This window comes from Pelecanus crispus, chromosome 1, assembly GCF_030463565.1.
Source record: "Pelecanus crispus isolate bPelCri1 chromosome 1, bPelCri1.pri, whole genome shotgun sequence".
NCBI classification, from domain to species: Eukaryota; Metazoa; Chordata; class Aves; order Pelecaniformes; family Pelecanidae; genus Pelecanus; species Pelecanus crispus.
In genome coordinates this window covers 57,417,884-57,536,087 of record NC_134643.1, presented here as the reverse complement: position 1 = coordinate 57,536,087, position 118,204 = coordinate 57,417,884, and the positions used below count along the sequence as shown (strand labels likewise).

Sequence of the window (118,204 nt, the reverse complement as noted above, 5' to 3'; positions counted from 1 at the left end):
TCATCTGCTCTCGGAGGGACTGCTGTTGACCTGCTCTAAAGGAGAGCAGAAAACAAGAAGCCATATGTTGAATGCCAGGGCAGCAGACTGGGATGGTTTAGATCTGTGGTCTCCATTGGCAATCATGGCAAGCTTTCCTCTTACTTCCCCCCACCCAAGCAAAGCCCAGTTTTACTTTCAGCCTTGGGCCTTCTCAGGCTCGAGTATAGATACATTTTTTTCTGACCATATACTGGCTAGTGAAGTGTAAAGTGTACCCAGCTTTCTGACTTGCATGCTTTTTGTGCATCCCAGCCTAGAAGTGTGAATGAAAGCTGTTTGCTATGTTAGCACAAAAAAATCTGTTTTGAATTTGTCCCAGCCTGCATGGGAGCATCTGGTCCATGCTGAAGTGGGGAAGCCTTGTGACCTTGCAGAGCAGCTTTGATTCAAAGAGCTACAGATCTTGCAACTTTGAATGCCAACATCGCGACTTGCTTAAAAGAAAAAAAATGCCATGAGGCATTTTACGTGACAGCACAGCTGCAGCGTCCTTCTTTGTAGATGCCATCTCTGAGCCAAGTTGAAATGTTTTATTGAAGTGGTGTGGATGATCAAGGGTCTTGAATTTGCAGGGGTTTTCTTTCCCTTACATTCCTCTGCCTCTGCTTTCCCTGATTCTACTGGAGAACCAGAACCCACCAGTTGGGCAAATACTGTGGCTGACTGAGGAAGTGGTAGGACTTCAGGATGGCAACAAAATTAGGATGTCATCTGTATCGCTGCAGTGTGCTCTTGCCAGTGGGTTGCATCCAAGTTAGAATAGGTTGTTTCACTTCTTGGACCAGTAAAAAGAACTCACACCCATACAATCAAAGATTTATTGTCCAGTTACAATGATGTTAATGCTTATAGTCAAATATTATGCAGTTCAGTGATGTAAACTTTCCAATGTCTACCCCCTCCAATGCCCCTTTGAGTCCTGGGGTCATTGACTGAAGTTGCAGGTGGGGATGTCTTAGAGTCACATGGAGGAGTATAATCACAGTTTCTCCCTCGGTCTTGGGGTTACCTGGTTGTAAAAAGTGCACCTTGCTTTTCCCTGAACAATGGTTCCACATTATGTACAAATGGACTGTTTATGGAGTGTTTTGCATATGTTGCATGCTTGTTCTTTCTTACCCCTAAAACTGATTTTACCCAGCTGCCACTTACTCTGATGACTTGGCCACCAGTGAGTTGCTTATAGCCCTGGGCCTGCAGTATTGTCCTGTCACTGTATGTGTCTGCACTGCTTTTTTTTCTAGCATCATAGATACCCTGTTCTACACAGAGCCACTTGTTATTGCAGAATCACAGGATGGCTGAGCTGGGCAGGCACCTCTGGAGATCATCTAGTCCACCTTCCTGCTCAAAGCAGGGTCACCTAAAGCAGGTTACACACAGCTGCATGCAGATGAGTATCTCCAGGATGGAGGTGCCACAGCCTCTCTGTGTACTCCCCCCACCAGGTGGTATCTATACATGTGGACAAGATCCCCCCTGAGCCTTCTCTTCTCCAAGGCTGAACGGTCCCGGCTCTCTCGGCCTCTCCTCGTATGACAGGTGCTCCACTCCCCTCATCATCTTCCTAGCCCTTTGCTAGACTCACTCCACTATGTCCATGTCTGTCTTGTACTGGGGAGCCCAGACCTGGACACAGCACTCCAGGTGTGTCTCACCAGTGCTGAGGGGATCACCTTCCTCCACCTGCTGGCAATGCTCTTCCTAATGCAGCTGAGGAGTCTGTTGGCTGCCTTTGCCACAGGGGCATGTTGTTGGCATATTCAACTTGCCACCAGGACCTCCAGGCCCTTTTCTGCCAAGCTACCTTCCAGCGTGTGCTAGTGCATGGGGTTGTTCTTACCAGGTGCATGACTTTATGTTTCCCTTTGTTGAACTTCATGAAGTTCCTGTCAGCCCATTCCTTCAGCCTGTTGAGGTCCCTCTGGATGGCAGCACAACCCTTTGGTGTATCTGCCACTCCTCCCAGTTCTGTACCATCTGTGAACATCCTGAGGATGTACTCTGCCCCATCGTTCAGGTTACTAACAAAGAGAATGTTAAACATCTTGGCACTAGTACCAACCCTTGGGGTACAACACTAGTGACTTGCCTCTGCTGGACTTTGTGCCACTGATCCCAGCCCTTCAGTCCACCTTGCTATCTATTTATCTAGCCCATGCTTCCTCAGTTTGCAAGGAAGTTGTCAGAGATGGTGTCAAAAGCCTTAAGTAAATTCAAGATAAACAATGTTTGCTGCTCTCATTCACCAAGACAGTCATAGAATCATAGAAGGCTGTAAGATTGCTTAAACATGATTTCCCCTTCATAAATCCATGGTGACTACTCCCGTTTACCTTCTTGTCCTTAGTGTGTTTGGAAATGATTTCTGGGAAGATCTGCTGTCACCTTCCCAGGGATTGACTGGCCTATAGTTCCCAAAATTCTCCTCCTTTGAGACAGGAGTCTCGTTCTTCCACTCCTCAGGAGCTTTCCCCAGTCACCATGACCTTTCAAAGATAATAGAGAGTGGCCTTGCAATGACATCAGGCAGCTTCCTCAGCACTTGAATGTGCAACTGTCAAGTCCCATGGACTTGAGCATGTTGTTTGTTTAAATGTTCTCTAACCTGATTCTACTTCACTGAGAGTGTCTCCCTTGCTCCAGACGTTCCCACTGGTCTCAGGGAGCTGGGATTGCTGAAAGCAGGGAACTTCAGAGAGGCACCCAGATGTGCTGATTTCCCAGAAAAGTTATGAGAGCTTTCCCCAGGAAGCTGTTCTCCCAGCACATCCTTGTTTTCATGCATACACATGGGCTGGGCCCCCATCTGCCATGTATCAAGATCTCTCCTGTCCACATCACACTGCAACCTTTGCTTGCCAAGCTAGTCCATCACTTCCTCACTTGATTGTCAGTTCTCCTGTCCCTAACCTGTTGTGTAAAGCTCTTCTCCTCAGGTAGGGCAGCCTTCATCTGCTTAGCAAAGATGCTTTTGCCCCCTTGGTCAGGTGGATCCCATGTCTTCATAGCAGTCCTTGATCCTTGAAGAGGGTCCCATGGTTATGAAAGCTGAATCCCTATTGACACCAGCTGCACAAACAGTTGTTGACCTGCAGGCTGCATCTGTTCCCCCTCAAGTACTTTCCCCTCACCAGCAGAAGACCACTCAGCCCCCATACTTATGCCCATTGCATCCAGAGCCATGAAGTCACATTTGATATGCTCCAGGTTTCCCCTGGCAGTATCATCGATGCCCACATGGAAGAGCAGCAGGCAGAGTAACAGTGTGAGGGCTGCAGAAGCCTTGGCAGCCTCTCCCTAACATCCCAGATCTGAGACCCCAGCAAGCAGCACATCTCCGTAAGCAGGTTGGTAGATGGGGATCTCTGTCCCCTGCAGCAGGGAGTCTCTCACTACAAGCACCCACCACTTCTGCGTGGTGCTGCTGCATGGCTCAGGCCCAGGCTCAGGCAGTTCAGATAGAATCATAGAATCGTTTAGGTTGGACAAGACCTTTTAAGATCATCTGATGTTTCACTGGACACAGCTCCCAACCTCACATCTGCTGCGAGGGCACTGAACCAATTCAGTTGTCCCATACACATGCAGGTGGAGCAGGAGATGTCCTCCTGGTGCCAGAAGTCACAAGCTTCCAGCCTTCATCAGCACGGGAGTCACTGATTCCCAACCCAATGAGCACAGACTCTGCCTTCAGTATCAGCAAAGCTGTATCCTCCCCGAGGAGAGCTCAGCCTGGGTGGAGGCTCTGACATTAAAGGGAGAGCTGTTCCAGTGGCTGCAGGAGACCATGCCATGTGGCACATCACCACCATTGCTGAGCATGGGGACCCTGACCCCCTCTGTGCACCTCACTGTGCAAACCCCTGCATCTGTTAGCTGCTCTCCAGGAGCTGCACTCTAGGCCCAGCAGTTACTTCTCCCTAGTACCTGCTATCTATTAGTTACAATATATGCAGTAAGTGTCACACTAGATAATTATACAGAAACTAAAACAATGTTGGTAACAGTCACCTGGTCGTTAGACAATTGTAACAGCAAAATGAGCTACAACACAGCTCCTGGCAGGCCAAGACAAGTCCAGGCAGAGCCTGACAGGGCTGGAGTTACGCAGCGCAGAGCTTGTGGCCTCTTACAAGCGGTGGCAGCACCACAACAAGGCTGAGGTACACAATGTGACAGTGGCAGCCATTCCAGCTTCTGCTTCCTTTTCCCATGCTTCTTCCAGTGTTTGATACACTCTTAGTTCCTCTGCAAGAAACACCACCTCCTGTTTCCAAGATGGTCTTTTTACACACACCATGTCCTTGATTGTGTTGCTCCCAGTTCCAACCAAACTCAAGGGCTCTGGCCCAGCCTCTGTGGAGAGTCTGGAGCGGGTCCTGTACTGAAAGACAGCGGTGGTCAGAAGCATCTGCTCCTAATGACTGGTTCTGCCTAAGTGTGTGAAGAGGCCTCCTACCCTTAAAACGAGCTTTTCTTTGAAGAACAGCCATATGTTGCCCTGGCTGGAGAATGTTTGTTTTTACAAATCCTCTTAGCAGCTGCCTTCGTACAACACAACCCTTGGGTAACTGTCAGTTTGCACAAGGAGCCATTTCCTCCCTCGACTTGTCAAAACAGATCACGTGCTATATAGTTCCCGGCCTGAGACAGAGCCTAGCCCAGCCCCTGAAAGTGTGAGAGCACAATGGGCTCCATCTGCAGTGGTTTCAGCAGCATCTATGCCTGCATCGCAGTTGAAAAGCCACTGAGCTTCTTCTCCATCAGCCTTGACAGGCATGTTGTGTGCATTGGCATCTGCCTGCCTGACTTCCATCTGGCACTTCCTTTAGAAAAATGGGGCTTTGATGATTTGCTTGAGTTGCCTTAGCTGCACTCCCTTAGAACAGGGTCTTGGTTGTAACTCCCCAGCAGGGATCCTGTGCACGGTGGATGTTTGAAAGGGAAACCTGTTCTGAAACTGGTGCTGTGGGTAGCTGATGGATAATCAGCCATGACTCCAGACTACGCTTCCTGTTGTAGGGAGTGTGGTGGATTTAGGGAGGGTGGAGGAATTACTATTGGCACCATCTCCCATAGCCATCTTTGAAGCCCTTCTTAGCTCCTGGTGAAGTTGGCATGGCTCATGCTGTCGTTTTCCCCAGGTGTGGTGGGTGGTGACAGGCTCTGGCGTATATTGGGAGCACAAAGCTATGTGTGATGCAACCATGAGCTCTGTCAGTGGGTGTTTTGCTTCTCCCTGTGCCCCTGCAGTCCCCAGGGCAATAGCAGGAATGGGAACGCAGTAGCAGTGGCATTACAAGAACATGCTTTGCCAACCCTGCTCCTCTGGCTGACAGGGCATAGCTTCTGCTGCCCAGAAAAGCAGGGAGTCCTTCACTTAGGTTTGTTTCCTTCTTCACTTTTGCTTTTTGTTGTCTTTGTTGCCCCACACCGTTGCTGTAGCCTTTCTAAAATGGGCAGCTGTGTACCCTGTGGAGGGAGAGTTGCAGCAGCATGGGACTCCAGGGCTGGTGAAGCAGGGGCTCAGATGTCGGGGTATTCCAGGGCTGATGTAGAAAGGATCTCCAAGGGCTGGAAGGCAGGACTTGGGTGTTAAATTTTGGCTGGGAAATGAGGCCTGGTAAGCTGGGGCCCAGCCCTCCACACTACTGCTGGGGTAGTGGCCTCAGGAGCAGGGGCTGTGGGGCAGGAGTGGGGACTGCAACACAGCACTGGAAGCCTGGGCCCCATTTTCTGCTCGTAGCGACCCCAACTCCCTAAGCTGAAGGTCCTGCAGGCATTTGCTTTTCCTGTGCTTTCTTGTGATGGCAACGAGAGTAACAGTAGCGGTCAAGGAATCACGTGTTCTTCCTGTGCAAATGTGGTCTGCTGTTCTGGCAGCAGGTCAGTGACTTCAAGTTTCTGTAAAGAAAACCCTTGGAGCTGGTATCTTGGACATCTTCTTTTTTCAGCCCACCTACTGTAACCCATGTCCTTCCTTCCCTGGATTGTTGACCATGTGCTGTGTCTTGCCTGAAAAGGTATTACAGGGTATTATAGGGGCACATGGGAGGAAGTGGGGGAGGAGAAGGATGCCCATCCCAACACAACTCATGCAGCCTGCTTGGTTCATGGAGCAGCACATTTTCTTTTCTGTTGTAAGATCTGAAAGGCTCCCCTGGGGGAAGGAGAGCTGACAACAGGTCATAGGAGAGGCACTAGCTACCCGCTATGGTGCTAGATCAGTACTGTGCTGAAGCGAAGAATTTCATTCACTTTGATCACAGCTCCAGTGGAGATTACATCTCTGTCCAGCCAAAGATCGGGACTTGCTTTTTAAGTTGGTATCCCAAACAGTTTCCAGTCTGTGGTCTACACTGAGTCATACAAACCCACGGGCAAGACAAGTCTCTGTCCTTGCTTAGCATTGCCACTGAAACCCGCAGCACGCACTGCCCAGCCCAGCTGGCGTTCTGCAGCCTGCGAGACGAGATGAGCTAACTCACTTGTGCTCATCTGGAGTCACCCTGCAACTTCAGCTGCCCCATACAAGGTGGAAGACAGCGATTAAAGCAGCAGCAGAGACTGGTATGAATGTCCTGCAGGATTGTGCTCAGGCAGCAGGACTTCATCACTGCCTTCCTGGCAATGGTCTGCAGATGGTGATGTTGGCGTAGGAGACAGGGACCCCAAAGCAGCTGGATGCCACTTCTCAAAATGACCAGGGGGGGAGAAGTGAAGCTGAATGTAAATGCCTGCCCCCCCCCTCCCCCCCCCTCCACCTGCTGCTGGGTGACTTAAAGCAGGTACCTATGGCACTCTTGTTCTCTTGTGTCTGTTTTGCAGGGGAATTCAGGAATCTGGTCTCTACATCCACCCTGTGATGATCAGCTGTGCAATAAAACAAGTGCCTTGTTTTAAAGCCAGATTCTTTCTTGGATCATGCATTGCTGTGCCATGACGGAGGCTTCTAGGCCGCTCTCTGGTACTTGTGATATTTCTTGTCTACTTTATGAAAGCGGTGGCTTCTCTCACCCTTTTATCTCCATCCTCATCTGGGATTATCTGTGCATGTCCTGGGTCAATGGAAATTCACGGCTTCCTTTAAAAAGAGCCACATTTTTCAGCAAGACCCAACTTCTTACAAAGGTCTTGTTTATCTTGCCTTGCAACATTTCGTTTTCTCATAATGTGGCTTTGTGCTGCACGTTGCCCTAAGTTGCAGCTCAGTGTTCCCAAGCACATGTAAATATCTGAAATAAATTTAAAAGATCAGGTACATGCTGGGAGGACTCTAATTCTCTTGCTGCAATGACCATGCTGAGGAGTGTGAGATGTGTGTGAGCCACCTGAGAAAATTGCTCCCTCCTTCTCATGCCATGGCCTCTACTTGGCTTCAGCAGATGCGGCTTCCCCTTGCCTTCATTTCCGACTGCACCAGGGTACATCAGGCCCTCTGCAGTTGTACATAGGCAGGCAGGCACCTATATAGCCTTATGGAGGCTTTTAATGTGTTTGTACTGCTGGAGCATGGGCAGGTGGGGCTGGCAAGGGATTGAGACTAATGCATTTCCCTTCCCTGTTAGACTCAGCCAGTTTCTTATTACAGAAGCTCATAGCTGTTTCTCCTGCAATTCACTTGGCTCCAAGGAATCAAGGGGAGAACAAGACTCATTATTCCAAAGCAAATCTTTGTCCACCACTGGGATAGGGTGGGGAGCCACAATCAGAAGCCTTATTTCCAGGATGATTTTGTGGGGTTTTCCCTCCTCCTTTTTCCATCAAAAAGGTGTGAAGATTGGAGCTGGGCACTGAAACAAGCTCCCAATACAATGTCTCCCTGGTGAGCAGAGGTTTTAGGTTTCTCACCAGGTCTGTCGATTGAAAGCTAGGACAGCCTGAGGTGTGACCTGGGTCTAACAGCACCCGTGCTGCCATGGCTTGGAACCGCATTCGCTGGATGGGTTAGAGCTGCCAGAAGTTAGAACCCCAAAATTATGAGTTTAAAAATAAAGACCTCAGATGCTTTTCCATTTGCTCCCTCTTTTCTCAGTCTGAGCTTGTACTGAAGGATTTTAAGCCTTTTTTCTGTCACCTGGGCCCAATTCCCCGGTATCTCCATGAAAAGTGAGAGAAGGCCCTTAACTGTGATGTGGGAAAGCGTATGTTAAGGGGTTTCCACCTTGGTAAACTGCATATAAAGTGCCAGGCCATATGGGTGTTGTAACGTCTCATCTTCTGCTATTAGCTGGACTTACTGGTCCTTCTGGCTGCCCCTTCTGCTGGGGAAGGTGGCCTGGCAGGGCATGGCGGTGCCCCACATCTTCCCAGGCTTGCAGAGGAATCAATCAGGCAGCACAGCTCAGCACCCAAAAGCCAGATTTCTTGGGGGACTGGGATGGGGTAAGTACAAAACTGAGAGGTTTATCTCCCAGACAGTTAACTCTTCTATACCCTTTTCAGGGCAGCCTTGGATCTGGATATATTTTTTTTAACCTCTGAACACATTTTTTTTTTTAAATTCTTTGTATATTGAGCTGTGTTGACATATACTGGTCAAGCTAGCATGGTAGTAAAATAGCAGGAAAGGACATGCTAACTTAGCACCTGTGCCCTTAACTGGGACGCTTGCTGTGTCTGGGCTTGGATTATTTGTTCCCCACACAAACCGTTTAATCGCCATGTCTGTTGCACAGTGTGATTTAATGACAAGTTGCTCGGAAATACATAAGAACGTCAATGTAACATTAAGGATGATCTGACAAGGGTTTTCTGTAAGTTCTGCAGCAAAAACCAGCAATGGCTTCTATCCCCTACCTCCCAGCAGGCTGTTACCCGCTCTTACACGGTGCGGGACGCACCTTCGCTTGAGGAAACACAACCAGCGGGCTGGCTGCGTTGCACTTGCGACGTTAAGATTCTGCCTGAGGAGCCCGCATCAGTACAGGGGGTATTTAAAAACAAAAAATACCCCCAAAACCCAAAAAAAAAAAACCCCAAAAACAGCTGTGTACGTTGAGGGACCTTCCCCGCCTCAGGGCGGTGTTGGCCGTTGGGCGGCGCCGCGCGCTCGCCTCAGCCGTTAGTGCGTGAGGGAGCGGCGCCCCCTCCCGCCCCTCCCCGCCCCGCCCCGCCCCGCGGCGGGAAACCCCCCCCGCCCTGAAGTTTTTTGTGGACTTTTTTCCCGTGGGGACTGTGGAGTGGGTGCTTGCTTCGGTGAACTGCAGCAGCGTAGGTCGCCATGACCCCCGAGATACTCGGCCTGGGATCAGGAGGCTCGGTCTTGTTAGGGGGCAGCCAGAAGCAGTGGCATGAAGACATTACTCAGGATCTCCGAAACCACCTTGTTCATAAACTGTGAGTAGCTAATACCAAAACAATCTCCTGTGGGGTGAGTTGCTGCCTCTGAAGTATGTGTGTGGGGCAGGAGGAAGCCCGGCTTCCAAAACCAGGGGACCAGGGAGTGACTTTTGTCAGGGTCCATGAGAAGAGAAAGCAAAAGCATGAAAGGTGCATTGTTGCTTTCCTGGTTGTTAATGGAGCTGCACCTGCTGTCTTGGGGCTGTTGTATCAGAAGTGTTCCGCTCCATACTCAAGCCATCTACGTGGGGGCCGTGTCCGCTGGGAGCAGTGGCAGTGCCACAGTCTGTCGGAAGATTTGCTTGCTGCTTTGTGTTTGGATCACTGGGGTTAGTGCTGATGTCCTGGTCTGGGGACATCCTAATCACTTGCATGTGGGTTTTTTTTTCTTCCCCCCTCCCAGAGTCCAAGCCATATTTCCTACTCCTGACCCTGCAGCACTGAAGGACCGGCGTATGGAGAATCTGGTGGCATATGCTCGGAAAGTGGAAGGGGATATGTATGAATCGGCCAACAGCAGGGTGAGATGCCATGCTCTGTCGTCCAGTCGAGTGTGCGTCTGCCTTGATCCCATAGTGATAGGGGAGGAAGAGGAGTGAAAGCACAGCTGAGAGTCCCAGGCTGAGGAAGCGTGTGTTCAGGGGCTGCTGGATGGGGTCTAGGAGCCAGCCAGCTGCAGGCTTGTGCCTGGCTGTGCGGGGAGTCAGGGTGGTGTCTGTCAGGGTGTGCTGCGCCTGAGACTTGTCAGGGTTCCCTGAGGGCAGCGTAAAGCTCTTCACTGTGGTTCTCCCAAAGAAGCGTTGGGCACGAGGAGAAGTGTCCGGCGTTGTCCTAATGGTTGCCAGCAATGCGCTGAGCAGTGCCCCTTTTTGCCCTCCTGTCTGCCCGGCAGCCCCTGCAAAGGGAGAGCCACCCCCACGCAAGCAGAAATGTGTGTGTGGAAGGCTGTTTTCCAAGCTTGCATTGGTGGGACCTGTTGGCTTTACTTAATGTGTGTGTCATCTCCTTTCCGGACTTGTATTCCTCCCCAACAGGCAGAGTACTATCACTTGCTAGCGGAGAAGATCTACAAGATTCAGAAGGAGCTGGAGGAGAAACGAAGAACCAGGCTGCAGAAGCAAAACATGATCCCAAATGCTCCGGGCATGCCGCAGGCTCCCATGAACCAAGGGCCCAACATGGGACAGCCCCAGCCAGGGATGTCTGCAAGTAAGGACAGTTGGGTTACTGACTACCTGGTGCGGGGGAGTCATGTACTGTCAGGGTCATCATGGTGGTAACCGTTTCCCTCTTTTCATTTCACAGTAACCTTTGAAAAATTAGTCTGCCAAAAGTTAAGCAGCACACGTGTTTTTTTTTTTTTAATTTCTTATGTTCGCTTGTTGGTTTGATGAGCAGTTCCATCTTACTTTCATTTTTCAAAGGACACCGTCATGACTGTATGACCAAGTGTTACAAGTCTATAAACATTTTTTCTTCAAAACGGCTGCCTTTCCCAGTGCTGATGACAGAAATTAAACCCTTGCAGTGTTTTTTGTTTTCTTATGGTGTCAACATAGGAAGTGAGAGGAAATGCATTACTAAAGCCATGTGCCACTTCCCACTGCACTCAAGAATTTGGAAGCTGGCCCTGTAACCAGAATGGCTGCCACTTGGTGCTGGAAGTGAAACAAGGCCCACAGACTGCCAGGATTCTCATGAGCTCTTTGAAATGACAGAGAGTAGAGAACTAAAAAAGGAGGCTCTGGAGGGGCAGTGGATGAATTTATGAAGCCTGGGGACCTGGGGCATGAGCTCCCCACCCCAGAGCGTGGGTGAGGGGACAGTGCCAGTAGACAAGCACGAAGAGCCAGTGTGCCAGTGCTCCTAAAGGAAGTGCGGTGATGAGGGACAGAGCTGGTACTGAAGTGCAAAAAGCTGCTCCAGCTGCACAACTTTGAGCTGAGCGCCTGTGTCCAGCTCTGAGAAAGGAGCCTGGCCTCTGCCCTGCAGTAATAATCCCTCCCATTGCATCCCAGACTCCTTCTGTGCTTTCACCTGACAGCAGCCTTTTTATAATGATCTTTTTAAAGTTTTTATTTTGGATGGCATCAAAACAGAGACCTGGCCCAGAGCAGCAGTAGGGAAGGAGATGGGAAAGGTGAAGTCTGATCTAAGTTTTGGGGTTTGGTTTTCTTGAGATTGTCAGTGCTATTATATCACTAAAGAAAGGAGCTGGCTTTATGAAGATACTACGATTAATGTTACATAACAAAGTTTTTATTATTAAAGAGACTATAAGTATTCCTTAATCAATTTGAATTTGATTCAAATTAAAATGAAATTATTTAAATGCTATTATTCATTGAAAAGGTTTATTTAGAACAACAATGACAAGTGAACTGCCATGGGATGGGGACCTCCTGTAAGCCTGTTCTGTGTCAAGACAGAACTCATTTTTGCTTAAGCTTTCAAGAAGCCTTGAGCCAGCCCGTCTGTGACCTAAGGGAGCAGTGCTGCTTGTTCAGCTCTGGGAAGGAAGCAGGGGATGCACACCAGCAATAGCTCATAATATGTTACGTGAAGAAAGATTATTGCGGTAGAAAGACTTAAGGAACCTTTGATTTTGTATCAGTGTCTTTTCTGGAAACAGCTTCATTCTCTGTCATGCAGCGCACTGTCTAGCAGTATTTGCAAGGGAATAACAGTCTTTATAAATTATTTCATTATCAGCTACATTATTTAAATACTTTAAAAGCAATTTTCTGTTTCTTAACAGCACTGGAGGATTATTTGGAAAACCTGAACCTGGAGGACCCCTGATGCTAAGGAAATCTGCTGATGAAGTTGCACGCAGTAGGCTTTCCGAGCTCCCCACCACTGTCCCTCTGCAATTAGGCTGTGACCCCAGTCGCTGCTCAGGATTCTCAGCCTGGTTCATGCTGATAGTGACACTCCTTTGCGTTTAGAGTGACAGGCTGCAGCCCCATGTTGGAGCCTTTGGATTGCCTGGAAGAGCGATCCACATGTCTCTCTAACATAGGTAAGCCTTTGGAATGAACCTCTTCCATGCTGCCTTACTCTCGCCTGCAGTTAAGGCCATCCTGTGTCCACAAGAGAGGAACTGTGTGTGTGCTTCACACGTTATTTATTTAGCTACTCACTACAAAGTCTGTAAAGAGTAGGAACGTTCAGTACAGGCTTTTTGTAATTATTATTTTTACAATGTCAACACAATGAAGGTGATAACAGAATAAAAGGAGTAGAATGGGAAATCATTCACTAACTCTGGGGGACTTACCTTTTGCGTAAAAGAGAATTGATGCCAGAGACATGGGGAGACACTTGCTTCTTGGCTGTTCTTGACAGCGAGCTGGGGTGATGTTGCTACCAGTACGACTAAGACCACACTGCTTCTCCATGGGGAAAAAAAAAAAGCCAAAAGCAAGAGAGGGATCTGTACTGAAAGGGCTAAACCTCTGATAATACCTGACTCAGATAGTTTTAGTTATTTGCTGAAGCAGAGTAGATAAATAGGACAGATATTTCAAAGAATGTGACTCCTTCTCTGACACAATTAAAACAGATCTTAAGCTCGTTAGGCTTACTAAAGCACTGATAACATAGACTCAGGACACCTAAGCCAAGATGAGCACTCAAGGAACTGGTTTCGTAACATTCCAAGACCAAAGGACTGATGAGCTAATTCAATGACCATATATGGACAAAGGAGGCCCAAAGTTCAACCAGTGGACAAGTGAGGAGGACTATCGACTATCGGAGACCACCGGAGGACCCCCGAAGACCACCAAAGAGGACGACCATGCCTGCGGATTGGACATTTGCGATTGTTAATGAGTTCCAGGAAATCTCATGTTTATGTATATGAATGCTTGGAAATCCTGTGAATATGTACGACGTTATAGTATATAATCTTTGGAAGTTTACCAAATCATTGGAGCACTCGTGGTGGAACAATCCCCAGTGCTGCCCAGCGCTGCAATAAAGGATGCCTGCTTAATAGTAACTTTGTTGCTATTGAGTTTTATTTTGGGAACTTTCTGAATACTCCGTTTCCTCCGGCGGAGAGGTTCGGACTTTGAAGAATAGTATCCGCGAATTTTTGTATCAGTACTATGAAGCAGCTGTGCTATAAACGCATAAAAACTTTAAGACCAATTGCATAGCACAGTAAGCACTTCAAGGCCTCTTTTGCTGCATTGGGGGTTTGTTGGGTTTTTTTTCATTTCTTTTGTTGTTTACACAAGCCTCTGGGACTCAGAGACCTAATCCAGAACTACGAGAAGGGATGCGGTGGGCCCGCCAGCACTCCCCGGGGCCCTGCCCGGGGAGCCGGGAGCGGGGCCCGGCCTCTCCTCCGCCCCTGGGTGGGAGCGCCGTGAAGCGCCATGGCCGCGCCTCGCCGCCGCCGTGGCGGGAAAAGAACTACAGCTCCCGTCGAGCCCCGCGGGGAGCGCGGCGAGAACAAGCTCTTCGCTGATTGGCTTTCTTTTCCCGGCTCCCGCCAATCAGATGCGCCGCTGAGGGGGGATGTGCTCCCCACGCGTGAGGCGGGCTAGCGGCGTCCTGGGAGCAATGGAGCAGGATCGGGGGGAGGTGAGCGGCGACGGGCCGGGGGCTCCTCCGGGGCCGGAACCGGGCCGGGGGGAGGCCGCCCGCTCGCTCCTACAGCCGTGGAGCTGCCCGCAGGGTGCTGGGCGAGCCTCAGGGCACGGGGCTGGGCCGCCTGGTGCCCTGCGGGAGGGCGCCAGGCCCGGGCTGTGTTAGCGGGGTAACGGCTGCGGTGTGGTAGTGGGGTAATGGCTGCCCGCGGCCCGGAGCGGGCGAGGAGCGCCGGGCCGCCTCCTCTTGGCCGGCGTGGTGTTGTGGCTGCCGGCGTGGCCGTCTGCCCCCGCCTCCGCGCTGCCGGGGGCCGGGCTGGTGCTGGAGGGGATGATGGGTCTGACCCGGGCGGGATGGGCCTGTGTGCTCCCCTCGCCTCGCTGAGGAGGTTGCGGGTGGTGCTGTTCCCGCTTGTCAGCCTTGGGAACTCGTAATATGTCCGCAAGTTTCATTCGTGTTTGGTGGAAGAGTAACGATCCAAAGATGCTCTCTTCCTGAGTAGCTGAAGGAAGGTGCACCCCCAGATAGGGGCGAGAAAGAGATTGATCTGGGTTTGTTTTTTTTTTTTTGAGGAGTTCAGGCCTTTCAGACATCAGGAATGCTATCTGAGGATGTGGATCTGCAGGAGAGCAACTCTCTTCAGGGAACAATCTGGGTACCTTGGGTCTGTTTTGTGTGAAAGCCAGGGAGAATGTGGGGAGACAGCAGTGAGTGAAGTCTGATCTTCCTGTTCATAATACCCAGGAGCTAGGGAATGGAGGGAATTTAGCACTGGAAGGTGATGGACTTGCTGCTGATCTTCTGTTGTTTCCTGCTTGGATGAACAATTGTATCCTGGTGCCTCACGCAGCTGTTCTAATCTGCCTTTCTGTTCCATCACTCCCTGTGCTGATGCTGACTTCTTGCTGCTGTTTCACAAGTTGCTAACACCTTTTCCCAGCTTCTTTTGTGCTTATTTGGAGCCCCATTCAAGATTCTTCTAGTCTGAGAAACAGTCACTGGATTTCTGTGCTCTTTCTTCAATCGCTGCCTCTCTGCTCTCTTGCTGTAACAGCAAGTACGAAGAGCTAGTGAAGATGTTTAGTTGTGGAGACATCTGGTTGTAGGGAAAAACTCTTAACAAACGTTGTTCTGTCATCCTGCTGATGCAGCTTCTGAACTGAGGACAGCTGTGGACTGTGCAGTTTCCAAACAACATGAACCTTCTCCAGGGTCGAGTTTGTCCTTCTGACATCCAGGCTGTACTGGTCTTGTGAGCTATGGTGGCCAGAGCGTGCAGCTTTGTGCTCTGCGCTCAAGTTTGCGGTGACTTTAATGTTGATGGTGTCTGCGCTACTGTGCAGTTGTTGGGAGAGACAGTGCCTGGAAGGATGCAGTCTCCTCTGTCTTCACCAGCATGGCAGTGTAGTTCTCTGGATTCTCTGTGTTCCTCAAACTTTTTTTCTATGTAGCTGCAGCTCTGTGACTGTTTTTTTGCTCTTGGGAAGCAGAACGCAACCTGTGAAATACCTGTAAAGTGACCTGTTGTGGGGGTAATAGCTTCCCTGATAGGGATTCAGACTCATTGCTCACCCCGAGGTCTCTCCCCAGTCTGGGAGGCCCCCCCCCCCCCCCCGGCAATGAAGGCAGGTTTATTGTGGGGTGTGGTGTAAAATGTCTATTTTAAAGCAGACTGACTCTCTTTTCAGTTGGTGTCTACTTTCTGCCACAAGACTTCATCTTTGGAGCGGACAGAGGAGGAAGGTGATGATGATGAGGAAGATGATGAATTAGACATCTTTGGGGGTTATGACAGCTTCCGGGGCTACAACAGCAGCATGGGCAGCGACAGCAGCTCCTGTCTAGATGAGTCTAGCGATGATGAGGTGGCAGACCGGGAAGCTGGAGAGCTTCCAACCTCTCCTGTGCACCAGCCATCCACAGGCCGGCTCACAGAGGACAGCGGCTCCGAGCCAGGTACTGCCCTGCCTGCCTGTTCTACCTAAAGCACGTGCATGATGGAAAGAGCGAGGGCTGGGGAAAGCCAAAAGGCACATGACTGCATCTTGAGTATGCTTTGGAGCAGCGCTGGATTGAGATTGCGTTTTCTGGGCTGTGTGGGGGAGCTGCTATGTATAATGAGGGTTACCTGGGCTCAGCTCTGTCCTTGTAGTGTATCGACCCTGCCAACTGCTCACGTTCTTGTGCCTTCCTTCTCTCAGCTGTGTGTGAGATGTGTGGGATTGTGGGCACCAGGGAGGCTTTCTTCTCCAAGACCAAACGTTTCTGCAGTGTCTCCTGCTCCAGAAGCTACTCCTCAAACTCCAAGAAGGCCAGCATCCTGGCCAGACTGCAGGTGAGTCAAACGCCTTCCTTCTTCCTTTCCTGTGCCACTAGTGTTCCTAATGTTTCTTCTTTTGTAGGGGAAGCCACCAACGAAGAAAGCTAAAGTCCTGCATAAGGCAGCCTGGTCAGCCAAGATTGGGGCCTTCCTTCATTCGCAGGGCACGGGGCAGCTGGCAGATGGGACACTGACAGGCCAGGATGGTGAGTGTAGGAGGTGTCAGGAGATGCAGCTACTGGAGCCACAGAAATGGGGGCACCTGGAGGGCTGTAAGCTCTACAGTCTACTCTCCCTGCCAATGCTAATGGAGCCCTGGTGGGTTCCTGCCCATCCACTGTTGCAGCCTCATCCTCGCTCCTGGTGCAGCTTGCCCCAGAGCGTAAGCTCTGTAGTCATAGTCCCACAAGGTGCTGACTTCTGCTGGCAAAGTTGACTTAAAGGTGTCCTGCTGCTCTCAGCTGTTTGCTGCCCAGTTGCCTGTGGAGTTATATTTAACCTGAGTCCCTCACTGATCAACTTGAGGAACAACCAGTCACTGCAGCTGCAGGAGCAGCAAGCTGCTATGTCAGGGCAAAAGTGAGCCCCAGGGGTTGGCAGCAGGAATTGATCTCTGAGCAGACTGCTGCTGGAGCAGAGCTGTAGCCTTGGATCAGGAGTGACTGTGGGATTAATATCCCAGTGCTTCACTCTGATTTTCCTAGCACCCTCTGGGGAAGCAAGCACTGCTGATATGACCCTGCAGTGTTGCTGCTGAGAGGCAAAGCTGCTAAGCAGTTTAGCACTGACAGGATGCAGTCTCCACTCTCCCCAGGGTGCTTGAGCCCTGGGCTGGATTTGACACCTTTTTTTGCCCCTCCTGCCCCCTCTTCCCCAAAAGCAAATGACAGCGAGGATTGATTAATAATATATTGTGCCTCTTGCAGGGGCTGGTCCCCGTGCACTCTTAGGATCTAGTTCCCCACCAGGGAAAATGCCCTGGAACACAGAGTCCCTGTGTGCTGGGGCAGAGGGCTCTGTCCCAGAGCAAGACACAATGTGGCTGCAACCTGTAGTCCAGAGGTAACTGAGTAGTCTGTGCCTTTTCTATAATCTCACTTGTTTTACTTCTCTCATGTCGTCTTATAGCACTCGTCCTAGGCTTTGACTGGGGAAAGTACCTGCAGGAGCACGGCTTCAAGGCAGCTCCTGTCAGCTGCTTCAAACACGTGAGTTGTTCTTTGCTGTGCCTCCCGGTGTGCATGGGACATGTCATATGCATGGGGCTCTCCTGTGCTCCTGTGACAAGTGGTGGGGAGAGACCTGGGGAGCTGGTTATTAAGCCCCAGCTGATGCAAGGAAAGAAGTTGAGGCTTCTCACAGCTAAGAATGGGAGTCCCACAGAGGGACTAGGAGTTTTGGGGGAGGAAGTAGAGGGGAAGTTGGTAGCAGCACTGCCAGTGGTGATGGCCCGGTGATGGCCCAGTGCTGGCTGGGGACGGAATTAGTTCTGACTAAGGGGGATAGTGGAAAACTCCTGGTTGCCTTTGCAGTTTGTGTGGGTGAGCACAGCCCAGGGTGATGTGCAGGGAGGAACTCAGCTTATGTGGGCATGGCAGTAGCTGCCCCTCCAGCGTGTCTGGTCCCTGTCATACTGCTTTGTAGTCCTTGTGGGCCAACTAGCCAAGGCAGATACATGAAGAATGGCAGTTCTTAGGTACTCTAGCAGCCCCAGCCTCTCTGTGTATTAAGACTCACTTATTATATTCCTTTTGAGTTGTGATCTGTGGTAATACTAACAAAATTTTATTCTTCTTGAGGGTAGGTCAGGAAGACACAGCAATTTGATGGTTGGGGATTTTGATACTATGGTATCAAAATGAGGAATGGCAGCAGCTACTTTGGGATAATAGGGCAACTGGCAGTGAAATAGTTAAGTGTTGCTATACAATGTTCTGCCTTTTGGGATCCTCTGTGAACACCCAAGTGAGATGTTGGGACAGTTCGGTTGCATTTCAAGCTGTTGGCACATATAGGAAGGGTAAGGCATGCAAACCTGGGCCGCAGGTGAAAGTGTAGCTGCCTAAAACATATCTCTGAAAGCTAGAACGAGGGCCTGAGCCCTGCTCTAACTGTCAGTGTCCCTTTCCCAACATGGCTGCCTCATTCCTTCAGGTGCCACTCTTTGATCAGTGGGATGATGTGGTGAAAGGTATGAAGGTGGAAGTGCTGAACAGTGATGCCGTGCTCCCCAGCCGCGTGTACTGGATTGCATCTGTCATCCAGACTGTAGGTATGTCTCCAGTGTAATTCCCAACAGCTGGGGATGGTTAACCTCTGAGGGAAGCTTTAGAGAGCCAAGTGTAGCTGGTCAAGCAAAACATCAGCTCTTTGGAGCTCTGCAACTGCTGAGAGATTTTTGGAACAGGAAATACCATGATGTGGGGGTGGGAGGAAACCAGCATCTGGTTCCTCTTCTGGTTGTTGGGCTCTTTGCAAGGACGGTTCTGCCTCCAGAGTGGCTGGAGAAGCTCTGATAACCTATGCAGAGCTCTAAAGGCCATGCTGTAGGACTAAGCCTGTGGTGCCCAACAGGGAGAGGAGAAATTCTTGGCCTCTAATGCCTTTCTCTGGTTGTCTGCTCTGTCTTGGCAGGGTACAGGGCCCTTCTGCGATATGAGGGCTTTGAGAATGATGCTGGCCATGACTTCTGGTGCAATTTGGGAACAGTGGATATCCACCCCATTGGCTGGTGTGCCATCAACAGCAAAATCCTGGTACCACCACAAAGTGAGTGTGGGGCGAGAGGGGTCAGCACGTGCTGGGCATGGAGGAGCCTTGCTTTATGCCTAGCACAGTGGGACAGGTGCTCCTGCTGTATGTGGGACCACAGCTCCATTTGTGCTCTGAGTTACAAGGAACAGTTAGTTCTTTGGGAAGCTGGAGACTGCTTGGACTGCTCCTTCTGCATCTCCCTGTGGTTGACCCTGGGGGTGCTGGGTGCAGAGCTGGTGTCAGACGTATGGACAGAGACTAATGCAGGTGGCTGTTCCTCCTTCTGATCCACGCAGTGGCTAGGCTTAACCTTTGGGGGAACTTTTTGGTCCTACATCCTGGACAGTATCTCTGGGGAGCGCACTGGATCCAGTCACTGCTCAGCTAGCAGTTAGGAGAGGGATGCCAGTTTAGCAGAATCAGTGGAGTTGGGTGTCTGCTTGGCCCAGTCCGTTCTGTAATGGTGATCTCTTGCAGCCAGTTATGGGGGCGAGCTTGCAGAACAGGGTCTACCTGAGAGCAGGTACAGGATCTGAATGTGAAGAAGGCCTTTTAATGGAGATGGACTCTCGGAGAGGAAGAAAGGTGTAGTGTGGTGCTGTAATTTCTTCAGTCATAAAGATGTGCTTTTTCCCTGTGCCGATGTAGCTATCCATGCCAAGTACACTGACTGGAGAAGTTACCTCATGAAAAAACTGGTGGGAGCCAGGACCATCCCAGTGGATTTCCACATCAAGGTAAATGTGGGAGGCTGTCATTTTATGTGTGGAGATGAAGCCAAAGCCAAGAGGTGTGTGTGCAACACATCTCTTCTGGTTCTGATCTGTGCGATGCCTCTGTGTGTCCCCTCGAAACCTGGGCAGGACAGAGGCAGTGAGACACCTGTCAAGATGCTGTAGGTAATGGCACAGCCCCTATGCCCTTTCAGCACAACCATTTCTCCTTTGGGTCATAGATGGGCTTTAAAAGCTGTTGTCATGTCAACCTCTGCTGGAAAATACCGAGGATGAGTTTGCTTTTTTGCTGAAGGGAGAGGCCAGTGCAGCTCCAGCCTGGCCTTTACCTGTGCTGTTTCAATGCTGGGGAATGGCTCTGAGAGTCAAAAACCTTTGCCTTCAGTGTTGGTAGCACAGCAGCCTGTGGCGAGTGAGAGGGGCACAGGCTCCCTTGAAGTGCATGGAAGCAGCTGTGCTGCGGCCTTGCCAGCTTTATAGCTCTTGTGGTTGTTTTGTGTAGCCTGCACTGAGGTTAGACCTTGTCGGGGAGAAGAGACTGTTTTGTTGCTGGCAACTTTTTAAATCACAGATAAGGAAGACGGTCCCAGATACAGCAGGCAGGGAGGCCGGTGGTGGATTTTCCTGTGTGTGAGATATTTGGTGACACACAGCTGGAGACCTTGATGTAGTTGATCTTTCTTAGAAAGTTGAGAGGATGTTCATAGCTTCTTGTTCCTGGGCCACAGCTTGTAGCTGAGATCTCATGCCATGGAAGAGAAGTGGTAGAGGGAGACAGATATTGTCAGTATCTTTCTCCCCCCAGCATCTCCACTCCCACCTAATGAACAGGAGGTCAAAGGGCAAGATCATCCCTTAGAAGTTCTTCTGGATTCAGGTGCAGGCTAGTTTGTATGTCTGAGTCTGTTTTGAGCTGTGGCTCTTAGTTGCTGCACAGCATTCTGGGATCTCCAGTGCCAAAATGTCAGGTGTTCTATAAATACCATTGGGTATTTGTAGATGAGTAGGGCTAGGGTGTATCAGCAAACTGAAGGTCTCAAAAAAAAAAAAAAAACCAACCCAAACCAAAAAAATCAGAAGGCAGCCAGTGGCTCTTTTCATGTGCCTGCGCCTTTGGGTCAGTCTGCAGAGTAACTCTGGCACTGGAGGTGGAGCTGCAGGTAGATCATCATGTTGCTTAACCTCTGATCAGAGTAAAAAGTGCCTGACCTCTTTTAAAGTCAACTGAAAATCATGTTGCCCTTTGGGAAGCTACACCTGTAACTGCTTCCAGCCTTGAAACCCTTATGGTCTCTTTCATGACTGAAAAAGGCACGCAATTCCTCACTCCTGCTGAACAGAAGTGACATCTGTTTCTCATGCTCAGAACATTCACACAAGGTGTTGGCTGAGCACGGCTGATGGGCAAGGGTGGGGGTAGTTGTTACGGGGCCACAGGACAGGGGGGACTTAAGGTACATGTGCCCAACCATGCTGTCATGTGTGGGGCTGGCAGCTCCCTGTCCTCCTGATGAACCCACTCCCACGCATACCTTCCCAGAGGTGTCTCCCAGTCAGCTTTGGGCAGCGTAGGGGGTTGGCCAGCATGTCTGTGGGGAAAGCTGTTCTCTGGAAGTGTTTGGATAAGGAAAACACCCAGCGCGATTGATCTCACCTCCTCTGTTGGTTGTTGCCAGATGGCAGAGAGCATGAAGTACCCGTTCCGGCAGGGCATGCGGGTGGAGGTGGTGGATAAGAGCCATGTGTCCCGGACGCGCATGGCAGTGGTGGACACAGTGATCGGGGGCAGACTGAGACTCCTCTATGAGGATGGCGACAGCGATGATGACTTCTGGTGCCACATGTGGAGTCCCCTCATCCATCCTGTGGGCTGGTCACGGAGAGTGGGCCACAGCATGAAGAAGACAGGTAGGGATCAGGCCACCACAAGCATCTTCTGATTTGCTCTGAGATGCCTGGGCCCTGCTGTTGACACCAGTCTTGACATGCTGGGAGCCAGGCAGCTGCCTCAGGACCTGACAGATAAGGTCTACACGGTTGTGTGTCTGCTGCTTTTCCCCCTGCATAGGAAAAAGCTGCCAAAGGTCAGGACAGGGGGACTGTGGGGTTTCTTACCTGAAGCAGGTGGTCTATCCCTACAGTGTGAGAATGCAGAGTCTGCAACATCACAGATGTTTCTAGTCTTTTGGAGGAAATTTGTGCTGGCTTCAACCCCATGCAACGCTACAGGCTTGGGGTAGAGTCGCTGGAAAGCTGCCTGGCGGAAAAGGACCTGGGGGTGAACATGAGTCAGCAGTGTGCCCAGGTGGCCAAGAAGGCCAACAGCATCCTGGCTTGTATCAGGAATAGTGTGGCCAGCAGGAGCAGGGAAGTGATTGTCCCCCTGTACTCGGCACTGGTGAGGCCTCAAATACCGTGTCCAGTTTTGGGCCCCTCAGTACAAGACGGACATTGAGGTGCTGGAGCATGTCCAGAGAAGGGCAATGAAGCTGGTGAAGGGTCTGGAGCACAGGTCTTATGAGGAGCAGCTGAGGGAACTGGGATCATTTCATCTGGAGAAGAGGAGGCTGAGGGGAGACCTTATTGCTCTCTACAACCACCTGAAAGGAGGTTGTAGTGAGGTGGGTGTTGGTCTCTTCTCCCAAGTAGTTAGTGATAGGACGAGAAGAAATGGCCTCAAGCTGTGTCAGGGGAGGTTTTTATTGGATATTAGGAAAAATTTCTTCACAGAAAGAGTGGTCAGGCATTAGAACAGGCTGCCAAGAGAGGTGGTAGAGTCACCATCCCTGGAAGTGTTCAAAAAACGGGTAGATGGGGCACTTTGAGACATGGTTTAGTGGGCATGGTGGTGTTGGGTTGATGGTTGGACTGATGATCTTAGAGGTCCTTCCAACCTTAATGATTCCTAGTTTTTACTTTCATTAAAAAATAATTCAGCCACGAAGCCAGGAAACATGAAATTATTAGAGACGAATTCTTGATCAGCTTAGACTGGCAAAAAAAAACAAGACTTGAGCCCTGCTGATCCTTTTGATTGTGTCTCCCTTCCTTGCTGCCTCTCCCTGGTGATTACAGCTGCATGTATAGGTGTTATCACTAGCACTCAGAAAGATCATCCATCTGCTTTTGAGCAAGCCCTGCATCACAGCCCATGTTACGGGAAGGTATAGAGGGACTGACCTGTTTTTTTATTACTTTTCTCATGGTCTCTGATCTAGCTCTTTTATAGCTGCTGAGCTCTCACCAGATAATTAATAGCCAGTGTGCGTTTTTTACTGCAGTTCCTGCAGGTTTCTTACCTCTCTTTGTTTCTTCCATTCCTCACAGAAGAAAAACGCAGTGACATGGCAAACCATCCCACCTTCCGGAAGATTTACTGTGATGCTGTCCCCTATCTGTTTAAGAAGGTAGGACAAGTCTGCCTTTCTGTGTTCGCCGCAGCAAAGGAAGGAATGATACCGCTTTCCTTCCAGTATATATGCTGCTGTGTGGGTTGTTGAGGGTGGCTCGTTTGTCTCTCTTACACCTATAGGGCAGTAACATGTTTGGGGTGTCAAGGCTGTGGTTGGGCAGAGGTAGGTCAAAATAGAAAGAAGGAAGAACTAAAAGACAATGACAGATTGAGGTACTCAACTGAAGGGCAAGCAGTTGCTTGGAACTTTGAGGTGGAGAGGGAAGACAATTGCATGGGAGAGACCAGTTCAGACAAGGGGCTGGATCATACTGGTAAGGACTGAGATGAGAAGGAGGCTTGCTTTGCTGTGGAGCAATGGCTGAGTGCTGGGCCTGGCTGTCTGATTGACCAGAGCCTTGGCAGGAGATCCCTGACACAAACACAGCCTTGGTTTGGCTGCCTCCTTGTATTTCTTGTAGTTTTTCTTCTTTCCCCTCCCAACTTGGGTTGAGCCAAGTAAAGAAGCTCTAGTCCTGTTTGCACTTGGCACGGTTGGTGTCGGGATGGCATATGGTATACCAGAGTCTCCCTTAGGTACGAGCTGTCTATGCTGAAGGTGGATGGTTTGAGGAAGGCATGAAACTGGAGGCCATTGACCCCCTGAATCTGGGCAACATTTGTGTGGCCACTGTTTGCAAGGTAAGTTCAGTGGGCAGAATGGGGTCTACTGTGTTTACCTGAGATAACCCAGACTCTCCTTGGGTCTTTGCAAATGAATAAGACAGGGTAGGATTTTGCATGAGAGAGAGGGCTGTCAAGAGAGGTAGGCAGCTGGTGTGTAGAAAGAACTGGGGCATTACCTCAGAGGTCTGAGAAGCTGATGAGACCAGCAGTTGTCCACGTGTACCTAAGTGGACAGCATGAAGATGAGCCGTGCTTGGCCTGCAAGCTAACTGTCTGGTGTGCGTGACTGGCAGCCACCCTTCCTTCACCCTTGGGTATACAGTAGTGCAGATTTGTTCTCCAGTTCTTGGAGCACATAAAGAGAGACCTCTTTGTGGTGCCCTTCCCTTCTGCCCAGTAACAAATTCATGACCTGGCTGGTGTAGAGGGTCTCTGGGCTGCCAATAAAGTCTGTTTCTGAGGGAGAACAGAGCTCCTGACCATTTATGGCTGAGTCCTTTTCACAACTGTTGGTCCCAGTCTGGCAGAAATTGCTGCTTTGGGGATTAGCTTGTGTTGGCTAACATATAAGGAGAAGCTACTGCATGCCTTGGAGCATCTAACATCGCATTTTACTATCTCGTGGCAATTGTGATCCATCTGTGGGGACACTTGGGAGGATCCTTTGAGAGGAGAGGCTTTAGAGCAAGCAAAGCTCTACACTCATGTCCTTCATTCCCATCTCAGGTCCTCTTGGATGGGTATCTCATGATCAGCATTGATGGAGCCACATCTGCTGATGGCTCTGACTGGTTCTGCTATCATGCCTCCTCACACGCCATCTTCCCTGTCAACTTCTGTCAGAAGAACAACATTGATCTGACCCCTCCAAAAGGTAAGATTTGGACTCTGCCCTGTGGTACAAACCTGCGTGCAGAATCTGCTGGGCTGGGCTTTTCTGAGAAGTGTCAGGCTCAGATGAATCAAACCCACAAGGTCCCAATCTGCCTGCTTTTCAGGGAGATAGGGCTCATTCAGAGAGCCAGTCCATTTGAGCTCTGCCCATATACCAAGTTGTGGTACTTTATGGAAGGAAGTAACATCTCCAGGGGGCATTAATGGTATGGTGGTTAGTTCCTGGTGGATCAGTGGGAGAGGTATACAATCCCCAAACTGAACAGAATCAAAGGACAAGGAGGGTGGGAAGGGATAAGTAGAGCCATTGATGCATGAGTCGGTACTTAAAAGTGGCAGGAGTCACCTCTGTTCTTCTGTAAGACCAATATTTCCACAAAATCCCGAGAGGCAATCACCCTAGGAATGTTTTTACTGCCTCATCTGGCCATACCCAAAAAGGCCTGCTCTGAATTTCTGTGTTGCAGCACTTTTGCGCAGTGCTGTTCTCTCTTCCTTTGATGTTCCTGCTGGTGGGAGAAAGATTGGTCTTAGTGGTGTGTTTTGAACATACTTCTTCCGCCTGCTGCTTCTCCTCACCTTTCTCTGTGGTCTGGATATGAGACTGGCACAGGTGTTCAGAGTTGCAGCTTGGACTTTTCCATATTTGTCCGCTGGAGGGGGGTGCTGGACTGCCATGGAATCCGTGCACTAGATTTATGTCCAAGCTCAGGCTGTGTGTGCTGGTTAATGAAACTGCCTTGCAACCAGTTGCTATGCCTCCTTCCTGCCTATTCTGCCTTTTCTCCCAGCTGGTCTGCTCAGTGACTGCCTTTTTCCTGCTAACCATTTCTTCCTGCTGCAGGGCAAGATGCGCAGACCTTCAGCTGGGAAAGTTACCTGGAAAAGACTAAATCAAGACCTGTTCCAGCACGGCTCTTCAACACAGTGAGTCCTGCCAGGAAGAAGAGATGTGTAGGGATGTTTGCAGTCAGCAAGGAGGAGCACAAGAGCTCTGGCTGTCACAGAATGGTTAGGTGGAAGGGGCCTCTGGAGGTCATCTTGTCCAACACCCCTGCTCAAGCAGAGTCACCTAGAGCCGGTTGCCCAGGACCGTGTCCAGATGGCTTTTGAATATCTCCATGGATGGAGACTCTGCAATCTCTCTGGGCAGCCTGTGCCGGTGGTCAGTCACCCTCACAGTAAAAAAATGTTTCCCGATGTTCAAAGGGAACCTCCTGTGTTTCAGTTTGTGCCCATTGCCTCTGGTACTGTCCCTGGGCACCACTGAGAAGAGCCTGGCTCCATCTTTGTACTCTCCCTTCAGATATTCACTGATATTGATAAGATCCCCCTGAGCCTTCTCTTCTCCAGGCTGAATGGATCCAGCTCTCTCAGCCTCTTCTCGTATGACAGATGCTCCAGTCCCCTCATCATCTTCCTGGCCCTTTGCTAGACTCACTCCACTATGTCCATGTCTCTCTTGTACTGGGGAGCCCAGACCTGGACATGGCACTCCAGGTGTGGCCTCACCAGTGCTGAGTAGAGGGGAAGGATCACCTTCCCTGATCTGCTGGGAACTTTCCTCCTAATGCAGCTGAGGGTACCATTAGTGTTCTTTGTCCCAAGGGCACGTTGCTGGCTCATGTTCAACTTGGTGTCCACCAGGACCTCCGGGTCCTTTTCTGCCAAGCTGCTTTCCAGCCACTCGGTCCCCAGCATGTGCTGGTGCCTGTGGTTGTTCCTGGGTGCAGGACTTTACAATTGCTTTTGTTGAACTGCATGAGGTTCCTGTCAGACCGTTTCTTCAGCTTGTCAAGGTCCCTCTGGATGGCAGCCCAACCCTCTAGTATATCAGTCTGTCCTCCCAGTTTTGTATCCAGCAAACTTGCTGAGTTTGACATGACACTCTGTCATGTCATCCAGATAATTAATGAAGGCGTTGAACAGAATTGGACCCAGTACTGATACCTGGGGTACACCACTAATTACTGGCCTCCAACTAGACTTCATGCCACTAATTGCCACCCTCTGGCCCAGCCACTCAGCCAGCTTTCAGTCCACCTCACTGTTTCCTCACCCAGCCCATACTTCCATCAGCTTCTCTACGAGGATCTTATGGGAGACAGTGTCAAAAGCCTTCCTGAAGTCAGGGTAGACAATATCCAGTGTCTCTACTGGGCTGCTCTTTGCTGCCAGTCAGCCGTTCTAAGGGGAGCTCAAGGCACAGAAGCTCTCCAAGTGAAGCCCCTGTTTGGCTGGTTGGGACCAGCAGTGTCATGCCTTTGTGGATGTAATGGTATCTTGGTCCCTCTGAGTGTGACCTGTGATTCTCTAGTGTTTCCAGGAGCTCCAGGCTCCTGGTGGGTTCTGCACTGCTTATTGCCTGTGGGCATGTGGCTGGCACTTGGGTGGAAGGGGTCTGCTTTGCATCCACAAAACTGCTACAGCACTTGGGCCTGTGCTGATCTTTCTGACTTCCCAGGGCTATCTCAGGTTAATGGGTTTGATGGAGTGTCCCTTAACTGCTGCCTGCTGCTCCCTCTGGGTCAGGATCTTGTTTTTAAAGGCTGGGCTGAGATTCACTATGGACACAGCTGGCCTTGGATCTATTCATGTGTGCTCCCTTCTGTTACGTGACTGGTTTCGTTGTGTAACTGTGGGCTTGCTCGCTCTCTGCTTGCTTTAAGCTGGAGGCAAGCCTGTAGCTGTTCTAGGCTGCCGGTGGCCGGGTGTGGGTTTGGACTGGGTGCAATGGCCTTGGGTTTGGTTTTTTTTTTTTCCATTTTTTCTGCACCCAGGACTGCCCAAACCACGGCTTCAAGGCAGGCATGAAGGTGGAAGCAGTGGACCTGATGGAGCCCCGGCTCATCTGCGTGGCCACGGTGAAGCGTGTAGTCCACCGTCTCCTTAGCATCCATTTTGATGGCTGGGACAACGAGTATGACCAGTGGGTGGACTGCGAGTCTCCAGACATTTATCCTGTGGGGTGGTGCGAGCTGACAGGCTACCAGCTTCAACCACCTGTTGTTCCAGGTGAGTGAAGATTTGACTGTGGTTTCTAATGCTAGAGGCAAAGGTTTCCTTCCTCCTGCTCTGTGATTGGCTCCTCCTTTTTGGGCCTTGTAGGGAGGAGAAAGTTGACTCCTTGATTTGCTCTGGCTACCATAAGTCTTCCTCTACTGCCACACATTCTAGCAGCTGGCAGAGGGAGGAGTCTGTGGTGGGGAGAAAATAGCCTGAGATTTGAGGTTGGCTCTGTTTGCCCTCTGTTCCCCCACCTGCGTACCAACAGAGAATTGCTCCTGATGAAGTCGGGTAGAGTTCCAGGTGGTCCTATCCCTGCACAATTCCCTTTTACTAAGCGTACCTACAACCTCAGCCAGGTAGCAGGGGGAGCTTGACCCCTGCTCCCTTTTCTCATCAATTCTCTGACTCTGTCTGTAAAAGGTAAGAGCATCCCTCTCAAGAGTTTATTCCTTCCCTTGTCACAGGGAGGCCACTGCCTCACCTTTGCAGATGTTTTCCTTCTTGTCCCAAGCTACGAATCTTGTTTCTTTACTTGCCCCGCCAAATCTCTACTGGGCCTCTCTCCCCTATGCTGCCCCAGCCTGCCACCCTGGGCCCTCGCCTGGAAGCACAGACAGCAACTGCGCTAGAGCCTTGCTTTCCCCTCAGCTGGTTGTCTCGGGAAGAGGGCGTTGGCTCGGGGGGACGGGTATATCTTGTTTCTCGCTTATGTCACTTCATCCCAGTTACCTACTGGTTATGGGACTTGGCTTTCGTTTCCCTCTCGTCTCCATGACAGAGCCCACAACTCCAGTGAAGGCCAAGGAGGTGCCCAAGAAGAAGAAGAAACCCTATGGAAAGAAGAGTGAGTGATGTTTGATTAGTGCCCTCCCGCTCGCTCGCTGGCTGGGCCCAGTTAGAGGAACCCTGTCCATGTCCCGTCAGAGCAGGAGAGAGAGGCCTTGTCTTGCTGTGGATGCCCTCAGTCATCTGTGGGTTTGACAACACAGCTTCATCCTTCTTAACTGCCCCCATTGCTTAAGAGAGCAGAGAGCTCTGCGTGTGGGAAGGATCTGTTTTGCAGTCTGTTTTCTGTTGGCCGAGGTACAGATGGCGCTTGCTTCCAGGCGTGAGGTTGTGCTGCTTTCCCCACTGTGTCCGTGGTCGGAGGGAGATTGTTCGCTGCAGCTGGAGGGTAGCTGGAGAGCAACCCTGCCTGCTTTGTGCTGAGGGAAAGAAGGCCTTAAGATGGCTGAAAGAGGCCAGTAGTGGGGCTGGACCATGTTATTGTTTCATCTTGTCGCTGTTGTCATTGTTGCAGTAGCTGTGGCAAATCATGTGTAGAAAGGCAGGAAATTCCTTCCTGGGGGGTGGAGAGGAAAGGACATCTAAAGAATATAAAGACATTCAACCTGAATAAAAATGTCAGCTAAAAATGAAAACATTAATGCTACAGTGTCCATGCCTTGGAGCCACCATCCCCATTGCCTAGGACTAGACCCAGACAGGTAAGCAAAGCTGACTCTAGACTGATTCCAACAGGACCTGCTCCTTGGAAGTTAAGCACACGCTGAAGTGCCTTGCCTTTAATGAAGGAGAACACGGAGGAGCATATTTTGAGACAATGACTATAGAGTTTTTCTCCTGTAGGCCATTTCTGTCGAGTAACCAGTTGGCAGCTAATGACCATGTAGCTTGCTGGTCAGTTGTGCTGGTCCCTGGCCTGTGGTTTCTCAGTGGAGCAGGGTTGTTGGTTTTCCGGGGGAAAAGAAACACGCTTTTCCATGCTCTGTTATCTCTTTGTTAAGGAAAAAAGTTACCTGCCAAAACCCGCAACATCAAGCAGACTGTCAAGAAGTCTTCCACCCCGAAGACGAAACGAGAAGCAAAATCTGCCAGCAAGGCTTTGCCAGAGCCAGCACCTGATGAGAGTAAGGGAGCGAATTACTCTACCCAGCAGCCACATGCAACTCTCTCGCGTATGCCCTGCATGCCACCAGCCCTCACGAGGCCTGTGCTGCCTCTTGGCCATTAAGTCATGCGTGCCCCCAGGCAGGGAAAGGCAGTACATGACAAATGTCCTTCCCCACTCCTCCAGAGAGAGAGAGAGTGGGAGAAAGCCTTTGCCAGCTTTCCCTGGGAAGTTTTGCCTCCTGAGGAGGTTTGCTGACACCAGTATAGCTGGATATGTTGATACTGTTGATGCGTGCTGAGGGCCTGGCTGCCCTACTGAGCAGTCTGGTTGTGTGAGGTCAGTTAGGGAGGAGTGTCAAGACAGACACATGAAAAGTGTGCTGTGACAGGGTGGACTGTTACATGCTGTGACATGTGGACTTGGTAATGTTAGGCTAATGGTTGGACTGGATGATCTTAAAGGTCTTTTCCAACCTCAACGATTCTATGATTCTATTCTACATCCCAGTCCCCATAAGGGCTGTCGCAGCATGCGAACACAGCACATCGTGCTGAGCGCCAAGAGATGTGGTGACCAGAAGAGCATCTGGCAGCTGAGTCACCTGCCAACCCTAGTGGGTGTTGGGGAAGAGGGTGAGTGAGGTGCTTTGTGCACATGGGGTTGGAGCCTCGTGAAGGTCCCCATTGCTCACAAAGGTTTAATTTCCCCTGTGTGGACCCAGGCAGGTAGAGAATGGACCACACTGGCTTTTCCTCCCTCAGCCCTAAGAGAAGCTGTTCTTGGGAGGAGGCAGCTGAATGCTGCCAGAGTTTAGTCCTGTCCTGATTGCTGCTGTGACCATGGATAGATTTGTGCCAGCAAGACAGGGCTGCCTGTGGTAAGGGACCCTCAAGAAGTCGGCTGGAAACCTGGGGTATTTTTAGTATCTGCGTGAACAGAACTGGTTCTGTGGTGCTGCAGGTAGAGCAAGGCAGCATGGGTTGATTTCATTTATTTATTTTTCCCCTCTCTCTTTCTGTCTCTTGCTAGTCATTGCCGTGCAGGTAAAGGAAGAAACCATTGACCCCTCGGTAGTAGAGTTTGGAGCCACAGAGCTTCCCATTCCTGTCAGCAGCATAAAGCAGGAGGTCATGGACTGATCCTGGAGTATCCCCCAGCTGCCTGCAGCAGCCTGCGCTTCACCTTGCGGCTCTTTGGGCAAGGTCCTGGCAAAAGGAAGCAGAAGACTAAAAGAGCCTTCCCTCTTTGCGGCAGACCACCCTGCAACATCACAACTCTGTTTTCCTGGGGTGCAAGAAAATTTCCCCCTGGGAAATGGCTGCTGGGGTTGTGTGTGCCTGGCTTTGAAGGTACCTTTCCGAGCAAGAGCTCCCGACAGGGAAAGAGACTGCCAGAGCACAGAGGGGCAGTTTGGGTTCTCAGCCATGGCTGCAGGTGGTGAGCTGCACTCTGAGACGATGTGTGCAGGTCACATGCATCAGGAAATCAGCTGCCCTCGTAAGACATCGGTGCTGTGCTCCCTGGTCTAGGCCCTGCAAACCCCAAGAAAGTCAGGACAGGAAGAGTGGAAAGAGGTGAAAAAAAACCCAAAAGGAATGATGATGCCTCTTCAGGGGGCAGGACCTTTGAGTGTCGTCATTTCTTACTTTTGAACCCAGAACTGCAGAGGACATGGTGCACAGTTTGAATTTTTAATTTTTTAGCAGTCCTACTGTAAATTTGATCTATGATCTGTACCCTAAAGCCCTGTGAATTAAACTTGAGGAAGAGGCCAAAGGCTTGTTTATTGTTTTCCAGGTCACCAAAACACCAGGGTTAGCCAAGATGGGGAGGAGAAAAGGGCTGTAAGTGGGTGGGTATAAGTAAAACAGTATTTTGTGCTGTTTGTGGGGTTTTTTTTTATTTTTGAGGTGTGCAACAGGCTTTTTCTGTGCACTTGCCCCTGTCTATTTGCCAGTTCTGCTAAGTATCAGAAAAATGCAATAGATAACTTAAGGTGGGGAATGCCATTTCCCCTGTTAGAGCAAAACTGTAACATTCTTCTCTTTCCCCAGACTGGCCATCAAAATTCAGAACAGAAATCAGAAAGGTCAGTGTGGCAACAGTGATGAAAAACGGTTTTAAATCTCCAGTAGCAAGTTCCGGTGAACTTTCTGCAGGTGAGGCAGCGCCTTGCCTCTTGGTGGCACTGCGGGGCCCGGCCAGCTGCAGGGCAGGTGCCTTGCCAAACCCTACAGGGAAATGGTGGCTGCCCAGGACATCGCCTTGGCCACGAAATGGCTGCCTTGGCCATGCTCCCCTCAAGTTTTCAGGCAAGAGCTTGTGATGCCAAAATAGTTCCTGTTTTGCACAATGGTTCATGACCAAAAAAAAAAAAAAAAGTTGGCAAGCTAACTGTCTAGAAAAACCTGGGTAGAGACTGGGAGTAATTAAGACAGTCTTCCTCTTTTCCCTCCTGAAGAGGCAAATGGAGCCTTTAACTGGAGAGGGAAGAAAAGGCCGCAGGGGAGCAATGAAACACAAGTGGCAAAAGTGCGGAGGGTTTGTGTCAAACCGGGCACGAGAGCCATGCCATCTCGGCCATCCCTAACTGACCCCCTGGGAGGGCCCTGGCCTCCTGGGGAAACCACGATGGGGTGAGCATGGTGGGGGGTGCGATTTTTATTGAAGGCATGTAATGGGGCTTCCCTGCCCACCTGCCCCTGCCTGCTTGTCCTGCCCTGCTGCTGCCTATCACCAGCTTGCAATAGGTGTCTTAATGTGGGAGGATCCCGTTTTGGGGCAAAGCCATTGCGTCTTCCCCTCCCTCTTGGGCTGCTGCCTTTCCCCAGCTTTGTCAAACAGCCGGGCTTGTAGGGCCGCCCATCTTTATCGGGATGGTAATACCCAGATGCCTTTGGCTTTCTTCCTCCTGTTTTTTGCTGGAACAGTTCTGTGCCCTGCATGGTCATTTCACAGCTAGAAGTGTTTACCTTTTAAAGCCTTCCCAATTTGAACAAACTTCTGACTATAAAAAGAAGAATAGCCTTGTGTTTCCCTTGGGGTTGGGGGGGGGTCCCAACCTGGGTTGCCATGGGGAACAGCTTGGGTACATCACTTATGAATGGGATGTGGGAACCACTGACCAAATTTTGCAGGGAACAGAAAGCTTTCAATCTGCTTATGTTTTAATTCTGAGGAGCTGCTGGGAATTCAGGCAATGTTTTCACTGATGATAATTTTTAAGTTTTCTGCTCAAAGATTTGAGACAGTGCAGGGTCTTGCATTGGTGCTGTCTGCAGTCCTGCTCAGGGCTCTTTAATTGTTTCTGAAGCTGTGAAAGCACAGCGCTCTTAGAAACAAATTTGTGGATTCCAGCTTTTCTGCATGGCTGAAGGGAACTTTGGGAAGAAACAGCAATTTTTTCGCTTTGTTGTTCGAGTCATCAAAGCACGCTGCAAACACTACGGAAGCTTTTTGTACCAGTTCTTTCCAGGGTAGCATGCCTCTGTGTCCTGCAAAAACAAACCCCGCATCTTTGGCAAATTGGCATCACTCCGGTGGCATGAGGCTCTCTCCTTTGCACCATGTGCAATATCCATGTTGCTGTGGTGGGGACAAATCCAGCAAAGCTGTGTTAAAGGAGGAGCCGCTGCCCGAGCATTCGCACACCATTCAGGGAGCAGCACACACACCACCGGAGGCTTTAACTGCTCGGACCGGAGTCCCTTCGCAGAGGGCAGCTCCACTGAGCTGACAGGTGCCCCTTTCCACTCCCTGCACACTCACTTTCTCTTGGGTGCATTCTCTCCCCTCAGGCTTGACCCTAGGTTTCCCTGAAGCAGTGCCTTCAACACGACATACGCCAGGCAGATTTATTGAGTGGTACAGCGGTAAATGACAGCTCGAGCTGGGTGCCTCCGGAGAGGGACCCTGAACAAAGAAATCCCTGGGCAATTATACCCTTACAGTTTAAGTTCTCCTCCCCTCATGCGTTGGTTTGCGTTGGTCCGATATCAATATTTAGGTCTGGGGTCTTCTTATTCTTTATTGGATCCTTTGCCTCCAGGTGAGACATTCCGTCTCTTATCTTAACGGATACAGCTTCTGCTAACAGTTGTGGCTACCTTATCTTTCTGGTTTGCACTGGTTTCAGGGCCTTCTTTCACATAGCAAAGCAGCAGTTTAGCGTACAGTCAGCGTGTCTAGGTGAAAGTTCATTGCAGCCCAAGGCTTTAACAGGCCTTGCTACTGACGCTTTGTATTAGACTCTGCTCCAGCTGGGCTGTGCCTTCTGCAACAACTGCTCTCACCAGACTATAGATACGGCCCTGTTGCATCCTGCACGTTTCCTAAGCTGTCCTCTTCTTGAAGCCCCTGGCTGGTGATTTTCCTGATTTCTTTTTCTCGCTGGGCTTGCTTGCAGCCTTGGTCTTGTCAGGACTGGCTCTCCCAGCCTTGCCTCGACCCCAGCCAGGGCAGGTTTGGAAAGTGGTGGAAAGCTTCACCTTCAGCCCCCGGGCTTCTGCAGGGGACCCACAGGTGGCCTCTACGCGGAGGTTGAGTTTGTCAATCCACCTGGAAACATGGCAGGAGATCAGGGAAAGGAATGGCACGGGGTGGCCGAAGGGAGAAGTGAAACTCCGTGCCTGTGAGTGGGCGCCAGTCACTTCAAAGCCTGGCCAGGTTTCTCAGGACCTCGCCCTGGGCAGCTGTGAATATTTGAGTGTCTGCCCACCCCAGCTTGTGGCTGCTTTCCCTACACCAGGAAAGCCCAGGCTACTCCATCCTTGTACACACGCACATACTCCATCTCGCCACCCTGGGAGAAGACATAAAATGGCTAGCGTACTGTGGGAGAAGACCCAAAATGGCCAGTGTGGCCATGGGCTTGTGCCTCCAGCATGGCAGGGTCCAGCTGTTCCCTGTTGTCCCCCGGGGCTGTGCCCCCCTCGTGACACTCACCTGCGCAGGGGAAGGAGCTGGCAGTCGCAGTGGAAAGGCACGTCCCTCAGGTTGAGGATCTCCAGCCCCGTGAAGTTGCTCATGTCAGGGATGTTGCTCATTTTGTTGCTCTCCAGGTAGAGGCTTCTGATCTTGGGACCAAGGCCAGCGAAGGCACCGGGGGAAATCTGCAAGGATGATGCAAAGAAGGTGAGTTGGGGGGGTCCCGATGGAGGCAGGGGAGCAAATCTCTGCCCCTGCACTGCTAATCAGCCTGAGGGGCTGAGCGAGCCTGTCCTGAACCTGGCAGCCCTGTGCAAGAGCTGTTTTAAACAGCAGCGCATGTGCTTGGGGACCATTAATTAACTCGACCAGTTTCGGTCACGCTTTGGGACTCACTAGACCCTGCTCAGTCTTCCTGGAAAGAAGGTGATGGGCAGGAGGTCTTAGAGTGATCCCTGGGTTCTGTTAAAGGTGGATGTGCCTTACGAGAGTGGTGTTAATGCTGCGTTCTTTAGAGGATGGAGGAATTCAGGGTAATAGTGGCGAAAAGTCCCACAGGACAGCTTGTAGCAAGAGCAGGAGAAATACATTCAGGGCTGGGGGAAGGGGATGATTTGGGGGAATGGTCTGGACCCTACTGAAATTGGGTGTCTTTAAGGACCAGGGGGAGCGAGCCTGTCCTGGGGAAGCTGGGGGATAGGTTGGAGCGAGACAACACTCCAGCCAAGCCCAAGGAAGCCTCTCCTCCTGGCCAGGCTACGGAGCATCTCCTGAAGCCTCGGGACTTCAGGGACATTCATTCAGACGCCCCCGTGGGGGCCACCAGCCCTGAGCGCTGGAACAAGAGGGGACCCACGGCTGTGCCCTGCGGTGCTCCTGCCCCTCGGGGGTCCCCAGCCGCGTGCACCTGCTCCAGGCCCATGTTGTCCAGGTAGAGGTGCTGCAGGCTGGAGGCCACCGGCAGGAAGGCGCCGTCCCCCACGCGCTTGATGGGGTTTCGGGACAGCTTCAGCTCGCTCAGGGCGGGCAGGCCCCGCAGGGCTGCCGTGGGCACCTCTGCCAGGCTGTTTCCCTCCAGGTGCAGCTTCTCCAGCATCTTAGCAGGAGCCAGGGCGGTGGAGGCGATGCGCCCGATGGCGTTCCCGGCAAGGTAGAGCCAGCGCAGCCCCCCGGCCCTGGCCAGGTCGCCCTCCGCCAGCTCCCCGATGGCGTTGTGCTGCAGGTGGAGGGAGATGAGGTCGGGCAGGAGCTGGAAGGCACCTGCGGGCAGGCGGGCGAAGGCGTTGCGGTCCAGGTCAAGGTATGCCAGCCGTGGGGCCCCCTCGAAGGCGGTGGCCGCCAAGGTGGAGAGGCGGTTGTCGGTGAGGTAGAGGTACACCAGGCTCTCCAGCCCCCGCAGCGCCCCAGGGCGCAGCACCCCAATGCCGCAGCTCTGCAGGTGGAGGGACACCAGCTCCTTCAGGCCGGGGAAGGCGCCTGGCGGCACTGTCCCAAAGCTGTTTCGGCGCAGGTCGAGGAGGCGGGTGTCCCCGGGGAAGCCCCGGGGGATCTCCCGCAGGCCCCTGTTCTCGCAGGACCCATGCCGGAAATCTGGGGAGCAGGCACACCCCTGGGGGCACTGCCCGCTGCCAGCCACCCTCGGCTGCTCCCATGGTGTGGGGAGGCTGGGGGGCAGCTGGGGGCGGCCACATCTCATCTCAGGGGGCCTCAGGGAGTCAAGGGAACGCCCGCGGAGGGCGGGGGGTGCGGCGCAGGACCCCTCTGCCTGCACCCTTGCCCTCACCAGCCAGTCATGGAAGGGGCGCAGGAGGCAGGAGCAGAGCAGGGGGTTCCCGGCCAGGCTGACCCTCACCAGCCCCCCGGCCCTGGCCAGGGGCGGCAGCCCCCGCAGCTGGTTTTCGCGGAGGTCCAGCGTGCGCAGCTGGGGGCTGCGGGCAAAGGCGTCGGGTGCCACGTCCTGGAGGGTGGCGTGGTCCAGGAAGAGGTGCTTCAGGGAGGCCATGGCCAGGGCCTCCTCGGCCACGTAGGTGATGGGGTTGTGGCCCAGGTCCAGCTGGGTGACCCCATCCAGCCTGGCCAGGGCCTCTCCGGGCAGCGCCTGCAGCTCATTGTGGTCCAGGCTCAGCCTGCGCAGCGCGGGCAGGGCGGCGAAGGCCTCGCTGCCCAGCACGTGGAGGGCGTTGTGGGACAGCCGGAGCCACCTGAGGACCTGCAGACCCTGGAAGACCATGTCTGGGAGGTAGACCAAGGCATTTTCCCTCAGGTCAAGGACAGTGAGGGATCCCAGATGGCCAAAAGCACCTGGCTGGATCTCCTCGATGCGGTTCCCCTCTAGGATGAGCTGCTGGAGGGAGGAGAGCCCGTCCAGGGACTCCTGGTAGAGGAGGGCTATGCCGTTGGAAGCCAGGTTGAGATAGAGCAGCCTCCCCAGCCCCCGGAAAGCCCCTTCCTCCAGCCTCTCCACCTTGCAGCGCTGCAGGTCCAAGTGCGTGAGGTACGGGGTGGCGAGGAAGGCTCCCACTGGGATGACTGTGAAGCTGTTGCCCCGAAGGTCCAGTTTTTTGGTGAGCTGTCGGTCACACAAAAAAACGCCGAGTTACCCCAGGGCTGCCATCCCCACCTCCTCTCCCCACCCCGTCCCCTGCCCATCCCTTCGCCCACCTGCGGGATGGTGCTGGGGATGGCTGTCAGGTTCCCGTTGAGGCAAAGGACGTGGGCACGGAGGTTGTCGCAGACGCAGGGCGCCGGGCAGCGGGCGGCAGCCGTTCCCCCCAGCGCCAGGGCTGCCACGAGCAGGAGGAGCCCCCAGGACAGCCTCATGGCAGAGAGCACCTGTGCCCGGGGCGAGACGGCAGTGAGGCCAGGAGAGGGGCCAGGCTTCCGTGCATCCCCAAACAGCATTGCCTACGGGCACCGGGTGCCATAGGGGCCATTGCTGGGACCTAGTGGGGCAGGTCTCACTGTCTCTTGCTCTCACACCGTGATTTTACAGATTATAAATGAGGGAGCAAGCAGAAGACAGAGAGAAGAAATATTTAGAATGAAAAGGGAAGGTCACAGATAGCAGGTCTCCATTTAGAAGCTTTTACCCTGGTTATTTAAACTCTCTGTGGACATTTGGGAAGACCTGTGAGGAGCAGGAGACATGAAGACTTGTGGAGACATCGCTTGGAGCAGACACCACCCCACTCCCTCCCGCCCCCCTTAATTCTTATATCACTAGCATAAAATTATTGTGATCTATACAGGGTATCAATATTCCTCCTACAACTGAGGCTTGGTTTTTTTGTAAAACTAGCAGGCATAGCTATCCAGGGGGTGTGATCATGCCGGCTTTCTGAGCTGCCACCTTTCTTTTAATTGCAAATGTCCCATCTCGGCCACCCTGGCCACCTCCCAGCTCTGCGCCTCCCACCCCGCACACTCCCTCCTTCCCTCCACCCCCTGCAAGCTATACATAGCCAGTTTTGGAACAGATCTCCACTGTTTAGCTGCAGGAAGGATGGGCTGGTTTTGGCTAGGCAGGAGCAAGCCCCTGGGGTGGAGGTGCTGGAGAGGGGCTAAGGCTGGGGTGAGCACAGAGGGGTGGCAGGGCTGCAGATATGGCCAGTACAACCCCCCCACCCCCCCGCTCCACCACCCCCACCCCCCCCCCCCGCCTTAAGCTCTGGGGAGCAGCAGCAGTGGAGTCTGCAAGGCTCAAACCTGTGGAGCCACTATGGTGCCCATCCCCTTGCCCATCGCAGCTCATCACACACACCACCAACACCCCCCCCCACAGTCCCATGCCCCCACTCTGCCCTCCTGCTGCCACCACAGCCAGCCCTGACTTGGCCCACACACACACACTGGGGGGGTCACACATACCCCCCTACCCACCCACCCCCACCCCCCCCCCCCCCGCCCTGCACAGCCACCATTGAGCACCACCAACACGGTGCCCACAACTCAGCCCCCCCCCCCCCCCCCCCCCCGCCCCCATCCCCCCCCACCCCAATCCTGTGCCTGGGCACTGCCACGGGCCAGGCACCATCCTGCTACCCCCCTCCCACACACCTGGGGGGAGTCACGCACCCGGGGGGCTGGGGGTACCTGGTCCTCAAGAGGTGGCAAAAAAAAACCAAAACACCGGGGGGAGCGTTCCCCCACCGCCGTCCAGCGACTGCCAAGCGCCTGTGCCGGTGTTTGCTCTCCTTGCAGAAGCAAGAGCTGAATGGGCCCCGTTGTGTCGCTTTCCCAGCAGCGCTCGCCGGACAGAGCCAGAAACCCGGCAGGAGGAGAAGGAGGAGGGGGGGGAGGAAGGGTAGAACACCCCTGGAGAAGGGGCAGTGACCCAGACATCGCCTGCCCTTCATCTCACAGGGGGTCGGGAGCGCAGGCGCTGGGGAGCCAAAGCCCGGCCAGAGCCTGTGTGGGATTTGCAGTCACTGTTTCTTGGGCTCTGCCTTTCCTTTCCTGGCTGCATAAGTCACAGGAGCTACGGAGGTGCAGGGCAGAAAGGTGACATCCAGCCAAAACTGCAACAGCGATGGTAAGCCTGAGCAGAAGGAAAGAGGCAGCTGGCAAGCGGGGCTGTGCCACATTTACCGTCCCCAGTTCTAGTTTTCCTTTTCCTTTCCTGGTTTCAGAGAGGCTGGAGCGGCAGCGCCTGTGTGAAATTTCATCTGCTTGCAGAAGGCTACAGAGGCCTTCATTTTCCTCCCCGACTCTGGCATTTCCCTTTTTCAGCTCTGCGTTTCGCTCTCCCAGGGAACACTAGCAATTCTGCAGCCCAACAAAAAAATCTGGAAGATATGCTACTAACATCTCTCTCCCCTTCAAGCCCTTCCCCTATTAAAGCAATGTCAGCTGCCAGAACCAATATGTCCCATCCCAGTGCCACCTGTGAGCAATGGAAATGCTGGCCAGGGTCTGCAAGCCTCCCCACAGCTGGATGGCCAAAGCCTCCTTGGCTGGCACCCCCTCTGTCCCCACGGGCTCCTGGGGTGCTTGGTGCTCCTGCAAGATGGGGGTGAGTGCCCAACCGCACCGATGCAGGGGGGCAGCTCAGAGGCACCAGCTCCAATTTGTGCCAAATCACCAAGACCCATTTCGGGTTCATGGCTGACACTCCACCACCACCACCCCCCCCAGCACAAAGTTTGGGGTGAGCTGAGGAGCAGCCCCAAAATGAAGCAGCTGGGAGCCAGGTGCTTGCATTCCCTCCCAATCTGGGGGTCTCCATCGCTGCCCTCCGCTTTCTCCCGGTCCCCTGCAGCCCTTCTCCCTGCACAGAGCAGGAGGAAGCCCCCGGCACAGGCTTGGCTCCCTCGTGGGCTGCGTTGCAGCTGGGAGGAGGAAAGTGCCCGCAGGTCCTCGCTGAGCTGGCCAAAGTCACTTTCAGGGATGGGTGATGATGCTCCCATTAGGATGCTTCATGCTGGGGTGGAGGGGTGTTTACATAGTGATATTGGGATGCGGGAGGGGGTCTGATGGGCATTGGGAAATGCCTGCGGCCAAGAGGGTTTTGTCCCACCCACTGGTCCTCAGCCAGGGCTTCCTGAGATTCCCTGCTCCCAGCACGGGGCCAGCAGCCCGAAGGCCGAGCCATGTTCGCTCCTCCCCACAGCCCCATCCCTTCTGCCTGAGCACTGCCATGATCCCCAAGGGGGGGGCGAGCTGATGCCAGGCTGGGGGCAGCCGACAGCAACCCTGTGGCTCTGACGGCAGCAGGAGGAAAGCGGGGCTTTGCTCAGGAACGTGAGCGGGGCCTTGGGGCCAGCCAGGTGAAGACAGGCCCTCGTGCCCCCCGAGCTGCTCGCACCCCATCTAGCAGTGCTTCGTCTGCTGCCCCAACGCCAGCCTGCCCGCTGGCATCCCCCCCGTGCCACCACGGAGCTGGCCCTGCAGCACCACCTCTTTCCTGTACTGGGGGGCCAGCTTCTTCCCAGATCTGCTGGACATCACTGCCCTCCACCTGGGGAGCAGCGGGGTGAAGGAGCTCCAGCTGGGAACTTTTGGGAGCCTGGGGGGGACCTTGACCGCCTGCACTTGAACTACAAGAAGGCCAACAGCACCCTGGCCTGTATCAGGAATAGTGTGGCCAGCAGGAGTAGGGAGGCGATTGTGCCCCTGTACTCAGCACTGGTGATGCCGCACCTGGAATACTGTGTCCAGTTTTGGGCCCCTCAATACAAGAAAGACATTGAGGTGCTGGAGCGTGTCCAGAGAAGGGCAACAAAGCTGGTGAAGGGTCTGGAGCACAGGCCTTATGAGGAGCGGCTGAGGGAACTGGGGTTGTTTAGCCTGGAGAAGAGGAGGTTGAGGGGAGCCCTTATTGCTCTCTACAACTACCTGAAAGGAGGTTGTAGTGAGGTGGGTGTTGGTCTCTTCTCCCAAGTAGTTAGCGATCGGACGAGAGGAGATGGGCTTAAGCTGTGCCAGGGGAGGTTTAGGTTGGAAATTAGGAAAAATTTCTTTACGGAAAGGGTGGTCAAGCATTGGAACAGGCTGCCCAGAGAGGTGGTGGAGTCACCATCCCTGGAAATGTTCAAAAAACAGGTAGATGTGGCACTTCAGGACATGGTTTAGTCTAGTCTACCCTTGATTGGCTTAGAGTAGACTTGGTAGTGTAGGCTAATGGTTGGACTGGATGATCTTAAAGGTCTTTTCCAACCTAAACGATTCTATGATTCTATACAACCTCCACCACCCCACTGGCCACCGTGCACCTCAGCAGCAACCCCATCCTCCAGCTGACGTGGAACCACCCGCCGCAGCCACCATCACCCCCACCACTGCCCTGGCCACTGCCCAGCCTGCCCCGCTCCCCCCCTGCCCAGGCCACCACCACCTCCCCACCCCCTGCCAGGCTGCCTGCGTGGGCAGCGACCCCTCCCTCGTGTTGGCCTGGGCTCTGACGGGGACCACAGGGAGGTTGAGGTGCTCTACCAGGTGCCTGGGCGCCAAGTAACACCTCTGCCCTCTCCCCCGCCTCCCCACAGGCTTTTAGTTTGTTCATTTATCTAGCAATGATCTCGCCATTTTTGGTATCTACCGAGGCTGCAGGGAGGCAGCCAGACTTTGCTCTCTCTGGTGGGGCATGGGACATGAGGGCAGCACACTTGAACTTTCAATTGTTGAGGTTTAACCCACCTCTGCCACACCAGATACTTCTGCTTTCCATTAAAGAAAATGTTTCACCTTTGCCTGCCAAGGAGCCCAATCCCATTACTGCCACTACAGGGATTCACTGCTCACAGATGCCCCTCAAAACTGCCCCACACGGACAAAGCTCTTCGCCCCCACTGCTTTGCTGGACTAATGAAGTTCAAATTAAAAATACTTCCAACAGCAGCAGTGCTTTGGGGGTGAGATAGTTGCACAAGACAGGCTGAAGCAGCACTGGAATGGCCCCATCTTCCTCCAGGGCACCGCTGGGAAACAGTCATCCTCTGGGAGTAACTTCTAATGGAAACCCGAGTTAGCAATTCCCATCCTCTTTCCCCCCTGCCAACCCTGAGGCATAAGCCAATTGTAAGGGACTTCTGACTCCATGAAGTCAATCTGTCTTCTGCAGAGACTCACTTCTACCCTCACACCCACCTTTTTCCTATAGACATTTAATCTTGACACTGAATACCAGGACAATCCTGTTTCTAAATAGTGTTTGCTTTCGAAAGAAACTTAGGGATCAACATCACACGCTTGTTCTGCTACTACGGCTTGGCTACTCAAAGCTTCCACACAGGTTCTCCCCCCGAGCTGGCCCATGGGCCTTTGTGCAAGCAGCAGCATCCCGCTGACCTTCGCAGGCCGTGGGACAGCCTCGCACACACGACCTGCTTCACGGACCCATTGCAGATGTTCTCCTGTAGAGGTCAACCCCTTGGCGTGGTCTCTACACCTCTGTTCTGCATCACGTTCCTTTTCTCCATGACCCTCCTCCAGGGCAGAGAGGGCTGAAGAGCAGCAAGAGGCCAGGGAGCTCCAAGGAAAGCTATGCTAGGTTCCAGCCTTACAGAAAATATTCTTTTACATCTCGATTTTGCCCTCAAGCTCATGGCAAAACTTAACAGATTTGCTTTTGCAACAGACAGCTGAAGGAATAGGATGGAATGAGGTGAAGGAGGCAGCGATTGAAGCTCCTTCTGTAGGTGCAGTTACCTTCGCTAAACTAATTTTTACCAATTTGGACACAGAGGAGTTCCAACTTCAGTCACAGAAACCGGGAGAAAATCCATTTTGCTCTTAGCCTTAGGGCAGCCTTTTTATAATGAGGGGACATTACTCTTACACAAAGGCCATCACCTCCCCTGCCAGAGCGATGAGAGACACTGCTTTCCCAAGCCTGCTGGATCATAGCCACACAAAACTTCCCACAACCACCCCAGCTTCACCAGTGGTTGCCTTGAACAGGCCCACAACCTGGAGGAATTTAAGCAGAGATTGCATGCAGGTAGGTCTTGCACATGCCACGCACTTTATTTCAACCCAGTGCCCCAAGGCCTTTTTCCTGTCCGTGCTGCCTGCACACCCTGCAAGTTAACACCGGCTTTCCCTGCATTTAGGCCAAGCACATGCACCCTGCCAGCTGTGGTACACGTTGCCTCTCACAGCGAAGGGACAGCTAACTCCATTTCCTTGACTTCTTCCTGGCACTGTGACCCCATTTATACTGCAAGTCAATTGTAAGGTCAGGTAAGGGAGGATGAATAGTCTCCTCCAACTGAAAACAGAGAGGGAAGGAACAACTTTTTGCTACCTAAAGAGATGTGTTGATTCTCAGAGGCTTGAAAGAAGTGGGAGCAGGACCAGGCTGTGAGCTTGTGCGCTCAGAAGTCATACAGGTAGGTGCCACAAACATGTGTAGGCACGTAGACAATCCTCCATACAGAAATTTAGGTGCATCTGCTGCTACTCCTTCAGCGCAGGAAAAAAACCACACAGCCCTACCCGAGAACAATCAGCACAGCCCTAATTCTTCATACTCTTACATGTGCTCAGCTTTCCAACACGTGAATAGCGCACACGGTCCCAGTGTTTTGTCAAAGGGAGGAGAAAGGGAACACATGTTCCACAGGGATTTCATGGATTGTATTCATTTCCAAACCAAGCCTATTTAATTAGGAAGAGAAGGGAAAGGGACAGGGAAAGGGCAGGAAGAGGGAACAACACAGGCAATGCCAAAAAAATTTACAATAAAAATATGCTTGCTCCCTTAAGCAATGGCCACCAGGGTCAGCCACATTACATGAATATTCCAAGCCACAGCAGCAGGGGAGTAGTATATTAAAATACAAATCAGCCACACACTGCCTGCGACAAAAGGACTTGAACGAGGAAACAAAAGGGGCACACACCTTGCCCCTCTGACCCGGCAACAGCAGAAGGGGGTCAAGCACTCCCCTGGCCCGGAGAAGCAGGGGCAGCAGCAGCAGCGTAGCCTCCCTCCTGCACAGTGCTGAATGCTATCAGGCAGGAGTCACAGTCCAATAAAATAAAATAAAATGCACAACTGGGTTGATCCTGATGAGAGCACTTCCGGGCCCTGTGTTAGTCTTGGCATACCCTTGCCAATGCAACCAAAGTAGAGGACTCTTCTTTTTAATTCATGCAGAGCTCAGAGCAGCACTGACTTATTCTAGCATAAGCACCTGCCCTGCAGACCAGGGAGTCACTTCATGAGGAGTAGAAAAAAAATTCAGCAGGATTTGTCCAAGTTGATGAAAGCAGAAGGAAGGACAGACGTCCTACAGAGGAAAAAAAGAAAAAAGAAAAAAAGAAAAAAGGACAGCATGTCTGTATGGGCTCTGGGATCCTCTCCCACCATGCAGCTCTGAATTCTCTGCTGATGACAGTCCTATGAGGAGGGAAGGGCACAGCAGCACATCTCTTGTCTCTTACAGCTGGTGGAGGGTTTGTAAGAGCATGTGGCGAGCAAATGAACAGGAGTCAAGAGCACGGTTTGGTCTGTGAAAAGAAGAGAGAGAGATTTAAAATACTAAATTTGAGAACTGCTTTGTATCTGACGTCGAATGAGCAAATAAACACCATTTCAAATGCACTGGGCTTGCATGCCCAGAAGTCTACATCTTTTCTCCTTGGCCACCTCTTCCGAAACCATTCCCTGACCTCTGCACAGATCACTGCTTGCCATCCAGAGCTTGCTGTTGAAAATTCTCTTTCCACTGCTGAGTCTGAGTCAGGAAGACCACAGCCAAGAATCAGGACATTTATTTCCACAGGTGCAAAAATCAGTAGCAGACTGTTGATCTCTGGAGCCCGGTGTCTCAGTTTGGGTAGCAGAAAGTGGGTGGGGATGGAAGCCCCTTTCCCTCCCAGCAATGGAATTTTCCATACAGATTCACCATTTAGGGTCCCAAAACACAGAAGACAAGCCTGCTTGTACTCAAACCTTTTCTCACCCAGTCATTTGCTATCTTTGACCCGATGGTGACTTTGGTCTCAGGGCTTAAGAGGCCCTCCCCATGCCTGAAGTTAAGTTACACCTGACTAGCTTTGCTGGGCCACCTTTTGAGGGTGGAGGGGTGGGGAGGAAGCTTACAAATAGCCTACAGAACCCACAGACCATCAGCTGAAAGCACCTGGCACAAAGATTGCAATAGCAAGGTCTACCTCATGCAGAATAACAGGCTCCTTGAAACTAGATGATGGAACTATAGTTTCATCAGGGTTAACATGGGCTACCTTCCCATCACCTCCCAGTAATGTGTATTTCTGTTTCCACAGGCTAGCTGTTCCCTAAGCATCACTGAAACTTCTAACAGTCTGTATCCATCCATTGGGGAACTTCCTCCAAAGAATCTTCCAGCATTTTCCACTGTTCTGAGAATGGAAATCATTAATTTTACTTTTCTCCTACTCCACACAGCAAAATACCCTAAACAGCAGTGAGGTCTACTCAATTTGGGAAAGAAGGGGGAGCTGAAATAAAGATAGGAATCTAGGCAGAAGCAAAAAATTAGTCTCTGGATTTATACTACACAGGTAATAGCTACAGATGTTGTTTGCTATAGGGCTCCATGTATGCTACAGTTTAACAGAACCACATCCTAGAGAAGAGCTAACCCCTTTTATCCCCACAACAGCCATTCAAGGCCCCACACTGAACAGACAGGACACAATTACAGCTTCCAGTTTATGTTCAAAGTGGCTGGGTGGGTATTTCAGTCGTCATCTTCAGAAGACCCAGAGCCCTGTTTGCAATGAGCAGGCTGATTTTGTCTAGGCAGCTCCCCATTTTTTGAAACAGAGAACCTGAACTGCTGATGTTGATCACAGCCAACCTCCCTCACAGCCTCCACTCCTAACACCAAGCCTCCTCTAACACTAAGAGCCTCCTTACTTGGCTGTGGAGTTCAACTGCCTGCCACTCCATGCTACAGACGGTTGCAAGAGGCCACTTATGTGATCCAATCCTGCAAAGAGCAGCAAAACCCCCCCAAACTCCAAAAAAAACCCCAAACAAACAAAAAAAAAAACCCCAAGCCTTACAAAAGAAAGCCACTACCACCTCCAAGAAGTCATAAGTGGGCAGGCAGACCTCCACGTACTTCAGTGTTTCCACCGAAAGACCTATGGAAAAGCGCATGTGGATTCACAGCACCCTCTTGCGTCCAAAAAAAGAAAACAAGGACTGACAGCAGCAGAGTAAGATGGATGCTGCTTACAGTCCATATCCATCATTTTACTATTATTTTTGAATGAAGAACACTACCTACAGTATCACAAATTGTCACTAAGAAAGGAGGAGAATGACTACTCCAGAAGGAAACCCCTTGTCGCAAAAGGCAGCAGAGCTCTAGCCTAGGCAGCTACAAGAACTTTAGCTCCTTTGGGCTTCTAGAGCTGTAACTGCAATGCTAAAGGAAAAACCTGGAAAATATCATAAAAACACATAAAAACAGTTTGCTGCAAATGAAGGACTCATGGGTTTGACAGAGTGGAAGTAGATTTGTTGCAGAAACAGAGCCCAAAGGAGCTCTGCAGATTACTAGGTTAACCAGTTAGAGGTTTGATTTAAGGTTAGGATGTGATTTTGTTCTGACTAAATTCCAAGGAAAGACAAGGGGTGTAGGTTAGTCGAGAAGCTGTTTTAACTGGACTTTGTGGTTCTTGAACTGCTCTTGTTCTCTCCAGGCAACTGTAAGGGATTTAATAGCTGTTCTCCTTGTTCCCTTAGGGAATGCATTTTAAGAAATGTATTTATAAAACACAAAGGTATATTGCTTGTATATAGTGTTGACTTCATTCTGCTGCACAGGACATAAGTTTCCCTATAATATCACACCTTGCAACAGAGGGGTTTGCAAATCAGAGAAAGCTTTAGCTCCAAGAATTTCACACCACCAGGGACACTCTGCAGGCTTGGCATTAGCAACTTTACATACCAAAGGCAGGCAGGCAGATCTGTCTTCTACTGTGAGAGGCCCTTGGCTCTCACACAACTTATACAGGACCTCTGAACAACCTCACACTTTCAGAAAGAGAGTTTCCCCTCTTTTAGTGAAATGCTGGCTATGCATTCAATGGAATTTTTGTTGATAGATTCATTAAGACCAGAATTTTACTCTTATTTTGTCACATACAGCAACATCTACAGATGAAAAACGTTTATTGGTATTTTGCAGGCCTGGAGCCTGGGAGAGGCCTACATACACACATACAGGGAGAGGGGGACAAGTGTCTTTTGTGAGTGAATTTGTTTAGAAGGACACGCCAAGTTGAGTTACAAGGCTACTCTAGGCACTGGAACCTGACATAAGGAATTAGAAGGGTCAAGTGCACTGAACCAAAATCCCCTTTTCTATTCCCAGCTTCAAGGGACTTAAATCAGGGCTGGGGCTGATAGACTCCAAGTGGTACTTGCTTTGATCAAGCTGGGTCTCTGCATAACTAGTGCCTGATGAAGAAAGCCATCATTTTCTTCACCCTTTTATTTTAGGGCTGGTATTGGATCCTTACACTGTACATACCTACTTGATCAACAAGCAAGATCACAAGGCACAGGCAGCAGTGTAGGAAACAGCAGAAATCCAGTGATGTGTCTAGACAACTTCACATGGCAAGTCCTGATACTTCTTGTTTAAACCTATAATGACTTAGTTGAAGGTATATTTGCTCAGTTGGTAAAGCATTCATTGGCTTGTAACTGCCTAATTCTTAGCCTGATCAAGCCAAAGAGAGGAGACAGCAGACAAACTTCCACCAGAGGGGCCTCCAGGTTAGTATTTGCACATGTGCAAACAAGCTAGTTAGTTTTATTTTCCAAAACTGACCTTAGCATGGCTGGTTGCTGGATGCATACCACTGCTACATATCAGCTTTGACAGCTTCATCCACACCAATGCCTAGAAGAGTTCTTCTCTCCTATCACAACTGGCCTGCTTCCAATCCCAGTAGAACTAAGAAAAGACTGACTACCAATATTTGACTGCATCCCTATCACCCGTGTTTCGTACTGACCCCAAGTATTTGATGCCTCTGCCTTTCATCAGCAAGAGATCCTAAGCGTCTGCATATTACCCATACCATGAAAATCAGGAAGGCTTAAGCCTCATTCTGGAACCTGTTGAAAAGCTGCTCTGACCCTAGATGGCACATGGTCCATGCTGAGCCAAACAGCCACAGAGCTCCAAATGGATTTCAGACCTCTGCTGGTTTTGCCTAAAGTGACAATTTTGGACTGTTGCTCCTCTTGATTGCTGAAGAGTAGTATGTAATCCTTCCTCTCTTGAGGGAAGGTCTATTTGGTGTGTTTTTTCTAAGTCTCATCAACACTGAAGTTAACACTGATTTAATCCAGAAGAGATATGGCTTCCACAGCTATTGCATGTACTGTGCTTGAAGACATTAAAAAAACTAAAGCTGGTGGCGGCAGGGGTTGATTCTATACCTGTACTAGAAGTAACAGTATTAAATAGAGGCAGGCAGTAGAAGCAGCTTCTTCAACACTTATGCTCCCAATTTAGTTCTCAGAAAAATTACTAACCTTGCCGCTGTCATTGTAGGAAGTTTCATTTAGGAACAAATTCAGTCTTTGTGTTTTGCAGTGTTTTGATCTGCTGGTGTTCAGTGTTACACAGCATGACAATTCAGGTAGAGCTCTGCTGACCGTCATACTCGGAAAGATGTTTGGAGGGCACAGTTCAATCCAGTGTACTCATAGTTCACTGAAGCAGTGGCTAGAAACCCAGCAGGTTTCCTTAAGCTCAAAATACCTCTTCTGTGACTGGCATTAGCAGTCTCTGCTTCAGAGCCAGTTAGTTGCAAAGCCAGCTTTCCACTTTCTTCTTTAGGACAAAGATTTTTTTTTTATTCTAAACCTCACCTACTGGAGTAATCAAGATAAAGCAGAGGCCCATTAAACTATTAATCCTTAATTTCAGAACAGATATTTAGTGGGCTTTAACAGAATAGCTTGCATGTAGCTATTAACCCTCAAACAGTTTCACTAGCTCCCATGGAGAAGACTGCATGGCAAGTACAATACTCACTTTGTGACAAAAGCTGAGAGAACTGGGGCCAGGGATTTAGGGAAGTAATCCTGCTGGACCATATAGTTCAAGGTCATAAGAATACCATAGAGACTTGGGACAGCTTTGATCTTTTCTTCACTCTGAGAAAAGAACAAGAAGATGAAATCAGACATCAGACAATCACTATTTTATCTAATCCAGTGTAGTTCACAGAGGCAATTAATTCCATGTTGAATGACGTGCTCCCATACACTGTAGGAGAGAAAGTTGGTCATTAGATTAAGTGCAGTGTTCCTCAAGATACAGGTAGCCAATTCCATAGCCTCCCAGCACCAGGATCTGAAATAAAGCAGCATCAAGAACATTCTAGTACTTATCAATTGACAGCAGTAGTAATGCAAAAGGTAAGTAATGAACTTGCAAGCGAAACATCCAAATCTTCTCAGAGGCCCTGTGTCAGTGTTCTTCTAAGGAATTCCACCAGACTTCAATTCATAAAGAATCAGTTGCCTTAATTACATAATTTTTTTCTTGTATTATGCTGTAGCTCATTTTTATACCATCTCCAGTTCTTTGGCAGGCTTTCTCCAGAACTTGATGCAGTATTCCCAGAACTGGTCTCACAATTATGTACAACATAAAGCTATAGTCATCCCCCTGCTTACATGATGCATAAGTTATTCTTGCTCCTAACGTGATGCTAACCTACGTGTCCCAACTCTTACATTGTTTTAATTTATTTCTCTGCTGCCATTTCAACTAAAGCCCTTCATTCTGTAGACAGGATCTAGACCTGTGTTCCTAGGTGTACGACCTTGGAGTTCATGGTGCTAAGAGTATCTGTTGCTCATGTGCTTCCAGCTATGTGGGACAGAAAATCATGGAAGCTGCGCCCTCTCCACACATGCCTAATTAATCAACAGTCCTCTATATCACAGATGACCATCAGCTGGCTGATCCTCAAGGGCTTTATTCCACTTCCTGGCCTGAAAGAGTTGTTCTGGAGCACAAGTCTGTGCTTTGCGCCTCATGCATATTTGCTATTTTCTGTATGGGTAAGAGGTAGGTGGTAGTCCCTGAAACAAGCACTCTGCAGAACAAAAAGTCATCTCGGGTTCCATTGACCTGTCTGAGAATTGGGAAGCTCAGCATTGGTCCCATGTCCAATGAACAGAGGGAACGGCTAAATGGATTTTTAGGAAATTACGATGTATCCAAGCATGTCAACAGCTGTCTGTATCCCAAGCTGGATATTACCAGAAGAAAACCCGTAAGCCTAATTAAGAGACAGATGCTATAACATAGATTATGGCTATTCTGTGGTTTAGAATTGTCTTGGTCCAAGTTTCCATTCTCAGCTTCTAGGTCTTGAGGCAGTGAGAAAGTTTATTCCCTGTAACTACACATTTAACACTAGTATTTGGCAGAGATACTCCAAAGCATGGAGTTGAATGCTACTGACCTGGCACAAGTAGTTGGATATACACGTTTTTGAGCCATGCTACTAAGAGATGCCCTAAAGGACCACATTAACTAATAATATTGTAGATTAGACTCCTGGACACGGCTTTTTATAGACACCATAGTCCAGCAGCAGCGCTATTTCCTTACCTGACCCTCCCTACCTTCAGGGGATGACTGAGAATGCAGAGCATGTTAAGCAGAAGAGGCAGAAAGAGCTGACACCTCCTTCATCCTAATACAACCCTGCAATTTGCAATTTCTGCTGGACCTGCAGACTTCCATTGTCCCTGGGCATCAGGCATGCACAGGCACCCAGCTGCTTCCATGGCAACATAATTACCCAAAACCCAGCCAGTCTGGTCTTCAACAGCCTAAACAGACCATAACTTAACTCTTTCCTCTTTCCTCACCTTAAGTAGCCCCATATGGATCAAGAGGCTTGTGATGAATGCATCCGAATTAAATGTGGCAGAAGTGAAGGCTTTTCTCATCAAGGCATCTAAAAAGAAATAAATGCATCATATTAAACAATACACAAAGGGATGCTGTTACAGACTTTAAGATCAAGATTGAGCATACAGGACCTCAGGGAATATCAGCTGTTAAAGGAGTTTTGGGAGGTAATATCTGCTAAGATTCCACTTGTCTCTGCAGGGACTAGGTATAACCTCTAAAACACCGAGACAGATAAAACCCAGTCCTTAGGTATAAGGCCTGAAACAAAGGAAAAGGAAAAAAAACCCCAACCAACAACAAATAATGCAAAACCACCCCCAAAATTCGTACACTGCCAAGCTTTAGATGTAATTTGACCTTAGTCCTATGCATCACAAAATGCTCTACTCAATATAAATATGATCAGATGAAGTAGAGCAGCAGGAGTTAGAGCCTTAAAATTTTGAAGGCCAGCAAGAATTCACCTTTCATTTGGTGATGAAATGGAATGAGAACAGAATGAGAAAACTGGTTCAACTGTTTTCTGGGCTCCCTCAGGACCAATATTCTGGAAGCACAAGATATGCTAAGTTCAGAACGAATCTCTACTTTCACTTCACACAACATCATGGCACAGCTTGGTACTTTGTTATCTGGGGTTTCCTGCTGCCAGGAACAACACAGTCCAATAGCCTGTCCCACAGGGGCCTTCCTCTGCATCACACTGGTGTCCTTGACACTGAAGGAGGTCACACCATGAAGTGAAGAAAGGCCCAGTCACCTGTTGTTTCATGCACTGCTGTTTTTACTGGGGCTTCATCTTTGAAGACTGAGGATATCCTTAGGAGAGTTGTAACTACTTTCTCTACATCAGATGTATCTGTCTGAAAGACAAGGGCAGGGGGGGGGAAGAAAAAATAAATCAGGGGCCATTCAGTTCACTGCTCACTGGCTACAGAAGATGGGTCTCTGCTAGGGCTGTGACAAGAATTACAGCCTTCAGCCAACTGACATCAGCTTTGCCTTGGCCATATCACAAGGCATAAGCAACCCTGTGAAACAAAGTTACTCTATGTAGAAGCTCTGGCAATATAAGCGTTAATTGCATCATCTGCTTCCTTAAGGTTCCTCGGGATCACTGGGGAGAAGATGCAAATCTAGGTCTCAAGAGACAAAGTTATCACCTCTAGGGTTTAAACGATTCTGAGACAGAATCAAGCACAAAAGACCACCGGCTCACCTACCTGCTGAGCTATCAGCACAGAGCACTTTGGTCCTAGTCGCAGCAGCTTCTCTGGTGATGGGAAAGCAAGGAATGTGGCAACGTCCACAGGAGGAGATGGCACTGGAGTTGAATCCTGAAACAGGCAGAATCCATCTCAAGTTTACTCTTGGAAGTAAGTAAAATTGGTTCAGCAGCAAAGGCACATAGACCAGGTCAGGACACAAGTACATCAGGTCAGGATTTGTTCTATTTGAAAACTATTTGAGGCTGGAACAGCCCAGGGTTGGAATAGCCGGAATATGCTAGCACGACTGCATGACATTGCATGTACAAGGTTCCCACCATTTTCTGGACATGGGAAGACTTTTTCCATCTGTGTTTGTTATAGCTGCTACTCAGCCTTTCCCTCTGTGCATGTGTGCACACGCACACTTTAACAAAACATGTTTTCAAGTCATCCTTTTTCTTTATTTCCTGCATGTTATCTCCCTGACTGTTACTACAGTGCCAGCCTGTGCAGGAATGTGAACACCTGCCAGCACTCCAAGTTCAGACTCACTCCAGATCTCATTTCCTCCCTTGTTCTCCTCCAGCTGAGGAAACAGGAATGCATCTGGAAGTAAGCTTACCTGTGAATCAATTATCTTCTTAGGAGTCAGTGACTCCTGTTCTCCCTGTCCTCTCTCCTTCAGCTGTTGCTGTTCTTCCTCCTCCTCTTCCTCCTCCTCTTCATCTTCATCCTCCTCCTCCTCTTCATCATCCTCCTCCTCCCCTTCATCATCACTAAGGTTTGAGAGTTATATGTATAGAATGTATATATATATGTATATATATATGTATATGTGTGTATATATATGTATATATAGAACAAAAAAGCAGCCTCCCCTCAAGTCTTACTGCAAGAAGTACATCTCCATCCAACAGAATAAGAGGACACTCAGGCTTCAGTCACCCAGTTAACAATGGCAACCAAAGAGCGAGGAATGCAATCAATAACTAAGACAAGTCCATCGATGAAAATGAGACACAACACTTATCCTGCTTATGGAATCCCCTAACGGGGCTCCACACTGCACACTGAAACCAACATCCATCTGCAATGTTACAGTTCTTATTTGAAAACAGATAGGTGAATGAAAGCGTTGATGAAAATTGTCAGAAAATTTCTGATTTAAACGCTAGTACCCTGCCTACCTCAAAGATCCCAGCACAGCTGCCATATTGAAGCCTTCAAGGATCTCCTGGAGTTGCTCACATCCCTCTTCTCCCAGGCAGTTACCTACGTTGATAGGGGAAAGGGAGTAGACTTAACAGATGCACACGAGTTTGTTCTTGAGGATTTTGCTATAGATTCTTGCCTATCTCTTATTTCACAAACTGAACAGTTATCAGTCATTTCTACGCAACACCTTAGAGGCAGCAATGCAGCCTTCAGTTATCAGAACCAAACAGTTGTTAAACAAATTTCAGCAGCATTACACAACAGTTGGAGACTAACCAACCCCTTAATTTTTCAGAGTGTCTTTGAAAGACTTCCTGCTACTTCTCTAAACAGCTCCTGTTCTCAGTGATTCTCAAACAAGGACATACAGCACAGTACCACTGAAATGCAGTGACCCAAGGTATGAACAGCAAAAGCCAACACCGGTCAAAGTTCTCCCACTCTTCTGCAGAGATGTGCACAGGGGTTTTTGCTTGCAAGTATGAAATATCTCAGATCAGAATGAACAATTAATAAAAGTTTACAAGTATAGGTTATCAGTTTAATATTTCCACCTTAAAAAAATGTACCAAAACTGCTTAACTTTAACAATTTAACTGAGTTCATGGCTTAAGAAAACTTTCAGGATATAACTGCTTCCTGTCCCAAGGTCATCCAAGTTCAGCTGCTCTGAGAGTACCATTTTTTAAATGCTGACAATTACAAGACTAGAATATGTGATACTGTCAACATTCTTCCTAGTGGTTTCTAGTTGGGATCAGACTAGACATACTTTGATCTAGCAAACTTACATACCATTGAGATCCAGCTTCTCCAACTCTGCCTTATCTTCAATAGCTTCAGCAACAGTCAGAGCAGCATCCCGTTTGATCTCACAGAAGGACAAATTCAGTTCCTAAGAAGCAGAAGAACATTTGTTTGCAGAATTCCTATTAACTCCTATCATCTCCATAAGCTTCATGTGCTCAGAAGTGTTCTGGAAATAATCTCATTTGAAGAGGCTCTTAGCGGGAAAAAAAGAAAAAGTGTTTTTAATTGGAAATAAAACCTGACACATACTCCTAACTTCATATACCTAAAAGGGGCATTTTGAAACATACTGTTGTTAAGAGCAGCACTACTAAAGGTAACCGCTTTCCTAGAATAGCCACAGAAACCAGACCTAAAAGATAGCAGACATTCTAAGTCCTTAGCAATCAGCTGACTGGAGATCTTATTCAAGGGTCGCAAGAGCATTCCAGAATTCACACACAAGTAAGTCTTACTGAAGAAGGGTAGCTACTCTACTAAATGGACAGCACATTTGCTTTTGAACACTTACGTTGCAAGTTAAGGCCTTCAAAAGACAAACTATGTACTACTACTGATAAACACAGCCAGCAGAGAAACAGTGTGGACAGAGCAGTAAGAGTAAAGTTACTCAACAGCCAGGCACCATCCCCCACCATTCCACATTGTACTCAATCAATCCTTTCCTGAGAAGAGATTTAATATTAACAGCAAAAGGGAAGCAGTCCTTGAACACAATGAATCAGCTACAATTGCTTCATGCTACACTCCCGTAACCACTTCTGCTCTAGAAAAGAAGCATTTAACTTCTGGCTGTTCATCTCAATACCCCCATTAGAATCCTTACTTAAGTCTTCCCAGGAGATTCAGACATGTGTTCCAGTAGAACTAGCAGAAGCTTGAGCAAGGGATTTCGCACCACAAAGCACCTACATCTTTCTGTACCAGGTTCATATACGTAAATAAGTATTAGCACTCAGCTGAATTTTTGCCTTTGACCGTAAGCTTGCAAGATTAGGAATTTGTGTTCAGCATCTGTCCCAGTGCAGTTGTGACCCATGGCAGGTGTTTCTAGAGATTCTAGTCTACTTACATTACTGACTGGACTTAGGCCTGTCTAAAATGTTGTCAAACACAAGTCCTGTGCAAATACTGATGTAGGAGGCTGTGATATTACCAAAAAACTAAAAATATTTGGATCTCTGATACATGCCGTAACAAAGAAAAAGCACTAACTGTATGAACTCTGAAATGCTGAAGAGATTACAAGCTGTTCATGAAGAGGAATGTCTCAGTGCCCGCTCATGACCCTCTGAGAGGTTCTAAAAGCAGATACTTCCATCATCAGATTTCTTGAATAACACTTGCTGAGTTGAACTAACAGCTTCAAGAACATAAGCGGTGTCTAAACAGATCACTGGTATACCTCCATGTAGCTGGATGTGGCGATGCCACTGATCTACAATATAGCTTAGTGCTTTCAAGTTGTGAGCACAGAGCCTGCACTGAAGTCATTCCCACTTTAAAATAATCAGTAGTGGTAGGAGAATGGACAGAAAAAGAGGAAATGGGAAACTAGGATTTTCAAAAGAGGTTCAAAGCTGAACAGCAAGAAGACAATACCTTTAATTTATGAAGCCCTTCTTTAACAGCATCAGCAATAGCAACAGCGCCCTTCGAACGCACCAGGCAGTCTCCAAAGTTGATCACTTCAATCTGCCGAAGCGCCTTCAGAGTCTGCAAGACAGCACAAATTTGAAAGTACAGACATGCAAGTAAATGAATGTCCTATCGCACCTGGAAGGTCATCTTTCCCACTGCAGCATGGCACGTGGCTCCACCAAGCCAGAGATGCTAATGCTAACTATATTTGAGGAGACTGGGAGGCAGAAGACAAACGCAAAGCAACAGCTTAGAACAACTCACCTCTGCCATGGCCACAGCTCCTTTCTCTGTGAAGGTGTTGTCATTCAAGTTTATAACCTTAAGCAGCGGGTTGATAGCAAAGGCCTGGGCCAGTGCCGTGATGCCAGGATGGTTGATTCCATTCTGTGGCATATGGACCTCTTCCAGAGTCCCAATGATCTGGGAAAGGATGCAGATGAAAAAAAGCTGTTAGGAGACATACTCAAGAGTATAGTGCTCCACTCTTTAGGATTTGCTTAAAATTGTTTTCCTCCAACTCAAAACTCCATTAGTTCTTCTACCCAGAATTATTTACCAGCAATTATGTCACAAACCTAAGTAACATTGCAGGCTCATGGCAAGTCTCAGATTAACACAAAGCCCTGATTCTAAGAGTCACAAGTAGCACCCTTCTAGTGTGCCTGCTCTAGATACCTTAAAACAAGAGTTCTTCACCTGTGGTTCAACAACACTGAAACAGACCAAGCAACATCACCGGACACGGTATTTTTCTAATTAAGATCTACATTTTGCTTTGACCACACAGAAGCAAACCTGTAAGAAAAGTAGTATGAATACTGTTTATGGACTAAACAGCATGTGACAAAACACAGTAATGAATCCCATTTTGGTAGTGCCATTCAGTCTGAATTGCTCATGAATCACTTCGTTATGTGCTTCTCAAGTATTTAAGAAGTCTTATTTTTGCCATGATTACTGATTAGTCAAAATCACATCCAGACAGCTCTTTACAAAAAGAACAACCTATAACCTGCAATATCATTGTTAATATACCTGACAATATGCATTGTAATTCAGAAGTCACTTCTAGTAGCAATGGAGGAAAGAAAAGGGAATTAGGTGGCCGCCAACCACAATGAATTCTCTTCCTCCAAAAAAAGTGCAAGTTGGCCAGTGACAGCTAGAGAAAGCTAGGCAGCATTTAGAACCCTCACAGGATGATCCTAGCAAAAACACTAGGTTGCTTTTGCCAGATGATTGAACAACTAGGCAAAGAAGCACTCAAGAGGTCAGCTGGTACGGCTACTCCAGTGCCAGATAACCTCCATTAGCAGAGAGGGAGGAGAAGGAATAGGACTACTATTAAATTACTCAGGAGATGCCTATTTCTCCCTCAAGTAACTACTTTACACAACCACTAGTTGTGTGTTTGGAAACTTAGGTCACAGAAACATTCAGTCATCAATTCTAATTGCACTTGTTGAAGACTCCAGTTTCAGCAGCAAACAACATCGCGGTTTTAGTGAACCAACAACCAGCCACTGCCTCCAAGCTGAGGCAAGCTCTGTGTGCATTATCTTTAACATTAGCACTTAAGCACACCTTGCTCCAGTTTGCTCTCAAGAAGCTCTGGTTTGGTACTTACCCCAAAGGCTTCAGCCAGGGCAGTGGCACCATCATTCTCCAGACGATTTCTGCCAGCCACAAATATTTTCAAAGCAAGAGGCTTGCCCTGGGCGCTTGATTTCCTGTGACATTCTTTCAGCGCGGTTGCCAATATCTAAAGATAAAACACAAGCAGTTTATACTACTTCAGCATCTCATTCTGAAGGAATCCAAGTGTGTTTTGTATATCCAGCTCTAGCTCTCAAGAAATACTTCAGTCACCACTGAAATGTACCTGCTTCTACAGTAGGGTATACAATAAAACTGCCTGTAACTACAACACTTGCACACTACAGTCTTAGGCAAGAAGTGATAGTTTTGCAACACTAGAACACATTGACGCCATTCAGGACACTTGATTCTTAAACAGGCAAACATGTAGGGTCTTAGTGATAATGACAGTTAGTCCTGGTTTTCTCCTTCATCCAACAGGCATCCCTTCACTGCTAGCCTTGGTAATACTGTTCTCTCAAATCCAAGGCTACTAGCTCTCTTGACATGGAATCTAATGTTTAGGATAGAACTGTTTTCCTATCCTGGAAAAACAGATGAGCTTTTCATACTTCAGAAATTTATCCATGAAAACATGTAGAGGGAAGGGATCTTGAAACTGGAGAAATGGGCCAACAAGAATCTCATTAAGTTTAAAGGGAAATGCAAAGTCCTGCAAATGAGGAGGAACAACTCCATGTACCAGCATAAGCTGGGGGTCAGCTGGGGGTAAAATAGCTTGGCAGAAAAGAACCTGGGTGTCCTAGTGGGTGAGAAGTTGACTATGAGCTAGCAATATGCGCTTGCAGCAAAGAAAGTCTACCGGGCTGCCTTCGAAAAAGCACTGTCAGCAGGTCAAGGGAAGTGATCCTTCTCCTCTACTCAGCCCTGTGAAATGCATCCGAGTACTGTGTCCAGTTTCAGACTCTTACATGGACATACTGGGGTGAGTCCAGCAAAGGGTCCCAAGGATGATTAAAGAATTGGAGAATTTTACATACTGGGAGAGTGCTGAGAGCTGGGGTTATTAAGGCTGGAGAAGAGAAGGCTCTGGGGGAGATCTTATCCATGTGTAAGAACAGCAGAATAACAGGACAGGGGGAGAAGGTGGTGTAAAGAACGCAGAGCCAGAAACAAAAGCACACAAACTGATGCAGAGAAAATTCCATTTAAACACAAAACCCCCTTTTTTATGGTGAGGGTTGTTAAACAGTGGGATAGACTATCCCGAGACGCTGTGAAGTCTCCATCCTTTGAGATATTAAAAATCTGACTAGACATAGCCCTGAGCAACCTGGTCTAGTTGCCCTGAGCAGAGGAGTTGAACTAGATAGGCACCAAAGATCCCTTCCAACATCAACCATTCTGTGCAGGGCAGTCTGAAGGCAAGTCCTGCCTCTGACCTCATTCCCAAAGAGGAGACAACCCTTACCTTGCCACCACCAATGCCCATGCCACAGTTATTGAGCTTGAGTTCCTGTAGGGTGTAGCATGCGGGGCTCTTCAGCAGTGCCTCAAAGCCACGCACACCATCTGGCCCAAAGGCATTGTCACTCAGGTCCAGCTCCACCAGCTGGGCTCCAGCAGTGATGAGTGCATCCCCCAAAGAGATCTGTAAGGAAACAGACGGTAGTGGGTGGGAGGGAGGGAGTGGATTGACTTTTAGTGACAGCGTCACTGCAGTGGCTAGGTATGACAGTGATGCTGCAAAAAATTTCCGCTTTGAAGATGTTCAGCAAAGCTGCATGGGGAAATAAAATTTTACAGCTAAAGCCAGAGAAAAATTTGTGCAGATTAAGCTAAAGACAACCACAAGGCAGTTACCAAGAAGTTATCCCATCTCTTTAGGTCAAATATACATTTTTCAAAGTGAGCTTCCCTCTCTCTACTGCTAGAAGAAATATTGTTTTCATTCTGTTGAGTTATCATGTTCTTGCTTCAGAGGACTCAAGGAGGCAGGGAGCTCTGTAATGCTCTTGGAAGACATGGCCATATGCTTTTATTTAGAAAGCTTAGTTCCCATTCTATCTATCTGATCATGAGGATGTTTTCCCCAGTGACAAGCTTCTTCACTAGCATGGACTTGTGTTTGACCTTTTATCAACCCTTCTCCATTTCATACAAAAGGAGCAAAAAAGAATCACCTATTCTGAGACTCTTAGTGTTCACAGCATAGAGAAAGATCAGCTCTGTGCTAAAACACATACTCCCACAGAAAGCATGACAGGTGAGAAAAGTTACATTAGTCAGAAATCTCAGATCCAGTTTTTACTTACCAAAGCAGGAGGGATCTCAGACCTTAGCCTCCCTGTGAACATGTCACTCCAGTGACACCTCTAAAATAAGAAACATACAGATAGAAACCATTAAAAATATTTAGGACAATACAGTTGTACAGAGGTTTACACATACAAGCTGCATTACATCACTGGGGACAGCTTAATACTGTCTGCCTTCCCTTCAGCTTGTCATTTGATTGTACTACAGAGCTACGAGAACTAACATTACAGTTACTTCACTTGCAAGGACATAAAGCCACTGAAATGCACATTGTAAATAACACTATACAAGAGTTCTTGCTTGCATTCAAGCTGGAATTCTTTTCTGCTGAGAAAATTACCACAGGAAAAAGCAGCAGGAAACTGAAGGATATATTAGGAATGCAGATTTTACTAAGGTATGGAGCTTAACAATCTGAACTTGCTTGAAAAGCCATACTTGGGTGATTAACATGAATCAATGTTTCATACTCCTCTCCTACAAAGGACAGTGCCTCTAGAAGCACAGCATCCTCCTAACATTAGGCTAGAATAGTAGGAGGGAAACATAGCTTGGACCCAGAAAAACCTCCTGGTGCATTTCTTCCATTATTTCTTCCCTATTCAGGCATTCTCTGAAGACTCATTTTTCAGAAGATCTGATCATTCTCCAGAAGATATGACCCAGCTTTTCCTTTAGAACTTAAGTTTTGTTGCCACAGTTTTTTGTTTGCAGATGCTGCATCTGCAGAGAAGCTCTTCCTTGCACAGTTTCCCAGCTTTAAGATTGGAAGCCTTCTGAACAGGAACAGTTAGGAATGCAGAAAGTATTCCCATTATCCCAAAGTCCCCAGGTTCTGCCATAGTTTCATATGGCTGTTCTTCCTACTGGAAGAACCACCAAGCAAGCTTTGGGCTTAACTCAAGGCAAGCTACTGCAGGAAGAGCACAGATAGGCCTTCAGTATTTCTGCATTACTTCTTCCCCTTCACCACCACCCACTTGATCTCACCTTGAGCTCTGATTTCTTCTCCAAGGCTTTGGCGATGACCTTTGCTGCCGCCACACCCACTGTGTTGCCTTCCAGGCGCAATGCTTCCAGGCCATCAAATTCCTCAATTTGCTTGATCACTTCTTCAGCTGCAAAAAGCAGATAATCTAGTTGGCCTTTTAACTATCACTTTAGGTACCACAGTAACACTCTGATGCAGCAATACTTCCTCAACTCTACCCTTAGCGAAAACAACTGAACAACATTATCTGAAAGAATCCTGAAACAGCGAATGGAACAAAGCTAAAGTATCAGGTCACTAGAGTGAACGTTCTCCGTTCCCCACCCTGCCTTTTCACAATTTATTTCTAGTTCTATTCTCTGATAGCCATTCTCCTATTTGCAAAATTAAGTTTCCTTACTTCCCAAGTAAGATTCCTCTGCCATTCAGCACGTAGTTTAGGAGCTAGAGTGCATGTGCCTACAAAGATGCAAGGACTAAGCTGAAAGTTGATGGGAATTGATGCCATGTCAACAGGAAGAAGTTCCCACTGACTGGGAAAAGTAGATGCCTGTTTAGCAAACAGCTCAGGGTAGAACAATAACTCCAGAGTAATCCTATGCAAGACACAGAAGCAGGCTGCAGACTCTCTCCTGTCAATGGGCACTTGTTATCATTCCCAAGTTCCAAAGCCTTTCCCCATAGTTTAGTGGCTTTGCACTACTAAAACGGCATATAAAAAAAGCATGATCTTTGGAATCAGTAAAAAAAGGTACGCACAATAGCAAATAATCTCTCTGAAGAAGATGCTGTTTCTTGGTGCGGCAGAAATGTTGATGTAAGAATATATACATATTCTCCAGATACTTACTACATTAGCAGCCACTGCAAGACATTTTTAATTGGGAAACGCACATACATCAGCAAGAGAGATATTGCAGAAAAAAACCAAGAACAGTCTAATGAATTGGTCAGAATTTGGGAAGAAACTGGACTATTGCAGCGGACTAACATATTAGCCCGTTCTGTCTTTGAAGCATCTACTTGTTCCAAGAGCTGTCATCCACTTGCTTATTGTTTTTAAAAGGAACACTGACTTCTAATGCACAGTGACTGTCAAAAGCACTTGGAGACAACACCAAGAAAACAAGAATTACACACCAGGGAGCCAAACCCCAGTTCCGCCAGCCTGACACTGCCAGGGCACCACGTCAAAGCAGGGTACAAAGGAAGGAAACGTCTCTATCAGAAGCAGCTGTAGCTGAACGACCCTTGCATCACAGCTAATATTACGACAGCTTGTTCGTGCAGGATTAGCAGGAGGTTTCCCATAAGACTTTAGAATTCCAGGAAGAACACTTCCCAAACACAAGGGTATTTTCTCTTACCATCTTCAGCTGTATTGAGTTTAAGGCTCTGGCCTTTGAAGCTCAACTGTCCGCCGCCCACTTTGGTTTTGGCAAGTGACTCCGCAAGCTTAGTGATGTCTTCTGATGCCATTTTTCTGCTTTTCCTAATGTTAAGAGCTGTCATTTAAAATAAATTGTCAACATAAAAAAAAAAAGCAAACTACAATACATAATCTGCATGCATAATTAGATTTATTTGAATACTGATGTGGTTTTTTTGTTCCTGAGGTATCTAATTGAGTTTTCAGTGTCATTAGTGTTTTCCCCATAGCTCACTTATGACAGCTAGACTAGATTAATATTCCAAAGCCAAGCAGTCAGGATGGCGTTGATTCTTCCAATACTGAGGAGACTTGGGTTTTGATGGAGTTGTTACACTTCATAAATAACCAGTAGCTAAAACTATGGGCTAAGGCCACGTTAAGACTCTTTGCGCAACATTTTACAGTTAAAACATAACATTCCTCTCTCCCCAAGCCCCATCCTTTAATTACATGCTGCACATTTCCCCTGTTCTCCAAAGCAAGCTAGGATGAACACAACTGTTTTTCCTTTTCAGCGATATCCCCAGTAGTGCCCTTGTCAGCACAGTTCTAGAACCACCGAGTTGCTGAAAACATCATGTGTGTTGCATACAAAACTCTCTCTCACGTTTGTTGGTTCTCTTTCCTTTTGGATGTCCCACACACATTAAACAGGATGATCTTGCACTGATGAGGGATTAGGGAACATTTTGCCCTGAGGCACAAGTTTGAAGCTAGCCATGCCTAGTAGCATCTGCATACCATTATTTAATGAGTATCAATCACTGCGTGAGGTAACTGGCTTCCATTCATTCAGCAGGATAAAGAGAGCGTGTTCCTTATCCCAGCACCTCCACTGGGATAAAAGACTACACACAACTAAGTGCTTAGAAGCAACATACTTATAAAATAGACTTCTGGTGTCAGAAGGGATGAAGATTCATTCCTACATCAGAAAGCTGTTTCCTTTCCATTCCTGTCTGACTTAGAAGTGGCCTCACACTCTTGCAGCTCTTTGAGCTCAACGGTACTGGTTTGAAAACACCCCCTAAACGAAAGTTGTATGTACAGCCTTTCCTCCTGACACCTAGCTGTGAAGAAGTATTTGCCTTCAGCTTCCCCAGAGGATGGCTTCTCTTCAGCTTTCATTAACTTCAGTATTGCTTTTGGACACAGGGGTAAAAAAACATCCCTAAGGTTGATCAACATCACTTTCCTAGGATGACTGTCCTCTCAAGTAGGTGCTCCCAGTAGAAAGATGCTCAGATAACTTACTCCACCCCTGCCAGGCCACACAGACACCAGACTGATGGACATTCCCAACCTCTGCCAATCCAGCACCGAGAAGGAAGATAAGACATCCTCCAACCCATGAAGGCTTTACTAGACAGGAACAAAAGTTAGGATGCAAATAAGTTGGTCTGTTCACCTAGCTAAATTATTAACTTTACTTTTAAATACCTCATCACCCTACTGTTTAAAAAAAAAAAAAAAAAAGAGTTCTGTTCCATTGTGATGCTCTTCTACACTCTACAGGTGTACTCACTCCCTTTGCTTCTCTTTCCCTTAAATCCCTTTTTACTTTCTTCACCTTACACACAGGCTACTTCCCAATTTCAACATACAACTTCCCCCTCACATCCTGAAGCATGTTCTATTGCAAACAGGTCAGCCACACGCAATTGTCAACCTACCAGGGGTCTCTTCACTGCTAGGTCTTCTGCAGGGAAAGCTTTAAAAAAATAAAATTGAAGAGTTAGTACGTTTGGCAAATAAAACCAAGATCTGGAAATGCCTGAAGAGAGGCTTCCTCTTCACTTAAAGACTGCGTCAATCTGTACGCTTCCCCATGGCCAAAAGAAGTTAGCTCAGCCGAACGCTTTGATTATAACACTTTGTCCACACCAACAGGCAGCACACCGGCTGCCTGCTGTGCTGTCCCAAGGGGGAGGCTGCTCCGCTCTCCCGGCAACGGGGGGCCCGGCTCCCGGGAGCGCTGGGTGACCGCCCAAGGTTACCCCCCCGCCAGCCCCGCAGCCTCCCAGCGCGGCTCTCCCCCGCCCTGGGCCGAGGGCTCCTCTCCTCCCCCGAGGAAGCTGCCGAGCGCCGGCCGCGCCGCCACCCCTGACCCCCGCCCCCGAACCGGCACCGACGCCCCCCTCTTCCCGCCCCACGCGCGGGCGGCCCCCGCCGTGCCGCGTGGCGCCTGGCGCGCGGGCGCGGAGGGGGCTCCCGTGGCCAGGCACGCGTGACCTGCATCCACGGGGGGGGGGGGGGGGGGGGAAGAAGGGGGTACCCTCGCCTCCGCGTGGGAGGGGGGCGCGTGGGAGCGCCGCGGGGCGTTCCCTTCCCGCTCCCCCCGCCCGAGGAGCCGGGGCGGGCAGGCGGGGGGGGGGGGGGGGTTGTTAGCGTGCGGGATCGCCTCACCTCACGCACGCCCCCGCTCCCCCGGCCACCACCGCTGGCGGCAGCCGCCCCTCCTCACCTCCGCGCCGCGAGTGGTCCGGCGCCGCCGCCCGCCGCTGGCTGCCGGGGGAGGCGCGATCGAGTGGCGCCGGCCCAAGCACCTCACGCCGCCGCCGCCGCCGCCGGGGACGATGGGGGAGGGGCGGGCGGGGGAGGCGGAGGATTTGAAAGCCGGCAGTTTTGCTCTCCCCTGCGGGATTGGCTGCGCGGCGTGACGTCACAGGGGCGGGCGGCCGCCCTCCGCCCCGCGGCGGGTGCTGACGGCCGGCGTGCCGCAGCCGGCCTGCCTCGCCGCGGGTGGGCGGGGCTACGGGGCCCGCGCGGCGGCGCCGGCCGCGGGGCACGCCGGGACGTGTAGTCCTGCGCGGGGGGGGGACCCGGCATGCCTTGCGCGGGGCCACCCCGTGGGGAGGCGGCCGCGGCCTGGGCCTGGGCCGGGCCCCGTCCCGTCCCAGCCGCGTCCCGCGGCGCGAGTGGGGCCGTATGCCGGCTGGCCTTGTCCCTGCCCTCGCCCACCTCCGCTCCTGCCTCTCCAGAGCGGCGTGCCACCGGCCTCGGAGGGCTGAGTGGATCTGCGGTGCGCGCCCGAGCCCCTTCCGCAGCAGGCCTTTCAGGGAAGATGTCGCCGCAGGAGCTCTGAGTTGCTCTGCAGGCCCCCCCAGACACCCACAGATGAGACACGAGTGCCTTTTTCTGTGAACCCGCATTTAGATAACGTCTCCGCAGATCTTGTCTTTGTACTTCTGTGGTGGTGTCAAACGTTTCTGCTAAGGAAAGCGTTTCATCCAGGGGCACGCAGTTATTCCAGCTTAAGGATGCAGGAAGATGCAGATGCATAACTGATGCAGAAAGAACCAGTTTGTTTGACGGCTTCGTGTGTACATTGTGTGTGATGTTTTCCCCCTGAGTATAGGAGTAAAAGTACATCTGATGGGACAAGGAGAGTTGTGCATAAACCCCCTTGCTACTGCAGTGTGTTTGCCCAGGTCCTCTTAACCCGATCCCTTCTTTCCAAGTTGCAATCTACAGGCACTGCTGTAGGTACTGTTTCAGGTGGCAGCTGCAGGTACCTGGTGAGCTCAGCATTGAGGTGGGTAATTAAGAAGCTGAGGCAGTGACTAGATTACGGTTGTATGTGAGAAGCATAAAGCTGCCAGAAAATGTAGAGCAAATGAGGGAATAAATTGGTGTGATGTAGAGAAGGAGCTTAAACTTGGAAAATGTAAGCAAGGAATTTGGCATTTGTAATTAGTTCCTCACGATCTTTAGCAATAAACAGGATCATATAAACCACATCTGAGTCCCTTCTCTGTTGTTCTCCCAAATATTGGCTAATCACCTGGGCCAGAGGGGTGAGAACAGAGTCTAACTGTAGATGCAGCTATATTGGAATGAATGTGTACTGTGCCATTGTAGCATAAATCCATAGATTCATTCTCCCTAAAAGAGTAGCTTTAGAAATCAAAGTAATTTTTATGACACTGTAGCTAGTTTGTAGCAGTGATTGGTGGCATTTTGACTCTGCTGACTACCTGCACAGGAGACCTCGATAACCATGCTTGCAAATTGTGAAAATCTTCCTGTTAACCACTAAGGAAAGATGTTATTTCATGAGAGGAGTGGTACATGCTGGATCAGGACACTTGCAGGACACCTCTTGGTCTTCTAGGCAAAGGAAATTGGGCTGGAGGGAAGTATAACATGGCATTCAATGGGGAAATGCAGTCTTGAAAATGAATGTTCTTGAATTAAAAAATTGTGATTATTCCAGTATAACTCTTGATTGCGTGTGGATTTTGGTTTTGTTCCTCTTTCTCCTCAGCTCCTCCTAAGCCCTCTTCTTCTCATCCAGCTGTGGTGTCTTGCCTTTCAAGAGGTGCTGCAGGGTTGGAGGCGTCCTGGGCTCAGTGACTCATTTGGTGCTTAATGGCTCTGTGATGCTGCCCTCCCGATGTAATTTGGCATGTCAGGTCTCCCCCTGTTTACTTTCCCCCACCAGGCCTGCCCCACCTCCTTTCTTCTGCCCAAAGCCACCCCTCGATGGATTGTAATTTAATGTACATTTTGCCCAGCAGCTTGTACAGCAGAGGCCCAGCTTGGTTAGACTCCGCTCATTGTCACGGTGTAACTGCCTAAAAATAAGAGGTAACAAATCTGTTGAAGAGATAATAAAAATAAACATTGTCTTATCCATGAATAACAGCAGTCTTTGGATCATAATATCTAAAAAAAAGTGCATTGTGATTAAATATTGTGAAGAGCGTAAGACAGTGTTCTCCAGTGTCATATGGTACGTTATACAATTCACAGCCTATATTTCATAAATTATCAGTTTATTGTGTTGACAGAGCTGCCAGAAGCCAATCCTGCTCAATATAATAAAGTCTTTCCTCTTCTGATCAACATGTTTTAAATATTAAACAAGTTTAGTACACTTCAGATGATACCTTCTACCTGCCTCTGAGGCTTGTCGGAGCTGCTTAGCTGCAAAAGCACAAAGTGACACTCTTTTGGGTCACTGTAAATAGAGAAGCGAGACGCTGAGGAGTAAACACATCACTGATTACATTGGAGAAGAGGTGATAATTTAAACCAGTGTCAGGCTGGAAATGATGGTCTGACGGTAGACAGAATCCTTTAGGGAGAGGAAAACCTCTCCTACTAGGGAGGCTGGACTGGGAGCTGAGCATAAAACTAATTTCAGAGGGTTATTTGAAGTTAATGGTAGTGCAGCTGGGCAGGGATGGATGAACCCCTGTCTAAGGCAGGCTGCGTATCTCTGTCTTTGCAACCATTTCCTGCGATAGAATAACGTGTGCCGCTGGGCCCCCGCTTCCCACCGGCAACTCCATTCCTGGGCCTCTGCCGGCATGGGCTGCTGTGGCGATTCAGTCCACTTTCTGGAAATATTGAGGGATTTGGGATGAAAACAAGCCAAAAATCTGGTTCCAAAAAAGTGCCTGAACTCGTATGTGTATACATAAATAGAAGAAAATATATACATGTACATATATGTCATAGGTGTATATTGTATAATGCACAATAGTATATAATATACTAATAATATGTTATATATACACGGACACACTGCATATTCCTTTCTGCCCAAAGATTTATGTTTTCAGAAAATCTTATTTACAGGGAACCCCCTCAGCAGTGCGGGGTGGAGTAAATTAAGGTCTGTCTGGATTAGATGATTGCTCTGTCATAAGCAGTGGCTCTGGCCCCCTTCCAGCAAGCATATATGGGTGGGCAAAAGGGTCACTGCTTCACGGATGTGATAATCCCGGGGTGGGGGGCGCCTCATAATTCAGTTCATTGCTGCGCTTCACATGCATGCAATCACTCTGCAGAGGCAGCCTTCCTTTCTTTTGGGGTGTATTTTATGTATCGGCAAAGACAACCAGGAAGAAGAAAAAATGTTGCATTAAAATAAGAACGGAGCCCTCGACTGCTTTCATTTTTTATTTTTTATTTTTTTTCCCCCAGCCTAATTCACCTTAAAGAATCTCAAAACCAACCACAAGGGAAAGATCTGTGAATTTTTGTAATGGAAAGCGGTAGCCTCTAGGGCCCAGAGGATATGCAGGGAGGCATTTTCTCTTGCTGGTGCAGCTGAGAGCGAGCGAGCGAGACCTGGAAATGAAAGTAAAGAGATCAGGAGGCACATGGAGGGAGCTGCAGGGGCAGCCGATCCAGAAGCAGAATGCTGCCTTCTATAATTAAATAGCACTTACTATTATTATTACTTCTAGTAATAATACATTAATAATATCTCTAGTAATACAATACCATTTATCAAGGAAAGTTTATACATAGTGTGGGGGGGAAAACCCAAGGAGAGGTGAGTCCTTTATTCTTATTTTGGGGGGATTATTTTTGTCTTAAACCAATTCTGTATGGGTGTGTGTTTGTGTATGTAGAAAGGGGTGGACTTGAGAAACAAGAAAATCTGGATGTTGCTTCATTAGAAAGTAAAGGTTTCAGATAGTAACTGCATGGATGAAACGTTGTGTAATTGCAAATTAAAGAAAGTGGTGAAAAATAATACGGGCGAGATTTTGAAGCTAACCCCCTCTTCCGCCAAAAATGTGGGGTTTGCAAAAAAATAATTGTCAGCGATCCTAATCCCACCCCCTGGAAAAAATGTGGTAGTAGTCTGAAAGTGGATAGCTAGGGGAAAAGCCCCTGGGCTTATGCGAAAAACTTAGTATTAATTGCTTTTGTGCCTGTTTGTGGTTTGTAGGTTTGAGAGCCGTGTTCAGATCCGTATTTAGGCTGCAGTTTCCCCCTCTTGTTTGGTATAAACCCCATGAAGCAGCAGAGAAGCCCTTGTGGAATAGCTTTTCAGATGCACCTTCTGTAGGGGCTTGTAAAGTTTATCAAATAAGAAGGTTGTGGGGGTTTTTATTCCTTCTCCCCTCCCCCCCCCCCCCCCCCCAAATTCTTTAATGCTTTAGACAGTTTCCGGGTGGCAGGGGACGGGAGGTTATCTTTTTTCTTTTTTTAAAGTCGCCTTCCAGACTCCTGGAGATGTGTGATTTTTATTTAAGCGGATGGGGGGGGTGGGGAAGGAGGAAGAGTATGTTTTGGTTTGTTTTCCTTTTCCCGGGGAAGCCTGGATATCTCCTGCCGCTGGAACCCCCTCCCAGCAGGACCGGGGTCGGGGGGATGCCGGGGTGCCGGCGCCCGGCCGAGCGGCGGGGGGTGCGGGAGGTGCCGCCGGCCCCTCTCCGCCCTGGCCGGCCGAGGTGGCGCTTCCGGCCGCGGTGGCCGCTAGGCAAGGCCGGGGATCGGCGGCCTAGTGCTGGGGGTGGGGGGAGGAGGCGGGCGGGAGCTCCCGCCCCACCCGTGCGCGAACCGGCCCCGGGATTTAATTTTTTTAAAGCGAGGCAGGGGAGGACGAGCTGGCTGGGCACGAAACCAAGAGCAAGTGGCCGATGGACGGGCGGCGGCACCCCACCGCCCCCTCCTCACACCCCGGGCCGCACTGCAGTGCCCCTCGGGCAGGGCCTGGAGGGCTGGGGCAGGAGGAAGGGCGGCCTACACGGGGGTGGTCTGCAGTAAACAGAGTGTTACGCGTGGGGTGCGAGGCTGGAGGGAGCACAAAATGGGGTGATGGGGGCCAGGGTGGTCTCTTGAGGCTTTGGCCACTGTCTCCGTCCCCTTCCTGGGGGAACATCTGGTTGATGCTTTTATTTTCAGCTTGGGGGCGAGGGAGTCATTGCTGCCTCACCCTGCATTTGCTGGAGGTATGGCTGGGTAAAGCTGGTCGCACCCCGATGACAGCCGCCCCAACGCTGCTGCGGGGCAGGAGCCAGACTAGTGGGGTGCCGGTGTGTGGGAGAGCGGCCACGGAGGTACCTTGGGGTGGCTGGTGCATGGAGGAACACAGTCGTCAGACCTGGTGGGCACAGCATGGTGGTGGGGACCCCGAGAGCTGTCGGCTGTGAGAAGCGTTCAAACCCAGGGAGTGGGACATGGCAGAGAGCAGCCAGAGGAGCAAGTGGGAGCCTGTGTTTGTAGTGGGCTGTGCAGCTTGTCCTCTGCTTGACGTGAGTCCAGTTACCCGTTCCGCTGCACCACTGAGGTGGCCAAACTGCAGCCAGTGAAAGACTCCTTGTTGCAGACTAGCACATCCTGGAGCCTTTTGCCTGGAGAAGAGTGCACAGCCTGGGGCTGAGCTCCTGTCTCAGCTCTACAACCTGCCACTTGCATCTCGGTGCACTTATTTCTGGCTGAAATGTTACAGTCAAAGCCTGGAAGTTGGTCAAGTGTGAACTCATTGCCATCCTGGAGATATAGTATGAAAAGCTTTGCCCAAATTCAGCTCTGGCAGGGTTGGGAATAACACCTAGTCCTTGATAAGGTAAATTCAAGTCTTTCTGTTCATCTCGTAGGGTCTCGAAGAATGAATCTACCGAGTTTCTGACTGAGTCACCCTGTTTATTGGTTCTTGCTTTCTTCTGAAGGCAAGAAAACCATTGTGCCTTTCTGCAGTATTTTATTTCTGTCTGGCAGATAGTTTGTAACTCATTGACAAACTATGAATAAAGTCCTCTCTAGATGCTGGACCACAGAGGATAAACATCTCTGGACTGAAAGGATAAGAGCTCTGTAGTGGGGATACAAATACTCTGGATTCGAATTCTTCTGGTGATTTGAGCAGACAAGTCTGGACAGACAGATTTGGTGGGGGAAAAAAAAAGGATGCTTAGGCACACTGCTTCATGAATGTCTTCTGCTGTGTTTCTAAAAATATTTAAAAGACTGAGAAAACAAAAGCGAAACAGGCTCTGTGCTTGAAATTAATTGTGCATCAGCCGTGGTATGGTGTGCAGGAGAACTGAAGTATTGCACGTATCAGTGGCTCACTGTGTCTTGGGTTTGCTGGCATAACAGGTGTGCATCTTGGTCCAGGGGTTGAATGAGACATGGTGGAGAGGCTGGGATGACAAGGGGAGACAGAATTGATGTGAGTTTGCTGGGGAGGTGGCAGGGGAGGAGTCGTGAGGAGCAAAAGGAGGAGTCCAAATGGTAGCCTCCATCAGCGATGGGGCAGGCAGGACAGGGGAGAGGTCTGCCCTGTGTGGAGGAGGGTGCTGGTGTGGAGTCAGAGCGAAAGGGAAAAGTGGTTGTTCCTGAGAGATGTGACGGAATTTGTTAGGGCAGAGCATGTGGTGTGCATTTTGAGGGTGTTGCTGTGAGGGGATGAGTCTTATGTGCAAAGCCATGACATAAGTGTGAAGGCGTGATGGAGCTTTAGCAGAGGAAGCTGGTCACCCACTTGCAAGGAGAGGGGAATGTGGGGCAGTATCAGGAAGCACCAGTCTGGAGGGGAGATCAGGCCTGCGGTTTATGTCTAAAGAAGGCAACGGAGGGTCTTGGGTTGGAGAAAGTTCACTGTGGAAGGTGAGGGTAGTACTGCAGAGATTAAACAGCATGCAGGGCACAGAAGGTTTTTTTAATGAGGGTTTTGTAGCGAGGATCAAAACTGTAGCTGAGTATTGTGGGACTTACAGAGATGCGGTAGGATGGTCAGCCATCCACATGAAGCAAGGATAGAGATATGAATGATGGATGTGTGGCAATGGTAGTGAGGAGAGAAGAAACAGAAGGGGAGCTCCAGGATGCAAGAGAAGTTCGAAAACTCTAGGAGGGAGACATTGTGGAGCCTTTCCCTGTAGTCCTTTGGCTCCACTCCAGCTTTTGGTCAGTAATGTTTGAATGCCCTTCTCTGTGGGCAAGCAACAGTAACCGGTTCTTCTTGTAACACATGCCCACATCCTGCTGTGTAGGATGTTTTAGTAGTGGGGTCAGGGTAGGCATGAGAACAGGTACTGATCTCTTCTTTGTTCCTTGCAGTAGTGTTTTAAGAGCTGAGCTCAGAAGCAGAGGTTGAAGTAGGCTATGCATATCAGAAGCTTTTCAAGGTGATGATCTGTTTTGTGGATATACACAATTGTGAAGGTGTGCCACAGCATTTTTGGAGTGCAGCCATTGACTTTGTGATGACCAACCATTGACAATGATGACCAGCCAGTGTTCAACTGCTCTCCCCACAGTCGCCAACAATCTCCCTTTTCATCGGATCCGTGTGCTACTACCACTTCACTTGCCTGACTTTTGTCCTCTCCAGCATGGCTCATGTCAGGGAGCAGCAAGAGCAGGGCTGCTCCCCCAGGGTGGACAAGCTAGGAGCCAAAGGTGATGGCAGCCACCAGCAGCGCCCTCATTAACTAGGGTACAGTCCCACCATATCTGAACAGGGCAGGCAGAACAAGATGCTGACAGCAGGGGTCCATCAACAGTCCCAGAGAAGATGAGGTGGTTAACTGGGTCCAGGGTCTACCCAGCAAGTCCAGCAGTAGGAGATGGTGCCAGAGACAGGACTGGAGACAAGCTGCCTACAGTGTAGGTCCAAGGTTTGTCTGGGAGATATGATGGAGGACAAGTGTACCTACAGTATGGCTCAGATGAGGCAGTATGCCTGGACCTGAGCTTAAATGGAGCTCCTGGACTGTGGGCAGAGGGTGGATGGGTGGGAGTCTGAGGTGAGGTTCTTTGGGGCATTTAAAGCCTGTTAGTGCACTCAGGGCCCAGACAGCTAGAAATTCTTCCTTCCTCACTGTCCTTTCCCCCATCAGCCTTTGTGAGGGTCCACTTGATCTTTTAACTCCTCTTCTCCCCCCGCCCCAGTTTATCTCTTGTCATTTCCCGTGGTGGCTCTTTCCCCACCCTTGTCTCTGATGGCCCTCACAGTTCTCCCCTACAGTGCTCTGGGGTTGCTCTGTCCTCTTTCGTGGCTTTCACTGCTGTCTGTATGGAAGTGTTTCCTACTGCTCTTCTTCACCTTGACTGTTCTCTCTTACTTCTTCTGTCTTTGCAGAATTTTTCTACCCCTCAAGCTTGTCTGCCTGTAGCGTTAGTGATCATATTAACCTCACAGTCTCCTTGTTAAATTTCCTTCTTTCTTCTTGATTGCTCATTATCCAGGTTATTTATAAGTCATTCCAGACCTTCTGTTGGTGTTGTACTGAAGTCTACCTGCTCTTCTCCATTGCTTCTGTTAAAAGCCTTTGTAGAGATGCTGATCATCACTCACCTTGTCTGTTGGCTTTCCCTTTCTTGCTGCACTGCCCATCCCGTTCCAAATGCAGCTGCTTAAAATCTACCTGCTGCTTGGACCAGATTGCTCTCAAATTTAATGTCTGATGACTTACAAACTGCACAGTGTCACTTTTAAGCTCTTGCTTCCTTCTGCTACCACTTCTTTCTGGTCTTTCTCTCGCTCCTGCCTTTCCCCCTTCCCCCAACTCTCCTTGGTGAAGGGCAGGTACTAATTATTCTACATTTTGCATGGCACAGAGCACAATCAATAAGGGCTTGCTGAGTTGTCAGGATTGATTTTCACGTACCTTAAAGGTCCCTTCACCCTGTGCCAGGCTGAACATGCCATAGATACCATAAGATACCTTAGGATGGTAGGGATGGTCTTAATGTAAAACGGAGCTGGGTTGTAATATTTTCCAAGCTGTTGTAGTGTAGAGTTAGAGAAATTACTTGTTTTTCTCGTAATCTCTTCAGAGATGATCCCAGGCTGGGAAGGCACAGTGCCTTCAGCTCCATCTCATCTCAGCATTTCTGTCCTTGCTGCCTTTGTCCCCAGGTTACCATTCCTTAAATGCTGAGCATTGCTTGTGTTCACAGCTGGTTGATGGCAAGGCTGGGAAATTTGCTGCTGCCAGCAACTCTATTTTGCCACAAAGTGTCATCCCTTGTCCCCTTCTTTATTCTTTTCTTGCGTGGCAGACCTCTGTACCTTGGGGAGAGGTCAGGGAGGAGCCATTCCAAGATTTGCTCTGAAAACACAGGGGGTGAAGCTCATGTATCTAATGGTGTGATTCAAGTCCATTTTAGTTGAGAAAAGGGACATTACTCCAAAATATCTCCATTGTACTCCTTACTTGTCTGCACTCGCAGAGACCCAGACGGGATTTGGTCAAACCTAGCAAGTTACTGTGCCCATTTGTGTCCCTGACTAGGTGGGGATAACTCTCTCTTGAGTCTTCCTCAGGTGCTGCCCACCCCAATTTAAAACACTGCAGGACGGGGCCCTGTCCCCTCTCTGGAGGAGCATTCCCAAGTCTCCGCTGCTCTTGCCTGCTGATTTTCAGCACGGAATTCCCATTGCTTAGATTCATCCCTGCTCTTTTATATGGACCATGGCAAGCAATTCCATCTCCTTCCTTTGCATCTCTCTCTGTAATATGCCTCCAGACACCTTACATAGATTACTTGTTTTGTCTGCTGTGCAGTAAACCAGTTTAAATCGGTCCCAGATAAACAGCGGTCAGAATTGCTTATCATGGGAAGGTCCCAGCACAAATTCCTGGAATGACTGCCAGTGAAGGGGAAATGTTGATTTTATTTTCCCCTTTCTTAGAAGGCAGTCATGATTACAGTTGGTTCCTATTGCTTTATTTACTGGCAGTCTAACTAGGGAGCTCAAACTGAAGTAATTTTTCTTTGCCCATGTATCCTGGCGGTGGCATGTGAGAAAAAGCAGATAGCTGGTAGTGAGCTGCTTGCCATCCTGTGTCTGCTGTGTGGATAAATCATGGACTTCGGTTTTCAGGGCATCTGGTCTGGAACATTTTGTTAGTAGTAAATTCAGGCACACTCAAAATACTGTGCTTCTTAATTGCCAGCAAGACCTATAATGACTCATTTTGTGGTTTTTTTTTTTCCTTCTTCCTCTGCAGCAGCTATAATGGAGAGACAGAAGAGAAAACAAGAAATAGAGAAAGGACTTCAGTTCATTCAGTAAGTGGACAACCTCATTGTTTCCTGTAGCTTTGGAGGTGGTTGTCTTCGTTCTTCCTATTCACCGCTTTGGGGCTCCTGCGTGGGAAAGAGATATCAGTCCTGAGGATTTTCGCTGTGGTTCTTCAGGGTGCTTCTTGTCCTGCCATCTCTCTAGACTTGAAATTGTATAATTTTAATTTCCTTGGGTTTGGCCCTCCACTGCAGTTCCAGGATGATCTTTACAGTCAGCCTAATGCACATAGTACTTGGACCTTCTACTTCTACCTTCTCTTCAGTGTGAAGATCTCAAAGTGCTCTCTCAACAAGGTTATCCCACCTTTCTTAGGAAAGGAGATAGTGTTTCTATTTTGTAGGTGGGGAAAGCATGGTAAATGACTTGCCAGGTGCCCCATATAGTGCCTATAGCAGAAATACATGACCTGGGCTCTTTCACAGTTGCCAACCTGGTAGGCGCCTCAGGTCACGCTTTTCTGAATATCATGTGGCATTCTAGAGCTTGAGGTGGTTGCTCATGTGGTAGCTACAAGTCCAAGTGCTTCCTTATAAAGTACAGTAGTGTTTTTTCCCCTCCGGTTGTTTGAGTTAGCAAAGGCCTCAGACTCAGGTCCAGGTTCCATGGTGAGTAAGGAAGCAGCAAGACTGTAATCAGATTGTTTTGGGGTTTTTTTAACATCTGCTTTGAGTCCTGCAGTTGTTATGGCTGAAATCTGTGCGTCTACAATAGGAAAAAAAGCCAAATCTTCCATGTTAAATATTTATATCCTGTAGCATGGCAATGATATTTTCACCCCAGACTGAGATGAAATGGGGCTGATAACCCAGTTTCAGAGAGGCAGTTGTGAGGTTTATTTATTAGAAAGAAAATAATTTAGAAATACAGGGTGGTGTTCATGCTTCTGGAGTGTATCTTAAACTCCAAACCAGGGGCAGTGTCATTTGTTGGCTTGTTTTGATGTGAAAGAGGGGTAGTCCAATTTTATAAGCAACATGAATGTTTCTTACAAAGCCAAGGCATTTCCTGTAGTTAATTTTAAGGAGCAGATGATGATTAGATTAGATGAAATTTAAAAAAAATTTATTCTCTGACCAATAAGATCATGTATATGATGTTGTATTTCAAAGATGCAGAGGGCCATTAAAGGTGCTAAGGATTTCTCTAGAGCCTATTGTTTTCTCCTTGAAGAGAAAAAATCAATACATCAGGACCAAACCTGGATGACCTGGGTGGTGTGATTTGTATAATGGAACCTTTCATCTAAGTCTCAGGGCTGTTGTGGGGTAGATTATCCACACAAGCACTGCCAGTTTTGTGGCACAGCCTGGAAGTTTTGGCCAAGACAGCTGGAGCTAAATGGCTTCCCAAACCTGCATTTTCTCCTTTTCTTCTGTGGTGTAGGCCTAAAGGCACGTGGCTAAGTTAATGCAGAGGAAAGTGATTGCATTTATCACTGTATGTCTTTGGTCACACAGAGGATTTGAGGAGGTCTTGGGAGTGCCAGTCTGGTGCCTCTCATCAGAGCCAGATGCACTTAAAATATACTTGTATTCTCCATCACAATCTCTCATGGGACTTTCTCAAAGATGTATTTTTTTTTTGGTGGCTGGCTGAAGGTACATTACAGAGGATTGTGTATGCACAGAAAATAGCTGAGAATAAGATTCCTCTAGTCTCAAACCCCTTTGGGACTTGACCATCTCTTGACACCACTGTGGCCACCACTGAGCACAGTGCTCCCTAATTGTGTTCTCTTTGCCCCAGCTGCCTTTAAAGTGATGAATTGTTCAGGAACTCACTGAGATCATTAACACAGGACCAGAAAGATGGTTTCTTCATCAGACAATAGCCTGTGTTTGTATGGATACCTATTTCATGAGAATTTTCTCTTTTTTTCAGGTCCACATTACCCCTAAGCCAAGAAGATTATGAGGTAATGAACAGTTTGTTTTCTGAAGTTGGGAACTCTTTGGTTAGCAAGAATTTGTTCTGTTGCACAGCCATTAGTTTACATACCAAAAGTGGAGAGTGTGGGATGGTCTGTCACAATTTGTCTGTAACTTAAAGCTTTAAGGTTCTGACAGTGACAACTTTCAGGAAAAGGAGAGGACGCTTGAGTGTTCAAGAAGGAAGAAGATTTGACTGGATTATTCTCCTCTACCAAAAGTCTGATGTTTTACAGGAGGGTGGGGAGGCAGGAGAATCTTAGTGGGCAGGAAGCTTGCTAAAACATATGGAAAAGAATGGGAAATTGGGAAACCTCTCCTGTCTCTGAATATCCACTTCAGTCTATTTGCTCTCTCCTTGCTGCCCAGGCCTTTTTGCAGAAGCTGGTGAGAAACCTGTTTGCAGAGGGCAATGATTTGTTTCGAGAGAAGGATTTTAAGCTTTCACTGGTACAGTATGTAGAAGGGCTGAACGTGGCAGATTATGCAGCCTCCGATGAGGTGACCATCCCAAAGGAACTCCTGTGCAAGCTGCATGTGAACCGAGCTGCCTGCTACTTTGCCATGGTGAGCACCTTCCAAAGTCATCCCCAGGGGCCAGGGAGGACATCACAGTTGCAGTGGCGTGTAATTGGAAAAGATGTCAAGAGGGGTTTCAGTTGATTTTGTCCGCTCCCTTCTCCAACAGTGGAGGAGACGATGACACACAGAAAACTCTGATATCTCCCCACTATCGCACTGTGTCTTGTAAGACCAGAGGAAGGATGTGAAGGAGAGGGGGCCAGGCCCAAGGTACTGAGAATGCAGTTCTGGTCCACATTGGTGAGGAGTTAGTACAGTCTGGAGATTGGAAATGGCCAGTGCCTTCCAGTACTGACGTGAGTAGTTCTCTGGAATACTGCTTGAGTATTACTCTGCAGGCTCCTGCCTCCTCAAGTGAGGCACTGGAAGACAGTGAGAAGGCTTTGGGTCTTGATGGAACTTTCAGCACACACACACACGGAAGAGGATTCTGCAGTACTCAGGGTCTAAAAGGCTGTGTGCTTCCATTTTCCTAAGGAATCTCCCAGCTTTCCTTTATGGCACAACACCGGAGCAGGTCCATCCTGTTCGTAATGAGGTTGAGTGCCATGAAAAAAATTAGCAAGCAGTCACATAATTAAAGACTGTCAAATGTCACATGCCCAAGGTAGAGGGGGAGACAAGATAAGGCTGCTCGAGCAGCCTTAATTCTGGCATTCACTGACTTTGAAGTGTTTTGCGTTTTGCAAGACTTAACAAAATGTTCTGTTACCGTAGGTTTTGTGTGTTTGTACGCTGGTCTGTGTATGAGGTAATATATGTATTTCCAACTGCCTTTTATATTCCTGTTTTATACTGGGAAAGAAGACTTTTGCATTTACACAGAAAGAGGGGTTAGTCTGCTGTGCCTCAGCTGACTTGAGGTGGTCTCTTTGATGCAGGGTTTGTATGAGAAGGCACTGGAAGACAGCGAGAAGGCTTTAAGTCTTGACAAGGAGAACATCCGAGCGCTCTTCCGGAAAGCCCGCTCCTTAAATGAACTTGGAAGACACAAAGAAGCATATGAGTGTAATAGCCGATGCTTGCTGTCCCTCCCACATGTAAGTTTTTGACCTACAACTCATGCTGATTTCTGTGGCTCACCACCTTTCTCCTCCGTAACATGCTTAGCGTTAGGCCAGAGGATAGTGGAAGAGGAAGCTTGGCTGTTCCTGGGAACATGCTTATGCCCAGAAGTTCTGTCTCTCTGACTTGAAGAAGATGTTTGACCTCACATGTCTCTTGAGTCCAAGTCACCCTCTACAGACAGTGCCAGCCAGAGGCACCGGTTTGGTGGCCTATTTGTGAAGAGCAAAACCCTACCCTAACAAAATGTGAACTGATGCCATGATTGTTTCAATTAGCTGGTTTTATATGTCTAATGGGAGTAACTAGGAGTATGGAACAAACGGGAATTGGAGCACTGGAAGGAAAACATGTATGCTTTTCCTGTTTTAGATAAAAATGTCTTATGTTTTACTTACTGGTTGCTAAGGCAAGCTGATAAAGCTTTTTATTTCTTGTCGGACATGTGAAGGTGTTCCTGACATCACATCATAGTTATTTTTATGTTCACAGGTGTGTAAATTTTTGCATTCAGAGGGACTATCTGCATATACTAGGCCCTAGATACTTTCCTGACAATGCTTTTGCTGAGTGTGCTTTTACGCCAAATATTGAACAGGAAACCAGACTGTGATTAGATAGATTCTAGTGAGCACTGGTTGTCTGCTAAATTTGGTTCTGATCCATCACAGTAATGCTATTAGAAAACAAATGCATCTACTTCAGCAGGAGAAGTTAACTTTCCTTTATTGTTAGTGTTACAGAAGCAGTCTTTGAAAGCCTTGTTAGTAGTTAGTTATTCCTTTTGTGTAGCTTGTAAATTCTAGTTTCTTTGACTTGGCAGAACAGGGTAACCAAAACACATTAAATGTATCATGTTAGGGGAGTTTCAAAGAACTGTTTTTTAAACAAACCCTTTTATAAACAAAACCATCTAATGTATGTGTTCATGTAAAGCCATATCTGGCTATATTTCACATTGCAGTTGAGCCTCTTAATTGAATTTATTTTTTAACCGTGTACTTATGTTTACATATCTCCCGTTATTATCATTACAATCATCATGGTTTACACACACTTTATCAAACTTCTCTGTGGCAGGGAAGTTCAGCCTGACAAACTCCGTATCGAGTCATCTGCATTCCTGGTTCTAAACAATTCAGTCTTGTAAATTAACATACCCCATTGCCTCATTACCTGATTAACAGAAATCATAAGCCTTCTCTGCATCAAATGTAAGTCATGCTATCCATCATCTCACTCTCATTTCCATTACACCAGCTGCTAAGCCTCTGGAGCTCACAGGTACTTCCAGCTTGCATTGCTGTAGCAGCTGAGAATTTTGTTGTGGTCAAAGCAGAGCATGTATTAAAGCTTCTGGTGATGAAGGATCTCCCACTCAGTTGACTCACTGTCTAGCAGAGTTAACTTGTTTCTGGGGGCAGATACTCAGTGCTGATAGTTTGCCAAGGTTCCCAGCATGGTGAGGTTGATACTTCTCTGTGGTATGCTTTTTTTGGTATGGCATGGGGTTTTTTTAGGGTGTTGGAGGAGAGCGTATTGCATGCCCTTGTTGAGCATCTTCTCATTTAGGTGGGAGGTAGTAAGCACCTGAGGGTGGCATTTGGCTGAGGGAAGGGAAAGCTAAACGAAGATCTTGGGGGTGACAAAGAGCAAATAAGCCCCCACCCCCAAATCTCAGGCCTGCTGACAAAAAGGACAATAATGAACTATGTGTTTTTGGGAAGGGATGTTGAGGCAGTCTAGAGAGAAGTACATTCTTGATCTTGTCCAGGAATCTGAGGAGACATCTCGGAGTTACGTTGGCACGTGGAGTTGGGTGGGGTAAACCTGGTGGGTATGAGTATGAGATCAATGAAAAGAAGTTATGTCAGAAGTGTTTCTGGTGAGTTTTCCACAGGGAGCAAGAAAATGGTAGGCTTCAGAAGACACCTGAGAGAGTGTTTAGAAAGGCAGAATCACCAGAGGCAAACAGAGCAATGAAAAAAGGTGATTGGTGTTACAAAGATCTCAGAGGTGGAAGACAGTGAGGAAGGAGCAGTGACCATGAGATTTGACCAAAAAGAGGTCTCTGGAGGGTGCGGGGACAGTTTCAGGAGAAGGTACATCCTGAAGGGGCATAAGATGGAGAGAGAAGAGGAAATGGACAAGATAGTTTTCATCTTCACTAAGTTCAGAGAAGATGGTGACAAGACCAGTGTTGAGGGTGTGGGGGAGCAAGTACAGTCAAAAAGTGGCACTCCAAATTGAAAGGAAAAGTTACCAATACTCTGGGCAGGAAGAACCAGAGGCTAGTGAGGGGTTGAAAGGGAAAGGGTGAACCTGCAGGGAGAAGGCATTTGGAAAGACCAGCATGGCAAGTAGGGAGAAGAGAGCAAGCTTCAAGGTTGGAGATGAGGGAGGAGATGTTGGGACATTAAGGAGGGATGTCACAATAGGTTGGGCAGATATTTTTTTCCTCTTTGAAGAAACTGTTAAAGTACTCCAAATTTTTGCAAAAAGGGGGAGAGAGGAAAGCAGAAGGAAAGAGTTGCTGGTGATAAATAAGTGAAGAAGGATGTTGCAGGTTCTTAGTCCAGGCAACAGAGAGGATGGAGCAGGGGAATGGAGTGTGGCCCAGAACTTTGTCTAAAGCCCACGATGGTGTGTGAGTGGGCCTGGGCAGTGAGCAGGGAGGATGGTTAATGGCATGCAGCAGGGAAAGCAGAAGGATCTGCTTGACTAAGCTGAGGCTGTTTAACCAGAGCTGGGGACGGTGAAAATGCCTTGTAGCTAGTAAGTAACTGAGACTTGGTTTCAGCTTTAAAAACAAACAAACTAGCAAAACAGGCTAGTGAATACTGTCTGCTTTTCAAAACTGATTATTAGCTCTGTGGCTGGTGGAGAGGGAAAGTATACAGGCTGTGCATGCAGGAAGGCATGCAGGCTCCTTCTTCCCAGACATGGGGACCTTGTGGAAGCTCTATGAGCCCCCAGCACAGGGGCTGCTAGGAGCCAGCCTGGGCAGCTCCTTCAGCCGTCTTGCCAGTGGGACTTGTGAACCCTGCTTTCTGAGAGCCGGTGTTTTCTTGGAAGCAGACAGTTGATTCTGATTTTCTGCAGCATCGAAAGACTGGGGGGGGAGGTCCTGGTGCAACCTCAGTATCTCAGCAGGACCGAATGACAAGAGCACTGAGGTCGGCACGGACTCTTCTAGGGCTGCTCTAGCAATTGTCCCCCTGCTGCTGTCTACAAGTGAGGCTTCTTGGCACAGCCCAGCGTGGATAACTGTATTCCTGTTTATTTCATTGTGTGTGCTGCAAAGGCAAAACTGAAAGTGTCCTGCCAATGGTTTTTGTCCCCAGGATGAAAGCGTCACGCAGCTGGGACAGGAGCTTGCCCAGAAGCTGGGACTGAGGGTTCGAAAAGCATACAAAAGACCTCAGGTATGACTTTTTTTTTCTTAGAGCCTATTCTTTGTCTCTTTCAGGTTTACTTTTGCAGAAGTCGTAGGTGCTGCCCTGCAGCTATAGACACACATACACTACCCTGTGATCCCTCTAGCAGGCCACTGGCTACCGTCCTTGTCCTGACCCTTGCCTTGATCCATTTCTAACCCCATTGCTGCTCTGTGTCTACTGCCAGGATGTTTCCTGTGTCCCCAGCTAAGCCGGGCAGAGCTGGGCTGGTGCTGCAGGAGAGGCTTCCAATGCACTGGGAGCCTGTGTTTTTGGGAGTAGAGGGACACGTGGCCTGATCCCAAAGGAGGTTTTGCATCACAGTCCTTTTTCTGTTATGGGAAGAGAAGGGTGGGATCTTCTGCTGCATCAGAGGCGTGTCTGGTTTTGTAGTGCAGTGGGTCATGAGGGGTTCTTGTCCCATATCTAGGCATAAACCTTCTTCATGGTGAGGGAAAGGCTTGTGCTTTGGGAAAGTGACAAGTACACGTCTGGTCAGATGCTAGGAAAGAAGGCAGCAAAAAGCAAGTCGTGGGTCCAATAAGTTGACCCCAGTGTCTGAATCTGTAACTCGCTCTACAAGAAAGTGCTGCTGTAACTGGAGTACTGTTAGTACTTAAATATATATACCCTGGGATGGAGCTAGAGGGCGTTAGGCCACTGCTAGCACTCTTCGATAAAGCTGCCTTGGTCACGTAAAATCCAAGGATGCATTTTCAGGAGTAGGGAACATTAACTAGTAGTTGAGGCTTACGTTTGCATCCTCAGCCCTGTACACAGTGGTGTGTTAAACAGCCAGTATGTTCCACCTCCAGAGGGGCACCTTAGCAGTATGCAGTGAAGTGATTGGTGGGCATCCAATTTGCAGAGAGCTTTTGGAGTAAATTTGGCTGTAGCATCTTTTTCCTCTCCCTAACCAACCTCGCATGTGTGATTGGCCTACCCCCCAAAAAACCCTCAGCGTTGTAGCAGCTCTCAACCCTCTGAAATGATTCTGTCTCAGAGAAAGGGAAGTTTTATGCAGAAATATTTTTTTGTAGCTTCTCACTGTGTTGGTCTTGCCACCTTTTTGCTGCTGTCATGTTACTCAGCTGTGATGGGTTTAAACCACCTGTATGTTAGAAAAATAAAAATTAAAAACTCCAAAATGCTTTTTATTATTTGAAATTTAGTGATCAGTATTTTGATAACACCTTGCTATCTCTTGTGTTGACTTCCAGCTTTCATTCCAGTGCCTTCCCGAAGTAGTAATTTCTTAACAAAAAGCCAAAAGCTTCTGTTCCTCAGGGAAGTGTTTTGCTTCCTGATTGTGTGTTGGATATTGGGTGTTTTGCACTGAGGTGTCCAGAACAAATATATGTTCCTTTCAGTGTTCAGAAAACTGTACCCTTGTGTCACAGTGCTCTGCTTTTTGGGGTGGCTTTTATTTTACGGGCAGTGTCTGGAAGGAAACAGTATTGTAACCCAGCTGTACCTAGTTTACAAGCATTCATGGGCTGTCTCTGTTCTAAGACCTCTCTCTTCCTTGCAGCAGGAATTGGAAACATTCTCACTACTCAGTAATGGCACATCAATCAATTTGTCAAACCAGGTAGAGTTTGCATCCTGTGGTTCTTACTGTTCATGGATTATGCTACTGGAATTCTTTTCCGTTTTATTTACATGCAAATTCATAGCTGTCTTTTAGGATTTACATGTATTAATTAGTGTTTTCCACTTTTAAGGAATATTGCCAAGGAAATTAATTTCTTTGAAAATATTTCTAGTGACAACATTTTTTATGTCAATAATTAGATCACTGAAGATGGTTATTCTTCTTAGTTATTGTGAATGTTTGCTTTCTCTTACATTTTAAATAAGTTTCAGTTTTCAAGGTTTTACATAGTTAGGGCAATGCTAAGTGAAAATCAGAAGGTGCAACTGCTGAAGAAACAAACAAAATCAAATCATACGATGTACTGAACAAGGTACACACATTGTTTATGTATTCTTTGTATTGTCCTGTCACCTGGGAGATCCGGCTTGGGCAGGGTACTGTACAAATACTAAGCTAAATATAAGAAATTGCTGATTTCCTTGTTCCACCAGCAGCAAAAAAAACCCCAAACACCTGCTGTTTTTATGGGCTGTTTGGTACTTCACACTAGTCCTTAAAGCAAACAGACTGTAAAACCGTAAAAATTGACATTTTGTACAGCAAGATGGGATACTAAAGAATTAAGTTTACCTTCCACTGTTCAGTGAGTTGCCTTCACATCTTTCCAGGACAGCCAGTCAGCTTTCTTTAATAGTTGTGCCTAGTTTTTAATTGGAAAATCTTTCCTTTCACAAGAAATTAAAATAGTGCAAAAACTAGAAATTGCAAAAACTATTGCAGTAGATGCAGTATCATGGAAGTAATGGTTTATTTGTGCCTTTTTAAGTTTAAGCTGAAGGCACACATGCTTACCTCTGTTTATGTTTCTGTAAAACATTGGCTCATTTTATTCCTTGCCTGGAGCTCCAAGTCAGCAGTTGTCTTTGTGGAAACCTTCTCCTGTTTTGAGTTTGCTGTAAAAGTTTGTGGTTCTTAGACTGCAAAATATGTGAACTAAGAAAAGGAAGATTGTGTAAGGTCAGGTTAATCAGATCTCACACTAGATGGGGCTGACTGATTGATGTGTCCTGGGACTTTGGACACAGCATTCTCATCCATACATGAAAATCCTATTCTATGAACAGATTTGCTCACATGGTTGCATATTATGCAGGGCTAGTATTCCTTTGCAGCAACAGGATTTGTCCACTGCTGGAGGTAAAAATGAATAGGCTCTTTGGATTAATGGCCTCTTAAAGTTTGTTGGTTTTACTGCTCTTGCACTGATAGAGGCCATAAAGGAAAAGAAAGGGCCAGATGCATTTAGGAGTAGTAAAGGGTCTCATCTGTGAAGTGTGAATATCTTTTTAAAGATGAATTTCTGATGATATTTTTCTTTACCCTTTCCTACACTCTCTTTGCAGACCACTTCCAATGGATTGGGTACAATAGATGACATCGAAACAGGTAAAGACATTTCTCTTCTCTGATTTTTGTGGCTTTGGTAAGGTATCTGAGCAGGCTGGCAGGCCTGAGAGGTTCATCGCCTTCATTTGTGTCTCTTCTGCATGCTCCTGGCTTTGGTAACTAGGAGGAGGAAAGGTGGTGGGAAGCAGGAGTGTTTTTCCTGCAGAAAAGCTTTTTGTCCAGGCCCAGTGAGGGACACGTCTGGGAATTACAACGGCCTGCTGAGGCACACAGCTCTCTCCAGGTGTGCTTTCTTAAAGCTGGGCTTGGCAAAGCTTCTGAAACTCTGCTCCCAGCCAAAACAGTCCAGATAAAGTGAAGTTCAGGTTGTAAGTGAAGTTAAGGTTGTAGGCGGCTGTTTGTGCGCTGAGTGTGTATGGTCCTCTAAGACATTGAAGTGGACGAAATGAAAACAAAAGGAGTTGGGAGGGACCCAGGGAGAGCCATGTTCAGGGTTAGGCCTTCAGGAGGAGCAGAAGAAGAGCTACAGGGTTGCTTTTCTCATGCCGGGAAACAAGTGACCTTAACTCTGCCCCTGTAGAAAGGCTTGCTATGTGCTTTGCCCTTTGTTGTGTGCTGGAGCATTGAAGTCATGCCTCTGAGCACATCAGTCTTTGTTCCTTTGAAAAGTGGCTGTGTGTGTGAAGGTAAATGTGAAGACTTACCACTGCAAGTAGCAATTGCTCTTTTTATAGAAACTAATTTCATTATTACAGTGCTTTGGTGTCTATTTTGGAAAACATGTTAGTTCTCTGTTGAATGCCAGTTCAATAACTGAATGCTACATGCAATCATGAGACCCAGTTCTGTGAATTAAGGAGAGTTTTTCACATTATCCTGCTGTGCTAAAATCAGCTGGACTCCTACTGCAGAATGAAGAGTGACTGCATTCAGTAAGCTCTTTATCTAATCAAGGTTCAGTGTAAAAACAGCATGCCGCCTTTGCTGCAGTTCAGGCAGAGAGAACCTTTACTGCCGGGAAGTCTTTTCAAAAGCACTGAAATCACATGTTATCCTATTGCCCTGAGAGTGGTGTGCCACCAGGAGGGCTCTGGGTGCTGGGTACCTCAAGAGTGTCAGATTCAAAGCTTTTTTAGCAAGTTTTTGTTGTTGTTGTTTTGTTTTGTTTCATTTTTAAAATGCAGACTCCTGAAGCTCCTTCCCCCATGCTTTGCTTGAAGTCATCTGATTAACTCAGCCCTGCACAGATCATGGCTCAGATCTGGTTCAGCATGGCCTTTGGCCTGCTAATGCACTAGGGAACCGCTGCTGTTTTGGGAAGCTGGAAACAGGGCTTTTAAAAGCACTGTACTTGCCCCTCTGGGACAGGCAGGTTTATGGCCAGAGAAGCTACCAGATGGGGGGGCATGGTATGAGAGACTCCATTTTGGGGAGCAGATGGATGAGACCCTCATTGAGCTTATAATAATAATACGTGGGGCTTAGGGTCATGGTGGTGGCAGAAATCAGAGGGAGGCAGGTGAGGGCTTGTGATCTGCTCATCAAAGAAGGCTGTTTTATTTTTTTAAGATGGAGCAAACATTAGGTGAATGCAGGAGGTGCATGAGCTTTCTGGAAGGGAGAGTACATGAGAGGTGGGTATGAGTGAGGTTAGCAGATGGGGTGTCCTGAGGAAAGCAGGGAAAGGAGGGATATGAGAAAAGTCTGGACAGAGGGGGTTGGGAGGAAGTGACTGAAGGAATGACAGGGTTTGAGTGGTCAGGGAGAGGGGAGCAGACATCTCCCCTCTGCCCCTTGCAAGTAGTGGAACCTGTTGGTCCCTACTCTTCTCCTCACCCTTCACATGCACTGACCTGTGGAGGGTCCCATATCATTCTCTGCCTTTTGGTCATGTGTTCAGCTTTTGAGGGTTTTGGGCGTCTTAGGGTGTGTGAGGGCCTCTTTCCTCTGCTTCCCAGTCTGAGTGGAAACCAGAGGGCCTCGTTCATTCCTCAGAGAAGGTCTGAACTTCTGGATCCTTTAGGGCTCTGTCACTGTGAACCCTTTTGCTCCCCCCTGCCTGTGTCCCTGGCCCTTCCAGCATGTCCTGAACTACTTCTTGGCCCCTGGAGGGATCTTGGCCATATTCCAGGTTTAAACATCTGAAAAATGGGAAGGCACAAGTTGTCCCTTTGTACTGAAGGAAATCTGGCCAGGCTACCTGCGATGAGGCCAGCACTGAGGGAAGCTGGATGGCTGGCTTCCGAGTGCGGCTTGGGGGCCCACGCCAAAGGGAGACGAGCTGAGAGAAGTCATCGCAAAGGGGGCATGGGGTTGGAGCTGCAAAACTGAGGACATTTACAGCCTTCCTTTGAGCCACTGCCTGTGGGGAATGTGTCCAGCTGCAGCACTGAAAACCTGTGTTGGATCCCATAAGATACAACATGTGTTTTCCTTCGATCACATACATGAGGCTGTGGAGAGGGACCTGTGTCTGTCCCTTGCCGCTTCCCCCTGCTTTCCCTGCCTTTTGTCACAGCTTGGCCTCCAGGGCCTTGCACAGTGACCTTGGCTGTGGTCCATCCACATGGACCACTCGCAACAAATGCCAGAGGAAAGGTTGCAGGGGGTGGTGGTGTGCTCCTAGTGGGGTTAGAGATAAGGGGGCCTGCATGTGTGTGTCTTCTCTGCTGTTTTGTTCAGGACTTGGGGGTTTGCAGGAGTTGCTGATTTGATGAGTTGTCTAAGAAGGGCACCAGGACAGTCCTCGGTCAGTGAACGTGTGGTGTAGAGGATAGCAACATGGCTCACTCGCCCAGTCCCAGTTAGAAAGGGTGGCTGAATTCTCGTGGGGGCTGAGTGAGCAGAGCTTGTACAGACAGGATGCAGCATTTCTTGCTGGATCAAGATTCGTGTCTCAGAAGCTTGCCTAGTTTCTTTCCCGTTCTTATCAGTCTTTTCAATAAGAGCTATTGTCTCTCCTTCCAAACTTTGCCTTGCTTATAGCTGTAGACCATTGTAGCTACAGTGTAGCCGCTGCTGTGTGGATGGAGAAGGTAGCATCTTTGTCTTATTTCTTTTCTTTTATTCCAGGACATCTACACAGGGGCAGAATTAAGGTAGTTTGGGTGCTTGGTTTGAGAACTGCAAATGTAACGCTGCATTTTCCAAATTTCTAACATTTGAACTTTTTTTTTTTAACCTTTAATTTTTTGAGAATAAAATGTTCTTCTGTGAAGAATATGTGCTTGTAATCTTAACTTCACCTAACAGAGGTCTATATTGCATGATGGGAACATCTTACCGTTTCAGTAATGTACTGAAGGCAAGGAAGAGGCAAGGAGGCCTTAGGAAATATCACTGCCTCTCTCCTGCCCCAACCCTGGCTCCACAAGTTCTCAAGGGGTTGTTTGCTGCTGAGGTGTTGAGAAGGAGTGTGGGCAGCAGCCTCCCACCTGCGGACATCAGGAAGTACTCAAGAGCAGGGAATTTACTTGGGTAAAGACAGCTGAGAGAGTCTGATGGGATTTTGGGGGGACACATTGTTAGCACAACCTGGTGTGAGCACCCAATTTCTGACTGTCTTCCCAGCAGGACCTTGTGTTTTTTATCTTCTGCCATTTAGGATGCCTGAGACTTTAGAGAGGGTGTGGAAGTAAGCAAGCTTTCGGCTGGGCTATCGAAGGTCCAAGGAGCAGAGAAGGCAGTGATCTCTGCCAAATGCATTAGTGAGGAACATTAAAGAAAACACCAGGTGGTGGGTTATAGAGAAATTGGATGATGTGCCCCTGGCCTTTAGTCCTGGCCACAGTGAATTCAGTAACTGCTCAGTCACAGGTTTTGTGTTGTTCCTGGTTACTGTACGTGCTTGCCAAATTCTGACAATCAGTCTGGGCACTGGCCCTTAGAGCTTATTTGAGCTATTGGGGAGCTATTGGGAACTGGGAAGAAAAATGAAAGGGCAAGAATTCTTCAGACCAGAGCCCCTCCTCTCGGAAAATTGGCATACTTGTTTTTTGTGATTTGATGGAGTTGTACAATATTGGTTTTGCCAGGCTGTGCTTTGCTTGTCCCCTGCAAGAGGCTCTCCTGGGTGACTGGCTCTGTTTCTCCCTCATCACAGACTGCTCTATGGACCTGCAGTGCCTCCCAGCTCCTGTGGCCACCTCCATCCCTGTGAGCGATGGGCTGGCCCCTTTGCCCTCTGACTCAGATGCAAAGGGCTTGCCTACCTCGCTCCCTGCTGCCAGCTTGCTCCCGTCTCCAGACTGTGTGTCCCTGCCAGTGCCTGAGAATGTGGAGGACTTCACAGATGGGGACATCATTGGGGAAGAACTGGACTCCCTCCTGGACTCCCTCGCCGAAGGGTCACCATACCCTCTAGTAAGACTGGGCACTGCATGGGTCCCCTGCTTCTTGTTCCAAATAGGTCCTTGGAACATGTGGGTGTGCATGCTGCCTCCCTGTCTTTCTGTCACTCTTTCCTCCTAGCTCTTCCTCTGGCAAAATTCATTCATTCCTTCCTTTATTTCTGCAACCGGCTTGTGAGTATCTAAAGAGTCCACCTCCAAGCCTGCTTTGCTGTGTGCAACTTCATGGAGCTGTCCCTCAAAAGGTACCCAAGATAGCCTTCCTCTGCCATCGCCTACCCCGGGCCTCTGGTATCAGTGGAGTTGAAGCAGGCCTGAGGGTAGAAATGAGTGTGCTGAAGCAGGAGTGATGGATGTGTTTTATACAGTGGGCATGCTCTAATCTCCTTGCATTTTGTGCAGGCTGCATTCAGCCTAAGCTCTTTGAACAGGTCTGGGAGCTGTAGAGACAATCTGTATTCACACTTATGTTGGATTTTAGTTGCCAGCATTGCTGATGTTATGTGAGCCAACTTGGGTCTGGAAGCAATATAATCATATTCATGCAGGAAGCCTCTTGAGCCAAAAAGCTCTGATGAGAGGTGCCACGAGTAATGGTCATTACTCTGACCTCGGCACTGTGTGTACTCAGCTGCACTGTTTCTTGACCTGAGCTGGTTTAAGTGCCCAGCACAGGGCTCTGCCTTGCAGACCGATGATCTCGGGTAGCCCAACACCTCCTCAGGGACCTTGGTCTAGACTGTGTGCAGTGTAGATAGATTGGAAGGTCTGTGGGAAGTCTGCAGGCGGTGGAGCTGCCGGGTATCCTTTTGCTTCAGATAATACAGCACGCACTTGAGTGGGAGCCTGTTGCTCTCTGTGTTCACTCATTCTCAGCTCCTCGTTCCTAATGTGCTGTTTATCCTCCCTCTTCCCAATTCCCCAAAGTCTCTGGTCCAGGGCACCATTCCCACCAACCTGCCAACGGAGATGCCCCAGCTGATCCCTGTGTTTCCGGGGGGAACTCCACTGCTGCCCCCAGTCGTGACAGCCAGCATCCCTGTCTCCACCCCGCTGCCACCTGCCTCCTTTGGCCTGGTCATGGATCCCACCAAGCAGCTCTCCTCCTCCTCTGTCCTGGATGCCTTTGAGGCCCCACCGGGTGGAAGTGGCGGCTCCACCTTAGATTCGCTGGATTCCCTGGATCTGCTCCCCTACACAGACTCACGGCTTGATGCCCTGGACTCCTTTGGGACAAGCAGAGGGTCACTGGATGCCTTGGATTCCTTTGCCATTGGTAGGTTCAGGGCTGATGGGGTTTCGTGCTGCTTTCCCTGTGAATGCATGCCAAAATTATTTCCTTCAGTGCTGAGGACATCTGTCATATAGCTCTGTCTGCCGGTGCTGCAGAATGGGAGTACAAATGTAGAACGTCTTGGACAGAGCAGCTGAATATGTCTAGCTCAGGAGTAATGAGAGAGGGTGTAGGTGTGTATAATCCCAGATAACCAGTATGTGCAAGGTGTGAAATCTTGGAGGAGAAAGGAACACAAAGGAATATAATCATGAGCGATGAGATTTAGACCTGGCTTGATATCCAGGACACCTCCCTTGGCAGAATTTGCTAGGCTACAACATGATTCCTCCACCCTTCCCAATGACTCTTTGACATTTTTGGACCAAATCTGCAAAATCCTGGTGACTGTTTTAGATCATATAGGACCTTGTTGGGCTGGGCAGAATGATAGAGGCCAAGGTGGATCTCTGCCATCTCTGGATTCAGGGCAGTGAGCGTTCTGTTGAATGGCGTACTGCACTATCATGTCACAAGGAGCAAAGCTGTGGAGGATGGTGAGCAAAGAGTAGGTCCCCTCCTGTCCCAGGAGGGAAGGCAGGCTTCTTCATGGCTAACTTGTCCCCAGTATTGCAGCAAGAGTATTTTGAGAAGAGCAGGGATTGCCCAGTCAGCACTTCAGCACTCAGATTCACCTCAGCATTGGGCTACCTTGGAGTTGCCACCTTGGGAGTGCCAGTGCTCAGCAACATAGAGTTGGGTTTAGTAGAGTTTGGGGAACAAGAAGGCCTTTCCTGGAGTTTTTCCAAGACTTAGAGAGGTGGTTTGGGGAACAAGTACTAAAATGTTATGAAATAAATAAAGCAAATTGATTTAATAAGCATTTGTTTGTCTTTTTGTGGGCAGAGCTGCCTCTGAAAGTGAAATGATTGTTTTTGTTTTGTGGGGCTTTTTTCCCCTTCTTTTGCCCAGAAGAAACTAGCCCTCAGGAACTGCGACACCCACCTGGCAGCCAAAAACCATCCCCCGTGGTGAGTGAGCCGCTCCCCTGTGCTGATGTCCCAAGGTGCTCTGGAGCCAAGGTAGTAGTGACTTGGGTGATGTAGGTAATTTGGGCCCCTCTTCTTAATCTGCCCCAGTGAGTGTTGCCTCCCATGTTGTGGCAAGGCAGGTAAAGGTTTCCCCAGAGTCAGCAGGAAGACGTTTGTTCCATCTTCATTTTTATCTGCAACTCAGCATATTGCCAAGGTAAACATGGTGTGACCTAGGCTGTAGGCTCAACAGGGGATCATGGAGGCCAGTGTCCTGCTATATCTGGCAGCCACATAACACTGAAGGATGGGGCGGAGTAAACCAGCTTTGTTTTAAAACTAGTGAGGTTCTTTGCTCCTCTCTGCCCCTGTCAGGAAGCTTTTCCAGATACACTGTCCTGCCCCTGTCCCAGTCTTGGAGGAAAAGGGAAGGATTATCTATGGTTAGCAAGCTTGTAACAAGACCTATTCTTAAGTTCTTGGTGTCCTGCTATCCCTGTTACTTCAATGTGGAGCCAAGTCTCTGTCCTCAGATTAATTTGCTCCCTGAAGACTCACAGATAAGTGGTTTGTTTTTTTCCCAGGCTGAGATAGGGTTGACTTGAGAGTCTTCAAATGCAGAGTTGGTTATGGTGGAAGGAATGGGAAGGAGTGATGGGGGCATTTTGTTCTGTGGCTCATGATAGAAAACTGAGGTCCCTTACCAAAACAGAAAGAGGCCCGTCTTTGAAGTGAACATACCATGCTGTTTATTATCTTTGAAAAGGTTGCATGCAGCTCTTTTGGAAATGTAGTTTCAGTTGTGAACATTTCGATGAGAGAGGAAACGAGGAAGGTTTTTGAGAGACTGGAATGGGTCAAGGGATTAGAGAGGTTTCTTACCCATGTGGTTGCAGAGCTGAGAAGAGAGGTACGTGTGTTTTCACTCAGGTCAGCCTTGGTGGAGTGAGTCACCCAGCTGTGCCCAAGGTCACCGAGCACCTGCTGTCCCAGCCGGAACCAGTAATGCCCAACACAGCCCTGCTGGTGAAGAACCCCCTGGCATCTACTCACATCTTCAAACAAGCCTGTCATATCTGCTACCCCAAAACAGGTGATGCGTTTGCTCTGCCACTCAGAGCGCTGGCCTGGGTTAGGGTTTGCCTTTCCCTGGGCTGATGGGCTATTCTCTCCTGCAGGGCCCAAGGCTGGCGATTACACCTATCGGGAAGGCTTGGAGCACAAGTGCAAGCGGGACATCCTGCTGGGCAGGCTGAAGAACTCGGAAGACAAGACCTGGAAGAGGATCCGTCCTCGCCCAACCAAAACCAACTTTGTAGGATCCTATTACCTGTGCAAAGGTGATCTGGAGGGGGTAGGGGTGTCAGTGGCTGGGAAGGGGCTGTACAGTGCATGCCAGGGGAGGTTGGGAGGGGACTTCCAGTTGGTATCACCTGCTGGTTTTGGGGTCTTCCTGTCCCATCAGTAGCCCATGGACCAGGAGGCTCAGTACAATGAAAGGCAATGAGCTCCCATGCTGTGGAGAGCAGGCAGCTTTTAAAGTGGTGGAGCAGAAGAGTTGCAAAGGGTGCTGTGCACAGCCAACTGCTCAGAACTGCCCTGTTGACACACGCTTTGCTGAGAACCTGCCTCCTGTAGACGTGCCTGCATTAGTGCCACTCCACCCAGCAGCCACATGGTAGGGCTGTGGTTCTGCCTAGGGGAAAAGCTCTCTCTGCCTGTTCCTTTGCTCCAGGCCATCCCTCTGTACATGCAGGCAATGTGACCAGATTGGGCACTGAGGCGGTGTCATTACAAAGTACCTAATGAGGTGGGGAGATTGCAGGAGCCAAGATATACAGTGCTCCTTAGTGGTGGGCTGCTAGGAGAACTTAATCTGGATTAGCTTTAAAAGGTGTTGGTTAAATTGTGATCTGTCCCTGACCAGTCACTGAATTAAAGCAGGCCTCCATTTTGAGACGCTTTCCACAACAGATGGCATTACTTGACATTGTCACCATTCAGTAGCTTGCATTAACTTTCCTGAATGTCTTGGTATAGACAGACTTGGGGGGAGATGTCTTTTCTTTTTTCTTTAACCCTGTGTTTTCTTGCTTTCAGCTCCTTGTGAGGTGTGGGCAGTGGGAGGAGACAAGAGAGAGTTTAGTTTCTGACTTGGCCGCCCTCCCTGTGTGGTGGTGTGTGCTGTTTGTTGCTTTGTAGATATGCTTAACAAGCAGGACTGTAAGTACGGGGATAACTGCACCTTCGCGTACCACCAGGAAGAGATCGACGTGTGGACGGAGGAGAGGAAGGGGACCCTCAACCGTGACCTCCTCTTTGACCCACTAGGTGGGATCAAGCAGAGCAGCCTCACCATTGCCAAGCTCCTCAAGGAACATCAGGGCATCTTCACCTTCCTCTGTGAGGTACGGAGCTGGCGGGAGGGAGCAGGCACCCTTCATTGTCTCCTCAGTATGTATCTGGACCACTGATATGTTCATAGTTACCATCACAGAAACATGGGATGACTCACACAACTGGTGCTGCAATGGATGGCTATAAACTCTTCAGAAGAGATAGGCAAGGAAGGAGAGGCAGTGGGGTAGCCCTGTATGTTAGGGAGTGTTTTGACTGTCAAGAGCTTAATGATGGTGATGACAGGGTTGAGTGTTTATGGGTAAGAATTAAGGGGAAGGCCAATAAGGCAGATATCATGGTGGAAATCTGTTATAGACCACCCAACCAGGATGAAGAGGCAGATGAAATACTCTATAAGTGGCTGGGAGAAGTCTCACAGTTGTTATCCCTTGTTCTCATGGGGGACTTCAACTTACCAGATGTCTGCTGGAAATACAATTCAGTGGAGAGGAAACAGTCTAGGAGGTTCCTGGAGTTTGTGGAAGATAACTTCCTGACACAGCCGGTGAGTGAGCCAACTAGGGAAGGCACCCTCTGGGCCTATTGTTTGTGAACAGAGAAGGACTTGTGGGTGATGTGATGGTTGGAGGCCATCTTAGGCATAGTGATCATGAAATTACAGAGTTTTCGATTCTTGGGGAAGTAAGGAGGGAGGTCAGCAGACCTGCCACCTTGGACTTCCAGAGGGCAGACTTTGGCCTGTTTTTGGGAGCCTGGTTGACAGAGTCTCTTGGGAGGCAGTCCTGAAGGGCAAAGGAGTGCAGGAAGGCTGGACATTCTTCAAGAAGGGAATCTTAAAGGTGCAGGAGCAGACTGTCCCCATGTGCGGAAAGACAAGCCTGCAGGAAAGAAGAGTGGCCTGGCTGAACAGGGAGTTTTGGCTGGAACTCAGGAAAAAAAGGAGAGTTTATGATCTTCGGAAGAAGTGGCAGGCAACTCAGGAGGACTACAAGGATGTCACAAGGTTATGCATGGAGAAAATGAGAAGGGCCAGAGCCCAACTAGAACTTAATCTGGTTACTGCCATAAAAGACAATAAAAAATGTTTCTATAAATACATTAGCAACAAAAGGAGGGCTAAGGAGAATCTCCATCCTTTACTGGATGTGGGGAGAAACATAGTGACAAAGGATAAGGCTGAGGTACTTAACACCTTCTTTGCCTCAGTCTGACTGGTTGTTCTCTGGGTACCCTGCCCCCTGAGCTGGAAGACAGGGATAGGGAACAGAATGAAGGCCCCATAATCCAAGGGGAAATGGTTACCAACCTGCTACACCACTTAGATGCAGACAAATCTATGGGGCCGGATGGGATCCACCCAAGGGTACTGAGGGAGCTGGCAGAAGCGCTCACCGAGCCACTTTCCATCATTTCTTAGCAGTCCTGGCTAACCGGGGAGGTCCCAGTTGACTGGAGGTTAGCAAATGTGATGCCCATCTACAAGAAGGGCTGGAATGAGGGTCCAGGGAACTACAGGCCTGTCAGTCTGACCTCCGTGCCAGCGAAGGTCATGGAGCAGATCATCTTGTGTGCCATCACATGGGATGTACAGGACAACCAGGTGATCAGGCCCAGTCAGCATGGGTTTATGAAAAGCAGGTCCTGCTTGACCAACCTGATCTCCTTCTGTGGCGAGGTGACCCACTTAGTGGATGAGGGAAAGGCTGTGGATGTTGTCTACCTAGACTTTAGTAAAGCCTTTGACACCTTTTCCCACAGCATTCTCCTGGAGAAACTGGCTGCTCATGGCTTGGACGGGTGTACTCTTTGCTGGGTAAAAAACTGGCTGGATGGCCAGGCCCAAAGAGTTGTGGTGAATGGAGTTAAATCCAGTTGGCGGCCAGTCATAAGTGGTGTTCCCCTGGGCTCAGTATTGGGGCCAGTTCTGTTTAATATCTTTATCAATGATCTGGATGAGGTGATCGAGTGCACCCTCACTAAGTTTGGAGATGACACCAAATTGGGTGGGAGTGTTGATCTGCTTGAGGGGAGGAAGGCTCTACAGAAGGGTCTGGACAGGCTGGATCAATGGGCCGATGCCAACTGTATGAGGTTCAACAAGGCCAAGTGCTGACTCCTGCTTTTGGGTCACAACCACCCCGTGCAGTGCTACAGGCTTGGGGAAGAGTGGCTGGAAAGCTGCCTGATGGAAAAGGACCTGGGGGTGCTGGTTGACAGGCAGCTGAATATGAGCTGGCAGTGTGCCCAGGTGGCCAAGAAAGCCAACAGCATCCTGGCTTGTATCAGGAGTAGTGTGGCCAGCAGGACTAGGGAAGTGATCGTCCCCCTGGACTCGGCACTGGTGAGGCCGCACCTTGAATACTGTGTTCAGTTTTGGGCCCCTCACTACAAGAAAGACATTGAGGTGCTGGAGCGTGTCCAGAGAAGGGCAGCGAAGCTGGTGAAGGGTCTAGAGCACAAGTCTTATGAGGAGCGGCTGAGAGAACTGGGGTTGTTTAGCCTGAAGAAAAGGAGGCTCAGGAGAGACCTTACCACTGTCTACAACTACCGGAAAGGAGGTTGCAGCCAAGTGGCTGTCGGTCTCTTCTCCCACATAACAAGGGATAGGACAAGAGGAAATGGCCTCAAGTTGTGCCAGGGGAGGTTTAGATTGGATATTAGGAAAAATTTCTTCATGGAAGGAGTTGTCAAGCATTGGAACAGGCTGCCCAGGGAAGTGGTTGAGTCACCATCCCTGGAGGTATTTAAAAAATGTGTAGATGCGGTGCTTAGGACATGGTTTAGTGGTGGACTTGGCAGTGCTGGGTTAACGGTTGGACTCAGTGATCTTAAAGGTCTTTTCCAACTTAAACAATTCTGTGATTCTGTGATTCTATATGCCCCAGCCAGTGCCCTGCTCCCAGAAGGGCAGTGAGCAGTGGATGCAGCTGTGTAGGAGAAAGGAGAGGTAGTTTTCCTCCTTAGTCCTGTAGCTGCACCAGGTGCACACAGCCTCAGGGAATCACCTGTCTCTTCCTCTGTCTTGAGGTGTTGCTTTGAATTGTAATTGAGCCCCAGCTACTTTAGAAATCAGAACCCCGTAATGCAACAAATTTCCAGTTGATGTCTGTGCTGAGCCACACAAGGATTGGCTCACACCATCTTGATGCTCTGCAGCAGAGAGTTCCCCACACTGGCAGTGGTACATGTAAAAGGACATGTTATTTGCTGTGAACTGGCTGTTCTTTTATTTCTCCCCATCATTTCCTCCTTGTTCTTGCTCTGTTGGCTAACTGGGGAACAATATGTGGCTCTGACCAAAATCTTTCCAACCACAATGGAAAATACCATTGAGAATAAGCCAAAAAACATTGTCTGGAAGCTTTTCCAAAAATTTGCTTGCTTTATTTTAAAGCCCTACCACAAAGTTTTCACCAGGCTTCTTCTAACTTTGAACATTAGAATAGGCTGGCTCTGGTTCTTCTTCCCCTTCCAAGTTAAGTGGCTCTGGTTCACTGCTCTCTAAGATTTTCCCAGCATGCTAATTCTTCTCTTCTCAGATTTGCTTTGACAGCAAACCCCGGATTATCAGCAAAGGGACCAAGGACACACCATCTGTCTGCTCCAACCTTTCTGCCAAACACAGTTTCCATGACAACAAGTGAGTGAATGTTTTTTGTGGTGATGGGAACAATCTCTCACAAGTCCAGCCAGTTTAACTCCAGGGCCCTGGTCTCTTTCTTTCTTTCCTCCCCATGTGTTCCAATCATAGGGCAGCTCAAAGCATAAATAGCACTGTGTGCTTCACCCTGCATGTTTGCTCCTGGTGCTGAGGGATTTCAGGCATCAGCAAAGCCCTTTGGAGTCAGCCTAAGTTCTCCATTGAGTTAATTTGCCTTTCAGTTTGGCCTTTACGTAAAGGTCAAACCGAAGTCTTCTAGCTCAGGATCCTGCCTCTGACTGGCTGGTAATGAATGTTTAGGAAAACAAATATAAGAAACATGTATAAGTACACAGTAATACAACCCTTCTGGTTCCTGGCAACCTGAGACTTAGGGACTTGCTGAGCCAGAGGAGTTGGTTTCTTTGCTGCATATTTTGAAATGTGTCTGATCTCTGAGCTTAAGCAGAGCATCACCCATGGGCTGAGGAGATTGAAAATACCTAGCTAGGGTTGATAGGGTGGGAAGGCAAGGGTTTGGTTTTCACAGTGGGAGTTTGCCTCTTCCAGAGTTGATTTTCTGTGTCTTTTGCCTGCCCAGTCAAATGTCTGAAAGTCACATGTAAGGAGGATGGGGTGCAGATTTGATCCTCTGGTGCTTCACATTTCTCTGGCCTGGCTGCAGGTGTCTGGTCCATATCGTGCGTTCCACCTCCCTGAAATACTCCAAGATCCGCCAGTTCCAGGAGCACTTCCAGTTTGATGTGTGCCGACATGAGGTGCGTTATGGCTGCCTGCGTGAGGACAGCTGCCACTTCGCTCATAGTTTCATCGAGCTCAAGGTCTGGCTGCTGCAGCAATATTCAGGTGGGTGTGACTTGGTGCAGGGCTGGTGATGTGTACACCTGAGTTTCCTCTGGTGTGTACCTGGGGCCAGTTGAGAAGGGGGAGATTTGGGAGTACTGAGAAGTTGTTGCTGACTTGTGCATATACTTACTCTGTCTCCTCAGGGATACAGAAAAGAGGGCCAAGGTGTTCTGTGAGATGATTTGGCCCTTGTCCCTTTACATGTGCTACTGTAATTTGCACACCAGGAAGCCTTTCCCTTAGGACCAGCTGCATAAGTTGAAATGATTATTAGGTAGGGCTGAATCCCCAGAGGTGTTTTGGTGCTTAAATCCTGTGCAAGACCCTAAATAGCAGTTGGGTCCCTGAGTGAGCATCTGGTGCAGTGAGAATGGCAGCATGCGCAGGTGACAAAGCAGTTATATAGAGGAAGGCTCTGCATCTCCAGTTTCTCTAAACAAATTCACCGTGACAAAGCAGTTATATAGAGGAGGGCTCTGCATCTCCAGTTTCTCTAAACAAATTCACCAACGGTGGGAAATGACAAGATACTTGGTGTTTCCCAAAAAGGCTTTGATGACGTACCTCTGAAGAGGCTATTGCAGAAATTATATTCAGGTCACTCATATGATGACACTGCCACATCTGGCACTTTCAGTTCTCTCTTTCTCTCTCTGACACATTGGAGGGTTTCTCTTGCTGCTCTCCTGTTAACTGAGTAGATGCTGGTCCACCCACAGTGCTACCTACCTCTGTTTTCACCACAGGGTCTTGTTTAGTGCAGAACCCAGCCTGGTAATGGGAGTACTTCAGAGGGGAAACACATTATGCATGTTTCTCACCATTCTTTGATGTAATTGGGGGCAATTTGTTTAATTTATTGTTCAAGCACCTGTTACTGTTGTTCAGTGCAGTCCTTGGCCTTGGCTTGGCTGATGAGGGACAGCGATGAACAAGTAGCACACTGTGGCAAATGCCATCTTTTATTCTTCTTGTTTGGCCTTGCTTACTTGTGACCACAGGAAATTAAAAAATTACTACACCAGAGCTTCTAAGACAGCATGTTGCATGTGAGTGGTAGGCCACCATTGCTGCCCTACATGCTTATGATACTGCCCATAGTACTCTGGGCACTCTAATATTCAAGGACCTTACTCTTTTTCCTGTCCCATTGTTGGTTTATTTTGGTTGGGTTTTTTTTTTTTAAAGAAAAAGTTTCTTTGCTCCCTCCTTCCCTCCCTCCCTATTCCTTCCTCTTCAGCCTGTAGAAGAAGTGGTTAGATTGATTTTGCTTCTTGCCTTCTTTACTTGAAGAACCGATTTCCAAAAGGGAAGCTGAGGAGATGCAACAAGCCATGAGTTTAGCTGCAGAGGTGGTCAGTAAGCCTTGTGCTTATTCCATCTTTTCCAAAAATGGGAGAGCCATCATCTTTTTGGGTGTTTTTTCTGCGGGGCTGCATATACAAGCCTGCTTTCCTTGTGAATTTGCCTTCCTGAAGTAGTAGTTTATTACCTCTCTTAAGTGTAGCCCTCATTATGGAAACAGAGATGAAAGGTAGTTGTCACCATTCTCTGGGAATGCTTTAGCTTTGGAGCAGAGAGTTTGATTTGGGCACCATTTGCTCGACAAGAATAGGAAAGGGGCATCGTTCATAGCAGCTTGCGTTTGAAACCAGTGGGCTGTTGCATTTCACAGCCATTTGAGCTTTTACAGAGCCTGTGGCTTTGTTCATAGGGATAAAGGATTGTATTAGTGGAGTAAAGGTTCCCAAGATCTGAAAATGTGGACAGGCAGGACTGTTTTTGTCTTCACTGTGGCTTTTCACAGACATATCTGGCTATCTTCCTCCATCAGTGGAAATCACAGAGTCTTTGTCCTCACTAATGATGTTGCAAAAGATGCTGAAATGTTGTAAGTAATCAACACATGGGCATTTTGGTTCCCAGATCATCTCTTTGGGACAGTTCATGCTTTGGAGACATCCTTTCATATTTGGGAAGGGGTTTTCTTCCCAACCACCACATTTCTAGAACGTATTGTTGAGTTAGTTCAGATTTCTCAGACTGGAAGGCGGCAGTCATTTGCTAAGAATTTCATTTGAAATTCAGTCTTATGATGAGCTGTATAAGCCTCTCCCATTGGTTCTGCACCCCAAGGATCACAGTGCAGGTGTGCAGAATGGAGAAGATGGGAGCTGCTTCAGCCCTTTCTCTGGCAGGTCCAGCGCAGCCCGTTAACTTTTTGCTGTGGTTTTCCCAGCTTTATAGTTTTTGTCCCCAAAGTACAGATCAGTGTTGTGTCCAGCCCTGGATTACTAGGACACAGAAGAGGGAGTTGCAATTTTTCTAACTCTACACGGTTTCTTCTGGGATTAATGGTTAAGAAGAAGAAAATGCACAAACAGCTCTGATCTGCGAGTAGTACCAGCTATGCAGCAGCTGCCATTTTGGAGGCCTGAGCAAATGTTCTCGAAGAATGGTAAAGTTCCCTGAATGCTTTTCACCTTGTCCAAGCTCTGTACAAACAGAAGTGTTGTCGCCTGTCAGGGACCTGGACAGCTGAAATCACAGATGGGGAAACTGAGGTCAGGAATGCTGTGACTTACCCAAGTTACACACAGCCTAAGCTGAGGTGAAAACTTGTGTTTGCTGACCCTTAAATTCTGCAACATGCTGGCTCCCAGATCAAAGATTGTGTCCATGTGGCATGCCTGGGGAACACCTCACTTCAATAATAAAAGCTGTAGGCAAAAGCAAAGCACGCAATTTTGCAACCTCTCTGTGCAGGGGGTGCTGCGTCAAGGCCATCCTCAGCACCCCACTTTTTGCAGTCAGCTGGCTGTTGTAAGATACTTGCTTCAGTTTGTTTCAGCAGCTATCTCTGGTCCTTTTAGCACTTAAATAACATGGCTCCTCGCATTGACCAGACACTTCCTATTCTTACATACTTTTCTCTTGCTGTTTAATGCTCTGAGAATCGTAGCGCCCATCTAACTGGTTGGTGCTGGCAGGGGCTGTTCCCTCACCACTTGAGCTGGTCAGGAGCTAATTCCTTAGATGAGGTCTGACCAATCCTTTTTCTTGTTGTCTGATGTTGCATTTCTGATTACTGAAACCTTGCAGATCTTTCCTTGCTGGTTACATACTAGCAGCTGTTCCTTGGTTGGTTTTGCACTGTTGGTCTTTCCTTGCTACCTTGATTGCACTTGGTGTTTGTGTTGAATTTCAACTTTCCTTTTCACCTATTGATTGATGGGCAGCCCCCACAAGTTGAAGTGTATAACAGGCTAATTAATCCCAGCAGGGATTAGGTGAGACTTCTGGGGTCTTAGAGATGCTAGATGTCTCAGTGGAATATCTGTGATCTTCCAAGCTAGTGGCAAAAACTCCAATATACAGTAGATCAACAGTAACAAAGCATTGTCTTCAGGGCCTTGGGTAGGATTTGTTCATATGGTGTTGGGGGACAGCCTTGGTCGTCAAGGTCTTGACCCCTAGTCAAGAATCATCATCTTGGAGGCAGCATCTGGGTCCTTTGCAGACAGCCTGAGCAGAATGCCAGGTCTGAATGAGCCCACAAGACCGAACTCTTCCCCTTTCATTTGGCTTGTGTGGAGAGAGGAGCTTCCTTAGCCTGTGCTTAAACACGTTGTGTGGTGGGTCCCCTCACAACGGATGTCCTGACATTACCAGTGGGACTGTTGGGAGCTGTCAGCCACACAGGGGTTGCTAAGCCCCAGCGTAGGAAGTCCTGCAACCCCTCCCTCCCTCTCTTCTCTTGGCCAAAGCAGGGTAGCTCAGTCCTGTCTCCTTTTGTTCCCAGGAATGACCCATGAAGATATTGTGCAGGAATCGAAGAAATACTGGCAGCAGATGGAAGCACATGCCAGCAAACCAGCGAACAGCATGGTAAGTAAGGTGCGTCTAGGGCTTGCAGCCTGGTTTTGCTCCCAGCTGTTCCAGCACTTTCTCTTCTTTTCTTCCCACTGCTGTGCCTGATAGGTCCCAGGCAGACCAGGCTGGCCATTGAGGAGGAAGACAGCTGAGAGCTTTCCTGGTTGCAGTGCTAGTGATGAGCTTTGTGCCTTGTTTTGCAGTGCTGTTATCTGCTCTGTGCAGTGGTGGGGTGAAGTCTCCAGAGCAGGGAGGGCAATGCGCAGACAATGATGCTTCCTGCGACACCTTGCTAGTGAAATTGGGAGACTTCAGGGACCATGGCCACATAGAGTGGGGATCACAGGTGTCCTGCTGCCCTTTGGTGGCCAGGGGACGATACGGCAGTTTGAAGGACTCTAAGAAATTACTCATGACCCACAGGACTGCTCTAAACACGGAGTGGGTGGAACTTGCAACTCAGGTGCTGTTGAGGCTGGGCAGAGATCTTGGTGGCGCTTTGCCAGGAGGAGGCTGTGAGCTGTGCCTCTCTGTGCCATGAGTCTCTCAGTGCGGGAGAAGGTGCCTCTGGCTGCACCCTCCAGCACTGCCAAGAGCTTTATCTGGAGCAGTGTGTTATAAGCAAAAGGCACCTCTTTGTTTGCTTTCTTCCAACGTGTTGGCTACAGGTGGTGCTGCCTTATCCTTCTTTTTCCCTAGGGGGGTGTTCTGTAGTGTAGGAGCAGAGCCCACCCAGTGAGGACAATTCTCAGCCCAGCCCTGAGGTTGAACTAAAGCAGTTTTGCCATTTGAACAGGGAGTTTTTTGTTCTTGAATTACTTTCAGAAGATAACATCTGATGAGATGAGAAATTTCATGCCTCCTAGCAAGCTCTCAGGCGTAGGAGCAATTCTCTCCCCTGCAAAATGGTGGGGAAAATGTTGTGACCCCTTTTTGTTCCCATTTGACAGCTTGCTTTCCTGTTGTGGAGGCCTGAGCTCACCACCACTTGGCCTGTGCCTTACTGTCAGAGCAAGGGTGCTTCGCCTTTGTCTGGGACCTTTCACCCAGGATTCCCTCTGCAGAGACTAGCACTGAGTGCAGCCTGTGAGCACCCTGCAGAGGAGTTGTTTTATAGGAAAGGGATCCAAGCCACTCACTCAGCTTTTTTTGGTTAGGTTATGGGCCAGCAGAAGTGTTCTGAAGGCTGTAGGGCACTGATGCTGGGGAAAAGCAGGTCTGATGGGCATGTGTTAGCCTAACAGGAAAGATGCAAGTGATTGCACTGATGCTTGCAGTGGACTCTGTGTCTACCTGTGTACTGGTTATGCTGCGTGAGATGAAGTCATCTTTGAGGAGATGCTCAGCAACATACCTTTGTGTATGTTCTGTTGTGGTCTGAAATGGTTGAGGGAGAGGAATGGGAAGCAGCAGTCCAGAGTAACCAAGGTCTCTGGACCAAAGCTGTCTGACTTGCTTAAGGAATATGTTCTAGCCTCTCAGGAAGCTGAGAGGACAAGTTTCTAACAGCCAGTATTATATGAGAAGTGGCTATGATCTCTTTCTGCCTGGTGTGGGGACAGAGGCAGCTGCCTGCATCTCCACAGTGGAAGAAACTAAGTGTGAATTTGCAGACAGTAGTTGGATTTATATCAGCAATCTGTGCCCCACGGAGAGTGAAGTCTAGTGACTGGTTCTGTCCTACCTGCTGTGAATCTGTCTGCATTTTCCAGAAAGCTCTGTCTTGCCATTCTCGGTGCATAATCTGAGGATAAAAAAAGATAGATGGACAGCTGTTTTCCTGTAAGCTTCAAATTCACCTTTGTCTGGAGGTGTTGCTGTTGGAAGAACAAGTTGTTCGGCAGGCATGGTCAGAGCACGTGCTCTGAAGCACGTGGGATCTGGATGCTGAGTGAGGGTTTTATTTCTGGCTATGGTGGCTTGCAGGGGCAGAGGATCAGGAAGAGAAACGCTAGTGCCTGCTACATCAGCTGTCAGGGGATGGGCGGAGAGCTACAATTTCTGGGCCCTGTGGGCAGTGTTAGGGCTCGCGGCCAATGGCAAAATCTGGTTGCGCCCACAAATGCCTGTTGCGGAGCTGGAGTGCACCCTCCACCTTTCCAGGGCATCATTTTGTGTGGAGACGAAGCACCAGCCTTGTTGGTACAGTCAAAAAGCGCCTATCAGCAGCACCATCAGTTGTCTGTAGGGATTGGCAGCCTGGCACTGGCACTGTGCAGGGAGACAAGAGCTGAGTCAGCCAGATGCACGTGTTTGCAATAGCAGACTGTGGCTTTGGCATCAGCACGTATTCAGCCAGAGGACTGTGCTCTGGGATGAGATACTGACTTGCTGCCGAAGACCCCAGGGGCAGGATGAACGTATCTGTTGAGGGATGTTTACTTTTGCCATTATTTTCTCCCATCCAAGCAGGCTAATGTGACTCAGAGTTTTCTCAGCATCCTTCCAGCTTTTGAAGTTGGCTCCCTGGCAAAGACAACTTCCCAGGAGTGCTATAAAAGCAGACCCCTCCTTCCCACCAACCCCTGTGATCCACACTCGCCCTGGTGCCCTCTGGTCAGCAGAAGCAAAGTCACTCCCAGGGATTTTGCTGCAGTTTTGTCACAGCTGCCAGCTGGACTCAGTGGCTGGGGCTATGCAGTTGTGGAGAAAAGAGGCAGGCAGGCAGCATACAGTGACCCAGCAGCTGTGATGATGCAAGTCAGGATACTTAGCAACAAGTGGAATGTGAAGATATATCACTTGCTAAACATCTGCCAGGGATCTTGCACTTGGCCCCACAAATTTGGCCCCACAGAGGCTGCTGTAGGAGTAAACCCAGTGGCTGCAGGTGGAAGAGGCAGTCAGCAGGAGACACTGTTGTAGGTAGCTGGGGTTCCTTGACTCGCATCGTATCCCTGGGAACTGAGGGGTTTTAAGCCCTCTGTTTTTCTGGGTTTTGAGGGCTATTTTGTTTTACCTCACTAGCCAGTTGCAGGGCCCCCATAAAAACTGGCCTCAAAATTAGCAATTTAAGCAAGGAGAGGAAAGGAAAATCTCTAATAAGGGGTACTTACACCTAAGTACAGCCCACTTGGTTAGGTGGCTGAGTAACCTGCGCTCCTCATGTAGTCCCCCGAGGCACGTGGCTCCTCCAGAGAGCATTTCAGTATCGCTGAGAGGGGTTCCTGAAGTTGTGAGACATGATGGCCGTTCTGGGGCTGTTGCTTTCTGCAAAGCCTGAAGTGGAGAGCTGTTGCGCCAAAGACTTCTATTTATTTGGTTGCTGTGGTGCATAGCTAACACTATATTGTCTGGCTTCATAGCAAGGGGTGGTGCCACAGCCCGAGGCACTTTTGCCTGGCTTCGTCTGCTAGAGCCTCATGTGATACTAATTTCCACACTGTTGGTTATCAGCAGCTTGCCAGGTATGTGTCTTGCCTTTACAAATACAGTCATGTAGCAGCAACAACAGCAGCTTTGATTTTTCGCTTGGCTCCTAATGCCCTTGGGAGCCCACACACCCACTGGATTGACCAGCAGTTTGCATGACTCTGATAAAGAAATGCACAGGGCTTCTTTTGATTAAGAATTTGTGGAAAAAGCAGCCCAGATCATCAGAATTAGCTAAGAAACATTTTCTTTATCTCTGATCCGTTGTGCCTTCTGGAGCCACTTGATTTTTCATTTTGCTGGGTCAGTAAATTTGAGCTGAGCTTCCTGGCTGTGCTGAGAGATCTGTCGCCTGGAGGATTCTATGGTAGATAGCATTGGGCTGATAAAAGGGAATATGCCAGCAGTGCCATTTTATTACTTAGGCCTATAGGTTTAGTGGGTCAGTGGCGAGCTGTAGTGTAATTTTCGTTGGAGACAAGTGGAGATTAAAACTACTGTTCAAAGGCCACACGTCTGAGAGGGAGGCATCTTACTGCTTTCTGTGATATCCCAGGTCTCAACCCTGCTCATCCCACAGCCAGCCACTTTGGTGTGTACTCAGTAGCCACCAGCACTGGCAAAAGCTGACAGATGAACGAGAAGTCATGTGCTGGATGTCACCCACCAGAAAGGCTGTCCTGCAGGCGAGTAGGCCAGAATTGATGCTACTTTTCAAGAGAGATGATGGTTCTCTGGAAGGGTCCTTTTGCTGGGACATCCAGAGCAGCGATGGCCTCTTGTAGTCACCACAGGCAAAGGTCAGCTCTCTGGTCAGCTTTTCACAGCGATGGAGGACCCTTTGTATGTCAGCTCTGCTTCTCTGAAAGACTGGGTCTGGAGGATGCAGCGTGGCAGTCGATAGCTGGTGTGGCGTTTCCTGGGAGATGCTTTGATTCTGCACCACCTGTGCTTGCTCTTTTCCCTTTGCCGAGGGATGTGCATAGGGTCCACGCCACTGTTAATTGATTGCTGGCAGAAGCCTGCTCCTCAGGGATGTGTTTTGCCTGTCTGCTCCTTATTAAATGCTCAGAGTTAGAAGTCAAGGCATGGCAGCTGGGATGGGCTGCTTATGTGGTTAGCAGTCAGGGAGCTGTTTTACTCGTACATGACCTTTGTGCTTCACGGTTGGCTTGATGACCAGGATGTGATGTTCTTTTAGGTTCTTGCTTGTACCCTCACGTATTCCTGTGCCCAGGGCCACTGGCGTCCGGTCAGGTTTGCTCTCTGGTTTGGAAATGAACTGGAGACACCAGCCTCATGTCTTCCAGTGATGATACAAAACGTAAATGGCTTTCCAGAGATTTGCTCAGAATTCTAACATGAAGTAGCGGTGGTATGGGACTGGCTCCATTTTTTTACCCCTCCACAATCTGTTAGTCATAATCCCAAAAGAGCCTTCTCAAGGAGACAGGTAGAAGGCCAGTGAAGCCAAGTGGCTGAGAGGATATGAAATATGTGTATTGATGGCTGTACCTCTGTCCAGAGATCATGATTAACTGCCTGTGAGGTCTGGTGCAAAGGAACTGTGAGGGATGGAAACATGCCCAGAAATGGCTTTGAAGGGTATTAACAAGAGGACCCAGCTCTGACTTCAGTGTGTCAAATGCTAGGCGTGACATGAGCCTCTTGGTCCAAAAGAGGGAGGGGTGGGTCCTGCACTGTGGCACAGCTTGGCCTCCTCCCAGGGGGGCTCTGTCGGCTGTGCGACTGAGCCCTCTCCATGGGTAATGAGGGGGACATGGATTGCCCTCCCTGCAGGGAAGCGGGGATTAAGCGCTGGGACAGGTCTCGCAGAGCTTGCCTGTACATGGAGATATGCTGCAGGGGTTTCGCAGCCAGCCTCGGTCAGCGCTTGAAGCTGCCAGGCTGGCTGTGCTTTTGGCCAGACGTCAAAGCCCAGGAAATCATGCTGAAGCAAGCAGTGGTTTTGCTCCCGTCTGGTATCTCGATGGGTCACCAGCTAACACTGGCGAAGGAGACCTGGGCTGTTTCTGATTTAATCTGGCTTGTCGCTGGCACGCAGGTGTGCAGGGAGCCGCCAGCGTCTCTGTGGCAGTATGGGGGGTGCATTTTGGCTCTGTTTGCCTGAGGTTGTGGTTCTCTTCCCCAGGCTTCTCCCCGGGCTCCCACGTCAAGCACCTTTGACCTCCAGATGAAATTTGTTTGTGGCCAGTGCTGGAGGAATGGGCAGCTGGTGGAGCCAGATAAAGACCTCAAGTACTGTAGTGCCAAAGCCCGCCACTGGTGAGCAATGCAACCTTCTCTTTACCCCACCCCTTCTCAAGGGCAGGAATTTCTCCTCTTACCTTCTCCAGGGCTTCATTTGAACTCTTTAGAAGAGGCTGTAAGGTTTCCTAGCAGCCTCTTGCTGCTCGGGGTGTTTGTCACTATAGCAAGCATTGCGGATAGCTGTTTTCCAGTTCCCAGCTCTCTTCTTCACTGTTGTATTTGCTGCCAGCATTGTGTAGACTGTTACTCCTGGTGTGTGCAGTCCAGCTCCCACAATTCCCTCTTTTCCCAGTTGCTATCATTTCTTCTTAGCAAGGTCACTAAGGTAGTCCTTCTCTGCTTTTGTTTATACTCCTAGCTGTTTGCAGATGTCTCTCAGGTTGCTATTAGCAATGATTCCAGGTGTTCTGCTTGCTTTTAAATTAGTTTCCTTGGCTCTTTCATTGCTTCGGTTGCTCTTCTCTGATGCATGTCTTGTCTGTTTGCACCTCCTGGCTCCTTGGGGCCTGTGAGGATGTTTGGTGCGATAAGAAGAGGAATATCAGCTGGGAAGGCACCATTGGATCATGGAAACTGTGGCACCTCTCACCCAGGCAGCCTGGCAGGATAGGGTGGGAGGGTTTATAGGACTTCACTTCCCATAACACAAGCCACAAAGGCACAGTCCAGCATCCTATGGCAAATGTAAGACCTTTGATGAAAAAGAGACCGAAGCAGCAGTTGCTGGAGGAAGTGAGCAGGCAAGGATCAGTTCCTGGAATGGGAAGGATAACACCTCTTTGTGCAGCTGCTGAATAGAGCTGGGGGTTTTGCCCAGGGTATCTCCTGGTGATCGTTTGCTGGAGCTGCAGGAGAATGAATACTTTCTGGCACCTGATCATAAGGCGATGCTTGTAATGTCTTGCATTTCTACTGCACCTTTCAAACAGAAAATATTCCCAAATACTGATTGCACAAGAATTGTCTGTGTCAAAGGGTGGAGTGCAGCTGTTTAGTAACCCATGGTTGATGCCATGTGAGACTTGGGGGAGACTTTTGTGGCTTTATGAGAAGAGATACCGTGGAAAATATGTGATTAGTACAGGGAGAAACCCTCCTAAAACACTCTTCTTGTGATTTCTGTGTCACCGATGTGTATGTCTAGGAGCAGCCAGATAGTGGCAGGGACAAGCTGGACTGGAGGATCTGGTCATCTCGCAATATTTAAGGGTCTCTGAGGAAAACAAAACCTTGTTCTGCTCTTCCTTTGCCTGTCTTGATTTATTCTCTCTTCTTCAGTTGGACGAAGGAACGTCGCGTCCTGCTGGTGATGTCCAAAGCAAAGAAGAAGTGGGTGTCTGTCCGACCACTGCCTTCCATTCGCAACTTCCCACAGCAATATGATGTAAGCCCCATGCCCAGCACAGCCAGGTGCCCCTTCCCCTTCCCTCCTGGCATGGTGTAGTGCTTTGAGGGCTGGTCCCTTGTAGTCCTGGCAGGGAAGCAGGCATGTTTTGGCTGAGGTGGGAGGCAAGGACAGACTGAGGGCAGGAAGATCGCAAACGCATCCAGCAAAAGAGTGGAGCAGGAGGAGGAGCAGCACCCATTTAAACCAGTCTGTGTATGTATGTGAGTTTCTGACGTTGCTGTTAATTCAGTCAGCGTCTCGAGAAGTGGCTGGCACACGGTTTGGAAATGAGATTTAAGTCTCCCCTTAGGTCAGGGTTTCTCAATGTGGGTGAGAGGTGAGACGGAGCGCTTGGGAGAAGCCTATCCCTGCCTTTGCTGTGGCTGTGCTGCCGTAGATTGTGAAACTTGCTCATGATGTGTTTTGAAAGCAAAACTAAGAACTCAGCTAAAAAGACACGTGCTGTGAGGAAAACTACAGATATCAATCGCCATATTCAGGGCTGGGGTTGGAGGTTGGATAATTTCTCTCTCCCCCTTCTTTTGTTTTTCCCCGAAAAGAGAAAGCTCCTCTCCCTCCTACCCTGTGGGATCTGGTGCCCCTTAGTCCATGGGCAGGTGCAAGGCCACTCGTAAGGCCTTGAGCACTCTCTAGTTGCAGGCCAGTTGCTGGAAGCTGGGGAGTTATTTACAGATGCTGCAGTAGGAGACGAGGCCAGCAGGTGAGTTGCAGATCATGCAGCAAAGGCAAGTCGCCATATGAGTGTGCTTTGCCTGAGCTTCTACCCAGCCCTCGCTAGAGAGGAACAGCGTTGTCTTTTCCCCCCTGATTTGTGTGGGACAGCTGGTCTCCATACTGTTGTCCTCCTCTGGTGGCAGGACTAGGGGAGAAGGGACAATCAGTAAATACAATCCTTGGAAAGCTTCTTGTTTTCTCTGGCAATGCTGTTGGTAGCTGCGAGGTAAAGTTGTGCATGCTGGTGCGGTCTAAGCAACCCATAAGGCCACTCTTCACCCACTTGGAGATGGCTGGAGAATGAGTCACCTTTGGGGACCAGCAATGTGACCAGCAGGAGACACTGTTGGGTCGATCCAGGTTGCTCCCTGCTGTCTCCCCCAGGGCCAGTGCTAACCATACCTGTACCCTGTCACCTAATGGAAATGGCAACGAGAGAGGCCAGGTGCTGAACTGAGCTGCCTGCATGTTTATAGGGAAGTCTTTACCTTCATGTCATCAGGAGCTTGAGGAAAAGAAGGATGAGTTAATGATGTATGAAGTGTCCTGTTTGCGACCTCTCCTGTGTGCAGTTTAATGTTCCAGCTGGTTTTTTGAACCCACTTTCCCCTCTAGCAAGGGGTGTTTGTGCAGATGCTAAATTTTGCTCTGTCTTTTAACAGTTGTGTATCCACGCACAAAATGGCAGGAAATGCCAGTATGTGGGCAACTGCTCCTTCGCCCACAGCCCTGAGGAGAGAGACATGTGGACCTTCATGAAGGAAAATAAAAGTGAGTGGGGGAAACATGGGCCAGAGAGTTTGGGGAGAGGGAAGAGGACATTTGGGCAGTGGATGCAGGGTCTGTTAAGACATACCCTTGACAACAGAGATGGAGCTGGACAGAGCTGGTACCATAAGCTTAGGTGGGATTATGGGGCAGGTCTGTCTACAGTAATTTAGAGCTGCTCTTTTCTTAAACATGCATGTATATCTTGAGTCCCTCGCTCTGGGACTAGCACACAGTGGTCCAATGTCTTGCATTGCTCCATTGCTGCCCTCCCTTTCTGCAGCTCTTTGAATCCACCCTCTGATGTCCCTCCAGTTGCCTGTACTGTCCCAGGCCTGGCTTTGTATGGAGCTCTGCCAAAGCACCAGTCCTGACCTGTAGCTGCTCCTGTATCTTTTCCTGTCTGTATTGTACCTGCCTTGGCTTTCTTGCCCATTTCTGCTCATATCCCTTACTCCTGGGCTGCGGTGCTCCCTGCTCATGGCATTGTATTCAAAGGAGTGGATTTGAGATCCTGAATGAGAACATCGTTGGGTGGTGCCTTTGTGGAAGAGCTTGTCTGGAATTAATTATGCAGGCTCCCGACTTACCTTCTGGGGGATAGCTGGGGGGTTGCCCAAGTCCTGGATGGCCAGCTCTCTGGCAGCAATCCTTGTTTATTCAGACCAACAGCAAGCTGGGAAAAAAGACTCTCTTTGCAAGGCCCAGTTGTCCAGTTGCTCACCTAGCTGTGTTGGGAGATGCTGGAAAGCTTGAAGGGTTTCAGGCCTGCCCTGAGTTTGTCCAGTCTTTATGCTTGGATGGAGGGTCTTTCTGCTCAGCCAAACGCTGTTACTTGTTACAGTTCGTCATTTTATTGCTGAGGCCTTTAAAGCACATCAGACCAGTCTGGGTGTGTTTGCTCAAGCATGAAGGTGAATCTTCAAATGACAGCGTTGTTTTAGTTTGGGGGAATTTGCATTCATTATCCCCAATTGCCTTGAGTCCCTCAATTACCCATTTAGTGAGGAGTAAATCACTACCGCATCACACTTACAGCGTCGCATCGGTGTCTGGAAACATTTATGTTTCCATAGCCTCTCTCAGGAGCTGATCTTGGAAAGGCAGATGTGCAGTCAAAGCTTCCACCCAAAATTTCCCTTCCCACTAGTACGGTGAATGGGTTTTAAACCAAAAGCACCAAGAGACGTCAACTGCAGTCCTCTGGGCAGGTTTTGAACTTGGGGCAAGCTATCATTAGGTCTTCCTCCCCTCCCTGGTGCTTCCTGTGGCCAGCTTGCTTAAGGGCTCTCCTCCCTCTCTGGTGCTGAGGATGAAGCTTAGGCTTAGAGGGAAGGGACAGATCTGAATCCAGCCCCTGCCTTAGCTCCCTGGCTGGAGTGAGATGTCTGCTGAGGTCAAGCAGAATCAGGCCTGATGGAGAACCAGCTTGTGGGGTGAAGTCCATGGAGATCTTGGGGCACTTTCCCTCCTTCCTGAATACTTTGTGTAGCTGCTGTCACACTTGCCCCTCGACTCACAGAAGATACCCCCCCACGCCAGGTGGTGTGGTGTGAATTTGATTCCTCTCCCCAGGGCTTTCATCTGAGGAGGTGACATCAGGCCTCCCGAGCACAGGCCTTCAGTCTGACAGCAGCTGCTGCCATGCAGGAGAGGGGAGGGAAGGGCTGCCCCAGCATTTGTCTTTTTCTCATAGTTTGTGCACGGTGCGGGAGGTTGTCTGAGTGACTTCACGGGTCACCTTTGTGCAGTACTAGATATGCAGCAGACCTATGACATGTGGCTAAAGAAACACAATCCTGGGAAGCCTGGAGAGGGGACACCGCTCACCTCACGAGAAGGGGAGAAACAGATCCAGATGCCCACCGACTACGCTGACATCATGGTAATCAGCTGATCTCTTGTCCTTCATCCCTCTTTCTCCTCCTCAGTGCTGATAGCCTGCCCTCTCCTGTGCTCCAGGGGTGAGCTAGCAGGGACTGCATTGTTCTTGTGGGAAAGAGCCTGTGCTAATGTAGGGTTAAATGGACAGCTTGGAGCAGCACAGCAAGGGCAGCACAGATGAGGCAGAAAGGGATTGACCCGGGGTCAGCAAGGCTCTGCAGTGGCTTTTCTGTTAATCCTCGAGTCAGTAGGAGTCTACCTTAGATTCCCTTCTGCGTGGGCTCAGCCTCTCCCCAGGGTTCCTGCGTGCTCCTGGGAATGCTGGCAAAGCCATTGCTGGCCTGTTGGAAGAAGAGGGAGAAGGTTGGAGAGGAGCTGGGTCTGGAGCGCAGAGGCCTTGGAAAACTAGAGGCAGATGCGTCTCCTTAGCCCAGGCGTGTTGGCTGGTGTAAGGGTTTGTGCTCCTGAAGAGTCCCGCATTGCCTGTGCACCTGGGGGCCTTGCAGTCAGACCCCATCTGGGCTGTCAGTAGGGGCAGGGGACTGTGTCAGTGAACTGAGCTGTCCTGTTCTCTGAGCCCATTAGAACTGTAGGTAGACCTCAATGAACCATCTCCTCTGCTCCCCCTTAGTGGCAGCATGACGCCTTGAAGATGACATGGCAAGGGAAGTGTGGGAGGTCGTAGACTGAGCAGAGCTTCCAAGGATGCTCTGGAAGGAGAGGGGGAGAGGTAGTGCCAGCACGAGGAAAGCCAATGGGTGCGACTGTTAACGCACTGACTGGCCCTTTGCTCTGTCTGCACCGGTTAGATGGGCTACCACTGCTGGCTCTGCGGGAAGAACAGCAACAGCAAGAAGCAATGGCAGCAGCACATCCAGTCAGAGAAGCACAAGGAGAAGGTCTTCACCTCGGACAGTGACTCCAGCTGCTGGAGCTACCGCTTCCCCATGGGCGAGTTCCGGCTCTGCGAAAGGTACCGTTGCTTCATCTCCCTCCTGTGCTGCTGCTGCAGGGACAGGGCAACAGGCCTAGGGCCTCTGTCATCCCTCCTCCTCCTCCTTAACCACTACCTCCTCCTCCTCTCACGGAGTCCCCAGGGACTTCCACTTGGAGGAGGAGTGGGACAAGCTGACAGGTTCAGGTGACAGTGAGGCTGCTGTTGGATCCCAGAGGTGCTCAGCCACACTACTGAGTGGTAAAAGTACATTTCTGAGCGCATGTCTTTAGAAAATGAGAGCGAGCTTCATGTCTGCACCTGTGCCCTCCAGAGCCAGGATGCTCTCAGCTCTCAGGCTGCTAAACAGTCTGCTTGGCCCGATGCTTGGGGGAACCCCAAGTGCTTTCTTTATTAAATGGTTTGAATGTCTCACACCCTCTGAATCAGCACCTTGAGGTGTCTTCAGAAGGCTTGTGATGGTTAGAAATGCTGTTTTGGTTAGAGAGAAGGCTGTCTCTTGTGGTATTTCCTCTCGTGTGGTGGTTTCTCCTCATCCCTGCTGGTCCAGTTCCAGCTCATGTCATTTCATTCTGTTGACTAAATCCCCTCATAGATGTTGCTCTGTTCGCTGCTCTGTTTCTGTACCCAGCCTCCATGTTGCCTTCCCCAGCTGCACGTGGGTTTGTAGCATAATCACCTCGCGCTTAGAAAAGAGAGTTTGCAGCGTGTTTCAGTGGACCCTGATCGAGTATCTGAGATGGGGAGCTCAAAACCCTGTCCTGGAGGTGTCCTCCTGATCGTGCTCCTTGTGCTGGCAGGTTCCAGAAGAGCAAGGCCTGCCCCGAAGGAGAGGAGTGTCGCTATGCCCACGGCCAGGACGAGCTGACGGAGTGGCTAGATCGGAGGGAGGTGCTGAAACAGAAACTAGCCAAAGCCCGCAAGGACATGCTGCTCTGCCCTAGGGATGACGACTTCGGGAAATACAACTTCCTATTGCGGGATGGGGTATAGTAAGGGTTGTGGAGGGAGCCTGTTGGCTGGAGAAACATGGGGCGGGTTTTCCGAGAGTGGCAGTAGCAGGGAGAGCGAGATCTGTGTCTCGCAAAGAGAACTTTTTCTTTTCTTTCATTTTGAGATTATGAGATGATGATTTATTAGTGGTGAATGAAATTGTGAATTTGATTCTCCTTGGCCAGCGAACGCCATGCTCACTGAGTTTATGATCTGTCTTCTCTCTCTTCTTTCCCCCAAATTCTCCTTCCTCTCCATCTTCTTGTTTTCACTGTCCTTCATTCAAAGTAATGAATCCAGTCTGTACTGGGCTGCGAATTGGCGAATTTCTCCTTGTGTCATTCTTGTGCCCTTCAATTCGGAGTGTGGCTGCAGAGGTCCAGAGGACAAAGCTGAGAGAAAGGGCCAGACATCTAGTGAAAAGGTGACCATGAAGTTCATGTGCTCCTTTTCTCAGTGCTGCAGAGCAAGCCCCACTTACGCTGCTGCAGCCGGCCTGCTCTCCTGGGAGTTCAGTACCAGAAGAATTAGGAATTGAGGTGCAAAAGAAGGAAAACCGCTAGATCTGGCTTAAAACATCTAGGCTTAAGCTCCTGCTGTCTGTATTGCCCTGAGGCATCAGCTGGCGCTGAGAAGGGTAACAGCCGTCTGGTATAAAGAGTGTAGCTAAAAGGCAGCGGTGAGAGGCAGTGCTGTTCTCTATGCCAGCCTTGTCCTTTCTGGCGGTCTCAGCCTGTAAGCAGTAAACGTGTGTTCTGTCCTGAGCTTCCCTCTCCTCCTCTCCTCTGCAGTCCAGCTGCGCTCTGCAGGTTTGCATGCATGGATGGCACCATCCACTCAAACACAAACACATCTCCCTCCCAGCCTTCGTGAGGGATGCCTTTTTCATACAAAGTCTCCCAGGACTGCAAGCTCAGAGCCCTTGGGGCTGGCAGTGCTATATCCATGGTAAATACAATCTGGCTGTGCACTGCTTGGTGCTTTGGCATTGCTGGATCCCCCTTTTCCCTCCCTGCTCCCATATCCTTGAGGTTCCCAGCTTCAAGAGAGATCGGATGTGGAAATGTAGGAGATACTGGGGGCGGGGGAGGCAACTGGCACCTTTCTAAACCAGCCTCCAGGTAGGTGCATGAGCTCCACTGGGGTAGTTACGGCCCAGGAGCAGAGTGCGCTGCATGCTGGTCTTGGGTCTTTCCAGTGATGCTATGTGTGCTAAGTAAGCTGAATGTGTCTCTGAGCTTGTTTCTTCTTTAAAATGTGGATGGTGGTCACAGGTTTGGTAGGAGCTTCCCTTCTTGGCTGTACAGCACCTTGAGATCTGGCCTGGAAGGGGCCAGGACCATAACATCTGGTGATAACACAGATGGCTTCTGAGAGATCTGGGAGACCTGGGGAGGGAAGTGGTTGTTTCTACCTCTGCCCACGTATGGGGAGGAGGATGAGATGAGGAAGGATCCATAGTGCTGTGGGGAAAGAGAGTGACCAACGCAGTTATCAGACGTGGCAGTTTTTGAGTGGCCAGGTGCTGTATTTTCTCCTCTGCCCTTTGCTGTAGCTGCCCAGATTGTACCTTCTCCTGGCGCTCCTTGTGCTCAAGCAGTCAATTTTATAAATAGAGAGGGACGGGGGAGGAGGTAGGCATCAGCTCCTGGGCTATCCTGTTCTGCTCTTCTTGGGCAGAGACGCCAAGAAAGCGAATCTGGATTGGGGAATGTTGGAACATGTTTTTTATTTTAAAACAAATCTGCATCTCTAGTGTGACTCTAGCGTTCGCTGCGCTGTGATTTCTCATACGATAACTTGTTCAGGTTACAGAGTGGGTCGCTGTCCCCTCTCCCCATCTCTGTGATGAGAGCCGAGCTGCTCAGCGGGGCTTTGGAGGGACGGAGTGGGGCCGAGGCGGGGAGAGGGCAAGTGTGAGTGAGGCGAGGGAGGCCCACGGTCACGGGGGTTGCGTCGAGTATCTCTTTTTGTTTTCCCTGATATGATAACCTGGTCTGTGGTGTTGCAGTACTTTGTCACCAGACTTGTTTTAGTGTGTATATATGTGACCCCTCCCGTGAAGCATATATACACAGGTATTAAATATATCGCTCTATATAATATTATATGTGTGTGGTATCGAAGGAATCTTTTAAATGAGGGTGAAGGAAAAGGACTCGGGCCAGGAAACGCAGCATCTCCAGTTTAAATATGAAGACTTCTATTTGGGCTAGGGAAAGGGAAATAACAAAGAGGGGAGGGTTTTATATAGATAGGTATAAATTTTGAGATGGGACAGGTTTCCCTGTTCACATTTTTGAAACCCCCTAGGATGTCCTCGCAGTCCCATCTCAGTGAAGGAGTATTATACTGCTAACTAGTGAGTAAAGTTTTAATGATAAGGCTTTGCTTATATTATTTAAAGAGACATTGTGAAAGGCAGGAAGCTTCACACTTGACTTCCCAGGCTCACTTTATCAAGCCAAGAGGGTTTTCTTCAGCATGTTATGTACGCTTAGCAGCACTGCTCAGTGCTCACGGCTCTACAACAGATAAACCACAAGTTGTAGGGCTGTTTTAGTGGTGCATTCACACGACCCTGTGATAACTCTCTCTTTTCTTCATTCAAGTGAGGGAAAAAGAAAATTTTGCAGCACAGAACCAAATCCGAGGGTTATTAACAAAAGAAGTGATGTTTTAATTTTATAACATTAGAAGAAAATCTCATATCCTGTAAAATAACCACAGACACACGCTCACACAGAGTAGAGACTTTGATTCAGATGAACTGGTTAAATGCTGAAGGACTTAGTGAAAATCTTTTCCCAAATCCTTTGGTAGGGGCAGGGATTTAAGTGATGCTGGTGTTGGAGTTAACCTGGCCTTTACAGGGGGAAGTAAAAAAACAAAAAATACCCTACTTAGCTTGTATGAAACTGTATGTCAAAAATGGATGGGTTTTAGCAAGTGAAAGGAAAAGATAGCAAGGGGATGCTGCAGTTCTGAGCTGGGTAGTAATGATTTCGAGTCCTTTAATATGTCTTTGTATTAATATAATTTAAGAATACCACGCTTTACTATTAAAAAAGAACTTAGTATCTTTCATAAGGTCTAGTATCAGGATAATAATGTAGATGTTTTAACAACATTTTTGTTTTTGTTCTTAAATAAAAAAAAACAAACTTGCTTCTTTTAGCCTTTGTAATAGAAAATAAAAGTGTGCACTTTAAACCCTCTCCTGATCCAGTGTGTGTTTGCATTTATCAAATATCCCACAAAGGCTTTTTATCTTGGTTTCAGGTTTCCCTGCTGTTAAGGAGGGAAGCAAAGGGAGGACTGCAAGCATCGGATCGCTTTCTCTTTCTCCCATTGCCTATGTGTGTATTAACAGATTCTGCAGTTCTTCATCAGAAGCACAGTTCTGGTGAACTTTGTTTAAGA

At 49.0% G+C, this 118,204-nt stretch overlaps 5 protein-coding genes across 14 annotated transcripts; 3 read left to right on the top strand and 2 right to left on the bottom strand.

Annotated features, from left to right (window-relative positions):
* The first annotated feature begins 9,192 nt into the window (after positions 1-9,192).
* On the top strand, positions 9,193-13,133 carry LOC142596458 (histone acetyltransferase p300-like). Its single transcript, XM_075725569.1, has 4 exons — positions 9,193-9,384; positions 9,791-9,908; positions 10,422-10,596; positions 12,146-13,133. Exons 1-4 carry the CDS (start codon positions 9,269-9,271, stop codon positions 12,187-12,189), a joined length of 453 nt encoding a protein of 150 aa, XP_075581684.1. The 5' UTR covers positions 9,193-9,268; the 3' UTR covers positions 12,190-13,133.
* Positions 13,134-13,938: 805 nt separating this feature from the next.
* L3MBTL2 (L3MBTL histone methyl-lysine binding protein 2) lies at positions 13,939-30,974 on the top strand. Of its 2 annotated transcripts, XM_075713668.1 has the most exons (17): positions 13,939-13,983; positions 15,678-15,945; positions 16,191-16,324; positions 16,392-16,515; positions 17,438-17,517; positions 18,464-18,581; positions 18,944-19,078; positions 19,712-19,800; positions 21,474-21,705; positions 23,125-23,204; positions 23,786-23,890; positions 24,602-24,749; positions 25,614-25,696; positions 27,550-27,784; positions 28,557-28,622; positions 29,566-29,688; positions 30,702-30,974. In XM_075713668.1, exons 1-17 carry the CDS (start codon positions 13,963-13,965, stop codon positions 30,809-30,811), a joined length of 2,151 nt encoding a protein of 716 aa, XP_075569783.1. In that variant the 5' UTR covers positions 13,939-13,962; the 3' UTR covers positions 30,812-30,974. The 2 variants fall into 2 exon arrangements, with proteins under 2 accessions (XP_075569783.1, XP_075569775.1); XM_075713660.1 differs by lacking the exon at positions 28,557-28,622 and having other exon boundaries at positions 13,960-13,983.
* Positions 30,975-33,688: 2,714 nt separating this feature from the next.
* CHADL (chondroadherin like) lies at positions 33,689-37,418 on the bottom strand. The gene is made up of 4 exons (XM_075727262.1): positions 37,260-37,418; positions 35,506-37,167; positions 34,617-34,783; positions 33,689-34,229 (listed from the first exon to the last, which is right to left on the bottom strand). Exons 1-4 carry the CDS (start codon positions 37,416-37,418, stop codon positions 34,004-34,006), a joined length of 2,214 nt encoding a protein of 737 aa, XP_075583377.1. The 3' UTR covers positions 33,689-34,003.
* A 5,618-nt stretch (positions 37,419-43,036) lies between these two features.
* RANGAP1 (Ran GTPase activating protein 1) lies at positions 43,037-63,921 on the bottom strand. The gene is made up of 16 exons (XM_009482454.2): positions 63,893-63,921; positions 62,155-62,292; positions 60,787-60,914; positions 59,793-59,852; positions 58,949-59,128; positions 57,506-57,640; positions 56,140-56,298; positions 55,837-55,950; positions 54,220-54,319; positions 53,397-53,481; positions 52,832-52,985; positions 52,222-52,335; positions 51,759-51,861; positions 50,953-51,041; positions 49,097-49,218; positions 43,037-44,549 (listed from the first exon to the last, which is right to left on the bottom strand). Exons 2-16 carry the CDS (start codon positions 62,264-62,266, stop codon positions 44,480-44,482), a joined length of 1,725 nt encoding a protein of 574 aa, XP_009480729.1. The 5' UTR covers positions 62,267-62,292; positions 63,893-63,921; the 3' UTR covers positions 43,037-44,479.
* Positions 63,922-68,332: 4,411 nt separating this feature from the next.
* ZC3H7B (zinc finger CCCH-type containing 7B) lies at positions 68,333-117,933 on the top strand. 9 transcript variants are annotated; one of them, XM_075709632.1, is made up of 23 exons: positions 68,333-68,508; positions 74,930-74,990; positions 76,888-76,921; positions 77,304-77,501; positions 78,398-78,556; positions 81,926-82,006; positions 83,550-83,609; positions 85,019-85,061; positions 89,125-89,384; positions 90,299-90,647; positions 91,617-91,726; positions 92,606-92,768; positions 92,854-93,015; positions 93,878-94,083; positions 97,576-97,676; positions 98,362-98,543; positions 102,346-102,440; positions 107,941-108,074; positions 109,338-109,443; positions 110,844-110,952; positions 112,701-112,834; positions 113,643-113,806; positions 114,589-117,933. In XM_075709632.1, exons 2-23 carry the CDS (start codon positions 74,938-74,940, stop codon positions 114,779-114,781), a joined length of 3,096 nt encoding a protein of 1,031 aa, XP_075565747.1. In that variant the 5' UTR covers positions 68,333-68,508; positions 74,930-74,937; the 3' UTR covers positions 114,782-117,933. The 9 variants fall into 9 exon arrangements, with proteins under 9 accessions (XP_075565747.1, XP_075565760.1, XP_075565726.1 ...); XM_075709645.1 differs by lacking the exon at positions 68,333-68,508 and adding an exon at positions 72,342-72,371; XM_075709611.1 differs by lacking the exon at positions 68,333-68,508 and adding an exon at positions 74,670-74,824 and having other exon boundaries at positions 83,553-83,609.
* Positions 117,934-118,204: the final 271 nt, after the last annotated feature.

Coding starts and splice junctions, on each gene's coding strand:
- LOC142596458 (XM_075725569.1), top strand. CDS start 9,269: ATGACCCCCGAGATACTCGGCCTGGGATCAGGAGGCTCGGTCTTGTTA. Junction 9,385..9,790: donor AACCACCTTGTTCATAAACT/GTGAGTAGCTAA, acceptor CCCCCCTCCCAG/AGTCCAAGCCATATTTCCTA. Junction 9,909..10,421: donor ATGAATCGGCCAACAGCAGG/GTGAGATGCCAT, acceptor CCTCCCCAACAG/GCAGAGTACTATCACTTGCT.
- L3MBTL2 (XM_075713668.1), top strand. CDS start 13,963: ATGGAGCAGGATCGGGGGGAG. Junction 13,984..15,677: donor TGGAGCAGGATCGGGGGGAG/GTGAGCGGCGAC, acceptor CTCTCTTTTCAG/TTGGTGTCTACTTTCTGCCA. Junction 23,205..23,785: donor TCCCCTATCTGTTTAAGAAG/GTAGGACAAGTC, acceptor AGTCTCCCTTAG/GTACGAGCTGTCTATGCTGA.
- CHADL (XM_075727262.1), bottom strand. CDS start 37,418: ATGAGGCTGTCCTGGGGGCTCCTCCTGCTCGTGGCAGCCCTGGCGCTG. Junction 37,168..37,259: donor TCCCCAGCACCATCCCGCAG/GTGGGCGAAGGG, acceptor TGTGACCGACAG/CTCACCAAAAAACTGGACCT. Junction 34,784..35,505: donor ACAACATGGGCCTGGAGCAG/GTGCACGCGGCT, acceptor TCATCCTTGCAG/ATTTCCCCCGGTGCCTTCGC.
- RANGAP1 (XM_009482454.2), bottom strand. CDS start 62,266: ATGGCATCAGAAGACATCACTAAGCTTGCGGAGTCACTTGCCAAAACC. Junction 56,299..57,505: donor CCCTGGCTGAAGCCTTTGGG/GTAAGTACCAAA, acceptor ATCCTTTCCCAG/ATCATTGGGACTCTGGAAGA. Junction 51,042..51,758: donor AGCAGTGCATGAAACAACAG/GTGACTGGGCCT, acceptor ATTTCTTTTTAG/ATGCCTTGATGAGAAAAGCC.
- ZC3H7B (XM_075709607.1), top strand. CDS start 74,785: ATGGACTTCGGTTTTCAGGGCATCTGGTCTGGAACATTTT. Junction 74,991..76,887: donor AAAGGACTTCAGTTCATTCA/GTAAGTGGACAA, acceptor TCTTTTTTTCAG/GTCCACATTACCCCTAAGCC. Junction 85,062..89,124: donor AATAGATGACATCGAAACAG/GTAAAGACATTT, acceptor CCCTCATCACAG/ACTGCTCTATGGACCTGCAG.